Source organism: Pristiophorus japonicus, chromosome 4 (genome assembly GCF_044704955.1).
Source record: "Pristiophorus japonicus isolate sPriJap1 chromosome 4, sPriJap1.hap1, whole genome shotgun sequence".
Lineage (NCBI taxonomy): Eukaryota > Metazoa > Chordata > Chondrichthyes > Pristiophoridae > Pristiophorus > Pristiophorus japonicus.
Genome location: NC_091980.1, coordinates 84,822,614 through 84,943,939, shown reverse-complemented (window position 1 = coordinate 84,943,939; position 121,326 = coordinate 84,822,614). Strand labels below are relative to the sequence as shown.

The 121,326-nt window shown below is 47.3% G+C and overlaps 1 long non-coding RNA gene across 1 annotated transcript; it reads right to left on the bottom strand.

The window, feature by feature from the left end:
• Positions 1-19,691: 19,691 nt before the first annotated feature.
• Positions 19,692-104,157, bottom strand: LOC139262106 (uncharacterized). The gene is made up of 3 exons (XR_011592900.1): positions 103,830-104,157; positions 94,348-94,442; positions 19,692-22,111 (listed from the first exon to the last, which is right to left on the bottom strand). It is a non-coding gene; the product is annotated as an uncharacterized lncRNA (long non-coding RNA).
• Between the last annotated feature and the right edge of the window lie 17,169 nt (positions 104,158-121,326).

Sequence of the window (121,326 nt, the reverse complement as noted above, 5' to 3'; positions counted from 1 at the left end):
AGGAACGTTATCAAAAATAAAATTTGACAGTGAGTCATATAAGGCGATGTTAGGTCAGATGACCAACAGGCTTGATCAAAGGAAAGTTTTAAAGAGCGTCTTAAAGGAGGAAAGAGAAGAGAGGCGGCAAGGTTTAGGGCGCAATTTTCCCGGGTCATTGGCATCGTTTTTTTGCCGCTCGCCATTTTATCTGGCATAATTATTTACTTTGAAGTTTCCTCCTGGAATCTGTGCCGGCGTTACTGCTTTAGTTACAATTTTTCTACGTTAGGTTTTTTTGATGTTCCTCATGTCTGCGCCAGTATTCAGCATTTTTCGCAGTTTGCCCAAAAATGTTTTATTCTAGGTCGGCGTATCGGCATATCTGGCCACTCTCGAAAAACCTTCTGGTGAGTTAACAGAAAGCAGCGCACATTGAAAAATCGGCGCTGAAAGACGCCATTGTTTTTCATCGAAGTTTTTGGAGGGAGTCTCGAACACTTGAAATATCCACAATAAAGTTTAACTTTTTTTTACCTTTCAGCAGAATACATGGATGTTTCTTGGATTTCTGAAGTTTTCATTTATTTTTTTACTCACACGTCACCACTGAATGTCTTCAAGCAGGGCTGGAGGGGGGTCGTAGCGTCGACCGTCAGAATCGGCCCCACGCTTGGGCTCAGGGCTCGACTGGACAAAAAGCCCGGGGTGGGGGGCAGGGGGAGGTGGCAATTGGAAGGTTCCTGCACTGAGTCCGGGGAGGGAGGTGGCGAGGTTCCTGCACTGAATCCGGGGAGGGAGGTGGTGATCGGAAGGTTCCTGCACTGTGCCCCGGGGAGGGAGGTGCGATCGGAAGATTCCGGCACTGAGCCCGAGGAGGGAGGTGCTGATCGGAAGGTTCCTGTACTGAGCCCGAGGAGGGAGGTGGTGATCGGAAGGTTCCTGCACTGAGCCCCGGGGAGAGAGGTGGTGATCGGAAGGTTTCTGCACTGAGCCCCGGGGAGGGAGCTGGTGATCGGAAGGTTTCTGCACTGAGTCCGGGGAGGGAGGTGGTGATCGGAAGGTTTCTGCACTGAGTCCGGGGAGTGAGGTGGTGATCGGAAGGTTTCTGCACTGAGCCCCGGGGAGGGAGGTGGCGATCGGAAGGTTTCTGCACTGAGCCCGGGGAGTGAGGTGGTGATCGGAAGGTTCCTGCACTGAGTCCGGGGAGGGAGGTGGCGATCGGAAGGTTCCTGCACTGAGCCCCGGGAGGGAGGTGGTGATCGGAAGGTTCCTGCACTGAGACCCGGGGAGGGAGGTGCTGATCGGAAGGTTCCTGCACTGAGCCCCGGGGAGTGAGGTGCTGATCGGAAGGTTTCTGCACTGAGTCCGGGGAGGGAGGTGGTGATCGGAAGGTTTCTGCACTGAGTCTGGGGAGGGAGGTGCTGATCGGAAGGTTTCTGCACTGAGCCCCGGGAGGGAGGTGGTGATCGGAAGGTTTCTGCACTGAGTCCGGGGAGGGAGGTGGTGATCGGAAGGTTCCTGCACTGAGCCCCGGGGAGTGAGGTGGTGATCGGAAGGTTCCTGCACTGAGTCCGGGGAGGGAGGTGGTGATCGGAAGGTTCCTGCACTGAGCCCCGGGGAGGGAGGTGGTGATCGGAAGGTTCCTGCACTGAGCCCCGGGGAGGGAGGTGCTGATCGGAAGGTTTCTGCACTGAGTCCGGGGAGGGAGGTGGTGATCGGAAGGTTTCTGCACTGAGTCCGGGGAGGGAGGTGCTGATCGGAAGGTTCCTGCACTGAGCCCCGGGGAGTGAGGTGGTGATCGGAAGGTTCCTGCACTGAGCCCCGGGGAGGGAGGTGGTGATCGGAAGGTTTCTGCACTGAGTCCGGGGAGGGAGGTGCTGATCGGAAGGTTTCTGCACTGAGCCCCGGGGAGGGAGGTGGTGATCGGAAGGTTTCTGCACTGAGTCCGGGGAGGGAGGTGGCGATCGGAAGGTTTCTGCACTGAGTCCGGGGAGGGAGGTGGTGATCGGAAGGTTTCTGCACTGAGTCCGGGGAGGGAGGTGGTGATCGGAAGGTTTCTGCACTGAGTCCGGGGAGGGAGGTGGCGATCGGAAGGTTCCTGCACTGAGCCCCGGGGAGGGAGGTGGTGATCGGAAGGTTCCTGCACTGAGCCCCGGGGAGGGAGGTGCTGATCGGAAGGTTTCTGCACTGAGTCCGGGGAGGGAGGTGCTGATCGGAAGGTTTCTGCACTGAGTCCGGGGAGGGAGGTGGTGATCGGAAGGTTCCTGCACTGAGTCCGGGGAGGGAGGTGCTGATCGGAAGGTTCCTGCACTGAGTCCGGGGAGGGAGGTGCTGATCGGAAGGTTCCTGCACTGAGTCCGGGGAGGGAGGTGCTGATCGGAAGGTTCCTGCACTGAGTCCGGAGAGGGAGGTGGTGTTCGGAAGGTTCCTGCACTGAGCCCCGGGGAGGGAGGTGCTGATCAGAAGGTTTCTGCACTGAGCCCGGAGAGGGAGGTGGTGATCGGAAGGTTCCTGCATTGAGTCCGGGGAGGGATGTGGCGATCGGAAGGTTTCTGCACTGAGTCCGGGGAGGGAGGTGGTGATCGGAAGGTTTCTGCACGGAGTCCGGGGAGGGAGGTGGTGATCGGAAGGTTTCTGCACGGAGTCCGGGGAGGGAGGTGGTGATTGGAAGGTTTCTGCACGGAGTCCGGGGAGGGAGGTGGTGATCGGAAGGTTTCTGCACGGAGTCCGGGGAGGGAGGTGGTGATTGGAAGGTTTCTGCACGGAGTCCGGGGAGGGAGGTGCTGATCGGAAGGTTCCTGCACTGAGCCCCGGGAGGGAGGTGGTGATCGGAAGGTTTCTGCACTGAACCCCGGGGAGGGAGGTGGTGATCGGAAGGTACCTGCACTGAGCCCCAGGGAGGGAGGTGGTGATCGGAAGGTTCCTGCACTGAGCCCCGGGGAGGGAGGTGGTGATCGGAAGGTACCTGCACTGAGCCCCGGGGAGGGAGGTGGTGATCGGAAGGTTCCTGCACTGAGCCCCGGGGAGGGATGTGGCGATCGGAAGGTTTCTGCACTGAGTCCGGGGAGGGAGGTGCTGATCGGAAGGTTCCTGCACTGAGCCCCGGGGAGGGAGGTGCTGTTCGGAAGGGTTCTGCACTGAGTCCGGGGAGGGAGGTGGTGATCGGAAGGATTCTGCACTGAGTCCGGGGAGGGAGGTGCTGATCGGAAGGTTCCTGCACTGAGTCCGGGGAGGGAGGTGCTGATCGGAAGGTTCCTGCACTGAGTCCGGGGAGGGAGGTGCTGATCGGAAGGTTCCTGCACTGAGTCCGGAGAGGGAGGTGGTGTTCGGAAGGTTCCTGCACTGAGCCCCGGGGAGGGAGGTGCTGATCAGAAGGTTTCTGCACTGAGCCCGGAGAGGGAGGTGGTGATCGGAAGGTTCCTGCATTGAGTCCGGGGAGGGATGTGGCGATCGGAAGGTTTCTGCACTGAGTCCGGGGAGGGAGGTGGTGATCGGAAGGTTTCTGCACGGAGTCCGGGGAGGGAGGTGGTGATCGGAAGGTTTCTGCACGGAGTCCGGGGAGGGAGGTGGTGATTGGAAGGTTTCTGCACGGAGTCCGGGGAGGGAGGTGGTGATCGGAAGGTTTCTGCACGGAGTCCGGGGAGGGAGGTGGTGATTGGAAGGTTTCTGCACGGAGTCCGGGGAGGGAGGTGCTGATCGGAAGGTTCCTGCACTGAGCCCCGGGAGGGAGGTGGTGATCGGAAGGTTTCTGCACTGAACCCCGGGGAGGGAGGTGGTGATCGGAAGGTACCTGCACTGAGCCCCGGGGAGGGAGGTGGTGATCGGAAGGTTCCTGCACTGAGCCCCGGGGAGGGATGTGGCGATCGGAAGGTTTCTGCACTGAGTCCGGGGAGGGAGGTGCTGATCGGAAGGTTCCTGCACTGAGCCCCGGGGAGGGAGGTGCTGATCGGAAGGGTTCTGCACTGAGTCCGGGGAGGGAGGTGGTGATCGGAAGGTTCCTGCACTGAGCCCCGGAAGGGAGGTGGTGATCGGAAGGTACCTGCACTGAGCCCCGGGGAGGGAGGTGGTGATCGGAAGGTTCCTGCACTGAGCCCCGGGGAGGGAGGTGCTGATCGGAAGGTTCCTGTACTGAGCCCCGGGGAGGGAGGTGGTGATCGGAAGGTTCCTGCACTGAGCCCCGGGAGGGAGGTGGTGATCGGAAGGTTCCTGCACTGAGCCCCGGGGAGGGAGGTGGCGATCGGAAGGTTCCTGCACTGAGTCCGGGGAGGGAGGTGGTGATCGGAAGGTTCCTGCACTGAGCCCCGGGGAGGAAGGTGGCGATCGGAAGTCTGCTGCACTAAGCACAAGACTTCAATGAGTTTGGGGGAGGGTGGGAGAAAGGGAGAGTGCAGTGAGTTAGGGGCGGGTGGGGGGGAGAGAAGTCACAAGACCTGGGTGTGGTTCATGGACTTTGTGGAGAGAGAACAAAGAACCTGTCCTGACTGCTGTGTTAATAATGGAACAAATAATGAAAATGATTCAGATTTAATATAAAATATATTTTATTCAAAAGTTTAACAAAGAGTTCTTTGTACTTAACTTAACTTTAATAAAATTATTCTTGTATCAAACTTTAAAGTTTTCAGTTATGGTCACTTACACACTTTAAGATCAGTTACAAACTCCAAGATCACTTAAAAACTTTCAGATCACTTACTAACTTTTAAACGTAAATTAACATAACTTCCAATAATCTTTTAAGTTGAGAACAACAGTTACAACAGTAACAATAATAACAACAACAACAACAATAACAGTAGCAGCAGCAGCAAAGAAAGGCTGCACCCATCTCTCCTCCACCTTATTCTAAGACCGCCCGTCGCGCTTGTTCTTGGTGACTCCACCACCCCGGCCCACAGGCGGTGGTGCAGTGTTTCTGGGGTTCGTACCAAGCTTATTCTTTCTAAGATCACGGGTAGTTTGCACCTGTTCGGGTGGGGGGGAGGGGAGGGGGAAGTGTGGCAGGCCGCAATGTGGAGGATCCAGGCGGCAATGTGGAGGGCCGGGCTTGGGGCTCCTCATAGGCTGGTGTGGGGATTGGAGTGGGAGTGGCAGTTGAGTCTGTCAATGGGCGCGGGTTCTGGGCATGTTTAAGAACATAAGAAATAGGATCAGGAGTAGGCCATCCGGCCCCTCGAGCCTGCTTGCCATTCAATAAGATCATGGCTGATCTGATCATGGACTCAGCTCCACTTCCCTGCCCGCTCCTCATAACCCCTTATCCCCTTATCGTTTAAGATACTGTCTATTACTGTCTTAAATTTATTCAATGTCTCAGCTCTCTGAGGCAGCGAATTCCATAGATTTACAAATCAATGAGAGAAGAAATTTCTCCTCACCTCAGTTTTAAATGGGTGGCCCCTTATTCTAAGATCATGCCCTATAGTTCTCGTCTTCCCCATCAGTGGAAACATTCTCTCTGCATCCACCTTGTCAAGCCCCCTCATAATCTTATACGTATCGATAAGATCATCTCTCATTCTTCTGAATTCCAATGAGTAGAGGCCCAACCTACTCAACCTTTCCTCATAAGTCAACCCCCTCATCCCCGGAATCAACTGAGTGAACCTTCTCTGAACTGCCTCCAGAGCAAGTATATCCTTTCGTAAATATGGAAAACCAAACTGCACGCAGTATTCCAGGTGTGGCCTCACCAATACCTTGTATAGTTGCAGCAAGACTTCCCTGCTTTTATACTCCATCCCCTTCACAATAAAGGCCAAGATTCCCTTATTGCAGCAGCTAACTCCAACATGCCGTCCCTCATGAGCCCTGACAGTGTCTCAATGACCTGCAACATTCCCTCCCTCATGTTGAGCAAAACTGTCTCAACTACCTGTGACATTCCCTCCCTCATGTTCAGTGATGGTGTTTGCACCATCTCTGATATTCCCTCCCTGATATTCACTAACAGAGCATCAGCTACCTGTGATATTCCCTCCCTCATGGTCACTGACATCGTCCCCATTTCCCGTGAGATTGTTGTTACTTCTCCCGACAGTCCCGCTACCTCATCACTCACCCCACTGATGGTGTCCAGGACTGATCGCGTAAGGTCATGCTCTCCCCACTCATTGCCATCATCTGAACCACATCTGTTAGATCCTGCACCTCAGGAGCACGCGGTCGAGCTCTCCTTCCCCTCCTCCCCACGGGTGTGGCTTATACCCCACCACTGGGACCCGCAGCCTCGGAAGGTGGGGCCCTGGGTGTGCCTCGCTGCACCCCACCACTGGGACCGACAGCCTCGGACGTTAGGAAACCATGGAATGTCCCACCAACACTCAAACCATTAGTCACGGAAGGGACTGGAACCTCAAAGGGCAGCACCTGCACCTCCTCCAAAGTTAGTAAAACAGTGGGGGCTTCATCCATCTCCATCCCCTCCCCCTTACCCTCACCCGCATGCTCCTGGTCTGGAGGGTGGGATTGGAAGATATTCTCCTCTTCAGACTCGTCTTCGTCTGAATCTTCATCTGCATCGTCAGGGTTGACAGTTAGCAGCAGAGGAGGGGGCAGGGTGGGTGGCATGAGTAGGCTCACACAGCACAGACACAGGCTGATTTGAAGGACCACGATGAATGATGGCACATTGCATCAACCGAAGCGTAGCTGATGGAGACATCCCCAGGAACCAAAGCATAGCTAGCCTGTGCAGTACTTAACATTTAGCAAAGCCAGGCTGTGGAATTTACAGGGCTTACCCTCTGCCTCGAGTGTGGGCCCAGCTCGTGCAGTGGTGGTTGCTTTTCTCCAGGCAGGACCCATCAAAGCAGCGACCCTCTCTTCCAAGATTTGCCGGTCTCCTCCTGTTTGAGTTCTTTCCCTTTTATTATGTGTCACCTTACTCTGCAAAGATGAAAATGCAACTTTTTACAGAGGATGTCTTTTTGCTGGGTGGGACATATAAAGTTGGTCACATTTACAATTGCAATTCCTTGAATAAATGAAAATATTACTTTCACTAACTACTTGACCAAGGTCCTGCCACTTCTTTTTACACTGGTCTCCAGATCTCGTGGTGGTCACCATTGCACAGTAATCTTCTGCAACTTGGCTCCAGCATTTCTTCATTGCTTTGGGTGGAACTTTTATGTGACCTCTGCTGGTGTCCAGCTCCTGCCATCTGTTCTCAATCATAGTAACTAGTGCCTCCACTTCATCCTGTAAGAAATTCTTGGTCCTTGCACCGCATTGCATCTTGTATTGCTGCAGATCTGATTTTTCCAATGCCCTCACACAGCACTCCTTCTCACACACAGAACTGGCTCTTTAAAAATGGACGATTACCAACCCAGAGCTGTACTGCGCAAGCGCATCCATTGAAATAATGTCAAAAACATCACTTTTTTTGTCACGCATGCGCAGAAGGTGCGGCATCGTTTTCCGGTGCAGACAGCAGGCTCCATCTCCCGAGGCGACTGGACACACTACGCAGCGCCAAATTTGAATTATACATCGGGGAAACTTTGGCAATATATTTCTGAAGCATTTCTGGCCTAGAAAAACGTGCGTAACTCTGGAAATACAGCAGAAAACGGGCTTAGGGAAAATTGAGCCCTTAGGGAGGGAATTCCAAATCTTGTACCTAGGCAGCTGAACACACGGCCGCCAATGGTGGAGCGATTTAAAATCAGGGATGTTCGAGCGGCCAGAATTGGTGGAGCGCAGAGATCTCAGGGGATTGTAAAGGCTGGAGGAGATTACTGAGATAGGGAGGGGCGAAGCCATGGAGGGAATTGAAAACAAATATGAGAATTTATAAATCAAGGCATTGCTTAACTGTGAGCCAATGTAGTTGAGGGAGCACAGTGGAGATGGGTAAGTGGGACTTGATGGGTGACAGAGTTTTGGATGACCTCAAGTTTATGGAGGGTAGCACCAGGGAGGCCGGCTAAGTGTGCATTGTAATTAGAAGTAACTAGAAGTAACAAAGGCATGGATGAAGGTTTCAGCAGCAGATAAGCTGTGGCAGGGACAGAGTCGATTGATGTTGCGGAGGTGGAAATGGACGGAGTGAGTGATAAAGTGAATATGAGGTAGAAAGCTCAACTCATGATCAAACATGACACCAAGGTTGCGAAAAGACTTGAGTAGCCTCAGACAGCTGCCAGGGAGAGGGATGGAATCGATGGCAAGGGAATGCAATTTGGGGCAGGCCTGAAGACAATCGTCTTCCTGATATTTAATCAGAAGAAATTTTTGGTCATCCAGTGCTTGATGTGAGACAAGCATCCCGTCTTTAGAGAGAGTGGCGGGTTCGAGAGAGGTAGATGAGAGGTAGAGCTGGGTATCATCAATGTACTTGTGAAAACTCACACTGTGTCATCTGATGATATCACCAAGGGGCATATAGATGAGAAATAGGAGGGGTCCAAGGATAGGTACTTGGGGGACACCAGAGTTGACGGTACGGGAGCAGGAAGAGAAGCCATAGCAGGTGATTATATGACTATGGCTGGAAAGATAGGAATGAAACTAAGCGAGTGCAGTCCCACCCAGTTGGACAGTGGTGGAGAGATGCTGGAACAGAATGTTGTGGTCAAAGTTTGAGAAGGACAAGGAGGAAGAGATTACCTTTGTCGCAGTCAATTAGGATGTCATTTGTGACCTTGGTACGAGCCGTTTTGTTACTGTGGCAGGGTAGAAACCAAAGACTAAATTTTACACTTTTGTGCAGATCGCCCAAAATTGGGTGTTATTTCCGGCATGGGCGATAAAAATGGGTTTTCAGATCGCCAGCTTGTCGTCCATTCTCAAAGCCCTTAGTCTCCATTTTTGAAATTGGGCTTTACCATGAGTGATATGAAATGGGCGGTAGTGTTAAATCTCTCTAACCTTCTGCCGCAAAGTGTCACCGTCCTTAGCAACGGCATGGCATCGCTCGTTTCCCGCAATTCAGGAGGTCAGGGGTCATCATTACAATCGCACAAGAGGAGACAGAAAGAGAGGGAGCAGAGAGGGACTGAAAGCGTATGTGAGTGTGGTGTGTGCTTGTTTGGCTGTTGTGGGAGGCACGAGGGAGATTCACCAGCAGCAAAAAGCCTACTTAAGCACCAAGAACATAGTTGGCACCGAGTTTTGTGTCCAACAAATAAGATATAACATAGAAGGGATAGTGGAGGCCCTGGAGCTGGTAGCCAGGAACATTGGTGGCAGAGGGCTCCCAGTGGTCCTGGAGCGCAGCACTCGACCCCAATATGCCGCACTCCCGTTGCCAACGGCACATGAGAACCAGTAGCAACATCTTGCTTCTGGCTCGGAGCAATTTGCCACCTTGGGACCGTCCTCTCCCGTATCCGTCCAAGCAGCAGTTCGGCTGTCATCCCCCTCCCATCTCCCCCCCCCCCAATGAAGCTTCGCCTGAGGAGCTCCTCGGCCAGGCGACTTGGAGTCAAGAGGGGAAGTGGAAGGGGTCGAGGTGGGGAGGGGAAGCGGGGGGTGGGGTGGGGGGAGGGTTGGTTTTTACAGAATTACTTATGATTTCATACAAATGTTTGGTTTAAGTGTTTTTTTAATTTAACAAAACCTTGTTGCACATTGGCTCAGATAGCTGCACCATTACACGCTGGTGATTCCTTAACATCAAAGGGTATAATTACACTTAACTTCAATGAACTTAAATTTTAACTGTCACCAAGTTGATGCCCACCATTGATGTATGACCTGCATACCCAGCAGTGTGTCAGCCTTGTAAATACCACCAACGTTCTTTCAGGCAAAGCGCTCATTTATGAGCTCCTGACGTAACAGTCTTGCAGCTATCATGCCACCACAGGCCCTTTCATGTGGTCTACAGGGGGGTGGGGGCATGGCTTCAACGTCAGCCTGATCTGGGACGATGTCAGTGTTCACCTCCTCATCCTCCTCTTCCTCTCTCTGCTGAGGGTGGACTGTCAGACTCTTCTGGCAATTCTTGTCCCCTCCTGATAGCCAAGTTGTGCAGCATGGAGCACACTACCACGAATTGAGCTACCTGCTGAGGGTGGTATTGGAGCTCGCCTCCTGAGTGGTCCAGACATCTAAAGCGCTGCTTAAGCACTCCAATGGTTTTCTCCACGATATTGCAAGTGGCTCTGTGGCTCTCGTTGTATCGCTTCTCGGCTTCGGTGTGGGTGTCACGCAGGGGGGTCATCAGCCAGGTGGCAAGGCCATATCCTTTGTCACCAAGCATCCAGCATTGACCTTGTGGCTGATTGTTAAACAAGTCAGACACAGTGCTCTCATGCAGGATGTGAGCATCATGGATGCTGCCCGGAAATTTAGCATTCACTGCCATAATAATTTGCTGGTGGTCGACAATGAGTTGCACATTCAGGGAGTGGAATCCCTTGTGGTTCCTGAAAACCTCTGTATCCTGAAAAGGTGCCCGCATCGCGATGTGCATACAGTTTATTGCTCCCTGCACCTTGAGGAAGTTAGCAATTTGGTAGAATCCTAAAACCCTCTCAGTCTGAGCCTCCCTGGTTATAGGGAAGCTGATAAAGTCCGTCCTTCGTGCGTACAGGGCTTCAGTGACTTGTCTAATGCAGCAATGTGTGGAATGCTGAGACAGACCGCAAATGTTGCCAGCTGAGGCCTGAAAAGAACCCGACGCATAGTGCCGCAGTGACTTTGACCTCAACAGACAGTGCAGTACTGATGGTCTGGCAGGCTGCAGATCTCCCCTTATGAGCTGGCATACCTCAGTGATAACCTTTTTGTGGAAGCGCAGTCTCCGAAGGCAAGAGTTATCGGACAAATTGAGGTAAGACTGCTTCTTCCTGTACTTGCGGGGGGTGTAACGTCTGGTCCTCCTCATCAGTCTGGCACATCTTACATTTGGGCACAAAATGCTGTGGAGTGTACCTTCTGCCATCTCGCGTCTGCAGCATGTAATTGTTCATCAAGAGAGGGTGAGAAAGGAGAGGCCACATTCCAATAGTTATCTGTTTTCCACCGATTGTTCACAAAGAATGAATGTCCCGACGAAGAAATCTATTAAATTCCAATCATTCACAGTATGATAAAAATGTTTGTTCAAATGTTCACATCACCTCCAAAGACCTCCAGAGTACATCCGAACTCCCCCGAGGTTGAAACAGAGCAGACTTTTAAATGATGCGACATGTGATTGAGAACATGGCATTCATAATGCTGTGAGTAGTTCCGGTTAGTTCCACTTTTTCCTGGCGGTTTTTGGGCGAGTGGTATTGTGGGCGAGATGTGTGCGAGGTGGTGAGAGTGGCGTTGGGTGATCTCCTGGACGTTAGTTTTGGCAAATGTGATCTTTGCAACAAAATAAAGTGGCCGGTCGGTATTATTGAATCTCGGCGGTAATTACGTGCAGAAAGTAACGCTGGATGATATTATGGGTGTTGGTTTTGCCCATTCTGATGATTCCACTCCAAAAAAGTGGGCGGGCGGTATTATTTTTACCCAGTGTTGTGGAACCCAAAATAAAGACTCAACACAAGAGCCTGATAAAGAATTCAAATAATGTTTATTTTGCAAATACCTATAGCTTGGCCAAGGGAGTATGGCTTAGAGTTCTTCAACCCTTCACCTGTCGACTCAACCCTTGATTACCAGCGTACAATATTTAAAACCAAAAATTGCAGTCCATGTACGTCACCTGTTCCATTACACTGGGGACTTTACATTGGGGACTTTACAAAGCAACAAGCCAGGTTTCCTGTTATTCAACACCTAGCCGAACCGCAAGTCAGCATGCCTATCTTTGTTAAGCTTGCCACCACATCCTCTTGAAGGTGGCCTACCATCTGATTGTTGCTGGGCAAATGCAGCTTGACATACTTTCTGAACACATTTCCCAGATTGCAACTCTATATCACTACAGTGGGTTTCTAAAAATCCTACTTCAATTCCCCCTTTGGTCCTTGGCTAACCCCAGCCCATGAGACCACTAGAGCTAAGCTTATCTATTGCTTTAGACTTCCCGCCCTGTTTCCGGTAATATCTTCTGCAAAGTTTGGGAGGTCTATCGCTTAACCGCGCTTTAAATTCCTCCATGCATCAACAGTCTATCTTTCTCTTGCATACGAGTGATTACTTTAGCTTTCTGCCTATGTCTATGCTTCCTACAAACTGCACATTATCAGCCAGCACAATGCCAAAATCAGTTAAACTGCCACCAATATGTGAGAAATGATACGTATCCATGGATGGATATTAACGCTCAGTCCCCAGTTCCATGCCTTCTCATACCAGGGGGTATGTTGAAGGTCTTTTGCAATGTTTTTGCCCAGTTCGCGCAGCTCCTATTTGAGTACGTGATATCGTTTTATGCTTGCTAGCAGAGGATCCTTTATGTCTCTCAGGTCCTCGAGCAGGTGGGGTATTGGTGCAGCCAGTTCACTTTCATAGTGGTACAAATCTTGTTTAATTTCATCAGTCAGGTTCAGGGTAATAGTTTCTCGAGCATGGATATACGTCAGTCGTGCTCGTCCATTGTTACCGGTAACCGTGGGGTGAAGCAGAAGTTGGGGTTAGTAATATTACATCGATAAATACCATAGTCATAAGTTGGTTGGTTGGCTACCACACAGTATTCTCCCTTTCCGCGGTAGGCTGCGTGGGTGTATTCGGATTCTGATGGGCTTATTTCTAAGACACACCCAATGGTTTGGTTAAATCCGCACCCATCCTCGATTCTCCAGCCTACAGGATGTGGACATATAGTCAGGCTTCCTACCCTGCGGCACCCTGATAATGAGACCCCTCTCATAGTTCCGTTCCGTTTGATCGCATATTGATCCATTGGGTAATACCGCATGTAGTTTTCACCCCGGATTAGCCCCAAGTTTTCTATCTCAAACTGGGGGTGTGGTCCAGACTCCCCCTTCGCCATTACCGGAATCATTAGGACCATCCCCACCAGGGCAGAATGTAAATCTGTGCATCCGCCTGTCACCGTAAAGACTCTTGTCACTCTTTTCATGGTGCACGTGTCCAGTGACCCTGAGTGCTGTGCTAGGTGAAACAGGTGGGTGCTGTTAATCCAGTCCGGGACTTCGCCCCTATGTATTTGGTCCAGGTTCTCCCTGACCTGCCCAATCATCCATCCCCCATAAGTGTGGCTGTGCTCTCGCTGAACCTCTGCCTTTTCCGCCTTGAATTCTCGGTCAATCAGGCGATTAATGGTGGCAGCATGGCCCTCCAGGACTGTAATCCCTTTGACTAAGCTCCTTGCTGCCCCATCGCCTTCTTGAGCAGCCTCTTTGGCTGCATCTGTCTGCCTCTGCAGCAACTTCCTGACTGTGTCTTTAAGGCTTTCCGATTGTTCCTATATAGCTTGTATGCCTAGGACATTTATAAATGAGGTTCCTGTGTTGACCCCTGTTAAGATGTCATTGATCAGACTCTGTTTCTGTCTGTAGGTCTGACCCGCTTTCAGAGGGCTCCAGTATCTGGGCGCCCCTGAGGCATCCCGGGATTCTTTCAACACTACCTTAAGCATTCGAGTGTACAATGCCCGTACCTTAAGGTCACATTTTTCTGGTAGCCCTATGTCCGTCAGATTTACTATTACAGGTAATATCTCACGGTATACATTTTCATACAATTGGATTCCCTCCGTTCTCAGGACCACCCCGCTTGGGGGTCCCGCGGTATGTATGGGACATTCTAACGGTTGCGGTGGTGTCGGCGAGGCGGGCAGTGCCGTCATTAGTGGCCACTCGCCTGTCCATCTCACCTGTATTATTGGCGAGGGACATGACCTGACTTTATAAATGAAATTGTAATACCTGGGTTGAAATGTTCGTTCTGCCCTGATGCATACCATAATTACCTTAGGTTTATGATTTCTAACATGTGAATCTATGTCATACTATTTTTCCATTTTTTTGCATAAGATTCCTCAAAGTCCTTATGGTCATAATAATAGTCGCGATAATAGTTGCAATCGCTAAGGGATGTCCATATAGAGACACTATCAAGGTTACAGGATATACATGCTGTTCGGTGGGATATCACAGAGATTCCTAACATTTTCATTGAACCCCCTTGCATCTTCGGATAGTGCCATTCGGTGGCAGACCCTCCAACCCTGTGATTAGAACTGTCCATTTAGTTGTGGGTAGGGGGCTGTCTGTCATTGAGACAGAGGCGCCTGTATCCTGCTGGCTCCCTAACAATGCTGTAATGTGGATCCGAGGATCGCCTACACTCTGAGTGATGACCGCTGGCTTTCAGTCCCTTGCCAGGTCCTTGAGGGCCTGGAGAAACTGATCCTAAAATTGTCTTCAAATTAAGAAAATCTCCAGTATTCAAAAGGTATCGCCCACTGAATTAAAACAGAGTTCACAGCTGCCTGTGAAAGAGTTAACTTCCTTTGTTTCGAAAGCCAACAAACACAGACACCATTAATCAATGTCAACTTTGATTACACAGTTTAAATCTCTATGCTTTTCATTGTCATAACTATTGAGAAACATAGAAACATAGAAAGTAGGTGCAGGAGTAGGCCATTCGGCCCTTCGAGCCTGCACCGTCATTCAATGAGTTCATGGCTGAACATGCAACTTCAGTACCCCATTCCTGCATTCTCGCCATACCCCTTGATCCCCCTAGTAGTAAGGACTACATCTAACTCCTTTTTGAATATATTTAGTGAATTGGCCTCAACAACTTTCTGTGGTAGAGAATTCCACAGGTTCACCACTCTCTCGGTGAAGAAGTTTCTCCTCATCTTGGTCTTAAATGGCTTACCCCTTATCCTTAGACTGTGACCCCTGGTTCTGGACTTCCCCAACATTGGGAACATTCTTCTTGCATCTAACCTATCGAAACCCATCAGAATTTTAAACGTTTCTATGAGATCCCCTCTCATTCTTCTGAACTCCAGTGAATACAAGCCCAGTTGATCCAGTCTTTCTTGATATGTCAGTCCCGCCATCCTGGGAATCAGTCTGGTGAACCTTCGCTGCACTCCCTCAATAGCAAGAAAGTCCTTCCTCAAGTTAGGAGACCAAAACTGTACATAATACTCCAGATGTTCCCTCACTAAGGTCCTATACAACTGTAGTAACACTTCCCTGCCCCTGTACTCAAATCCCCTCGCTATGAAGACCAACATGCCATTTGCCTTCTTAACCACCTTCTGTACCTGCATGCCAACCTTCAATGACTGATGTACCATGACACCCAGGTCTCGTTGCACCTCCCCTTTTCCTAATCTGTCACTATTCAGATAATAGTCTGTCTCTCTGTTTTTATAACCAAAGTGGATAACCTCACATTTATCCACATTATACTTCATCTGCCACGCATTTGCCCACTCACCTAACCTATCCAAGTCACTCTGCAGCCTCATAGCATCCTCCTGCTATGACATCCTTAATAATTGATTCCATCATTTTACCCACTACCGATGTCAGACTGACCGATCTATAATTCCCTGTTTTCTCTCTCCCTCTTTTTTTAAAAAGTGGGATTACATTGGCTACCTCCACTCCATAGGAACTGATCCAGAGTCTATGGAATGTTGGAAAATGACTGTCAATGCATACGCTATTTCCAAGGCCACCTCCTTAAGTACTCTGGGATGCAGACCATCAGGCCCTGGGGATTTATCGGCCTTCAATCCCATCAATTTCCCCAACACAATTTCCTGACTAATAAGGATTTCCCTCAGCTCCTCCTTCTTACTAGACCCTCTGACCTCTTTTATATCCGGAAAGTTGTTTGTGTCCTCCTTAGTGAATACCGAACCAAAGTATTCAATTGGTCTGCCGTTTATTTGTTCCCAGTTATGACTTCCCCTGATTTTGACTGCAGGGGACCTACGTTTGTCTTTAGTAACCTTTTTCTCTTTATATATCTATAGAAACTTTTGCAGTCCATTTTAATGTTCCCTGCAAGCTTCCTCTTGTATTCTATTTTCCCTGCCCTAATCAAACCCTTTGTCCTCCTCTGCTGAGTTTAAAATTTCTCCCAGTCCCCGGGTTCGCTGCTATTTCTGGCCAATTTGTATGCCACTTCCTTGGCTTTAATACTATCCCTGATTTCCCTTGATAGCCACGGTTGAGCCACCTTCCCTTTTTTATTTTTATGCCAGACAGGGATGTACAATTTTTGTAATTTATCCATGCGGTCTCTAAATGTCTGCCATTGCCCATCCACTGTCAACCCCTTAAGTATCATTCACCAATCTATTCTAGCCAATTCACGCCTCATACCTTCAAAGTTACCCTTTTAGTTCTGGACCATGGTCTCTGAATTAATTGTTTCCTTCTCCATCCTAATGTAGAATTCCATCATATTATGGCCACTCTTCCCCAAGGGGCCTCACGCAACGAGATTGCTAATTAATCCTCTCTCATTACACAACATCCAGTCTAAGGTGGCCTCCCTCCTAGTTGGTTCCTCGACATATTGGTCTAGAAAACCATCCCTTATGCACTCCAGGAAATCCTCCTCCACCGTATTGTTTCCAGTTTGGTTAGCTCAATCTATATGCATATTAAAGTCACCCATGATAACTGCTGCACCTTTATTGCATGCACCCCTAATTTCTTGTTTGATGCCCTCCCCAACATCACTACTACTGTTTGGAGGTCTGTACACAACTCCCACTAGTGTTTTCTGCCTTTTGGTATTCCGTAGCTCCACAAATACCGATTCCACATCATCCAAGCTAATGTCTTTCCTTACAATTGCATTAATTTGCTCTTTAACCAGCAATGCCACCCCACCTCCTTTTCCTTTCTGTCTATCTTTCCTAAATGTTAAATACCCTTGGATGTTGAGTTCCCAGCCTTGGTCACCCTGGAGCCATGTCTCCGTGATGCCAACCACAGCGTATCCGTTAACTGCTATCTGCACAGTTAATTCATCCACCTTATTCCGAATACTCCTCGCAGTGAGGCACAGAGCCTTCAGGCTTGCCTTTTTAATACACTTTGACCCTTTAGCATTTTGCTGTAAAGTGGCCCTTTTTGTTTTTTGCCTTGGATTTCTCTGCCCTCCCCTTTTACTCATCTCCTTTCTGTCTTTTGCTTCTGTCTCCATATTGCTTCCCTCTGTCTCCCTGCATTGGTTCCCATCCCCCTGCCATATTAGTTGAACTCTTCCCCAACAGCATTAGCAAATACTCCCCCTAGGACATTGGTTCCGGTCCTGCCTAGGTGCAGACCGTCCGGTTTGTAGTGGTCCCACCTCCCCCAGAACCGGTTCCAATGCCCCAGGAATTTGAATCCCTCCCTGCTGCACTGCTGCTCAAGCCACGTATTCATCTGAGCTATCCTGCGATTCCTACTCTGACTAGCATGTGGCACCGGTAGCAATCCCGAGATTACTACTTTTGAGGTCCTACTTTTTAATTTAGCTCCTAGCTCCTTAAATTTGTCCCTTAGGACCTCATCCCGTTTTTTACCTATATCATTGGTACCAATGTGCACCACGACAACTGGCTGTTCACCCTCCCTTTTCAGAATGTCCTGCACCCGCTCCAAGACATCCTTGACCCTTGCACCAGGGAGGCAACATACCATCCTGCAGTCTCGGTTGCGGCCGCAGAAACATCTATCTATTCCCCTTACAATTGAATCCCCTATCACTATCGCTCTCCCACTCTTTTTCCTGCCCTCCTGTGCAGCAGAGCTAGCCATGGTGCCTTGAACTTGGCTGCTGCTGCCCTCCCCTGATGAGTCATCCCCCCGACAGTACTCAAAGCGGTGTATCTGTTTTGTTAGGGGATGATCGCAGGGGATCCCTGCACTACCGTCCTTGCACTGCTCTTCCTGTTGGTCTTCCATTCCCTATCTGGCTGTGAACCTTTTACCTGCGGTATTATTCACAATACGCGTGAGGCACTAAAATGAGGACTTTCTCCTCTTTGTTTCTGTTCCAACTCCCACCACTTCCTTTGTGCCGCGGGTGAGTCGTCTGGTCTCCAATTTTGTTTAATCATTATTTTTTTTAATCTACTATGTACCTTGTCAGAACACCTCTGGTCCCAACTCGAGTTTCTCAATTCCCATGACTATTTGTTGTCAGCGGTATGTCCCTTACTTACTCTTCATGGATGTCATACATTTCCCTTAACAATCTCCAAAATTCAGAATTGCCGTATTTTTCCTCCAGAGCGGGTGGATCCTTGAGGATTCCGTGTTTCTCCAAAGGGGTAAACGATATGTATTTCACTGTTACTTGACGGCCAACTCCCTGTCCTATGCCAGACGATCACACCGGAGCTGCAGGAAGCTTAGTATCATCCTCTAGGTCATACTCGGGTGCCGTAGCTCCCGTCTTTTCATAAGAAGGGGGTGCCTCCAGCTCCCCGCCTTCATCCCTGTCGTAGTCTCCGGGTCTCCCAAAGAGCCCGACACACAACAATGTTCATTAGTTTCTCTTTGTTTCTTTACTTCTTCCCTTGATTACCCTAATTCCTCAATTTTGGGTTTCATCTTGTCACTAAATTTGAAAAACTGTCGCACTATAATTATACTAGCTTTCTGGGCTCTCTTAGTTTTCTCATTTTCCCATCAAGCCTTTTGTTCGGCTGGTTCTTGTGACGGGACCCACCCGTCTTTTAACATTTTGTCAATTAACCCCTTTCGGTCATCTGCATAGAATTTAGTAAGGGAACTGTCCGAATTCCAGTCTAATCCTTTCCCCGATGCCATTATATGGTCTGACAATCTAAGTCACCTGTCCGATGACTTGATGTCTCTCCAATCGATAGTTTAATCCAATCTCTATCTTAAATCTTAGCCTTTTTTCATCGGTATAATTTCTTACCAATGACTTTAAACTAAATCAATGACTTTATACTAACTCACGTGGCAACAAATTTGTTCTTTAGCAGGCTCTCACAGTTCGATATATCCGGTCGACAGACAGTCTTGTCACAGAGATCATGTAATTTTAAACTTACTCACTCCGACATGTTCTGGATATCCCATCCTCGTCGGCAAATTTATTGTGAAACCCAAAATAAAGGCTCAATACAAGAGTCTGATAAAGAATTCAAATAAAGTTTATTTTGCAAATACTTATAGCTTGGCCAAGGGAGTACGGCTTAGAGTTCTTCAACCCTTCACCAGCCGACTCAACCTTTGATTACCAGCGTACAGTATTTAAAACCAAAAAAACGCAGTCGATGTACGTCACCTGTTCCATTACACTGGGGACTTTACATTGGGGACTTTACAAAGCAACAAGCCAGGTTTCCTGTTGTTCAACACCTAGCCTAACCGCAAGTCAGCATGTCTATCTTTGTTAAGCTTGCCACCACATCCTCTTGAAGGTGACTTACCATCTGATTGTTGCTGGACAAATGCAGCTTGACATACTTTCTGAACATATTTCCCAGACTTCAACTCCATATTACTACAGTGGGTTTCTAAAAATCCCACTTCACCCGGCGTTACACACATGAGGAAAGTAACGCTCGGCGATAAGTATCCGAAAAACGTGCATCAATTTCCATTTTGTGACTAAATGGGTTATATCTGGGGGTTATACATCATTTCAGCATTAAAGTGGGCATTATCCATGCAAAAAAAGAGGAAAATCTAGCCCCAAGTGATTAGCATGCATCTGATTGTACCAAGTGTAATCTGAGCCAAATGGCTATATAAAAAATATTTATTTTGCACAAAACATATATATTGTGTTTTTTTGGAAAACCAGAGAGAAGTATAATTGCCAAAAACCTCTGCTGACAAATAGATACACTTAATTTTTCATAATATGCCATAATCATAATCTTTGACATTTTAACTACTAAGCTGTCTTCATTCTTACTTAGCTTTTTAATTTACGTGTTTATTATTTCTGCGTTACCTGATTTTGTATTGCATTTTTCATACCCTGGATTATCCACTGTGTGGGTCATTATTATACTTTATAGAATCATATCTTACAGCACAGAAGGAGGCCATTTGACTTATCGTGCCTATGACGGCTCTTTGAAAGAGCTGTCAAATTTAGTCCCCCACCCTAGCTTTTTCCACATAACCCTGAAAATTAGTCCTTTTCAAGTACATGGCCAATCGCCTTTTGAAAGTTCCTATGGAATCTGATTCCACCACCCTTTCAGGTAGTGCATTCTAGATCTTAACAACCTTTTGTGTAAAGAGATGCATCCTCATTTTCCCTCTCTTGCTAATTTATATGCGGGTAATTCACAAATCTTATACTGTGTGGTATGTGGTGTGACAGGATATTAAATTTTACATGCAGGCGAATTAAACATCAAAGATAATAACCCATGACTTTTGAATGTGTATTATATTGACAAAGATAACCATAGCTGTAAATGTGCAGGGAAGGAGAGAAAGGCTCCGCAAAGTCCTTGCACTATGTCTACACCAATAGATTACCGTTCTCCAAAAGTTACAAGTGTTTATTATTAACTTTAAGGTTGATGTTATAGTTGATAAAACAGTAGAGGTATTGCAACACATCAGAACAATGGGATAAAATGGGGTTATAAGTTACACTATTGATTATTATTCACATGGATTCATCTTCATGGTCACTAAACCTTACACTATGGTGCCACAGTGCTAAAACTTGATGATAAGTCTGATTATTACATTAAAATAAAATGAGTGAGAGCACACAGAAAGCCACAATCTTAAGGAAGGATCAATGTTAGGTTTTACCTGTCTGAATTAACGATGAGTGGACACCATCATCTATCTTTAATTTTGTCCAATAAGATTTCAGAGCACAAAAGTAGCTTCCTGTAAAGTACCATTTTACATGTTGCAGTTTCATTGCAATGGCTAAGGCATAATATTGGATAAAGAGAAAAAAAAGAGGGTCTGGTTAACTGGTACCATTCACAGTTGGGAGGCTGTGTTAGTACATGGCCTTTGGTCAGAAGCAAATGGTACATTTAAAGCTGCAGAAGATCAGAGTGAGTTCAGTTTTCATTTACTAGCGTAGGTTTTAAAGTAAAATTGTCCCTGAAATTGCGGTCGGCGGCGTAGCTAAGGAGTCCGCCATTGACCTCCCGATGAAATTCGCACTTAACTGGTGCGAAACCCCAAGCGAAAGCTTGTTTTGAAACGTTGTGGAGTTTTGCGCAGTGTAGTGGCCCACGGATCCCAGGGGTGCACCTGAGCGTAAGCCAATCAGGAAACATTTCAACTCAACATCAATGAACTTGTAAATTAAACGGTGTGATACTATTTATATTTATTTGACAAGTACAGTACTTGGCTTTAAAAAGCAAGGGGACTACTTTGGAGTAGGTACAGTTATTTATTAGAAGAAACCAAGCCTTTACAACTGCCTGGTAGTTTCTTTCATGTGTTTGTTTTTAATTATTATACAATTTTTTAATGCACCCCTTCTCCCCTTATGCATTAGCCATTACATTTTCCAGTGTAATTGATGTGCAGTTGATGGGCACTTTGCCCAACTTTTCAATTTCAATGAGGTCTTGAAAGTCGCAGCAGATTAACTGTCTATTCGGAACTTGACAAAATGCAAGTTCAGGATTTAGTGCTTACTCTGAGGGTACATTGTCATACCGACTGCAAATTCAGGGCCATTATTTCTAAATACACCCACTGGGGTAAAAATTCAGTCTCCCGAAAAGGCCTCTTACTGCCGAAAGCGGCGGCCAAGCAGCGGAGTCGAGTGGCCGCTAATTTGCGGTCGAATTGCCTCCGCCAGTGAAGTTCACCTCGGGGGTTTTTCCAGCAGTCCCCACTTCCACCCTCTGACCGCAGACCTGTCCTAAGTGCATCATCAAAGAGCACGCTGCCGATCTCTTGCACCTCCAGCGAAATTTAGCTCCAAAAATCTTTGATCCGCTGCACAGCTTTTTCTGTCGGTGCACCTTGCTTTCAGTGTGTGAGCCATGGCAGCTCAGCGGCCCTTCAAGGGAAGGGAGCACTGCCGCGGCTGCCATGTTTTTTCTTTTCAGCCAACTGCCAGGTCAGGCCGTCAATTATGCCCCTGGGTTTGGCCGGGCTGCCAACAGGGTACCTCTTGGGTGCCAGGCCGCTGGCCCGGCCAAAACCCTCCCAGGTGGCCGCTTTGTTAATGATTGATGGTGGCGATGACTCCGTCCTGCCTCCACTTCCATCCCTCTTGTTGGCGATCTGCCGCTTAACTTCTCGTCCGCCTGAAAAAAAAGACAAAGTGCTAAATTTCGCGAAAGAGGCCATCTCATCCGGCGCAGCGGAAAAGCACTTTGAAAATGGTAAGTGCGTCAGGTTTCTGAATTTCTACCCCAGTATGTTTTAAATCTTCAAAGAAAGCCCTCTAGTGGCTGTTACATACTATTGCGTCTACAACATACCAAACCAGCTTTTATACCAAACCAGTTACTGTCTTCAAAACTCAATCATTTGCACTCTAAGATCTCAATTTTGTTAACTGTGATAATCCTATTTATATTTATATTTGAAATAGTTAGATAGAGGGCCAAGTCTGGTAGTAGAGGACATCATACTATTGACAAAATTAGGCGAGAAGATTAATAAATGTTATTAAATGAAAGTCAGGATGGATTTGTGAAAAGCAAATTGTGTTTGACTAACTTGATTGAGTTCTTTGATAAAGTAACGGAGAGGGTTGATGAAGGTAGTGTGGTTGCTGTTGTGTACATAGACTTTCAAAAGGTGTTTGATAAAGCGCCACATATTAGCAAAATTGAAACCCATGGGATTAAAGGTGACATGGTTGTGTGGATACAGAATTGGCTAAGGGACAGAAGCAGAGTGTAGTGGTGAACCGATATTTTTCAAATTGAAGAGAGCTGTGCAGTGGTGTCCCCCAGGGCTCGGTGTTGGGATCACTGCGTTTTGCACTATATTAATGAACTGGACTTGGGTATACTGGGCATAATTTTGAAGTTTGCAAATAAAACAAAACTTGAATTGTAGTAAACAGTGAGGAGGATAGTACCAGACATCAGGAGGACATAGACAGACAGGTCAAATGGGCTGACACATGGCAGATGCAATTTATTGCAGAGTAGTATAAAATGATGCATTTTGGTCAAAAGAATGAGGAGAGGCAATATGAATTAAATGGTACAATTTTAAAGGGGGTACAGAACAGAGAGACCTAGGGGTGTATGTACACAAATCATTGAAGGCGGCAGGGCAGGTTGAGAAGGCTGTTAAAACGGCATATGGGATCCTTGGCTTTATAAATAGAGGCATAGAGTACAACAGGAAGGAAGTTATGCGAATACTTTAAAAAACACTGGTTGAGCCCCAAGCTGGGTTATTGTGGCCAATTCTGGGCACCACACTTTAGGAAAGATGTTAAGGCCTTAGGGTGCAGAAAAGATTTCCTAGAATAGTACCACGGATTTTAGTTATGTGTAGAGACTGGAGAAGTTGGGATTGTTCTCCTTAGAGCAGAGAAGGCTAAGGGGAGATTTGATAGAGGTGTTTAAAATCATTAAGGGTTTTGATAGAGTAAATAACAAGAAAATGTTTCCAATGGCAGAAGGGTCGGTAACCAGAGGACACATATTTAAATTAATTGGCAAAAGAACCAGAGATGAGGTGAGAAAAAACATTTATGCAGTGAGTTGTTGCAATTTGAAATGCACTGCCTGAAAGGGTGGTGGAAACAGATTCAAAGATGACTTTCAAAAGAGAATGGGATAAAGACTTCAAGATGCAAAATTTGCAGGGCTATGGCAAATAGCAGGGGAGTGGGACTAATTGGATAGTTCTATCAAAGTGCTGGCACAGGCACAATGGGCCGAATGGCCTCCTCCATGCTATATGATTCTAAGATAAAGGAAATATCAAAATAATAAGTAGATGGTACCATCCTTGGGTTTAAAGCGTATAAATCTCAGAATTAAATGCAAATTGAAAACGAGTTACTAAGTTTTGAGAACCTGGGGGAGAGAAATTCAGTTGCACCGAGTTTGGGGCGGAAACCCAGGCGGAGCGGTAATTTTAGCGCCTTGAAAAAATTTGCACCCTCCGCCCAGAAATTCGTCAGAATCGGGTGAGGAGCTGACGGGGGCAATAGGTAAATCAGCCATTGCACATTACAGCTGGGGGTGGGGGGCGATAACGAAGGTTTGGTCGGTACATTTGACAGACTCATTGCGCATGTGTGGAACTCTGAGTCAGACCCCAGGAACAGCCGAGTCTTAAAGGCGCGGCAACTCAAGTTCGCGCATGAGCAGTTCCATCTCCACAGGGTCTTCAGAGCGCGAAAATGGAGGATCAAGGAGGACGCCAGCTATCTACCCGCTTCTCACCCATCGCCCTTGATGCCTTGCTGGAGGCAATGGAAATTTGCTGGAATGCCCTCCAGCCTGGGGGAGGGGGATGAATGCCAGCGCCTCGGGATTTGACAAGGCTGTGGAGAGAGGTGGCTAAGCACGTTACAGCACAGAGCGTGGTGCCCACAACAGCGACCCAATGTCGCAATACACTCAACGGCCTGACTATGATCATCAGGGTGAGTACCCTTTCCATTCACCTTCCAACGTCTTCACATGAACCTCCCTCTCTCATACAATGTAAAGATTTTGCTCTGCCTACCAGGCCATGCTCCTCCTTGCTGAAGTCAGCCTGAGACCTCTCCATCGCCTCACCAGACATGCCCTTCCCATCCAAGCATCTCTCACCTTCTAAATCCTTACTCAGCCTGTCCACCTACCAGCACCTTTCAACTCTTCATATCATGTTGCAGTCCTGAGCCTCATACTTACTGGTAGTTGCCCCAGACCCACCGTTCACACATACACTGTGCGATGCCATGTAGGATGAAATGCAGATATGCACACTTCACCATCTTACTCGTGAGTACCCTACTGTAGACACATGTGGCACACCAACACCTACACAGCTACTTACAACTTTTTGTTTTTGTCTTTGCAGGTCAAACCCGTACATAATATGCACGAGCTGCATTGAGAGGCGGAGGTGAGCCCTACCTCCAGGATCTCACCAAGGTGGAGGAGCGAGTGTCCGCCCCCATGGGCGCTGCAATCTTGGTGGTGTAGGGTGGGGAGGCAGAGCCCCTGCTCGATAGTGACGGTAAGTGATTGAGATGGGTGTTTTGTGTGAGTCCCCTTTGCCTTGAGACCACATGCCTTGCAAGATGTTGCAACCAAAATAACGATGCTCCCCTCCTTCTTGCCTTCCTGCCCCCTCCCCAGCTGATAACTGCACTTCTTTTGCTTTGTGCTTACAAATGATGAGCCAGAAGAGTGGCAGCCTGCCCGTCAGCAGACGTCTTCAGACGACGGGGTAGATGAGGAGGAGGAGGTGGAAAGCAGTGTGCCGGGACAGAGCGAGACGTCCACATTTGCATTGAGTGCGGAGAGCACCTAGATGGAAGAAGGCCATCTTCCCAGAGTTGGCTGAACCTGAGGCTCCTGGCCCCAGTGGCCTGCAGCAACGCCGAGTGTGAGGGGAAGCTCGGGCCAGCTCTCCGGAGGGTAAGTCCACCCATGAGTCTGCTCACAGACAGGCAGATGAAGACCTGTACTTTGAGGTTATGTCCAAGAAGTCAAAGCAGATACACCATGAGCTCATGGGTGCATTGGCGGGGATCCCACAGAGTGTGGATGCACTTGCGTTGAATGTGGCAGAGGCCGCCTCAACCTTTTGCATTTGTGTTTCGGGGGCCCATCGAGCCCATCCTTGGTAGACTACAATGGATGCTGGGCGCCACAAGTGACCATGGGATCCAAGACATGATGACGCGTGCCATGGCTGACATGGCAGTAGCCTTTGAGCGGCAGGCTGAGACCACGCAACACCTGAATTCTGCCATGTCACCAGTGCATGCTGGCATCAATGCACTGACTGCTCTGATGCAGGATCAATTGATGCCATGAAAGCATTGATTGCTAGCATCGTGTCTGGTGCCCCATCAGTCCAAAGGGGAGGTAACTGTGCCGAAGTAGGACTGCAATCTGCACTCCACCTTATTGTTCTGGATGCTGAGGCTCTGCCCTGGGGGAGTGACAGGCCATCGGTTGAGATGGAACGTGATGTCCTCTCTCAGGAAGATATTATTCGGTCTCCCGAAACTGCTATTTCCCCTTTGCACCTGCCACGGTTTGCACCCCAGCCATCCCACACAGTTGCCGCTCATTCTTAGGCAGGGCTGTCAGCAGCCGGGCCTTCAAGGCCCTAAGCTCATCCAGGGCATCATGCTGGGCCATCGGTCCTGGCTCCCTCAGACACACAGCAGTGCTCAAGGCCACATGCGTGCAGTCAATTGCTCCTTGGACCCTCAGGAAGCCCGCTATCCTGGCAAATCCACATGCAGCTCATTCTGTTTCTCCCTGATCATCGGGAAAGTAATTGTTGTGTATGCAATAACTGTTAGACTGAGTACTATTTAACTCCAAGAGGTATGATCTTGGCTCTGCTTTATTAAGGCCCAAAGAGACTAATATACAAAATGGCTGCCTTTTTATACTTGGGCTGCACATACGTGCGTGCAGCCCAATGGCCTCCAACAGTGACACCATCTAGTGGCTAGTGATCCCAAAAGTACATACATGACAATACCCCCCTCTGAGATATTAACACAGTCTTTTACAAATTGAGACGGTCCGATGTTTTACGCTCCCGGGTTGACCATCTCGGTTCAACTCCAGCCTTGGGTGAGTGTTCAGAGTCTGTTGTGACTGGTGGCTGGGTGGCTGACCTGGTGGATTTTCATTGAACGTGTCAGTGATTGAAAGTCCCGATTCATGATGACCACGGAGTCCTCTGATGACTGGGAGTAGGTTGGTTGGTCGTCCATTGTCTCTTCCTCCGACTGTTCCGGTTCGTCTGTGTGCCGCAGCTTTGTAAGATCCATATGTTTCCTGCCTGTTTGCCCATTTTTGAGCTTGATAATAAATACTCTGTTGCCCTCCTTGGCCATGACAGTACCAGCGATTCACTTTGGACCCTGATCATAATTCAGAACATATACAGGATAATTTATAGAAATATCGCTTGACATAGCTACACGATCGTAATACCCTTGTTGACTTTGTCTTCTATATTCAACATGATTATTCAAGTCAGGGTGCACTCGCTTCATACTCTGCTTTATGATTTGGACAGCACGTTCTGCTTGCTCATTGGATGCAGGTTTGAACGGTGCTGACCTTACATGTTTGATACCATTGAGTTTCATGAACTCTTGAAACTCCTGACTGGTGAAGCACGATCCATTGTCGCTAACACCGATGTCAGGCAGACCATGTGTCGCGAACATGACACTGAGATTCTCAATGGTAGCTGTGGATGTGCTGGATGACATGATTATACACTCTATCCACTTCGAATATGCATCCACCACAACTAAAAACATCTTACCCAGGAAGGGACCTGCAAAGTCTATGTGGATCCTGGACCATAATTTGGACGGCCATGACCACAGACTCACCAGTGATTCCGCTGGTGCTTTGTGAGCTGCATGCAAGTGTTGCACTGGTGCACACATGATTCCAGCTCAGAGTCAATTTCCGGCCACCATACATGAGACATGGCGATGGCCTTCATCATTACAACGCCGGGATGTGTGCTATGTAGCTTACATACAAATTTCTCTCTCCCTTTCTTGGGCATAACAACACGATTGCCCCACAGTATACAATCCGACTGAATAAACAGTTTGTCTTTGCGACGAATGTAAGGTTTGGTCTCCTCGCACATTTACTTGGGTATGGCAGGCCAATCACCTTTGAGGATGCAACTCTTCACCACCGATAAAATCGGGTCCTGGCTGGTCCAGGTCTTAACTTGTTGAGCCGTGACAGGGGTTCCTTCACTCTCAAAAGCATCCATAACTAACAATAGGGATGCCAGTTGTGGCATTTCCACCTCCAGCTCAAAGCATCGGCACAATTCTCTGTGCCAGGTCTATGGCGAATGACATAATCATAAACGGATAATGTCAGCGCCCACCTCTGGAACCAGGATGAAGCATTAGTATTGATACCTTTGTTTTCAGAGAACAGTGAAATGAGCGCCTTGTGATCTGTCTCTAGTTCAAACCGAAGACCAAACAGGTATTGATGCATCTTTTTAACCCCATACACACAGGCTAATGCTTTTTTCTCTACCATGCTGTATGCTCTTTCCGCTTTGGACAAACTTATTGAAGCATACGCAACCGGTTGAAGTTTATCTGACTCATTAGCTTGTTGGAGTATGCAACCAATTCCATATGATGAAGCATCACAGGCCAATACTAAACATTTACATGGGTCATAATTTACCAGTAGCTTGTTAGAGCAAAGCAGATTAGTGGCTTTGTCAAAAGCTCTGTCTTGAGACGTACCCCACACCCAGTTGTCGCCTTTTCTTAGCAGCCTGTGCAGTGGTTCTATTAAGGTGCTTAATTTAGGTCGGAAGTTACCGAAGTAGTTGAGTAGACCCAGGAATGAATGCAGCTCCGTCACATTCTACGGCTTGGGTGCATTCTCGATGGCCTTGGTTTTCGTGTCCGTGGGCCTGATGCCATCAGCAACAATTTTCCTTCCCAGGAATTTGACCTCTGGTGCCATGAAGACGCACTTCGAGCATTTCAGTCTGAGTCCCACTTTGTCCAGACGATGTAGAACTTCTTCCAGGTTGTTCAGATGTTCCTCGGAGTCACGACCTGTGATCAGGGTGTCATCTTTGAACATGACGGTTCTGGGAACAGACTTCAGTAGACTCTCCATGTTCCTCTGAAATATTGCTGCAGCCGAGCGAATTCCAAAAGGGCACCTGTGATAAATAAACAGTCCTTTATGCGTGTTAATGCACGTAAGTCTCTTCGACATCTCGACCAGCTCCTGTGGCATGTAGGCCGACATCAAGTCCAGTTTGGTGAACGACTTCCCCCCGGCTAGCATTGCAAACAAGTCATCAGATTCGGTAACGGGTACTGATCCTGTTTTGAAACCCTGTTGATCGTAGCCTTATAATCTCCACAGATTCTGACTGTGCCATCACTTTTCAACAGAGGAACAATGAGGCTGGGCCATTTATTAAATTCAACTGGTGATATGCGCGAGTCTGACCAGTTCAATTTCGACCTTCTCCCTCATCATATACGGAACTGCCCGAGCTTTATGCTGGACGGGCCTTGCATCTGAGTCCATGTGGATCTGCACCTTGGCTCCTGTGAAGTTGCCGATGCCTGGTTCGAACAGCGAGGGGAACTAGCTCAGTACTTGGGCACATGTATCTTTCTCTGACAACAACGCCTTGATGTTGTTCCAATCGCATTTGATTTTTTTCAAGCCAGTTCCTGCTGAACAGTGTTGGCCCATTGTCTGGGACAATGCATAGTGGTAACTCATGAACCGCACCGTCATACGACACTTTAATTGTGACACTGCCAATCACCGTTATGAGTTCTTTGGTGTATGTGCGCAACTTGGCATTGACTGGACTCAGCCTGGGCCTCACAGCCTTAGTATCCCACATCTTGTCGAATGCCCTCTGGCTCATTATCGATTAGCAACAAAGCAATAAAGAAAAGAAAGGTAGATTACGAGGGTAAACTTGCGCAATATATAAAAACAGATATATAAAACGGAAAAGAGTGACTAAAGTAAATGTTGGTCCCTTAGAAGATGAGAAGGGGGATTTAATAATGGGAAATGTGGAAATGGCTGAGACCTTAAATAATTATTTTGCTTCGGTCTTCACAGTGGAAGACACAAAAACCATGCCAAAAATTGCTGGTCACAGGAATGTGGGAAGGGAGGACCTTGAGACAATCACTATCACTAGGGGGGTAGTGCTGGACAGGCTAATGGCATTCAAGGTAGACAAGTCCCCGGTCCTGATGAAATGCATCCCAGGGTATTAAAAGAGATGGCGTAAGTTATAGCAGATGCATTCGTTATAATCTACCAAAATTCTCTGGAATCTGGGGAGGTACCAGCGGATTGGAAAGCAGCTAATGTAACGCCTCTGTTTAAAAAAGGGGGCAGACAAAAGGCAGGTAACTATAGGCCGTTTAGTTTAACATCTGTAGTGGGGAAAATGCTTGCAACTATCATTAAGGAAGAAATAGCAGGACATCTAGATAGGAATAGTGCAATCAAGCAGACGCAACATGGATTCATGAAGGGGAAATCATGTTTAACTAATTTACTGGAATTCTTTGAGGATATAACGAGCATGGTGGATGGAGGTGTCCGGATGGATGTGGTGTATTTAGATTTCCAAAAGGCATTCGATAAGGTGCCACACATAAGGTTACTGCAGAAGATAAAGGTTCGCGGAGTCAGAGGAAATGTATTAGCATGGATAGAGAATTGGCTGGCTAACAGAAAGCAGAGAGTTGGGATAAATGGGTCCTTTTCGGGTTGGAAATTGGTGGTTAGTGGTGTGCCACAGGGATCGGTGCTGGGATCACAACTGTTTACAATATACATAGATGACCTGGAAGAGGGGACAGAGTGTAGTGTAACAAAATTTGCAGATGACACAAAGATTAGTGGGAAAGCGGGTTGTGTAGAGGACACAGAGAGGCTGCAAAGAGATTTAGATAGGTTAAGCGAATGGGCTAAGGTTTGACAGATGGAATACAATGTCGGAAAGTGTGAGGTCATCCATCTTGGAAAAAAAAACAGTAAAAGGGAATATTATTTGAATGGGGAGAAATTACAACATGCTGCGGTGCAGAGGGACCTGGGGGTCCTTGTGCATGAATCCCAAAAAGTAAGTTTGCAGGTGCGCAGGTAATCAGGAAGGCGAATGGAATGTTGGCCTTCATTGCTAGAGGGATGGAGTACAAAAGCAGGGAGGTCCTGCTGCAACTGTATAGGGTATTGGTGAGGCCGCACCTGGAGTACTGCATGCAGTTTTGGTCGCCTTACTTAAGGAAGGATATACTAGCTTTGGAGGGGGTACAGAGACGATTCACTAGGCTGATTCCGGAGATGAGGGTAGACTGGGTCTTTACTCGTGGAGTTCAGAAGGATGAGGGGTGATCTTATAGAAACATTTAAAATAATGAAAGGGATAGACAAGATAGAGACAGAGAGGTTGTTTCCACTGGTCGGGGAGACTAGAACTAGGGGGCACAAAATACGGGGGAGCCAATTTAAAACCGAGTTGAGAAGGAATTTCTTCTCCCAGAGGGTTGTGAATCTGTGGAATTCTCTGCCCAAGGAAGCAGTTAAGGCTAGCTCATTGAATGTATTCAAGTCACGGATAGATAGATTTTTAACCAATAAGGAAATTAAGGGTTACGGGGAGCGGGCGGGTATGTGGAGCTGAGTCCACGGCCAGATCAGCCATGATCTGTTGAATGTCGGAGCAGGCTCGAGGGGCTAGATGGCCTACTCCTGTTCCTAATTCTTATGTTCTTATGTTCTTTTGATTGACTCACCCCCGTGTCCAGTTCCATCGCTACCGGCACCCCATTAAATTTCACGTTGATCATTATCAGTTTGCTCTTAGTTAGGAACGAGTACAGTCCATACACTTCCTCCTCTGGTATCTCGGATTGCATATCCGGATCCGCGCTAGTCTGACCATCATCCTCCACGTGGTGTGTCGCAGCACGCTTGCTCATCTGCAGACACTTGCACTGGAGATGCCCCACTCTCTGACAGCCTTTGCAGCTATATTGCTTAAATTGACACTGCTGGTGCCGGTGACTTTCCCCACAATGCCAACACGGAGAAATCGGATGCATTCCCGCTGGCGGACTTTGGGCAGCCACAGGTTTCGCGTACGCAGTCGGGTAGGCCCTGCCATGTGCCGCTCTGCCGAATGCCAAATCAATCATATTTAGAGTACTTGCCAAGTTTTGATTTTTCACTGATACCTGCTTTATACTTCTATCTGTCGTCATGCATGACTGAGCGATCGTGATGGCCCTGTTCAAGTCCAACGTCTCCACCGCCAGTAGTTTATGCAGGATCACCTCGTGGTTGATGCCGATTACAAAGAAGTCCCGCAGCATGTCTGCCAACACAGCCCCGAACTTACACGGTCCCGCTAGATGTCTCAGGTCGGCAACGAATTTCGTTGCATTCTGGCCCTCTGAGCGAATGTGAGTGTAAAATCTGTATCTTGAGATGATGATGCATTCGTCTGGCTTAAGGTGGTCCTGTACCAGTGTACACAATTCTTCATACGTCTTCTCTGTTGGACTCACAGGCAGGTGTAGATTCTTTATCAGACCATAAATATTTGGACCGCAAACCGTGAGGAACACCGCCCGGCGCCGATTTGCGTCACCGACCTCCTCCATTTTGTTGGTCATGAAGAACTGGCTCAAATGGCTCACAAAGTCTGCCCAATCTTCTCCTTCCACAAATCGCTCCAACAATCCAATTGTGCTCAGTTTTGCATGCAAAGGTTCTTGTTGCCTCGTCACCAAATGTTGTGTATGCAATAACTGTTAGACTGAGTACTGTTCAATTCCAAGAGGTATGACCTTGGTTCTGCTTTATTAAGGCCCATGAATAATATACAAAATGGCTGGTCTTTTATACTTGGGCTGCACACACATACATGCAGCCCTATGGCCTTCAACAGTGATGCCATCTAGTGGCTAGTGATCCCAAAAGTACATACATGACAGTAATGAAGTCCATTCAACGGGTGTGGAGAGCCTGTGTGATGTCGCAGATGGAGTGATGTGCTGTGAATTGTGAGATGCCTCACATGTCCCCTGATGCAGCCTGGAAGGAGCCGGAGGCATAGAAGGTGAGTGCCACCGTGACTTTCAGTGCAGTTCTGATGCCGATGTGAGGCTGCAGGTATTCCTGCAGGAGATGGCATATCTCTAACAACCTCCTTTCGGAAGCGCAGTCTGTTGACACACTGCTCCTCATACAGGTCCATGTATGAGCGTTGCCACCGGTAAAGTTGTGAGGGGATAAGGCCTCCTGCCCCAACGTCCAGGGACTGTCCTCCTTCGGCCGCCGACACCACCCTTCTCTCTTGACACCACCTTACCAGAGCATTTAGAATGCGACACTGGTAAACATGTAATGGCCCCATTAAAGTTTTACAAATAAGTTTCTCTCAAGCTGAACTGGTATGTCTGTCTGCTGCTGCAAACTCGGAGGCTCACTACCGTGCTGTGTGTAAACATTGCACTGACTGTGATCTCCGATGTAAGCACTTCCACATCCCTTTAAGCATCCACCAGTTAACGACTCTGCAAGCCTGTACCGACTATTTTCCACACGTTGTTGTTGGTGGTCGCTAAATGAGACGACACATCTAATTTACCGAACTGGTAAGCTTTGGCATTGCACCAGGACTGACGTCAGGATCACACTGATCGTCAGCAACCAGGTGCTACTGGTTCGTGCCCCCGGTGAGCCTCGAATGAATTTTCGGTCGGGGTGCTAAAAGTTGCACTCATGGTCGGTAACCTCTTACGCTCCCATTAACGCCCTCTCTGGCCGCTAACTGAGGCGTTAGACAACTGAAAATTCAGCCCTGGGAATCAGTTGTAGTCTGGGACAGAATGTTAACTCTTGATTCATAGAATGAGGATGCAGGAAGAGGTTGAATTTATGAATTTGGCATATTTGGAGCTTAGGCGGAACACAAGGGGAAAGTTCAGAGCAGCATTGACCACCAGTATCAAAAAAAAGACAAAAAATGTTCCAACAGAGGTCTGAGATGGGCTCACTTGTACAAAGACAAGCTTTGTTTTGCGTCTTGTCTGAGTGCGAGAGGTGATGGAAAAGCATTCCCAGATAGTCAAATCTTGGAAGGATTTTTGTTTTCGAAAGCATTAGAAGCTGTTGAGAGGGGAAGAAAATAATTATTTGATACAAAAGAGCTAATGACTGCATCAACAATTTTATTTCATAAACTTGTGATATAAGTGCATAGAAAACATTATCACAATCCCACCTTTAGTTTCACTGTCAGCTGAAAGCTGAGTATTTACTGCGAAAGGAGTTTATATTTCCATATTTTGTATTTATGATGCTTTGCTTACCAGCATTTGTTAAGTTTGTGTCACTTGCTCCTGATTAGCTTAAATATCATATTCATCAAACAGCAACAAATCACAACAGATGTAGGGAACAAGTAGCAAGCTGGTATGAAAACTACTAATGAAGAATGCAAAAACTCATCATCAACAGTGTCATGTATCTCACACTACTGTACATAACTATATCTTACCATGCTATACATGACTATAACTAGATATGACCTGTAATCACAAGCATACCTTACCACCAGGGGTGCACTTGCAGGAGACACTGCATACCTGTTCCACACAGGTATATAAAGGCAGGTCTCAGGCAAGTGTGACATTCCAGAGCTGTGAAATAAAGGTGCTGGTCCTGAGTGACCTTGACTTCAGCATGTGCCTCTGTACTGTACTGCAGGGTCAGGACTTTACAGTGGTGACGAGTTACGGGATCACAGAATCCACAGAATGGCTACCAACGGCTCAGACGAGAAATACAATACTGGAGATAATTGGGAGGACTTTATAAAAAGGCTCCAGCAAAGCTTTGTAACCAAAGACTGGTTGGGTGACGATAAGGCAGACAAGAGAAGAGCCCATCTCTTGACCAGCTGTGGCTCAAAAACATATGCCTTAATGAAAGACCTGCTGGCACCCGAGAAACCAGCAAGCAAGTCGTTTGAAGAGTTGAGCACACTGGTGAGAGATCACCTGAAGCCAGCGAGCAGCCTACACATGGCCAGACACAGGTTCTACAACTACAGACGCTGTGTGGGCCAGAGCATACCCGACTTCGTGGCGGAACTTCGGAGGCTGGCTAGTTTATGTGAGTTCTCCGACGAACTAAGGAGAGAAGTACTGAGAGACTTTTTTATTGAAGGAATAGGCCATGCAGGCATATTCTGAAAGCTCATAGAGACCAAGAACTTGACCTTAGAGGCAGCGGCACTGGTCGCACAGACATACTGTGGGTACAACAACTAACGAAACATCAGAACAAGGGGTTCACAGCGTGAAACAAGCCGCTACCCCCACACACAGACAAAGGCAGGAGAGCAGGCCTTCAACAGCAGGCATTGGCGCCAGAAGCCATCAAGGCCCACATGAACGGCCGTTCATACCTCATCAACCCACAATGCGAGCAATCAACTACAAACTGAGAGAAGCTCAAGAGAGATCAGCCAGATGCAGCTCATCCTTCGGAAACAATGGAAGCGGTCTGTGCTGGAGGTGTGGGGGAAGGCACTCATCAAGGGGGTGTCGATTTCAGCATGCCGTTTGCAGAAACTGCAACTGTACAGGGCATCTGGCCCGCATGTGCAGAAAAACAGCAGCTCGGCTGATATATGAATCGGAAGGGTCAGAAAGCGGACCAGAAGACGGTGGGGACAGTGGGTCAACACGATCAATGTCCACTGTTCTTACAACAAGACGCCTCCAATAATGATGAGGGTCCTACTCAAAGGGATACCCGTCAATGTAGAACTGGACACGGGAGCGAGTCAATCTCTCATGAGCGTCCAATAATTTGAACAGCTGTGGCCGCACAAAAGCAACAGACCAGAACTCACAAGGGTCGACACCAAACTAAGGACCGATACCAAATAAATCGTTCCAGTCCTTGGCAGCGCCATGCTCTCAGTCACACACAAAGGGACAGTGAACCGACTTCCCCTATGGATTGTCCCCGGAGATCTCCCAGCACTGCTGGGGAGAAGCTGGCTGGCAAAACTAAATTGGAAATGGGATGATGTTCACGCCATATCGTCAGAGGAACGGACCTCCTGCTCAACAGTTCTAAGTTGATTTGAACATCTCTTTCAGCCTGGTGTGGGCACCTTCAAAGGGGCTAAAGTTAAAATCTACATCACACAAGATGCTGGACTGGTCCATCACAAGGCTAGATCTGTGCCTTATGTGATGAGGGAAAAGATTGAACATGAACTGGACCGGCTTCTGCGGGAAGGCATTATCTCACCCGTGGAATTTAGCGACTGGGCAAGCCCCATCGTTCCCGTCATGAAGCCTGATGGATCCGTACGAATCTATAGGGATTACAAATCTACCATAAACAGAGTCTCCCTACAGGACCAATACCCGCTGCCCAGAGCGGAGGACCTATTTGCCACATTGGCTGGAGGAAAACTTTTCTCGAAACTAGATCTCACATCTGCGTATATGACACAAGAACTGACTGAAGAGTCTAAGCTATTCACCACCATCAACACACATCGATGCCCATTTGGCATCAGGTCCGCAGCTGCTATATTCCAGCGCAACATGGAGAGTCTGCTCAAGTCCATCCCGGGGACGGATGTGTTTCAAGACGACATGCTCATCACGGGCAGGGACACCGACTCCCATCTCCGCAATTTGGAGGAAGTACTAAAGCGATTGGATCGGGTAGGCCTAAGAGTTAAGAAATCCAAGTGTCTGTTTCTCGCGCCCGAGGTTGAATTTTTGGGCAGAAGGATTGCCGCTGATGGAATCCACCCAACAGAATCAAAAACCGAAGCAATTCGTCTGGCACCCAGGCCCCGGAATGTCTCAGAACTGCGCGCCTTTCTCGGGCTACTCAATTACTTTGGGAACTTTATGCAGAACTTGAGCACGCTGCTGGAGCCTCTCCACGTGCTACTCAGAAAGGGGTGCGATTGGTTTTGGGGGGATGCCCAAGAACGTGCCTTCAATAAGGTCGCAACCTTCTATGTTCCAACAGTGTTTTGACTTTCTTTGACCCAGGTAAAAAGCTAGTTCTTACATGTGATGCGTCAGCATACGGGGTCAGATGCATAGAAACATAGAAACATAGAAAATAGGTGCAGGAGCAGGCCATTCAGCCCTTCTAGCCTGCACCGCCATTCAATGAGTTCATGGCTGAACATGAAACTTCAGTACCCCCTTCCTGCTTTCACACCATACCCCTTGATCCCCCGAGTAGTAAGGACTTCATCTAACTCCCTTTTGAATATATTTAGTGAATTGGCCTCAACTACTTTCTGTGGTAGAGAATTCCACAGGTTCACCGCTCTTTGGGTGAAGAAGTTTCTCCTCATCTCGGTCCTAAATGGCTTACCCCTTATCCTTAGACTGTGACCCCTGGTTCTGGACTTCCCCAACATTGGGAACATTCTTCCTGCATCCAACCTGTCCAAACCCGTCAGAATTTTAAATGTTTCTATGAGGTCCCCTCTCATTCTTCTGAACTCCAGTGAATACAAGCCCAGTTGATCCAGTCTTTCTTGATAGGTCAGTCCCACCATCCCGGGAATCAGTCTGGTGAATCTTCGCTGCACTCCCTCAATAGCAAGAATGTCCTTCCTCAAGTTAGGAGACCAAAACTGTACACAATACTCCAGGTGTGGCCTCACCAAGGCCCTGTACAACTGTAGCAACACCTCCCTGCCCCTGTACTCAAATCCCCTCGCTATGAAGGCCAACATGCCATTTGCTTTCTTAACCGCCTGCTGTACCTACATGCCAACCTTCAATGACTGATGTACCATGACACCCAGGTCTCGTTGCACCTTCCCTTTTCCTAATCTGTCACCATTCAGATAATAGTCTGTCTCTCTGTTTTTACCACCAAAGTGGATAACCTCACATTTATCCACATTATACTTCATCTGCCACGCATTTGCCGACTCACCTAACCTATCCAAGTCACTCTGCAGCCTCATAGCATCCTCCTCGCAGCTCACACTGCCACCTAACTTAGTGTCATCCGCAAATTTGGAGATACTACATTTAATCCCCTCGTCTAAATCATTAATGTACAATGTAAACAGCTGCGGCCCCAGCACAGAAACTTGCGGTACCCCACTAGTCACTGCCTACCATTCTGAAAAGTACCCATTTACTCCTACTCTTTGCTTCCTGTCTGACAACCAGTTCTCAATCCACGTCAGCACACTACCCCCAATCCCATGTGCTTTAACTTTGCACATTAATCTCCTGTGTGGGACCTTGTCAAAAGCCTTCTGAAAGTCCAAATATACCACATTAACTTGTTCTCCTTTGTCCACTTTACTGGAAACATCCTCAAAAAATTCCAGAAGATTTGTCAAGCATGATCTCCCTTTCACAAATCCATGCTGACTTGGACCTATCATGTCACCATTTTCCAAATGCGCTGCTATGACATCCTTAATAATTGATTCCATCATTTTACCCACTACTGAGGTCAGGCTGACCGGTCTATAATTCCCTGCTTTCTCTCTCCCTCCTTTTTTAAAAAGTGGGGTTACATTGGCTACCCTCCACTCGATAGGAACTGATCCAGAGTCAATGGAATGTTGGAAAATGACTGTCAATGCATCCGCTATTTCCAAGGCCACCTCCTTAAGTACTCTGGGATGCAGTCCATCAGGCCCTGGGGATTTATCGGCCTTCAATCCCATCAATTTCCCCAACACAATTTCCCGACTAATAAAGATTTCCCTCAGTTCCTCCTCCTTACTAGATCCTCTGACCCCTTTTATATCCGTAAGGTTGTTTGTGTCCTCCTTAGTGAATACTGAACCAAAGTACTTGTTCAATTGGTCTGCCATTTCTTTGTTCCCCGTTATGACTTCCCCTGATTCTGACTGCAGGGGACCTACATTTGTCTTTACTTTGTTTTGTTAATGGTGTGGGTAAATTGCAACCTATTGCTTATGCCTCCAGGTCACTTTCGCGGGCGGAGCGCGGGTACGGTGTGGTGGAGAAGGAGGCGCTCGTGTGCGTGTACGGTGTCAAAAAGATGCACCAATATCTTTTCGGGGAAAGTTCGCGTTAGAAACCGACCACAAACCGCTCACGTCCCTACTATCTGAGAGCAAGGCAATAAACGGCAACACCTCAGCGTGCATTCAATGGTGGGCACTCATGCTGGTGTCTTACGACTACAAAAAAGGCACAGACCAGGCACAGACAACTGTGCCGACGCGCTTAGCAGGCTACCCCTGGCGACCACGGAAGTGTCCGACGAACAGGACTGTGAGATAGTCATGGCAGTCAAAGCCTTTGAGTCCACAGGTTCGCCCACGACGGCTCGCCAAATCAGAGCCTGGACGACCAGCGACCCCACGTTATCCTTAGTAAAAAGATGTGTTTTAACTGGTGACTGGGCAGAGGCTCGCGATGCCTGCCCTGAGGAGATCAAACCTTTCCATAGGCGCATGCATGAGCTGTCACTACAGGCACCCGGGGATCGTTCTCATGAAGGCCATAGCCAGATCCCATGTCTGGTGGCCTGGCATTGACGCGGACTTGGAGCTCTGCGTCCGACGGTGCACCATTTGTGCCCAACTCAGTAATGCCCCCCTGAGCCCCTGGCCTTGGCCCACCAAACCGTGGTCGCGGGTGCACGTAGACTATGCGGGCCCATTCATGGGCAAAATGTTCCTCGTAGTCGTCGATGCATTTTCAAAGTGGATCGAATGCACCATTTTAAACTCGAGCAACACCTCCACCACTGTGGAGAGCCTTAGAACCATGTTTGCAACACACGGAATACCTGACATATTGGTCACTGATAATGGTCCATGCTTCACCAGCGCAGAATTCCAAGACTTAAAGTTGACCACGGCATAAATCACGTTAAGACGGCACCGTTCAAGTCAGCCTCCAATGGCCAGGTGGAGCGAGCAGTGCAAATCATTAAACAAGGCATGCTTAAAATCCAAGGTTCCACACTGCAGAGCCGCCTGTTGCGACTGCTGCTGGCATACAGATCTCGTCCGCATTCGTTGACTGGGGTTCCCCCCGTGCAACTATTGATGAAACGGACCTTAAAGATTAGGCTCTCGTTAATCCTCCCAGACATGCATGAAATTGTTGAGGCAAAGCGCCGGAAGCTAACTGAGTACCATGACCGAAATTTGAGGGGGAGGTGGAATGAGATAGGGGACAAAGTGTTTGTGCTAAACTATGGCAGGGGTCCCAAATGGCTTGCAGGGACAGTAACAGGCAAGGAAGGAAACAGGCTACTGTTTGTACAAATGGACAATGGCCAAACCTGCCGGAGGCATGTAGACCAAGTAAAAAGTAGATTTACCAACAACACTGCAGAACCAGAGGCAGACTACAATGTGGAACTCACACTATACCTGGTGGACAGACAGAGGGAACAACCTGAGGAAAGGGCAATCTCAACAGACAGCCCAGGCGAGATACCAACAATCATACTGAACGAAACAGACAACCCAGGCGAGATACCAGCAATCACACCGAAAGAAAAACAGGCACCAAGGCAAACAACTGAACCACAACTAAGACGCTCCAGGCGAGAGCGTAGACCACCTGAGAGACTGAACCTATAAAGACAATAAGACCTTGGGGGAGGGTGATGTCATGTATCTCACACTACTGTACATAACTGTATCTTACCATGCTATACATGACCGTAACTAGTTATAACCTGTAACCACAAGCATACCTTACCCACAGGAGTGCACTTGCAGGAGACACTGCATACCTGTTCCACACAGGTATATCAAGGCAGGCCTCAGGCAAGTCTGACATTACAGAGCTGTGAAATAAAGGTGCAGGTCCTGAGTGACCTTGACTTCAGCATGTGCTTCGTGTAAGTCTGTACTGCAGGGTCAGGACTTTACAAACAGCATCATCATAGGCAGTCCCTCGAAATCGAGAAAGACTTGTTTCCACTCAAAAAGTGAGTTCTCAGGTGACTGCACAGTCCAATACGGGAATTACAGTCTCTGTCACAGGTGGGACAGACAGTCACTAATCAGCAGTCAGCAAACAGCTACCCAGTTAGAGAGAAACTGTTCTCATTGGCAGAAGGGTTGAGAACCAGAGGACACAGATTTAAGGTGATTGGCAAAAGAACCAAAGGCGACATAAGAAAATATCCTTTTATGCAGCGGGTGGTTAGGATCTGGAATGCACTGCCTGAAAGGCTGGTGGAGGCAGATTCAATCACGGCTTTTAAAAGAGAATTGGATAGGTACCTGAAGGAAAACATTTTGCAGGACTACGAGGAAAGGTGGGGGACTGGGACTAGCTAAGGTGCTCTTGTAGAGAGCTGGCATGGGCTCCATGGGTCGAATCGCCTTCTTCCGTGTTGTAACCATTCTATGGCCCCGATATTATTGGCAGTCCCACCCGCAGCCGCCGAGGTTCCGCCGGAAATGAAGTTTTTTTCGCCGATTCCTCCAGTCCCTCCCATTTGCCGCCCACATTCCATCCGCCGCAAGATTGGCCCCAGCGGATCCACTGGCATGCCAGCCTGCCACCCGCCCATGCCGGAGGCTGGGAATTTGGCTTTTTCCTCATCGAGGACCATCTACGATTACCCTGCAGCCCGCCAGAAGGACCGCTGGGGAAAAGCGGTCCTTCTGGCTGTGCGGAGAGCAGAGAGCTGGCTGTGAGTTGGGCGGCAGGGAGAATTGCTCAGAGTGCTGCAGCACTGCACTTCCCGGATATCGTTCATATTCTGCAACATCATCAGTCGCACATCAATATTGAGGTGAAGGACCTTAACCCGCCCAGAGAGAGTTCAGATATGTTACTCCCTATGACTCCGTTGAAGGGAAGGTGAGGTAGAGGAAGCAGCAATGAGTAGTGGAAGATGGTAAAGGCTCAATGGAGTTTGCACTGGAAGAGTTTGGAGACCATTTCATGCGGAACCTATTTAGTGACTGATTTGATTGCACAGATGGTATGAGCTTATGCCAGAGTTATTAAGTGAAAGTGATAAGATTTCAAGCAATGGCAGATAGCTGCCACTGATACTGAGAACATCATGATATGAGGTGTGGAAGAGGGGAAAATACATATAATGGACTGCAATGTAACTGATGACCATGTCATCTCAGGGGTCACACTCCACCATGTTTGGCGTCATAAAAAGTGGCTTGACCTGCAAGCATTAATGTGTGCCCTGCAAGTAGTTCAAGTGACTCTCACTGAATGGCAGCCTTTCTGCATTGATCACCCTTACTTGTCGTGTTGCGATGGCCTGATGACAGGGTCCATGATACAGTGGAATCATATGTGGAGGGCAATATATTCCTGATGCAGCAGAACACCTGAGGGACAGCTGTGTGTTTCTCACAAGGCACCACACATCACGTGGAAATGAGACACTGACCAAGAGAGAGTGAACATTGTGACTGTATTTAAAGGTGCATAATTACAAAAGTGACATAACCTTATAGAATCTACGAACATCTCGACCACCAACACCCACCCCTCTACCCTCTACCACCATCTCTCTCCCCCCGCTTGATGTGAGGCCCATCGTCCTCTTCTTTGCCCCACCTAGAAGACAGCGCGCCGCACCCCTGTCCCTCACCGCCTCTGCTTGATCAGGTTGTGCAGGAGGGCAGCCGAATCTCTGCAGACATGTCCGTCTTGGCGAGAAGGTAGGGAATGTGACGGAAGGCACTGGCATCTTCGGCTCCTCGGGATCTGTGTGTCTTGAGGTGTGGACTCGGGGGCTTGCATGACCTGTCCAGAAGCCATTGTCTGCCTCATCATCTCAGCAGACTGGGTGTTACGCTCCATCGCACTAATGAGCCGACCCATGCTGTCAGAATGATGCTGAGCAAGGGATTTGATGCTGGCACCTATCCCAGCCATGGTCTGCAGCAGCTGGCGACCTAGGTCAACACTTGTTCTCAATAGCTGGACTATCTCATGAATAGCTGTGAGCCATCCTACAATCTCAGCAGCTTGTTGGGTCATTGTGGGTTGACGCGCCCTGGTTGGGTCAGTTCCACGACCTCTGCGCCTGGCAGCGCTTGAAGGTATTGCATCCGGTTCAAATGCCATAAATTCTGAGATGGACACTAAAGGTCTCCCGACAGGTGTCACACATGGCAGGAGGCTGGTGTTATCCTCTTCCAGCTCCTCCACCTCAAGGGGCTCAAAGACGGGCCCTTCTCCCTCCTCTCCTGTTCTTCCTGATTCTGGTTGGCGGAGGTGGATGCGGTGGAAATGGGTGATTTGGGGTGGGGGGGGGGGAGGGTGGAGGAAGGAGCCCATGTCTTGGGTAGGGACAACGTTGTGGCGGGAGATGCTGGGGTTACACTCTTCCTTTCAGTGTCAGAGATGGATGGCGTGCATTGATCAATGCTGTCCAAATCACCATTTGCAAGTAGAGGACAACATTTCAGTCTATGGGGGGTGCGGGGGGAGTGGCGGTGTAGGTCAAGCTGACATGTGAGCTGTCTCATCGTACATTGTGCCATCAAAGAGTTCCAGCTCTACATGGGCACACCAATAATGGGCGACAAACTGCGCGTTAAAACGCATTTGCCTTGATATTGCATGACATTTCATGCCGTGAGCGTTATGCACACCGGAGATTAGTATAACCTTACCATGCTCTAGCACGGGATCTGCATCACCCTTTGGGATTGCACGCTGGTGATCACCCACCAACGCTCCTCCAGGCTGCTCAACTCAATCGCCTCTGCTGGGCCCCCTCCTGTGGCACTGAGGCTTGCTGCCTTGGAAGTTTGTTTCTTCTGCAGAAATAAACATTGCAGCCTTTACCCCCTTTGCTCATGCGCCACACACACACACACACATACACACAACATATGGGCCAAAACTTTTTGCCGTTGCACAGGAGGGGTACCATAAATGTTTACTCACTCTTGCTGACGCTACCACATCATTCTAACGTTTTCTACACGGGTCTCCATCTCGCTCAATGTTGCCCATTGAGGACACGGCCTCACTAATCTCCCTCGCAATTGGGGTGGTGGAGGTTTGCCACGAACATCCCGGGTGAGGTCTTTATACCTGCGCTCCACCTCTGATAAAAGCTCCTCCAGTTCCTCATCATTAAACCAGGGAGCTCTGGGCCTGGTCTTAAAAGTCTTCTTTGAAACTTTTTTTGCACTCATGATAACTCACTTAACGAATGGATAATGAAAAGTTTGCAGCTCTGTGTCTCCTACACTCTCCCTTATACAACTGACAGCTGCAAGAGTGTGTTCAACATTTAAGCGCATACGCAGATGTCCCAGCAGCCTCAATCATGGCAAAAGTGATGTCGGTGTGCTGAAAGAACTACAAACCCCCCTCCCCCCGCCGCCCCTCCCCCCCCAGATCTCATGCGTGCCCGGTATGGCACCTCTGAAGTTCTCCAATTCGAGAGGCCTGCACCTCCTGCCAACTCATGCCACCGCCCGCGACTGCCCGCCGACTCCCGCTGCTGCCCACAATACTGAGACAAAAATGGATCCCGGCGGGACCCAGCGGCAGCAGGCGGCAAAAAGGTAGGTGCCGCCCAGGGACCGCTGAAAAATGGGTGGGCCTTGCAGCTCATCAAAATCGGGGCCTATGACTCTATGATCGCACTCCTGGGCACCACAAATGCACCCGTGTTCCCGGTGTCCAGCATTACTAGAGTGCAAATGATGAGGAAATACGTTGTTTAACAAATTTACTCTCATTTGCATGTTAGTAGAATTAGCACGTCCATATTAGGGTGACATACTCTCTGTCTCAGTTCATTCCTGGAGGACCGGCTTAACAGTCCAAAGCCTGTCTCCCTGCTTCTGACCAGTCCAAAGCCAGTCTCCCTACTTCTGACCAGTCCAAAGCCAATCTCCCTACTTCTGACCAGTCCAAAGCCAATCTCCCTACTTCTGACCAGTCCAAAGCCAGTCTCCCTACTTCTGACCAGTCCAAAGCCAGTCTCCCTACTTCTGACCAGTCCAAAGCCAATCTCCCTACTTCTGACCAGTCCAAAGCCAATCTCCCTACTTCTGACCAGTCCAAAGCCAGACTCCCTACTTCTGACCAGTCCAAAGCCAGACTCCCTACTTCTGACCAGTCCAAAGCCAGTCTCCCTACTTCTGACCAGTCCAAAGCCAGTCAAGCATTGTCGTGAATCTGTAAACAAATGAGAAAAGTTTGCCATGAAGGCATCACCTCTTTTGAAAAATAAATATGGTTTACAATGATAAACTCCCTAACAAATGTTAGTGTGATCCATAGTAATCAAGACATTTGAAGAATTCTACATATAGTCTGCTTGTGGATTAGGAGGAATTTGTATTTTCCATGAGAGTCTGGAAGTATTCTCTCTGGAGCACTTTGGGGGAGATACAGAGCTCCATGGCTGATAGTATAGCTTTCTGGATATATACTACAGATGTGAAAAATGAGTAGTCTGATCATCAGGGGCAAATCAGTAAGCTATTTTAGTAAAAGAATTTCATTATCTGTATTGCAGTTTGAGAATCATTTACGCCTTTGGCCTTCAGACCTCAGCTTTACAACCTTGCAATTTATTCAGTCAGCAGCACTACAATATGTATTTCCATAACTCTGGTGTTATTGACCGTCATGAACCTCTTTAACGACCGCTCTATAATAGTTAATGATATAGTGTTACTCCGATGAGTCATTCAACAACAAATGCTTCATCCATAACTAATCCATAGTTTAGATATTTTATTAAAAGGCAACTAAACTCTAGTGGTGTAATTATCACCTTTCTTAGATTGCTTAATTTACTTAACATGAATGTTTTTCCATTTTTTAAAATTGTTTTGATACCAATCTTCTTTGCTTACTTACAGTTTGCTATGTTATTCTTTAAGTAATTAAACTGATAGCTCAGAGTTAGCTTTATACAGGACCCGAGCTTATTGGGAATCCTTTACCCACAATTCACAGCAATGAAAAACATGCCTCTATGAGTGAGCAAAGAAAGAACCTTTAGCTATATTCATGCAATGGGGACCTGGGCTATTGTAGTTAAAATACATCTATGAGACATTAGTGTTTGAATGACTTAATTTCATAAATGTGATATTACTAGTTTTAAACATTTTCAAAAAAGTTAAACTCTTGAATGGCATTTGGATAAAACTGATAAGGTTGAAGAATAAATACTTTGTAATAAAAATGACATTTTATTCTATCAGAAATTCAATGTGTTGAACAAACATGAATCAATGTGTTGAAACATTAATCTGTGTCTTTTAAGATCCTTACTGTCCTGCTGCTAATTTGCAGTTTATTTTTTATCCTGACGATTTTATTGATTGCAACTTCTAACAGGCAGATTAACCTTTCACCTTGTATAATAGTTGGAACTGAACATGGAGTTGTGAAGAGAAGTGCTGAGGTAGAGAGGGTCTCACAGAACAGGACCAAGTATTAATGGATTAATGGGCAGTGACAAGGTGATTTGACTCTCTTTCTCCAACAGGGCTACAATGGCTCAGTGATAGCAGAAGGTTGTGGGTTCAAGTCCAGAAACCTGAGCACAAAATCTTGCCTGACACTGTAGTGCAATACTGAGGGAGTGCTGCACTGTCGGAGGTGCTGTTTTTTTGATTAATCTGAGGCCAGTCAGCCCCCTATTCCGCAGAAGAGCCTGGGGATATGTCCACAGTCTACTGGCCAATATTTATCCCTCAACCAACACCACAAAAACAGATGATGTGGTCATTACCTCATTGCTATTAGTGGGAGCTTGCTGTGTGCAAATTGGCTGCCACATTTCCCACATTACAACAGTGACTGCACTTCAAAAGTACTTAATCGGCTGAAAAATGCTTTGGGATGTCTTGAGGTCGTGAAAGGCGCTATAGATAGGTAAGTTTGTTCTTTCTTTCAAAATATAAATCAAAAAGTCCCTTTAGACTCCTACACCAGCTGCTGAATATAAACTGGGTATAGAGAGAGCTGGGGAGGTCACTAAACTGTTAATCTGAGGAGCCTGAACATGCCATGATCAAACCAATAGCCACATCAGTAAATGAATTACTTGTTTATAACATTGCCACTCCCCACATCCGTCTTTATTATATTTGTAAGCACTGGAAGATTTATTATTTTCTTCACAGTAACAGCTACATATCGAAATGATAAGCATGCTTTTGCAGAGGTAATTTACTATGTGACTTTGGACGCTGAAATGGTAAAGCACATGTCACCTTTACAGACTCCCATAACTGAAGTAAACCATTTAAGAAGTGGCATTGACCGGAAAGTTTTAAGGTGTGCGCACAACATAAAATTGAGATATGGGCTGAATCTATCTGAGACTGTAACAGTCCTATGTGAATTGAATTTGGACAGTGCCAATCCAATTCTTATTGAGCATGGCCCACAAAACAAAACCACACACACATGGGCATGCTAATCTCACTCTAAGGACCAGATTTTCCTCCCTGCAATCACTTTACAAAAGAGATATGTGTAATCTTTGGTTATATTTCTCATCAAAAGCGCTAAAGGACCATTAGCCTGTGATTAGTATTGATATTAGGTTTGCATCTATTTAAAAAGGAATTGATTAAAAACTAAGAGAAAGGGGAGATTTTTAAAGCTAGGCTGAAGGCCAATGAAGAAAACCTGCGCAGAATTATGTAGGCTAGACAAAATTGAAAAGGGAATATTGAACTCATGATCATAACAAGGGCTTAGATTTGTAAGTATCACCACAGCAGTGGCAATTATAAATAGTACATAGGAGCTTCCTGTTCCAAAGTGCATTCAGGAGAAGGAGTATGGGAGCACACAGAGCATGAGGTACATAACTTCAGACATGTGGTCAACCCCATGCAACTGGCGAGGGGATCTCAGCGCACTGGACCTTGGCCTGGACCTTTAGCCACTCATCAATCTCCATTACTGTTATCCCTTCACCACCAGGTGGGCAGAGGAAACATTTCAAGGACACCCTCAAAGCTTCCTTGATAAAGTGCAACATCTCCACCAACACCTGGGAATCCCTGGCCCAAGACTGTCCTAAGTGGTGGAAGAGCCTCCGGGAGGGCGCTGAGCACCTCGAGTCTTGTCGCCGAGAAAACAAGCACAGCTCTGATGAAGGGTCTCAGACCCTAAACGTTAACTCTGTTTCTCTCCACCGATCCTGCCTCACCTGCTGAGATTGCCAACATTTTCTGTTTTTATTTCAAATTCCAGCATCTGCAGTATTTTGCTTTTGGTTTACTCTATAACTGTTTCATTTTCATTATTTGTTTGAATAATATGAATAGTAGATTGTTCCAACTAATATTAGTGGGTATAAATTTCCCCCCGCCCAAAACGGGGTACACCTACACCGTTTCGCTGGATTTTACCGCAACTGCGGTTCAGGTCGCCTCTTGAAAGACATTCGGCTCTTTGTTATTTTTTTTCCTTGGATCTGAAAGTCACTCTTAATGGGGCCAGTGACAACACGACAGAGGCGGAATTTGGGGCGGTGAATACACTTGACAGGCGGAAGTTAGGAGGGGGTGCGGAGTGACCGCCGCGATGACGTCATCACAGCGCTGTGTCACCGTGGCTCTCCCCACCACTTAAAGGGGTGAGCCTCTGCGATTTTAAAACTTCGGCCCACTGGGTCACCAGGGAATGTTTCGGCCAGGCCAGCGGCCTGGCACTCAAGAGGGGGGGGTGCCAGGCTGCCTGTTGGTGGCCCGACCGAACCCGGGGGCATAATTGTCAGACCGACATGGTAGTCGGCTGACAAAAACAAAACAAGGCGGCAACGGCAGTGCGTCCTCCCCTTTAAGGGAAGCCGCATCGCCATTGCAGAAGGCCACAGCCTCACTGGACCAAAGGGAAAAAACAAGTTTGACACTGCCGGGTGGGCCGAAGATTTTCAGAAGGGAATGTCGCACTCAGGGGGGTAAATCGGTGGTGCGCACGGTGATGATGCGCTTACCACGGATCAGCAGCAGCGGAGCAGTGGGGGAGGGATCGGGACACTGCTTCAAAAAAATCCCTGAAGTGCTGAATTTTTACAGTTAGACTGCCCGAGAACACATCGAACATAGTAGGTGCGCCTCGTTTCGGGCAGTGGCCAATTTTGGCCCCTGGCATTTACAGTACAGAAACAGACCATGCAGTCTAGCAGGTCTATGCAGGTGTTTATGCTCCAATCTCACCCTATCAACATATCCTTCTATTGTTTTCTTCCTCGTGTACATATCTAGCTTCCCCTTAAATGCATCTATGCTATTTGCCTCAACTACATGTTGTGGTAGCAAATTCCACATTCTAACCACTCTCTGTGTAAAGAAGTTTCTCCTGAATTCTGGATTGAGTTTCTTAGTGACTGTCTTATATTTATGGTCCCTAGTTTTGGATTCCCCACAATTGAAAACATCTGTAAGATTTCTGAATCTCTCTGGGCTTACATTAGAGAGTGAGACGATTCTTTCAAATCAATTGGCACAGTTTATTAAAAACATACACATATGCACATTAACAGCAGTGATCAGTTATCTTAAAAAGACACACACATGCACATTACCAACAGTTGTCAATTATGTTATAACAGAGCTACAATGAGGTTATAATAACGAGTGATATACATTACGTCCCTTTTGCTGGCTGGTTTGGACACACGGCTTGCTGTTTTAGCTGGTCTTCAGGGATGTCTTGTGCCATGTGTCCAAGAGAGAGAGCAACCTGTGTGGCTTGAGTTTTTTAACTCCTTTTCCATTGTCCTTCTGAAAGCCTCATGATTGGATCTTGGCTCCAGGGCAGCTCCTTATTAGCTCTCCTCACACATGTGGCTGTCTGGTCTGGCTCAGCCATCTCTGATTAGTTTAAATGGCTTTCCAATACCCATGCGGCAGCTCTGGGGGCTTTCATTTTGTTTCTTACAAAACTTAGCCCATGCTGGCAATCTGTGGGCTTCCATTTTATCTCAATACAAACAGGCCTTTCCGTTAATCTACACTTTTAACATTTACACATACACAAAATCAATTTTAATCATTAATAAACACTTTTATTCTTACACATCTTCTTTACTTCTACCCTATCGAGCCTCTTCATAATTATTAGACCGCTATCAGATTACCTATCGGTATTTTTACTAGAGAAGAAACGAAGATCTTCTACATCTTCCTGTCATGTATCTCACATTACTTTATATAACTGTATCTTACCATGCTATACATGACTGTAACTCGATATGACCTGTAACAATAAGCATACCTTACCACCAGGGGTGCACTTGCAGGAGACACTCCATACCTGTCCCTCTGTGGTATATAAAGGGAGGTCTCAGGTAAGTGCGGCACTGGAGAGCTGGAATTAAAGGTGCAGGTCCTGAGTGACCTTGACTTCAGCATGTGTCTCATGTAAGTCAGTACATTAGAGTCAGGACTTAACAGTGGTGACAAGTTATGGGATCACAGAATCCACAGAATGGCTACCAACAGCTCAGATGAGAAATACAATGCTGGAGACAATTGGGATGAATTTATAGAAAGGCTCCAGCAAAGCTTTGTGACAAAAGACTGGCTGGGTGACGATAAGGCAGACAAGAGAAGAGCCCATCTCTTGACCAGCTGCGGCTCGAAAACATACGCTTTAATGAAAGACCTGCTGGCACCCGAGAAACCAGCAAGCAAGTCGTTTGAGGAGTTGAGCACACTGGTGAGAGACCACCTGAAGCCAGCAAGCAGCCTACACATGGCCAGACACAGGTTCTACAACTACAGATGCTGTGTGGGCCAAAGCATACCCGACTTCGTGGTGGAACTTTGGAGGCTGGCTAGTTCATGTGAGTTCCCCGATGAACTAAGGAGAGAAGTACTGAGAGACTTTTTTATTGAAGGAATAGGCCACGCAGGCATATTCCGAAAGCTTATGGAGACTAAGAACTTGACTCTAGAGGCAGCAGCACTGGTCGCACAGATGTTCTTGGCAGGCGAAGAAGAAACGAGGCTGATCTATACTTTAGGTGCGACAACCAACGAGGCATCGGAACAAGGAGTTCACATTGTGAAACAAACCGCTACCCCCACACACAGACAAAGGCAGGATAGCAGCCTTCAACAGCAGACAGTGGCGCCAGAAGCCATCAAAATTAAGGACCACATGAACGGCCGATCACACCTCATCAACCCACAATGCGAGCAATCAACAACAGATTGAGAGAAGCTCAAGGGAGATCAGCCAGACGCAGCTCATCTTTCGGAAACAATGGAAAAGGTCTGTGTTGGAGATGTGGGGAAAAGCACTCAACCAGGGTGTGTCGATTTCAGCATGCCGTTTGCAGAAACTGCAACTACACAGGGCATCTGGCTCGCATGTGCAGAAAAACAGCAGCTCGGCTGGTATACGAATCGGAAGGGTCGGAAAGCGGACCAGAAGACGGTTGGAACAGTGCACGGGACGCCGAGGTACAGCGGGTTAACACGATCAAGGTCCACTGTTCTTACACCAAAACACCTCCAATTATGATGAGGGTTCTACTCAACGGGATATCCGTCAACATGGAACTGGACACGGGGGCCAGTCAATCCCTCATGAGCGTTCAACAATTTGAACAGCTGTGGCCGCACAAAAGCAACAGACCAAAACTCACAAAGATCGACAGCAAACTAAGGACCTATACTAAAGAAATCGTCCTAGTCCTTGGCAGCGCCATGCTCTCAGTCACACACAAAGGGATGGTGAACCGACTTTCCCTGTGGATTGTCCCTGGGGATCTCCCAGCCCTGTTGGGGAGAAGCTGGTTAGCAGAACTTAATTGGAAATGGAATGATGTTCAAGCCATATCGTCAGAGGAACGGACCTCCTACTCAATAGTTCTAAGCCGTTTTGAACATCTCTTTCAGCCAGGTGTGGGCACCTTCAAAGGGGCTAAAGTTAGAATCTACATCACACAGAATGCCAGACCGGTCCATCACAAAGCTAGAGCTGTGCCTTATGTGATGAGGGAAAAGATTGAAAACGAACTGGACCGGCTTCTGCGGGAAGGCATAATTTCTCCCGTGGAATTCAGCGACTGGGCAAGCCTCATCGTTCCTGTCATGAAGCCTGATGGATCCGTGTGAATCTATGGGGATTACAAGTCTACCATAAACAGAGTCTCCCTACAGGACCAATACTTGCTGCCCAGAACGGAGGACCTATTTGCCACGTTGGCTGGAGGAAAACTTTTCTCGAAACTTGACCTCACATCTGCGTATATGATGCAAGAACTGACCGAAGAGTCTAAGCTACTCACCACCATCAACATACATCGAGGCCTTTTTGTGTACAATCGATGCTCATTTGGCATCAGGTCAGCAGCTGCTATATTCCAGCGCAACATGGAGAGTCTGCTCAAGTCCATCCCGGGGACAGTTGTGTTTCAAGATGACATACTCATCACTGGCAGGGACACCGACTCTCATCTCCGCAATCTTGAGGAAGTACTAAGTCGCTTGGATCGGGTCGGCCTAAGAGTTAAGAAATCCAAGTGTCTGTTTCTCGCGCCTGAGGTTGAATTTTTGGGCAGAAGGATTGCCGCTGATGAAATCCGCCCAACAGAATCCAAAATCGAAGCGATTCGCCTGGCACCCAGGCCCCGGAATGTCTCGGAACTGCGCGCCTTTCTCGGGCTACTCAATTACTTTGGGAACTTTATGCAGAACTTGAGCATGCTGCTGGAGCCTCGCCACATGCTATTCAGAAAGGGGTGCGATTGGTTTTGGGGGGGCACCCAAGAACGCGCCTTCAATAAGGCACGCAACCTTCTATGTTCCAAGAGTGTTTTAGCTTTTTTTGACCCAGGTAAAAAGTTAGTCCTTACGTGTGATGCGTCAGCGTACGGGGTCGGGTGCGTTTTATAGCAAGTCAATGATGCGGGTAAATTGCAGCCCATTGCTTATGCCTCCAGGTCACTTTCGGGGGCGGAGCGCGGGTACAGTATGGTTGAGAAGGAGGCGCTCGTGTGCGTGTACGGTGTCAAAAAGATGCACCAATACCTTTTCGGGGCCAAGTTTGCGTTAGAAACCGACCACAAACCCCTCACATCCCTACTATCCGAGTGCAAGGCAATCAACGCCAACGCCTCGGCGCGCATTCAGCGGTGGGCACTCATGCTGGCAGATTACGACTACACAATAAGGCATAGACTAGGCACAGACAACTGTGCCGACGCGCTTAGCAGGCTACCCCTGGTGACCACAGAAAGGTCCGACGAACAGTACTGTGAGACGGTCATGGCAATCAATGCCTTTGAATCCACAGGTTCGCCCATGACGGCTCGCCAAATCAGAGCCTGGACGACCAGCGACCCCACGTTTTCTCTAGTTAAAAGATGTGTTTTAACTGGTGACTGGGCAGAGGCTCAGTCAAACCCTTCCATAGTTGCATGCATGAACTTTCACTACAGGCAGACTGCCTGATGTGGGGCAGCCGAGTAGTTATGCCCTTACGAGGCAGGGAGGTGTTTGTCCGGGAGCTCCATCGCGAGCACCCGGGGATCGTCCTTATGAAGGCCATAGCCAGATCTCATGTCTGGTGGCCTGGCATTGACATGGACTTGGAGCTCTGCGTCCGTCAGTGCACCATTTGTGCCCAACTCAGTAATGCCCCCAGGGAGGCCCCACTAAGCCCCTGGCCCTGGCCCACAAAACCGTGGTCGCGGGTGCATGTAGACTATGCGGGCCCATTCATGGGCAAAATGTTCCTCGTAGTTGTTGATGCATTTTCAAAATGGATCGAGTGCACCATTTTAAACTCGAGCACCAACTCCACCACTGTGGAGAACCTTAGAACCATGTTTGTAACGCACGGCATTCCTGACATATTGGTCAGTGATAATGGTCCGTGCTTCACCAGTGCAGAATTTCACGATTTTACAGTTGACCATGGTATAAATCACGTTAAGACGACACCTTTCAAGCTGGTCTCCAATGGCCAGATGGAGCGAGCAGTGCAGATCATTAAACAAGGCATGCTCAGAATCCAAGGTCCTAGGCTGCAGAGCCGCCTGTCGCGACTGCTGCTGGCTTACAGATCTCGTCCGCATTCGTTGACTGGGGTTTCCCCCGCGCAACGATTGATGAAACGAACCTTAAAGACCAGGCTCTCGTTAATCCTCCCAGACATGCATGAAATTGTTGAGGCTAAGCTTCAAAAGCTAACTGAGTACCATGACCGAAATTCGAGGGGGAGGTGGAATGAGATAGGGGACAAAGTGTTTGTGCTAAACTATGGCCGGGGTCCCAAATGGCTTGCAGGGACAGTAACAGACAAAGAGGGAAACAGGCTACTGGTTGTACAAATGGACAATGGCCAAACCTGCTGGAGGCATGTAGACCAAGTAAAAAGTAGATTCACTGATAATACTGAAGAACCAGAGGCAGACTACAATGTGGAACTCACACCACACCTGGTGGACAAACAGGTGGAACAACCTGAGGAAAGGGCAGTCTCAACAGACAGCCCAGGCGAGATACCAGCAATCACACTGAACGAAAAACAGGCACCAAGGCAAACAACTGAACCACAACTAAGACGCTCCACGCGAGAGCGCAGACCACCTGAGAGACTGAATCTATAAAGGCAATAAGATCTTGGGGGAGGGTGATGTCATGTATCGCACATTACTTTATATAACTGTATCTTACCATGCTATACATGACTGTAACTGGACCTGACCTGTAACAATAAGCAAACCTTACCACCAGGGGTGCACTTGCAGGAGACACTCCATACATGTCCCACTGTGGTATATAAAGGGAGGTCTCAGGCAAGTGCGGCACTGGAGAGCTGGAATTAAAGGTGCAGGTCCTGAGTGACCTTGACTTCAGCATGTGTCTCGTGTAAGTCAGTACATTAGAGTCAGGACTTAACACTTCCAAAATTGCAAAGACTTTGGGCAATTCTCAATGTACAAACTGAACTATTTCAAAATAGAGGGTAGCCTATGAAATTCCCACCCACAGGTATGAATTCTACCCTTTTCTATGGTCTAAGACAAGCTTCAAACATAACATTACACTCAAGCTTTCAACCTACTGCTGAAGAAATTATTCCCTACTTCAAGTCAACGTGTATGAGAACATAAGAACATAAGAAATAGGAGCAGGAGTAGGCCATAAGGCAGCTCGAGCCTGCTCCACCATTCAATAAGATCATGGCTGATCTGATCATGGGCTCAGCTCCACTTCCCAGCATGCCCGCTCCCCATAACCCCTTATCCCCTTATCGTTTAAGAAACTGACTATTTCTTTCTTAAATTTATTTAATATCCCAGCTTCCACAGCTCACTGAGGCAGCGAATTCCACAGATTCACAACCCTCTGGGAGAAGAAATTTCTCCTCATCTCAGTTCTAAATGGGTGGCCCCTTATTCTAAGATCATGCCCTCTAGTTCTAATCTCTCCCACCAGTGGAAACATCCTCTCTGCATCCATCTTGTCAAGCTCCCTCATAATCTTATACGTTTCTATAAGATCACCTCTCATTCTTTTAAATTCCAATGAGTGGAGGCCCAACCTACTCAACCTTTCCTCATAAGTCAACTCACTCATCCCCGAGATCAACCTAGTGAACCTTCTCTGAACTGCCTCCAAAGCAAGTATATCCTTTCGTAAATATGGAAACCAAAACTGCACGCAGTATCCCAGGTGTGGCCTCACCAATACCCTGTAACAAGACTTCCCTACTTTTATACTCCATCCCCTTTGCGATAAAGGCCTTCCTGATCATTTGCTGTACCTGCATACTATCCTTTTGTGTTTCATGCACAAGTATCTCCAGGTCCCGCTGTACTATAGCACTTTGCAATCTTTCTCCATTTAAATAATAACTTGCTCTTTGATTTTTTCTGCCAAAATGCATGACCTCACACTTTCCAATATTATACTCCATCTGCCAAATTCTTGCCCACTCACTTAGCCTGTTTATGTCCTCCTGCAGCCTCTTTATGTCCTCCTCACACATTGCCCTTCCTCCCATCTTTGTATCATCAGCAAACTTGGCTACGTTACACTCAGTCCCCTCTTCCAGGTCGTTAATATAGATTGTAAATAGTTGGGGTCCCAGCACTGATACCTGTGGCACCCCACTCGTTACTGATCGCCAACCAGAGAATGAACCATTTATCCCGACTCTCTGTTTTCTGTCTGTCAGCCAATCTTCTATCCATGCTAATATATTACCCGCAACCTCGTAAACTTTTATCTTGTGCAGTAACCTTTTGTTCCCAGCCAAAATCCCAGCACAGCAGTTTGTGAAGATAAGAATATAAGACCCCTCGAGTCTGCTCTGCCATTCAACAAGATCATGGCTGATCATTGGCCTCAATTCCACTTTCCCGCCCGATCTCCATATCCCTTTATTCTGCTCGAGTCCAAAAATCTATCTATCCCAGGCTTGAATATACTCAGAGACTCAGCACCCACAGCCCTCTGGGGCAGAGAATTCCAAAGATTCATAACCCTCTGAGTGAAGAAATTCATCCTCATCTCTATCTTAAATGGCCTGCCTCTGAGACTGTGACCCTAGTTCTAGATACTCCAGCCACGGGAAACAACCTCTCAGCATCTACCCTGTCAATCCCCTTCAGAATCTTGTATGTTTGAATGAGATCACCTCTCATTCCTCTAAACTCCAGAGAGTATAGGCCCGTTCTACACAATATCTTATCATAAGACAGCCCTCTCATCCCAGGAACCAATCAATCTAGTGAACCTTTGTTGATCTGCCCCCAAGGCAAGTATATCCTTCCTTAGATAAGGAGACCAAAACTGTGCACAGTACTCCAGGTGTGGTCTCTCCATGGCCCTGTACAATTGTAGCAAGATTTTCTTACTCTTATATTCCAACCCCCTTGCACTAAAGGACAACATGCCATTTTCCTTCCTTGTTGTTTGCTGTACCTGCATGCCAACTTTCTGTGTTTCTTGCATGAGGATACCTAAATCTCTCTGAACACCAACATTTAAAAGTTTCTCACCACTTAAAAAATATTCTGTTTTTTTATTCTTCCTACCAAAGTGAATAACCTCACATTTCCCTACATTATACTCCATCTACCATCTACTGTCCACTCACTTAGTCTATCAATATCCCTTTGCAGACACTTTGTGTTCTCCTCACAGCTTACTGTCCCACCTAGCTTTGTATCGTCAGATACATTACACTCGGTGCCTTCATCTAGGTCATTAATATAGATTGTAAATAGTTGAGGCCCCAGCACTGATCCCTGCAGCATCCCTTACACTAGTTACAGCCTGCCAACCTGAAAAAGACCGGTTTATCCCTACCCTCTGTTTTCTGTCCGCTAACCAATCCTCTATCCATATTAATACATTACCTCCAATCCCATGAGCCCTTATCGAGTGTAATAACCTTTTATGTGGCACCTTATCGAATACCTTCTGGAAATCCAAATATACTACATCCACTGGTTCCCCTTTATCTACCCTGCTAGTTACATCCTCAAAAATCGTTAATAAATTTGTCAAACACGATTTCCCTTTCATAAAACCATCTTGACTCTGCCTAATCATGTTATGATTTTCTAAGTGTCCTAATATCACTTCCTGAACAATGGATTCCAGTATTTTCCTGATGACTGATGTCAGGCTAACTAGCTTGTCGTTCCCTGTTTTCTCTCTCCCTGCTTTCTTGAAGAGCGGTGTTACATTTACTACCTTCCAATCTGCTGGGACCATTCTAGAATTTAGGGAATTTTGGAAAATCAAAACCAATGCATCCACTATCTCTGAAACCACCTCTTTTAGAACCCTAGAATATAGGCCATCAGGTCCTGGGGATTTGTCGGCTTTTAGCCCCATTAGTTTCTCTATCACTTTTTCTCTTATTTTAATTTCATTAAGTTCCTCACCCTCATTAGACCCTTGGTTCCCCACCATTGTAGGAATGCTTTTTGCATCTTGTACTGTGAAGACAGATAAAAAAATATTTGTTTAACATTTCTGCCATTTCCTTAGTCCCCATAATAATTTCTCCTGTCTCAGCCTCTAAGGGACCAATGTTTACTTTTGCTACTCTCTCCTTTTTACATACTTGAAGAAGCTCTCACAATCTGTTTTTATATTTCTTGCTAGTTTTCTCTCATTCTATTTTCTCCCTTTTTATCAATGTTTTGGTCATCCTTTGCTGGTTTCTGAAACTCTCCAATCCTCAGGTTTACTACTATTCTTCGCAACATTATAAGCTTCTTCTTTCAATCTAATGCTATCCTTAACTTCTTTAGTTGGCCTCGTATGGATCACTTTTCCCGCGAAGTTTTTGTTTCTCAGTGGAATGTATTTTTGTTGAGAATTATGAAATATATCTTTAAATGCTAGCCACTGCTTATCCACTACCACACCTTATAATCCAATTTTCCATTCTACCTCAGCTAACTCACCCTTCATACCTATGCAATTGGCTTTATTTAAGTTTAAGACTCTAGTTTTTGACTTAGTCAAGTCATTCTCAAACATAAGGTGAAATTCTAGCATATTATGATAACTCTGCCCCAGAGGATCCCTTATTATGAGATTGCTAATTAACCCTGTCTCATTACAGAAAACAAGATCTAAAATAGCCTGTTTTCTGGTGGGTTCCATGGTGTATTGTTCTAGGAAACTGTCCCAAATACATTCCATGAACTCATCCTCCAGATTACCTTTGCCAATTTGATTTGTCCAGTCTATACAAAGATTAAAGCACCCCACGTTTATTGCATTACCAGTGTTACAAGCTCCTACTATTTCTTGATTAATATTCTATCCAACAGTATAGCTACTGTTAGGCGGCGTAAATATTACTCCCATCGATATTTTCTGCCCCTTGTTATTCCTTTTCCACCCATACTAATTCTACTTCCTGATGTTCCTGTCTCTCTCGTGTCCTTATGTCATCCTTTATTATCAGAGTTATCTCCCCTCCTTTTCCATTCTGCCTGTCTTTTCACAATGTTAAGTACTCTGGAACATTTAGTTCCCAATCTTGGTCACCTTGAAACCTGGTCTCCGTAATGACTATTAGATCAAACTTATTTGTGCCATGAGTTTGCCTATCTTGTTACGAAGGCTTCGTGCATTCAGATAAAGAGCCTTTAATTTAATTTTTTGCCATTATTCCCTGCTTCGACCTTATTTTCCATTGCACTGCTACCATTAAACACTCTGACCCTTTCTGTCAGACGATGCTTATTTACCCAAATCACTACACTGCTCTATTGCATTGACCTTCCTCTTTAGATTTCTAAATTTCCCCTCACCTGACCCCTCCACCCGTTTTTTAATTTAAACCCTATCTACAGTCCTAGTTATTCAATTTGCCAGGACGCTGGTCTCAGCCCTGCTTAAGTGGAGCCCGTCCCAATGGAACAGCTCCCTCTTTTCCCAGTAATGGTGCCAGTGTCCCATGAATTGAAACCCCTTCTTCCCACACCAGTCTTTGAGCCACGTATTTAACTCTTTGATCTGTTTGACCCTATGCAAATTTGCGCGTGGCTCAGGTAGTAATCCAGAGATTATTACCCTTGAAATTCGGCTTATTAATTTAGTCCCAGCTCCTCAAACTCCCTCAGCAGAACCTCAATTTTAGTTCTACCTATGTCATTGGTCCCTACATAGACCACGACAACTGGATCTTCCCCTCCCACTCCCAAGTTCTTCTCCAGCCATGAGGAGATATCCTTAACCCTGGCACTGGGCAGGCAATACAACTTCTGGAACTCCCGGTTGCAGCTGCAGAGAACAATATCTATGCCCCTGACTATACTGTCCCCTATCACTACCACATTCCTTCCTTCTCCCCCCACTTGGATGGTGTTATGTCTGTGATGTACTTATGAATGACTCCACAAAGCAATGTGTTGTACTCAAACTGTAGTGACCTTGGTCCTTTATTCCAAACTCCAGAGTGAGGTACAAGCATGGTGTGTAGCCTTTTATACTGGGCCCTGCCACCAGGGCAGGAAACCCCTAGTCTCCACCAGTTGCACCCTCTAGTGATGCCAGCATGTATGTACACAGTGTAAACCTTATTGACAGTACATCAGGTAAACAAGTCTCCATCTTATGCAACCACACAGTGACTGCACAGTGAGTACATCCATAGTCTGCATATACAATATCACTCTCCCCCAAGTCCTTTGTGCCAATTACCTTTGCACTATGTGCTCTAGCTTAGCTCTCCCCAGACTTAAGTGCCAATAGTCCTTGCACCTTGGCTGTGCTTTGGCTTGGCCCTCTCCCAGTTAGCCCCCAAGTCCTTTTGCCACAATGTTGGGTGGTGGTTACCAGATTGGATGGTTCGATGATGCAATGGAGGTTCCAGTGGGTTCTGGGTGTGATCCATGTGTGTGTCCATGGCTACATACATCCATTCCTGCCCCCCCACCCCCCACAGCGAGATCATGCAGCCGGCCCATTACATTAGCATACAGGATCGGACACAGTGCAAGTAAAAAGAAAGGAAGTAAAACAATTTTTTTTTACAGTCAGTTTGTATCATGACATCTTGGTTCAGTGACTTACATTCATTACGTTTTACGGTCGTGTGCCAGGATTGGGTAGATTGCATTCATGGTCAGTACTGAGGTAGCAGTACAGGTATGCGAGGACGCTAGTTCCAGAACAACCGAATGGGGTCCTAGTCGTCTGATGGCGGCGCTGTGCTCCCTGCTAGTGGGGTGGGCTTGGTTCGCTCACCTAGCCAGGACTCAGGGCCTTTGCAGTTGCCTAGTGGTGGGCAGAGCCACAGATGTGTGTGGCCTCCCTGTCCTCCTTTGAGGGCTGCAGAGTCTTCTGCCTGCTCTCTAACGTTGTTGGGAGCCTGGCTGTTCCAGGTCCCGTTTGGGGAACTCGTTGGTTCTGACCTTTCACTCCTGGACATGGCTGAGATAGCGACTGGGTCTGGGGGCTGCACCGGCTCCACCCGGGTGGTGGGCAAAGGGGGCCGACTGCGCGTATTGGCGCCGTTTTTGTTTCCGGGTCCGTGGCGAATAGTGCCATCGGGTGTCTGCAATGTGGGATAGACCTGAGGCAGGGTATCAGGATCAGTGCCTTCACCCTCCCGAGGTCGCTCGCTTGCAACTTTTGGGGATACTCTATTTCCGACATCTCGCAACAACATTTTGTTCTTTACATTAGGAATAGTACCGACAATTCGCAACAACATTTTGTTCACAATCTTAATCGGTTCGTTACATTGATTGCCATACATACAATATCTCTAAGTTCAGTTGGTTACAGGTCTCCTTTAAGAGAACCCTGCTGGCTTTACCCCAATCAAATCCTTTGTTAGACACCACGTGTTGGTCCCTCAGTGTTGCACCTCGTGATATGGCCGCGGCCATCTTTTTTTTCAGCCATGCTGCCCCTCGCTGCAGCAGGGACGCCATCTTGCCTCCGTCCTCGAGGTCAACTGCCTTGATCCTTCTCTCCTGCGATTCTGCCACAAAAGCTGGAAGAGTGCCTGTGAATTCGATCTTCCTCCTCAGGAGTCCTGCCACTGGAGCCGGGACAGTACTTTTAGATCGTTCCGGTTTGATCATTGCCACGCAGTCGTGATGGATGGTCTGTGCCTCAGGTGCTGTGCTGGTCTATTCTCTGGTGCCTGGCACAAGCGAAGGTGAGATTTTGCTCTGCCTCTGAGCACAGGGGACATCGATTGCTGGAGTGAAGAGATTCTTCCCATTTCCACTGGATCTTCCCCATTCACCTTCTTCCGAGTAGCATTGGATCATCACCTGCAACAATCCACAGAGGTAACTTGTGCACCACGCCATTATGGATTACACTTACATCCGCACTACCAAGTACTGGGATCAGCTCCTTGGTGTAGGTGCGCAACTTTTCCTGCACAGTAACCAGCTCGGGTCATTTTTCGTTCCATAGCATCTCGAAGGCATCCTGGCTCATCACTGATTGGCTCGCTCCCGTGTCCACTTCCATGAAGACTGGAACGCCGTTTATCTCGACTTCCATCTTCACTGGAGGACAATCGGTGGTACAGGTATACACTCCATACACTTCCTCTCTGGCCAAATCATCATACTCCCTGTTGGATTCAAAGTCATCTACCGACTCCTCTGCTGGATGGTGAGTTGTATTTCTTTTACACATACGCTGGAGGTGGCCCTTCGTGTTACAGCTTTGCATACGTACTCAGCAAACCGACACTGGTGAGCCCTATGGTTTCCTCTGCAATGCCAGCATGGTGCTACTCAATTAGCACCCCTCGGCGGACTCTGAGTTCTGGAACCCTGAGGTCTGTGCTCGCTGCCCTGGGCAGAGCCACGTTCTACAGTCTTGCCTGTGAAAGGCACCATTCTGTATATAGTACTTGCCGGGTTTGAGTCCACAGGATGAATGATTTGCTTGGTGTTGTAGATCGAGGTCATGAATGCCTGATTGATGCTGATGGCCTTCTGCAGGTTGACTGTGGTGTCGGCAGATAATAGCTTGTGAAGGAGGCCCTCCTGGCCGATTCCCATAACGATCCCCATAAGATGTCTCGCAATGCTTCATTGAGGTGCGTGCCAAAATCACACGATGCCGCAAGTCTCCTGAGGTCGGCAGCATATTTTGCAATCTCCTGGCCCTCAGATCTGCGGTGAGTGTAGAATCTGTACCTGGCCGTGAGGATGTTCTCTTTTGGTTGTAGTCAGTCGTGAATTAGTTCAGTCAGCTCGTTGTATGTCTTATCCTTGGCCTTCATGGGTGCCAGCAAATCCCTGACGAGGCGGTAGACCTCAGGCCCACAACTGGTTAGCAGTATAGCCTTGCGCTTCTCCGCCAAATGTGTCCATCTCCCCTGTCAGGTCGTATGTCACGAAATATTGCTCGAGCCTTTCCGTGAAAGCATCCCAATCATCATCCTCTGCGAAGTCTTTTAGTGTGCCAAAGGTAGCCATAATATTGTGTGAAAGTCCTTATTCTCATTGCCAGTTGTTATGCCTGTCATGTACTTATGAATGACTCCACGAGGCAATGTGTTGTACTCAAACTGTAGTGACCTTGATCCTTTAGTCCAAACTCCAGAGTGAGGCACAAGCATGGTGTGCAGTCTTTTATACTGGGCCTTGCCACCAGGGCAGGAAACCCCCGGTCTCCACCAGTTGCACCCTCTAGTGGTGCTAGCATGTATATACACAGTGTAAACCTTATTGACAGTACATCAGGTAAACAAGTCTCCATCTTATGCAACCATACAGTGACTGCACAGAGAGTACATCCATAGTCTGCATATATATCAGATGGCCCCCTGTATCACAGTACTGTGGTCAGTTTGCCCATCCTCCCTGCAGTCCTCTTCCTGATCCATACAGGTAACAAGTACCTTATATCTGTTGAACAGGGTCAAGGGCTGAGGCTCCTCCAGCACTGCATCCTGGGTCCCCATACCTTCCTGACTCGCAATCACACCCTCCTGTCCCTGACCATTGATTAATTCCAAACCTTATTTAACCTTAAGGGTGTGACTGCCTCCTGGAGCAAAGTGTCCAGGTAATTCTCCCTCACAATGTCTGTAGCTCCTACTCCAGAGCAACAATTCTGATCCTCGAGTTGCAGACACTTACTGCAGATGTGGTTGCTCGGGGTCGCGATGCGCTCTGCCAACGCCCACATGCTGCAGTTACAACACACCACCTGCCCTGCCATTGCTAACCTTGCTTTATTTATTAATTGGTTAGTTAAAGCTTTTATTCAATTGATATTTTAGTTTTATTGTTTAACTATTTTATCTGCTTTAAGTTATTAATAAATACTAACGTTATAGTTTCTCAGCTCTTGATTTAACTCCCTTCCCTAACTTAGACAGTAAAGAAAAACTGTAATGCTCACTAACCAATCATCTACCTGCTCTCCTGTGACATCACGTTTTGATTTATTTTGTTGTTGTTTTTGAATCGGAGCCTTGGTACTCTGCTCCCACTCTTTCTGGTCTTGAGCCTCCTGTCTCCACACTATTTATGCCACTCCATTCCCGCTCTGCTCCTGTTCCTTCTGAACCTCAACAAATTCAATTCCCAATTCCAGGGCCTGAAAAAGACTGCTTACATGGCTTCCTAAATAGAAGATGAGAATCAAATTCCTGAATTTTAGGTACTATTATTGGGAATCCAAACTCTGAGATTGGCAACTGAAATTTGGTCTCCCTGCCCCACCCCAAACACCTTACTGAACATGGAAACACAAGTCTTCATGCCAGTACCCCTGCACAGAGAAGTGTGATAGAGGCTTAGGAGCAACCTACAAAAGCACCACATCTTTTAATCTGGAAGGGAGCCTGCATCTCACTGAAGTTACTGTTGGTATGTTAGCCCTCTCCCCACTTTAGCATAGTGGGAAATTCACAGAAGTACTCTCTGGGAATAGTTTCAAGGCCTGGTATGAGAAAGGCATCATCATAGATTCTTCACCAAATTATTGCATTTCAGCCCAATTGCTATTGAAACCTTCAATCATGCTTTTGTTACCTCCAGAGTTGATTATTCCAATGCTCTGCTGGCTGGCCTCCCATCTTCACCCTCCATAAACTTGAGCTCATCCAAATCTCTGTTGTCTATATCCTAATTCGCACCATGTCCTTTTCACCCATCACTTTTGTTTTCATTCAACTACATTGTCTCCCGATCCGCTAATGCCTCGAATTTAATATTCCCATCCTCGTGTTCAAATCCCTCTATTGCATCACCCCATCCTATCTCTGTAACTTCCTCCAGTCCTACAACCCTCAAGAACTCTGGGTTCCTTCAATTCTGGTTTCTTGTGCATCCCCAACTTCCTTTGCCCCACTGTTGGTGGCTGTGCCTTCAGCTGTCTCGGCCCCAAGGTCTGGAATTCCTTGCCTAAACCTCTCCAACTCTCTACCTCTCTCTCCTCTTTTAAACGTTCCTTAAAATCTACCACTTTGATCATCTTTTGGTCACCTGTCGTGATGTCTCCTTGTTTGGCTCAGGATCAAATTTTGTCTGATTATGCTCCAGAGAATTGCCTTGGAATGTTTTACTACATTAAAGATGCTATATAAATACAAATTGCTGTTGGAAGCATATATAAGGGTTTCAGTGGTGGATGGACTGCGGTAAGGTCGGAAGCAGTTGATGTTATAGAGGTGGAAGTAGGTGGTGTTTGTGATGGAGTGAACCATGGAGTCAGAAACTCAGCTTGGAATTGGACAGGATGCCGTGCAAACAGCCTGGTTCAGCCTGAGACAGTTATCGGGAGTGGGGTGGAATCAGTGATGAGGAGGTGGTGTTGTGGCAGAGGGCCCAAGATGGTTTTGATTGGTTTGGATTTGGAAAGCTTTGCCTGATAGGGTGGTGGATACAGATTCAATAGTAGCCTTCAAAATGGAATTGGATACTTGCAGGAGAAAACATTGCAGGGTGATAGGGAAAGAGCTGGAAGTGGAACTAACAAGATTGCTCTTCGAAAGAGCTGGCGCAGACTCGATGGGCCGGATGGCCTTCTTCTGTGCTGTACTATTGTATGATGGCTTTAGCCTTCTCAGTGTTTAGGAACAGAAACGGCACTCAACTGAGCTCCAGCCACCTTGTCCAATGAAGTAAATGATATTAATAAGGGATAGTGCGATTCTACGGGGCTCCGATGAGGTTTGAATCATGAAGTGTCTGCAAAGTCTCTGGTCACATTTAACCTCTGCACTGGTTTTACTATGTTAAAGATGCTATAGAAATGCAAGTTGTAGAAACCCCTTTTCAACCAACTTTGCCCCTTCCTCACCTGTGATCAGTGACTCATCCTGTGCTATCACATCAAATTCACTAATACTCTGAAAGCTTTAAGTGAAGTGAGTGACACAGAGTGCTACAGAGAGCATGAGGTTATGCAATCCCAGCTTTCTCTTGCTGGTTGAACAGAATGTCTTTCCGATTTAGATATAAATATCGATCAGAAGAGATTTTCACAAAGGCCTTGACAATACTACTTTGCATAGCGACCAGAGGAATTGTGGAAGGAAGGGAAGGAAAGGGAGGAAATAAAAATAAAAATGAAAGAGAAAAAGTAGGTACTGATTGATTTGCATCCAAGGAGTCAATCATGAACTCACATGCCCGTTATCAAAATTATTAGTAGTACTGGAGCTGGTACTGAATTTATGTGAGAGGGAGAGGAATGTGGGCGATGGCCTCTGTTATGTATGGAGAAAGAATCAGACTGAACACTGTGAGCTCAAAGAAAAGTGTGCCTTTAGTCTTTTATTGCAGGCCTCCAGAGTGCCTCTACAACCTGTGAGGCCCCCTTAAATAACTGTGCTCCCAAGGGATTGTGGGATCCCTTGGGACTCCAGGGGATGAGTCCTCTGGTGGATGTACAGAGTAAATACAAGTTTACATATATAACAACACTCCCCCCCCCCACCAAAGTCAATAGTGTAGCTATTTACAATGTGAGTCGATCTGGGGTCCTTCTTGCCCTGGTTGATCGTCTCGGTGTGAAAGCTGGTATTGTTGGATCATTTGTTGGGCCCTCGCTGGGCTGTTGTGCAGTTGGCCTTGCTGGGCTGCCTGGTGTGTTGGGTCCTGCTGGGCTGCTGTGGATAATGGGTTCTGCTTCGTGGTCAACTGTGGTGCCGGTTGCCACTGGTGTGTATGTTGGGGGATCAAAGAAGGTAGGGTGCAAGGTGGGTTGCTCAGGATAGTCCGTGAATCTGAGTTTGATTTGGTCCAAGTGTTTCCGGTGAATTAGTCCATTTGAAAGTTTGACCCGAAACACCCTGCTCCCCTCTTTGGCAACGATAGTGCCGGGAAGCCACTTGGGACCTTGTCCATAATTCAATACAAATACAGGATCATTGATTTCAATCTCGCGTGACACATAGTCTAAGGATAAGGGGTAAGCCATTTAGGACTGAGATGAGGAGAAACTTCTTCACTCAGAGAGTTGTTAACCTGTGGTATTCTCTGCCGCAGAGAGTTGTTGATGCCAGTTCATTGAATATATTCAAGAGTGAGTTAGATGTGGCCCTTAAAGCTAAAGGGATCAAGGGGTATGGAGAGAAAGCAGGAAAGGAGTACTGAGGTGAATGAACAGCCATGATCATATTGAATGGTGGTGCAGGCTCGAAGGGCTGAATGGCCTGCTCCTGCACCTAATTTCTATGTTTCTTTGTTTCTATTTGTGCTATCATGGTATTTACTTTGTTGAAGCCGTCTTCTCTCTACCTGTTCATGTAGATCAAGGTGAACTAACAAGAGCCTCGTCTTAAGTGCTCTTTTCATGAGCAGATCAGCAGGTGGGATCCCAGTGAGTGAGTGCGGTAGCTAAGCAGGACCCGGGATAGGCGAGTCTGCAGTGAGCCTTCAGTTACCCTCTTCAAACCTTGCTTGATGGTTTGCACTCCTCTCTCTGCCTGACAATTGGACGCTGGTTTAAACGGGGCAGATATGACATATTTTATCCCGTTACGGGTCATGAATTCTTTGAACTCAGCATTGGTAAAACATGGCCCGTTGTCACTCACCAGGACATCGGGTAGGCCGTGTGTGGCAAACATGGCCTGCAGACTTTCAGTAGTGGCAGCGGACGTGCTAGCTGACATTATCTCACATTCAATCCATTTGGAGTTTGCGTCTACAACCACAAGGAACATTTTACCCAAGAACTGGCCTGCATAGTTGATGTGTACCCTAGACCATCGTTTGGAGGGCCAAGACCATAAACTTAGCGGTGCTTCCCTGGGTACTTTGCTTAACTGTGAGCATGTATTACATCTGTGAACGCAGGACTCTAAGTCCGCATCGATACCGGGCCACCACACGTGGGATCTGGCTATCGCTTTCATCATTACGATGCCTGGGTGGGTACAGTGGAGGTCATTGGTGAAGGTGCCTCTGCCCTTCTTGGGAACCACTACACAATTGCCCCACAGAAGGCAGTCTGCCTGTATAGACATTTCATCTTTGCGCCGCTGGAACGGCTTTATCTCTTCTTGCATTTCCACTGGGACACTGGACCAGCTCCCGTGAAGCACACAGCTTTTGACTAGGGATAATAAGGGGTCCTGGCTTGTCCAGGTTTTGATCTGCCGGGCAGTGACGGGTGATTGCTCACTCTCAAATGCTTCCATTACCATGGCTAAGTCTGCTGGCTGCGCCATTTCCACCCCTGTGGTGGGCAATGGCAGCCTACTGAGAGCATCGGCGCAGTTTTCTGTGTCTGGCCTGTGGCGGATGGCGTAGTTGTAGGCGGACAACGTGAACGCCCATCTCTGGATGCGGGCCGATGCGTTGGTATTTATCCCTTTACTCTCGGAAAACAGGGATATGAGTGGCTTATGGTCAGTTTCCAATTCGAATGTTAGCCCAAACAGGTATTGATTCATTTTCTTTACCCCATAGACACATGCTAACACTTCCTTCTCAATCATGCTGTAGGCTCTCTAATCCTTAGACAGACTCCTGGATGCATAAGCAACTGGTTGCAGTTTCCCAAAATCATTGGCTTGTTGCAATACACACCCGACGCCATATGACGATGCATCACATGCTAGTACCAAACGCTTACATGGATCATGCAGTGGTTCTAACAGTGTGCTGAGACCCGGTAAGAAGTTACCAAAGTAGTTCAGGAGTCCCAGAAACGACCGCAGCTCCATCACATTCTGTGGCCTCAGTGCGTTCTCAATTGCCTCCGTCTTCGCATTGGTGGGCCTGATGCCATCCGCCGCAATCCTCCTTCCCAAGAACTCCACTTCAGGCGCCAGGAAAATGCACTTCGAGCATTTTAACCTGAGCCTTACACGGTTGAGTCGACTAAGAACCTCCTCCAGGTTCTGCAGATGCTCGACTGTGTTCCGACCTGTGACTACGATGTCGTCCTGGAAGACCACGGTGTGCGTGACCGACTTCAGTAAGCTTTCCATGTTTCTCTGGAATATCGCCGCCGCTGATCGAATTGCAAACGGGCATCTGTTATAAATAAAAAGACCTTTGTGCGTGTTGATGCAGGTGAGGCCCTTCGATGATTCCTCCAGTTCCTGCGTCATGTAGGCTGAAGTCAGATTCAGCTTCATGAACATCTTTCCTCCCGCCAGCGTTGCAAAGAGGTCGTCTTTGGTAGTGGGTATTGGTCCGACAGGGAGAAACGATTGCTAGTTACTTTGTAATTGCCACAGATTCTGACGGTGCCATCTCCCTTGAGGACAGGAACGATCGGGCTGGCCCACTCGTTGAACTCAATTGGTGAAATGATCGAGTTTCTTTGCAGCCGGTCGAGCTCGATCTCTACCCTTTCTTGCATCATGTACGGAACTGCTCTTGCCTTGTGATGGATGGGTCGCGCCCCCGGAATTAGATGGATCTGCACTTTTGCTCCTTGGAATTTCCCGATGCCTGGTTCGAACAGCGAAGAAAATTTGTTTAAGACCTGGGCACACGAAATGTCGTCAGCGGGCGATAGCGCTCGGACGTCGTCCCAGTTCCAGCGTATCTTTCCCAGCCAGTTCCTGCCGAGCAGCGTGGGACCATCGCCCGGTACCACCCAGAGTGGTAGCTTGTGCACCGCTCCATCGTAGGAGACTTTTACAGTAGCACTACTGATTATGGGAATCAGTTCTTTCGTGTAAGTTCTTAGTTTTGTAGAAATTGGAGTTAAGACTGGCCTTGAGGCCTTGTTGCACCATAGTCTTTCGAAAGTCTTTTTGCCCGTGATGGACCGGCTCGCGCCCGTATCCAGTTCCATTGACACCGGGAGTCCATTTAGTTGAACATTCAGCATTAGCCGGCGAAAATTCGTGGTGAATGTGTGCACCCTGTGTACCTCTGCCTCCTTTGTCTGAGGCTCTGGTTCGTTGTGATCCTCCGTGGATCTGTCCTCCTCTGCAACATAGTGGTTTGCAGGTTTACCAGGATTAGCAGCTTGCTTGCACATACACTGGAAGTGTCCCATTGTTCCACAGCTCTTGCAAACATACCCTTTGAATTGGCATGAATGGAAACGATGATCACCCCCGCAGTACCAACAAGGTGTTAATGGCCTTGCATTCATCACCTTTGATGGTGGACTCTGAGACATCTACGGAAGTACAGCTGCAGGCATGTGTGACCTGCCCTGTACGTTGTGATTCGAAAACAACATCACTTTGTTCATAGTACTTGTAGCAGTACTTGTGTGCTGAGAGATTTGCTCAGTATTGTCACTGGTAGCAATGAAGGCCTCGGCTATCGCTATGGCCTTACTTAAGGTTGGGATCTCTACAGTCAAAAGTTTGTGAAGTATGGTTTCGTGGCCAATGCCAAGTACGAAAAAGTCTCTGAGCATGTGCTCCAAATGTCCTTCAAATTCGTAATGTCCTGCAAGGCTTCTTAGCTCGGCGACATAACTCACCACTTCCTGGCCTTCAGACCTTTTGTAGGTGTAGAACCAGTACTCCGCCATCAGAATGCTTTCCTTCGGGTTCAAATGCTCTCGGACCAGTGTGCACAAGTCATCGTACAATTTCTCTGTGGGTTTCATTGCAGTGAGCAAATTCTTCATGAGGCCATACGTTGGTGTCCCACAGACGGTGAGGAGAATCGCCCTTCGTTTGGTAGCATTCTCTTCCCCATCTAGTTCGTTGGCCATGAAGTATTAGTCGAGTTGTTCCACAAAAGTTTCCCAATCATTTCCCTCCGAGAATTTCTCCAGGATGCCCACTGTTCTCTGCACCTTTGGGTTCGCTATCTGTATCTCGTCACCATTTATTATGTATGGAGGAAGAGTCAGACTGAACACTCTGAGCTCAAAGTAAAGTGTGACCTTAGTCTTTTATTGCAGGTCTCCAGAGTGCCTCTCCAACCTGAGAGGCCTCCTTAAATACCTGTGTTCCCAAGGGATTGTGGGATTCCTTGGGACTCCAGGGGATGAGCCCTCTGGTGGCTGTACAGAGCAAATACAAGTTTACATATATAACAGCCTCCTCTTTCCACCTCTACTCTTAACACTGGATAATATACATGAGAATCTGGTGTTCAAAATTCCTGTTCTCAAAATCCTAGCTCTATCCCATCAGTTTTACTGATTACAGGAGACATGGTCAATGATACAGTATTATTAAACACAGCTTCTACAGCAGAGTACTTAAAATGGATTTGTGTGCTGTGGGATTCATTTCTATTCTACAACCACACATGCATGAGAAGCATCCACTATCACAAGTAAACATCAATTGTACAGTGTTATGTAGGTGGCCAACACCTCTCCGTGCCTTGGTTTGTTCAGCAAAGAACATTAGGGACCTCTACAGAGACTGGGGTAAACGACAAGGTTGTGTGCTAGATGTGTTGTGCTTTGTTTGGCAGATTTTCACCCTTCATGCAAACCTTCCTCTCGTCCCCGATGGCAGTGAATCCTGTTGGATTTACAGCTCTACAGGTACCGGGTGCCCTCCAGTATCTCAGCGAATGGTTCTTTATATGTGAGCAGAAAGCATGCGCCTTGCAGCCATTTGATCACAGGAAGCATCACAGTCGAGCTTGATCCAACATCCATTTATGGGCACTTGCAGGAGGTGCCACTGGATAGTGTTTGGGACTGGGGAAACCTGGCTAATTTTCCTCTCCAAGCTGAGACCAATTATAGCACCCTACTGCCACCTGGCTGTGATCAGATAATTCAGCACAGACAGGGAATTAAACTCAATTCATCTCTGTTATATTACTTAATGAGCCAGTGGGGCCTCAGATGGTTAGCTGCCACCTAAACATATTATTATCCTTCTTCATTTAAACAGCCTTATTTACCATCATAATTTATACTGCACCCTCAGCTCTTAAGTCTTTAAAAAAAGACTTGCATTTATATAGCACCTTTCAACCACCAGATATCTTAAAGTGCTTTACAGCCAATGAAGTACTTTTGTAGTGTGGAAAACGTGGCAGCCAATTTGCGCACAGCAAGCTCTCACAAACAGCAATATGATAATGACCAGATAATTTGTTTATTTGTTATATTGATTGAAGGATGAATATTGGCCAGGACACCGGGGATAACTCCCTTGCTCGTCTTCGAAATAGTACCATGGGATCTTTTATGTCCACCTGAGAAAGCAGACGAGGCCTCGGTTCAATATCTTATCTGAAAAACAGCACCTTCGACCGTGCAGCACTTCCTCAGCATTGCATTGAAGTGTCAGCCTAGCTTTTTGGGCTCAAGTCTTTGAAACAGAAACATAGAAAATAGGTGCAGGAGTAGGCCATTCGGCCCTTCGAGCCTGCACCACCATTCAATATGATCATGGCTGATCATGCAACTTCAGTACTCCATTCCTGCTTTCTCTCCATACCCCTTGATCCCTTTAGCTGTAAGGGCCACATCTAACTCCCTTTTGAATATATCTAACGAACTGGCCTCAACAACTTTCTGTGGTAGAGAATTCCACAGGTTCACAATTCTCTAAGTGAATAAGTTTCTCCTCATCTCGGTCCTAAATGGCTTACCTCTTATCCTTAGACTGTGACCCCTGGTTCTGGACTTCCCCAACATTGGGAACATTCTTCCTACATCTAACCTGTCCAATCCCATCAGAATTGTATATGTTTCTATGAGATCCCCTCTCATTCTTCTAAATTCCAGTGAATATAAGCCTAGTCGAACCAGTCTTTCTTCATATGTCAGTCCTGCCATCCCGGGAATCAAACTGGTGAATCTTCGCTGCACTCCCTCAATAGCAAGAATGTCCTTCCTCAGATTAGGAGATCAAAGTTGTCATATATGTATACTCTGTGTATATACTATGCTGGTACCACTAGAGGGTGCAACTGTGGGAGGCCCAGGCAGAAGTTGTATAAAAGGTTGGTCACCACGTTGCTGCCTCATTCTGGAGTTACAATAAAGAGACTAAGGTCACAACAGTTCAAGCACAGCACTAGGCCTCATGGAGTTATTCTACAGATAAGTAGAGACATAGTAACTGGCTACGAGTACAGGTCACGGACTTACACGCAGAGATGGCTGCCGTTGGTAATTTAGAAAAGTTCACAGAGCCTTTATTCGGGTTTCGCTGGCCAGGTATCGGTTCCACATACACCCCCGCACTGAGGGCCAGGATTTAGCAGAATATGTCACAGACCTACGAAGGCTCGCGGAACCGTGCGAATTTGGCGAACCCCTCAGCAATGTGTTGCGGGACGTTTTCGCGACGGGACGGGACGTGAAGCGGACCATCACCTTAAGCCAGGCGTTCATGACCTCAACGTTGAGATTCTCCCAGAATCAAAACTCACTGGCAGGTATTGTGCAGAAAATAACTGTTGATCAAATAATTAGTCTGACTCAGAGTCTGCCAAGGTGTGTAAATGTGAATTGTTTAACATGCTGGCATTGCGAGGGTAACCATCGGGCCCGTCTGTGTCGATTCAGACACTATGTGTGCAAAGGCTGCGGCCAAAAGGGCCACCCATAGCGAATGTGCAGAAGAACTGCGACTCAAAACATGGCAGAGGAGTCGGCAAGAGATTTCCGATCAACAAGGACCATAAAGTACAAGCTAGATAGACGACTCAGCCCGAGGAAGCAGTGCACGGGATGCACACCTTCACTATCAAAAGTTCAACCATGATGATGAAAGTCAAGATAAATGGCATTCCTGTTTCCCTGGAGTTGGACTTGGGAGCGAATCAGTCACTTATGAGCCAGAAGGCATTTGAGAGGCTGTTGGGCAACAAAGAATAAAGACCCAAGCTGGGCCTGATTCAGACAAAGCTGCATACTTACACCAAGGAACTGATCCCAGTTATCGGAAGTGAGAACGTAAAAGTATCCTATGATGGAGAGATACACGAATTGCCACTGTGGGTTGTACCAGACAACGGGCCAAAGCTGCTTGGCAGAAGCTGGATGGGGAAGATTCTTTGCAATTGGGAAGACATCAAAGCACTATCTTCAGTGGACGATGCTTCCTGTGCTCAAGTGCTGAGCAAGTTCCCATCCTTATTTGCATCGGCAACTTCACAGGCGCCAAAATGCAGATCCACTTGGTCCTCGAGGCACGGCTTGTTCATCACAAGGCTCGAGCGATTCCTTACATGATGAGGGAGAAAGTGGAGATTGAATTGGACAGACTTCAACACTAAGGAATCATATCACCAGTCGAATTCAACGAGTGGGCCAGTCCGATTGTTCCGGTACTAAAGAGCAATGGCACGGTTAGAATTTGTGGCGACTACAAGGTAACGATCAACCGAGTTTCATTACAGGACCAGTACCCGTTACCCAAAGTTGATGATCTCTTTGCGACATTAGCAGGGGGAAAGGCACTCACCAAGCTGGATTTAACCTCCACTTACATGACCCAGGAGCTGGCTGAGTCGTTGAAAGAATTAACGTGCATTAACACACACAAGGGACTGTATATGTATCACAGGTGCCCGTTCGGGATCCGCTTGGCTGCAGCCATCTTCCAAAGGAACATGGATAGTCTGTTGAAATTGGTTCTACGCACCGTTGTATTTCAGGAGGACATCCTAATCACTGGTCGCGACACCACCGAACACCTGCACAACTGGCAAGAGGTTTTAAGTCGACTAAACAGTCGGACTCCGCCTGAAACGATCCAAGTGTGTCTTCCTGGTGCCAGAGGTAGAATTCCTGGGGAGGAAGATTGCGGCAGACGGCATCAGGTCCACGGCTCGAAGACAGAGTCCATCAAGAATGCACCCAGACCACGAAATGTAACGGAGCTGTGCTAGTTTCTGGGACTCCTCAACTATTTTGGTAACTTTCTTCCAGGGTTGAACACCGTGCTCGAACCGTTGCACAAGTTGCAACACAAGGGAGACGACTGGGTTTGGGGTCAAAATAAAGAGGCCACCTTCAAAAAGGCCAGAAACTTGCTGTGTTCGAACAAGTTGATTGTATTGTATGACCCAGATAATCGTCTAGTTTTAGCATATGACGCATCGTCGGACGGTATCAGGTGTATTTTACAGCAAGCAAATGTAGCGGGCAAATTCCAACTGGCTGCATATGTGTCTAGATGTCTATCCAAAACCGAAAGGGCCTACAGTATGGTCGAGAAGGAGGCTTTGGCCTGTGTCTACGGGCATCAGTATTTGTTCGGACTTAGGTTCAAGTTAGAAACCAACCACAGGCCCCTAATCTCACTGTTTTCGGAAAGCAAAGGCATAAACACCAATGCTTCGTTGCAAATCCAAAGATTAGCGCTATCACTGTCGGCCTACGATTATACGATCCGCCACAGGCCAGGCACTGAGAACTGCACTGATGCCCTCAGTCGGCTACCGTTGCCCACTACCGAGGTGGAAATGGCACAGCCCGCAGACCTGTGCCTGGTCATGGACATCTTCGAAAGTGAAGGGTCACCCATAACGGCCTGGCAGATCAGGACCTGGACCAATCAGGACCCTGTGTTATCTCTTGTAAAAAGTTGCATTCTCAATGGGGGCTGGTCAGTGGTCCCAAGAGAAATGCAAGATGAGATAAAGCTCTTTCACCATCGTAAAGTTGAAATGTCCATCCAATCGGATTGTTTCTTATGGGGCAACCGCGTTGTCCTGCCAAAAAAAGGCAGGGCAACCTTCATACACGACCGACACAGGCATAGTCATGACGAAGGCTATCACCAGGTACCACGTCTGGTGACCCGGCATTGACTCGGACTTGGAGTCATGCATGCGCCAGTGTAACACTTGCTCACAATTGAGCAATGCCCCCAGGGAGGTTTCACTTAGCCTGTGGTCCTGGCCCTCAAAACCATGGTCCAGGGTCCATGTAGATTATGCGGGCCCCTTTCTAGGAAAAATGTTCTTCGTTGTAATGGATGCCTACTCTAAGTGGATCGAATGTGTAATAATGGCATCCAGCACATCCACTGCCACCATTGAAAGCCTCAAGGCCATGTTCACCACCCATGGCTTTCCCGACATTCTGGTCATCGACAATGGTCCGTGTTTCACCAGCTCGGAATTCAATGAATTCATGACCCGAAGTGGAATCAAACATGTCAGGTCTGCCCCATTCAAGCCTGCATCCAACGGCCAAGCGGAGCGAGCAGTCCAAACCATAAAGCAGAGCTTGAAATGTGTCATGGGAGGCTCCTTACAAACCTGCCTATCCCGGGTGCTGATCAATTACAGGACACGACCCCACTCTCTTACCGGGTTCCCCCCCCTGTGGAGTTACTAATGAAACGTGCACTCAAAACCAGGCTCTCCATGACCTCAATGATCAGGTGGAAACCAGGTGTTATCGGCAAAACATGTACCATGATCGCGCGGCTGAACCACGCAACATCACACTAAACGACCCGGTGTTTGTGCTGAATCACGGTCATGGCCCCAAATGGGTCGCTGCCACTGTTTTAGCCAAGGAGGGGAATAGAGTGTTTGTTGTCAAACTACTTAACGGACAAACGTGCAAAAAGCATTTGGACCAGACCAAATTGCGATTTACAGGTAACCAGGAACTACCGGGAGAGGACCTTACCTTCAGCAATCCACCTACACACACCCAATCAGCAAAAGACCTAGCTGCCAACCACGAGGATGATCCCACCATCTCCAACAGTCCAGTCAGACCAATAGCGCTGCAAGACAGCAATGGCCAGACCAACTCACCCATGCCAGACACTCAGTCGATCAACCAGGGAGTGCAGAGTTCTGGATCGCCTCAACCTGTAACTAACTCGCATCAAAGACTTTGGGGGGGAATGTTGTCATATTATGTATGCTCTGTGTATATACTATGCTGGTACCACTAGAGGGTGCAACTGTGGGAGGCCCAGGCAGAAGCTGTATAAAAGTCTGGTCACCCCGTTGCTGCCTCATGCTGGAGTTACAATAAAGAGACTAAGGTCACAGCAGTTCAAGCACAGCACTAGGCCTCGTGGAGTTATTCTACAGATAAGTAGAGACATATTAAAAACTGTACACAATATTCAAGGTGTGGCCTCACCAAGGCCCTGTACAACTGCAGTAAGACCTCCCTGCTCCTATACTCATATCCTCTCATAGAAAAATAGGTGCAGGAGTAGGCCATTCGGCCCTTCTAGCCTGCACCACCATTCAATGAGTTCATGGCTGAACATTCAACTTCAGTACCCCATTCCTGCTTTCTTCGCCATACCCCTTGATCCCCCTAGTAGTAAGGACCTCATCTAACTCCTTTTTGAATATATTTAGTGAATTGGCCTCAACAACTTTCTGTGGTAAAGAATTCCACAGGGTTCACCACTCTCTGGGTGAAGAAGTTCCTCCACATCTCGGTCCTAAATGGCTTACCCCTTATCCTTAGACTGTGACCTCTGGTTCTGGACTTCCCCAACATTGGGAACATTCTTCCTGCATCTAACCTGTCTAACCCCGTCAGAATTTTAAATGTTTCTATGAGGTCCCCTCTCATTCTTCTGAACTCCAGTGAATACAAGCCCAGTTGATCCAGTCTTTATTGATAGGTCAGTCCCGCCATCCCGGGAATCAATCAGTCTGGTGAACCTTCGCTGCACTCCCTCAATAGCAAGAATGTCCTTCCTCAGGTTAGGAGACCAAAACTGTACACAATACTCCAGGTGTGGCCTCACCAATGCCCTGTACAACTGTAGCAACACCTCCCTGCTATGAAGGCCAACATGCCACCTGCTGTACCTGCATGCCAGCTTTCAATGATGTATCATGACACCCAGGTCTCATTGCACCTCCCCTTTTCCTAATCTGCCTTCCTGTTTTTTTCTACCAAAGTGGATAACCTCACATTTATTTACATTATACTGTATCTGCCATGCATTTTCCCACTCATCTAACCTGTCCAAATCACCCTGCAGCCTCTTAGCATCCTCCTCACAGATCACACTGCCACCCAGCTTAGTGTCATCTGCAAACTTGGAGATATTACCGTCAATTCCTTCATCTAAATCATTAATGTATATATATTTGGAGTGGGTCTTGAACCCACAACCTTCTGACTTGGAGGCGAAAGTGCTATTCACTGAGCCACAGCTGATACAAGTCAGTGACCACAGCATGGTGCATGTGTGTGGCATTCGTGGGTGAAGCAGCTTCAATCATTTAAGCATGGTTCTGTTACTTTCCATCATGAAGCACTGAATTAGCAGTTAAGTCTCTGATTATTGAGCAACTCACTCAGTTTGAACAGTTGGAAAGTGCTGGTTTTGAGGCCTGATAGATGGATTACTAACCATAAATTGGATAGCTGAATATTCCCTCATTTTCAAGGGAACATGTGGAATGCATGATGGCTGCCCTCAGTGTTTTGCTTGACTCTGAGCTGAGCTTCAAACATCACATCTAGTTGATCACGAAGACCACCTACTTTCACCGCCTACTTACCTCACCTGCACTGGTGTTAAAATCCTCATCCTTGCCTTTGTTATCTGTCACTTTGATTTGACAATGCTCTGCTTACTGGCCTCTCAATTTCTACCCTATACAAATTTGAGCTAGTCCATAAGTCTGCTGTCTTTATCCTATCCGAATATCCCTATTACCTTCGTCCTTCCTAATGTCCATTGGCTCAAAAATTGTTATTTTTTATTTTCAAATCTCTCTACTTCTTCACTCCGATGCAATCCTCAACAACCCTACATTCCACCATTCACCCTCTGACTCTGCTCTACAATGCATCCTCCCCACCCTGCACCCTAACATCAGTGGAACTCTGAAATTCTCTCCCTAAATCCCTCCATCTTTCTACTCATCTCCTCACCTTCAAAAAAGCCTCCTCAAAACATACATCTTCGACTGTGCTTTTGGCTACCATTCCTTTACCTGCACAGGGCTCCTCCTATCACTTCTGGTAAACATTTTGGGAAGTTTCATTATGCAAAAGAAGCTATAAAAGTGCAAGTTCTTGTTGCTATTTCTCCAGTGGAAAGGCACCTCCGAAATGAATCTGTGTCTTGAAGAACATTTTATCATTTGTACTTAGCACAACGGAGAGCAAAAGGGTGCAAGAATGAGATCCTGATAAAAGGCTTTGGGTAGAATTTCCGCAGGGTTCCCCCAATTGTCCACTGTAATTTCAGTGGCTATAATGTCCTTTCTCCAGGTTTTCTGCAAATCTTCTGCTGAAAGTGCAGCAGTTGATTAGAAGAACTCCCACGGAAATTCCAGGCGCTTGTTTCCAAATATGAGCTCACAAGAGAGGTGTATAAACTACTTTCATAGAATCATAGAATGGTTACAGCACAGAAGGAGACCATTCGGCCCGTCAAGCCCATGCCGACTCTCTTCAAGAGCACTTCAGCTAGTCCCACTTCCCCGCCCTTTCCCTGTAGTCCTTCAATGTTTTTCCTTTCGGTATTTATCCAATTCCCTTTTGAAAGCAGTGATTTAATCTGCCTCCACCACCCTTTCAGGCAGTGCATTCCAGACCCTGATCACTCACTGTGTAAAAGAGGTTTTTCTCATGTTGCCTTTGGTTCTTCTGCCAATCACCTTAAATCTGTGTCCTGTGTTTCTCGACCCATCCGCCAATGGGAACAGTTTCTCTCTATCTACTCTGTCTAGACCCCTCAAGATTTTGAACACCTCTATCAAATCTCCTCTCAGCCCTCTCTGCTTTAAGAAGAATAACCCCAACTTCTCCAGTCTAGCCACATAACTGAAGTCCCTCATCCCTCGAACCATTCTAGTAAATCTTTTCTGCACTCTTTATAATTAAAAAATAAATGCAATTCAAATCTATAATTAATTTTACATCATGTGGATAGAATTCATTATGAAAGTAGAATGAGACCACTATTAGTCAGCCAATACAGAACAGTTATGATGATTTTGAGTGCATCTACTTTTATCCAGTTCATTAATTATCCTCAGTGTATTACTTAAAGATTCATTTTCTAACTTCAATAGCCTCCTTTATTGTTGCTTCAGTCAGTGGGTGTTACCGATAACTCGTGGACTACATATGTAATTGACCACACTGAAAATAATCATTTTAATTGCCTGCATTAATACATCATTTTAATGATTTTCAGCATGTAGTATATTACAAAAAATTCCAGAATATCTTGGAAATCTGCTCTAGATAATGAACAGAACCAAATCACTATTAACATTCTGCATCGGTAGAGATTATGCTGGCCAACAACTTTTAGAGTTATAAATCTTCACAACTTCAACAATACATTTTTAAATAGCACAAAACCGTCACAAGCAGTGTTTAACAAAATTAATTCATGAGATGTGGGTGTCACTGACAAAGTCAGAATTTTTTCCCCTCCTAATTGCCCTTGAGGAGGTGGTGGTGAGCCACCTTCTTGAACCGCTGCAGTCCTTGTGGTGAAGGTACTCCCACAGTGCTGTTAGGGAGGGAATTCCAGGAATTTGACCCAGCAATGATGAGGGAGCAGCGATACACTTCCAAGTCAGAATGGTGTGTGACTTGGAGGGGAACTTGGAGGTGGTGGTGCTCCCATACGCCTGCTGTCCTTGTCCTTCGAGGTGGTTGTTATGTATGTAATAACTCGATAGACTGAATACTGTAAACTCACTCAGGTGCAAACCTGGCTCAACTTTATTCGGGCCCAAAGTGCACGCATTACATGGTGGCTTCCTTTATATACCTGGCCCGCACACATATGTGTACAGCCTAATGACCTCCGACAGTGGCGCCCCCTGGTGTCTAGTAACCCCAAGCATACATACATGACGACATCCCCCTTCAAGATCTTAGTATCAGTCTTTTTACAAGTTAAGACGGTCCGGGGCTTTCCGCTCACAAATTGATCGTCTCAGTTCAACTCCAGTTCTGGGCGAGTGTTCTGAGTCAGTTATGACTGGAGGCTGGGTAGCCGATCTGATGGTCATTGGCATTCCCATGTCAGAGATTGAAAGTCCAGATTCATTGATGACAGCGGAGACTTTGATGAATGAATATAGGTTGGTTGGTCACTGATCGTTTCTTCCTCAAATTGTTCCAGTTCATCCGTGTGCCGCAGCTTTATCTGATCAACATGTTTCCTGCATGTTTGCCCATTCTTGAGCCTGACAATAAACACTCTGTTACGCTCCTTGGCCGTAACAGTACTGGCGACCCACTTGGGACATTGACCATAATTTAGCACATACACAAGATCGTTAACAGAGATATCGTGTGACACAGCAGCATGATCATGATGCCACTGCTGATTTTGACGTCTGTTTTCAACACGATCGTTCAAGTCAAGATGGACAAGAGAGAGCTTGGTCTTGAGACCTCTCTTCATCAATAGTTCAGCAGGGGAGACACCGGTAAGCATGTGGGATCTTGTCCTGTAACTAAGCAATATGCATGACAGGCGAGTCTGCAGTGAACCCTGAGTTACACATTTCAAACTCTGCTTGATTGTTTGGACAGCACACTCTGCTTGACCATTAGAAGCAGGTTTGAATGGTGCTGACCTCACATGTTTAATACCATTGAGTTTCATGATCTCTTGAAATGCCAGACTTGTGAAGCAAGATCCGTTGTCGCTCACAACGATGTCAGGCAGACCATGAGTAGCAAACATGACACAAAGGCTCTCAATGGGTGACATGATTAAACTCTCTATCCACTTGGAATATGCATCCACCACAACAAAAAACATCTCACCCAGGAAAGGACCCGTAAAGTCGATGTGGATCCTCGACCATGGTTTGGATGGCCACGACCACAGACTCAGTGGAGATTCCGCTGGTACTTAGCTTAGCTGCATGCAACTGTTGCACTGATGCACACATGATTCCAGATCAGAGTCAATTCCAGGCCACCATACGTGAGAACTGGCTTTCATCATGACAATACTGGGATGAGTGCTGTGTAGATCACGTACAAATTTCTCTCTGTCTTTCTTAGGCATAACAACATGATTACCCCACAGTAAACAATCTGACTGAATGGATAGTTCGTCTTTGTGACGGTTGTAAGGTTTGGTCTCATCACACATTTCCATAAGTATAGCAGACCAATCATCACTAAGGGCACAATGTTTTACAACCAATAAAATCGGGTCCTGTCTGGTCCAGGTCCTAACATGTTGAGCAGTAACAGGGGTTCCTTCACTCTCAAAAGCATCCATAACTAACCGTAGATCTGCAGGTTGTGGCGTCTCCACCTCCGGTATGGGCAAAGGCAGACGGCTCAGTGCATCACAATTCTTGGTGCAGGTCTATGGTGAATGGTAGGCAGATAATGTCAATGCCCACCTCTGGATGCGGGACGAGGCATTGGTATAGATAGCTTTGTTTTCCGAAAACAATGAAATGAGTGGCTTGTGATCCGTTTCGAGTTCAAAACGAGAACCAAACAGGTACTGATGCATCTTTTTAACCCCATACACACAGGCAAATGCTTCTTTTTCTACCTTTGACAAACTTTTCGAAGCATATGCAACAGATTGTAGTTTACCTGACTCATTAGCATGTTGGAGCATGCAGCCAACCCCATATGATGAAGCATCACAGGCCAATACTAGGTGCTTACACGGATCATAATGTAGCAACTTGTTCGAGCAAAGCAGATTTGTAGCTTTCTTGAAAGCTCTATCTTGAGACACACCCCAAACCCAGTTGTCGCCTTTTCTGAGCAGCATGTGCAATGGCTCTAATAAAGTGCTCAATCTAGGTAAGAAATTACTGAAGTAGTTGAGTAGACCAAGGAACGAACGCAGCTCTGTCACATTCTGAGGCCTGGGTGCATTTTTGATGGCCTTGGTTTTCGAGTCTGTAGGTCTGATGCCATCAGCATCAATCTTCCTCCCCAGAAATTCGACTTCCGGTGCCATGAAGACGCACATCGAATGTTTCAGCCTGAGTCCCACTTTGTCCAGACGATGTAAAACCTCATCAAGGTTGTTCAGGTGTTCGGCAGTGTCACGACCTGTGACTAGAATGTCATCTTGAAACACAACAGTTCTTGGGACGAACTTCAGTAGATTCTCCATGTTCCTCTGAAATATGGCTGCAGTCGAGCGAATTCCAAAAGGACACCTGTTATAGATAAACAGTCCTTTATGAGTGTTGATGCACGTTAAGTTTCTTCAACGTGTCGATGAGCTCCTGTGTCATATAGGCCGACGTCAGATCCAGTTTAGTGAACGACTTCCCATCGGCTTTGTTTCGAAAATCATTTGATCATGACCTTGTAGTCTCCACAAATCCTGACAATGCCATCGCTCTGCAACACAGGAACAATGGGCAAGGCCCATTCGTTAAATTTGACCGGTGATATGACCCCTTCACATTGGAGTCTGTCCAACTCAATTTCGACCTTCTCCCTCATCATGTACGGAGCTTGTGATGGACGGGTCTTGCACCTGAGTCCAGGTGAATCTGCACCTTGGCTCCCGTGAAATTGCTAATGCTCGGTTCAAACAGCGAGGGAAACTTGCTCAGCACTTGAACACACGAAGTGTCATCCACCGATGACAACGCTTTGATATCGTTCCAATTCCATTTGATTTTTTTCGAGCTAATTCCTGCCGAACAGCGTTGGACCATTTCCTGGAACGATCCATAACGGTAGATCATGAACCACACCATCATACGACACCTTGACTACTGCACTGCCAATCACCGGTATGATTTCTTTGGTGTAAGTACGCAACTTGGCATTGACTGGACTCAGCTTAGGCTTCACAGCCTCAGTATCCCACAGCTTGTCGAATGTCTTTTGGCTCATTATCGACTGACTCGCACCCGTGTCCAATTCCATTGATACCGGCACGCCATTTAGCTTCACATTAACCATTATCGTTTGGCCCTTTGTCAGGAATGAATACAGTCTATACACTTCCTCCTTGGGAATCTCGGGTTGCATATCCAGGTCCACATGGTGAGTCGCAGCCGCTTGCTCAGTTGTGGACACATTCACTGAATATGTCCCACCTTCGAACAGCCTTTACAGATGTACTGTTTAAAACAACAGTGATGAGGCCGATGATTGCCCCCACAATGCCAACAGAGTGAAATCGTATTCGACCCGTTGCCGGACTTTTAGCAGCTACAGGTTTCGCATACGCAGTCGAGTAGGCCCTGCCATAAGCAACTCTGCCATACGACGACACAATGTTGTTTATAGTACTTGCCGTGGAGCTCCGACTCTTCAATGATATCTGCTTTAAATTATCATCCATCGTCATGTATGCCTGGACAATCGCGATAGCCTTGCTCAAATTCAGCCTCTCTGCAGCCAATAACTTCCAGAGGATCACCTCGTGGTTGATTCCTATTACGAAGAAATCTCGCAGCATTTCCCCCAACGCATCTTCGAACTTACATGGCCCAGCAAGACGTCATAGGTCGGCGACGAATTCCAACACATCCTGGCCCTCAGAACGAACATGCGTGTAGAATCGATAGCGGGAAATGATGATGCCTTCTTTTGGTTTGAGATGGTCACGTACCAGAGCACACAATTTCTTATAGTCCTTGTCCATTGGACGTGCAGGCGAGAGGAGATTCTTTATGAGGCCATAGATTTTTGGACCGCCAAAGGTGAGGAAAACCGCCCTGCGCCTAACTGCGTCAGTAGCTTCCTCCATTTTATTGGCCACGAAGTACTGGTCCAGGCCGTCGATAAAATCCGACCAGTCCTCTCCCTCCACGAATCTTTCCAGAATTCCAATGGTGCTCATTTTGCATGTGAAGGTTCTTGAGTTACCTCGTCGCCAAATGTTATGGATGTAATAACTCGATAGACTGAATACTGTAAACTCACTCAGGTGCAAACCTGGCTCAACTTTATTCGGGCCCAAAGTGCACGCATTACATGGTGGCTCCCTTTATATACCTGGCTCGCACACACGTGCGTACAGCCCAATGACCTCCGACAGTGGCGCCCCCTGGTGGCTAGTAACCCCAAGCATACATACATGATAGCAGTAGTGGTCACATGTTTGTGAGGTGCTTGGTGAGTTGCTGCAGTGCATCATGTAGATGGTACACACTGCAGCCATGGCGCGCTAGTGGAGGGAGTGAATGTTGAAGGTGGTGGATGGGGTGCCAATCAATTGGGCTGCTTTGTCCTGGATAGTGTTGAGCTACTCGAGTGCTGTTGGAGCTGCACTCATCCAGGCAAGTGGAGAGTTGTGAATGCCTAATGTCACATGTCAGCATTGGCCATAAATGATGGTATGCTGCACTGTTAGGGTTGCAGCACGGACCTAAAGAAATCACAAACAGAGGGAGCAACTTTTTGAATATAAAAAACGTGAAAGTATGGAATGCTCAAGTAAACTCAGAGAATTGTAAATCTTTGGCATTCTCTGCCTCAGAGGGCTGTGGATGCTGAATGTCTGAATATATTCAAGGCTGATATAGATAGATTTTTGGAGTCTCGGGGAATAAAGGAATATGGAGATCAGGCGGGAAAGTGGAGTTGAGGTCGATAATCAGTTATGATCTTATTGAATGGCGGAGCAGGCTCAAGGGGCCAAAGGGCCTTCTCCTGCTCCTATTTCTTATGCTCTTATGTCCTGTGTGGGCTTCTTGAAGTTTGGGAAAAGCCGGGAAGAAGATCGGGTGAGACCTGAAGTATTCACTGAATATCAGCGCCTTTGCAATAACACCTGGGCTATTGTGACTAGCTGCTGCATGGTGCAGCCATGAAACAAAGCAAAGATCAGAAGAAGACAGGAACAGATTTAAAACTAAGTTTATTGGGAGTAAGAACAAATTATTTTGAGGATCCACGCATACATTTTGAGAAAGAAGAACAAAGTGATTGAAATAGCTGAAGTAAGGAAAAAAATAAAATGAATTTCAAACTCTGAAGGACCTAGGCTTAGACTTTTCCTAAAGCCCCCCACTGCCCGATTGCCACCCATTCTGCAAATTTCTGGTGAAAATTTCCCCAAAAAAGGTAAAAAATACCTCCCAGCGAGAAAATAGATCTTGCACCAAGATTCTCGGCGGTTTCTCGGCAGTTAAAGGCGGAACTAGGTAAAATGACGGTTCTTACCGGAATGGACGGTAAGTACTTAAAACTTAGAGGCTGCGGTTGGGCCCAGTGATGGGGGAAAACTCCAAAAATATTTTTTAAATTAAACAAAAAATAAAAAGTTAGAAAACATTCTCAAGACCCTTTTTAACGTAATGGTCATTGTAGAATTTTAAGAATAATTATTAAAAACCTTTAACTTACCTTTCTTTGCCGGGCACTCACCTATAGCCCTGTTTCTGACAGCTTTTCATGGGTGGTTTCCTCGATGGTGGGTATGGATCCCCGTTGAGGCAAAGTTTGAATCGTGGTGGTTTTCTCAGCGGTGCACGCAGATGCACGAGGGCGGTTTGCTCCCCGGCAGTATTTCCAAAATGTGGACGGAACTCTTCAAAAAATAAAGAGGAAACTTTTGCTGGCCGGTTTTTCACCAAAAAAGAACTGTACCATTGAGAAAACCACCGAAAATGAAGGCGAAAGTCTAGCCCCGGGAGTTTTATGGAAAACGAGAATAATAAAATAAATAAAAAGCTATGAAAGGTCCCATCCATTCAACAAATTCATCTCCTCCAGGCACAGTTTCTCCAACCATCTCCTCACTGGTTTCCTGCGTTGCATCCTACATAAACTGTAACTCCAAAGGTCTGACTAATGGGGTAGCGCAAGGTTCAGTGCTGGGACCCCAGCTATTTACAATATACATTAATGATTTGGATGAAGGAATTAAATGTAATATCTCCAAGTTTGCAGATGACACTAAGCTGGGTTGCAATGTGAGCTGTGAGGAGGATGTTAAGAGCCTGCAGGGTGACTGGGACAGGTTAGGTGAGTGGGCAAATGCAGGGCAGATGCAGTATAATGTGGATAAATGTGAGGTTATCCACTTTGGTGGCAAAAACAGGGAGGCAGAATATTATCTGAATGGTGAAAGATTAGGAAAAGGGGAGGTGCAATGAGACCTGGGTGTCATGGTACATCAGTCATTGAAAGTTGGCATGCAGGTTCAACAGGCGGTGAAGGTGGCAAATGGCATGTTGGCCTTCATAGCGAGAGGATTTGAGTATAGGAGCAGGGAAGTTTTACTGCAGTTGTACAGGGCCTTGGTGAGATCTCACCTGGAATATTGTGTTCAGTTTTGGTCTCCTAATCTGAGGAAGGACATTCTTGCTACTGAGGGAGTGCAGCGAAGGTTCACCAGACTGATTCCCAGGATGGCAGGACTGACATATGAAGAAAGACTGGATCGACTAGGCTTATATTCACTGGAATTTAGAAGAATGAGAGGGGATTTCATAGAAACATATAAAATTCTGACGGGATTGAATAGATGATTGAAACATGCAGGAAGAATGTTTCCGATGTTGGGGAAGTCCAGAACCAGGGGTCACAGTCTAAGGATAAGGGGTAAGCCATTTAGAACATAAGAACATAAGAATTAGGAACAGGAATAGGCCATCTAGCCCCTCGAGCCTGCTCCGCCATTCAACAAGATCATGGCTGATCTGGCCGTGGATTCAGCTCCACTTACCTGCCCGCTCCCCGTAACCCTTAATTCCCTTATTGGTTAAAAATCTATCTATCTGTGATTGGAATACATTCAATGAGCTAGCCTCAACTACTTCCTTGGGCAGAGAATTTCAGAGATTCACAACCTTCTGGGAGAAGAAATTCCTTCTCAACTCGGTTTTAAATGGGCTCCCCCGTATTTTGAGGCTGTGCCCCCTAGTTCTAGTCTACCCGACCAGTGGAAACAACCTCTCTGCCTCTATCTTGTCTATCCCTTTCATTATTTTCAATGTTTCGAAAAGATCACCCCTCATCCTTCTGAACTCCAACGAGTAAAGACCCAGTCTACTCAATCTATCATCATAAGGTAACCCCCTCATCTCCGGAATCAGCCTAGTGAATCGTCTCTGTACTCCCTCCAAAGCTAGTATATCCTTCCTTAAGAAAGGTGACCAAAACTGCACGCAGTACTCCAGGTGCGGCCTCACCAATACCCTATACAGTTGCAGCAGGACCTCCCTGGTTTTGTATTCCATCCCTCTCGCAATGAAGGCCAACATTCCATTCGCCTTCCTGATTACCTGCTGCACCTGCAAACTTACTTTTTGGGATTCATGCACAAGAACCCCCAGGTCCCTCTGCACCGCAGCATGTTGTAATTTCTCCCCATTCAAATAATATTCCCTTTTACTGTTTTTTTTTCCAAGGTGGATGACCTCACATTTTCCGACATTGTATTCCATCTGCCAAACCTTAGCCCATTCGCTTAACCTATCTAAATCTCTTTGCAGCCTCTCTGTGACCTCTACACAACCCGCTTTCCCACTAATCTTTGTGTCATCTGCAAATTTTGTTACACTACACTCTGTCCCCTCTTCCAGGTCATCTATGTATATTGTAAACAGTTGTAGTCCCAGCACCGATCCCTGTGGCACAGCACTAACCACCGATTTCCAACCCGAAAAGGACCCATTTATCCCGACTCTCTGCTTTCTGTTAATTAGCCAATTCTCTATCCATGCTAATACATTTCCTCTGACTCCGCGAACCTTTATCTTCTGCAGTAACCTTTTGTGTGGCACCTTATCGAATGCCTTTTGGAAATCTAAATACACCACATCCATTGGTACACCTCTATCCACCATGCTCGTTATATCCTCAAAGAATTCCAGTAAATTGGTTAAACATAATTTCCCCTTCATGAATCCATGTTGCGTCTGCTTGATTGCACTATTCCTATCTAGATGTCCCGCTATTTCTTCCTTAATGATAGCTTCAAGCATTTTCCCCACTACAGATGTTAAACTAACCGGCCTATAGTTACCTGCCTTTTGTCTGTCCCCTTTTTTAAACAGAGGCGTTACATTAACTGCTTTCCAATCCGCTGGTACCTCCCCAGAGTCCAGAGAATTTTGGTTAGTTATAACGAATGCATCTGCTATAACTTCCGCCATCTCTTTTAATACCCTGGGATGCATTTCATCAGGACCAGGGGATGTGTCTACCTTGAGTCCCATTAGCCTGTCCAGCACTACCCCCCTAGTGATAGTGATTATCTCAAGGTCCTCCCTTCCCACATTCCTGTGACCAGCAATTTTTGACATGGTTTTTGTGTGTTCCACTGTGAAGACTGAAGCAAAATAATTGTTTAAGGTCTCAGCCTTATTAGGTCCCACATTTCCCATTATTAAATCCCCCTTCTCATCTTCTAAGGGAGCAACATTTACTTTCGTCACTCTTTTCCGTTTTATATATCGGTAAAAGCTTTTACTATCTTTTTTTATGTTTTGCGCAAGTTTACTTTCGTAATCTATCTTTCCTTTCTTTATTGCTTTCTTAGTCATTCTTTACTGTTGTTTAAAATTTTCCCAATCTGCTAGTTTCTCACTAACCTTGGCCACCTTATACGCATTGGTTTTTAATTTGATACTCTCCTTTATTTCCTTGGTTATCCACGGCTGGTTATCCCTTCTCTTACCGCCCTTCTTTTTCACTGGAATATATTTTTGTTGAGCACTATGAAAGAGCTCCTTAAAAGTCCTCCACTTTTCCTCAATTGTGCCACCGTTTAGTCTGTGTTCCCAGTCTACTTTAGCCAACTCTGCCCTCATCCCACTGTAGTCCCCTTTGTTTAAGCATAGTATGCTCGTTTGAGACACTACTTCCTCACCCTCAATCTATATTACAAATTCAACCATACTGTGATCACTCATTCCTAGAGGATCTTTTACTAGGAGATCGTTTATTATTCCTGTCTCATTACACAGGACCAGATCTAAGATAGCTTGCTCCCTTGTAGGTTCTGTAACATACTGTTCTAAGAAACAATCCCGTATGCATTCTATGAATTTCTCCTCAAGGCTACCCCATGCGATTTGATTTGACCAATCGATATGTAGGTTAAAATCCCCCATGATTACTGCCATTCCTTTTTCACATGCCTCCATTATTCCCTTGATTATTGCCTGCCCCACCGTGAAGTTATTATTTGGGGGCCTATAAACTACGCCCACCAGTGACTTTTTCCCCTTACTATCTCTAATCTCCACCCACAATGATTCAACATTTTGTTCATTAGAGCCAATATCGTCTCTCACAACTGCCCTGATATCATTCTTTATTAACAGAGCTCATCCTTTATTAACAGAGCTTCATCCTTTATTATTTAGGACCGAGATGAGGAGAAACTTCTTCACCCAGAGAATGGTGAACCTGTGGAATTCTCTACCAGAGAAAGTTGTTGAGACCAGTTCATTAGATATATTCAAAAGGGAGTTAGATGTGGCCCTTACGGCTAAAGGGATCAAGGGGTATGGAGAGAAAGCAGGACTGGAGTACTGAAGTTGCACGATCAGCCATGATCATATTGAATGGTGGTGCAGGCTCGAAGGGCCGAATGGCCTACTCCTGCACCTATTTTCTATGTTTCTATGTATCCTATCCTACTGCTCTATCACCCCTGTTCTTATTAACTTCCACCCACAATGCATTAAATTCAAAATCCTATCCTAGTTTTAAAATCTCTCCACAGCCTAGCCCTTTGCCACTTGCTCTATCCCTATGGCCAAACATATGCCCTTCCCTCCTGATTTTGGCCTCCCTTGCCTTCCATCTGCTCTATCTTTTTGGCAGAGCTTCCACCTTGGTCTCACACTATGGGCTAGACTTTACACTTTTTTTGCATCGATATTGCCCACTTAACGTCCATTTTAACGCTGAAATGAGGTATAATGCCCAGATATCGCCCATTTGGCAACAAAATAGAAACTAACGCCCATGGATCGCTCAATTATCACCCAGCGTTACTTTCGGCATTTAGATGACACCAAGAATTAATAATATCGTCTGCCCACTTTTTTTTGCCGTGAAGATCAGAACGGGCGAAACTAATGCCCATAAATATTGCTCTCCGAAAAAACCGCTGAGAAAAAGTTGCTCTCACCTGAACTAAACCCAGCGGTATGGACGCCATGTTGTAAATCGGAGGTCATTTCATATGAAAGGCTGCTTCAAGTTCTGTGGAGTTTTGATGTACTGTGCAGTTCTTTGAGGTGATTTGAACATCTGAACAAACATCTTATCATAATGTGGATGATTTCAATTTATTTGAGGTGTTTTAGTAGGTAAATTTATTGTTTGTGAACAATAGATATAATACTGCTAGTTATTGTAATGGGGCCTGTAATTTCTCAGCCTATCTTGATGACTACGCATATGCTGCAAACTAGAGATGGCAGAAGGTATATTTAAGAGCATTATGTGCCCAATCAAAGAGGTGGCAGATTGAGGAGGAGGACAAGACCTTACACCCACACATTTACAGGGAGAAGCGGCCTTATCTGAGACAATGCACAACAAGGTTATGTGAAATAAAAACAGTTAATGAGAATATTTGTATAAAATCATAATTATAACTGTAAAAAACACCCCATCCCTACCCCACCCCACAACAAATTACCCCACATAAAATTTATATCATTCATAAAAGTGATTACATTTCAAACAAAACTTCATAATCATTGAACACAAATGCAAAAAAAACAAGGTAGCCACCCCCCTTCCCTCAAACCTCCCAACAAAATAGCACCCACAACATAAAAATACTGTGACCAATACAACTCCTGCGGCCATGCACCTTACTTTCCTGTTCCCCCCCACCCCCGCTTCTCCTCCCCACCTCTACCCCTTCCCCTTCCTCTCCCGACTCCAAGCCACCTTGCCGAGGAGCTCCTCAGGCGCTGCTTCATTGGGGGGGATGACAGCTGATCCACTGGTTGGACGGATACGGGAGAGGACAGTCCCGAGGCGGGAACGTGCTCCGAGCCAGAAGCAAGATCTTCCTCCTGGCTCGCATGTGTCATTGGCAATGGGGGTGCGGCACCTTGGGGTGCAGTGCCGTGCTCCGGGACCACTGGGAGCCCTCTGCCACCAGTGTTCCTGGCTATCACCTCCTGGGGCCTCTGCCATCCGCAGCACGTATGCGGTCATGGTGGCAGCCATGCTGGCCAGCTGTTGGGATATGCCCCCTATTGTCTGGAGGATCTGCTATTTCAACACTCCTCCTGGACAAGTGTACCATGTCCCTGTTCAGATCTGCCGCTCGTGGAGCAGTCCTGCTGCATCGAACCAACCTCCGCGTGGTCGGCGCTGCCATGGAGACACTTGGGGTGCCCTGCGGCAAGGTGCTCGGCCTGCTACCTCCATGGTGGAGGAGGGCATGGCTGCAGGAGCACTAGATGTCATCGGTGTCGAATGGATTATGGAGCTTGTTGATGCAGGCTCCTCAAGGTCAGCACTGTCATCCATGGAGAAGGCACCCTGCAGCTCCACGGCTGAGATTCGGGGCTCCTCAGCACCAGCTGGACGATCTCCCAGCGAGTCTGACACCGGACCCGCAGCTTCTTGGCTCGGTGGTGTTGCATGGGGCCGCGCTGCTGGGTGAGCTCCAAAACATAAATGAGGTTATTAGAGGAGAAGGGAGTGCTAGGGTCACAAGATGATTCAAACGCTACACACAGCATATGCACAACAAAAGCACCAACGCTATCAAAATCATCACAGACATCACGTTTCATGACCATCACCAAATTCTGCATTACAATAATTTTCATGAGGCCATCATTATTTAGATAACCCTTTTATCAATCAACTATCATATATTATTGTTCAGCTATGAGTGGGTGTGGCATCTATTGACTTTACATCACGCAATGGTGTATACTTTACTCACGTGGCATCACATCAGGTTCTGCTGCTGCTTGCGTGGCCGACCCGGGGTGGCTCCCCACTAGTGCCAGCACCCGCTTCTCGATGTCGGTGATGACTGGTGACCCGCCACCCATTCGCCACTGCTCGGCCCTATTCTTCGAAAGCTTCTTCTGATCGTTGCATGAGATCATTGCTTGGTACTGTCACAGAGACTGATTCAACACATAACCGACAGATGTAATCATGATTATTACGAAAATGATCATTCTTTACCTAAAGACGTATACCATCAACGCAGGCTTTGAGTAAAACATTCCCGGTATAAATGCAAGACATCACATCTGATTTTAATCACTCATTACACTTATAATTCAAATTATATAAATATATATGTACATGTATATAAATGTAATACTTACTCTGGCAGATCCGACAAGGTCGTTCCAGCGCTTACGGCACTGGTTGCCCTCACGCACCTTGTTCATTGCCGATGAGACCACCTCGGCTATGTCGGCACAAATCTTCTGGTAGGCCTTTGGGGTGGGCTTCCCATGCCCACCCGGGGTCAATTGACCCCAGCGTGACTCCACCTCCTGCAGGATGGAGGCATTTGCCTCATCGGAGAATCTCCGAGCTCGTTTTCGTCCTCCCATTAGTTCCTCTCCCACCTCACTGCTTTCGCCAGCGTCCTCAGTCTCCACAACATGCTGTGTCAGCTCCTCCATCCCTTCCATTTTAGCTATATTTTTTTCCCCCAAAACTCCGTGCGAACAACATTATTTGTGCGCTCAATTATTTTTGCTGCTGGTAAATCTCCCTCCTACCTCCCATAACAGCCAAACAACCACACAACACACCCACGCACGCTTTCAGTTCCTCGCTGCTCCCTCTTTCTCTCTCTCCTTTTCTGCGCAAATATTGATGACCCCTGACCTCCTGAAACGCGGGAAATGACCATTGCCATGGCATTGCTATGGACGGCGACATTTTGTGGCAGAAGGGCAAAAATTTTACTGCTAACGCCCATTTCACATCGCTCACGGTAACGCCCATTTTATAAATTGGAAGTTGGGTTTTGAAAACGGGCGATAATCCAGCGATCTCAAAACCCATATTAACCGCCAGTGCTGGAAATAACACCCATTTTTGGGCGATCTGCACAAAAGTGGAAAGTCAAGCCCTATGTAACTGTCTTCTTAAACCCCCTACACCCAACCTTACCACCTCCTTCTCCTTCTTCAAAAGCCTTCACCATTGTTTGGCATCTATTTTCACTTCTGTGATGCACTTTGGGATGTTTTAATAATGCCACTATGTATATGCAACTTGATGCTAACTCTTCAATAAGAATCAAAAGACAACCAAGTTCTAGAATTAAATAAAATCAGAAATGGATGGCAATGAACAGGTCCATAATCATCTAGAAAGAGAAAAGATAAGGTAACATTTTATGTAGATAGCCCTCATTAGAACTTAAAGGGATCTCTTTATAGGGCTGATGAAATCAAAGGGGGCAATGTTACAGGTCACAGGTTAAATATGCTGAATACTGAATACTAATACAAAGAATCAGCTAATGGCCTGGAAATGGATCTTATTAAAACAAAGCATTTGAAGAAGTCACAGAAACGTGACAGATTTGAAATGTTGCTTCTTTACTTTTTTAATATTGTTTTTATATTTTTTTTAATTTGTTTTTTTACATCCAAACAGGCTATCGCCACCATTTACTGGCAAAAATGGTGAGTGGAAAGTCAGTCTGCTGCCAGCCTCCGTCAATGTTCCTTGTAACTGCACTGAAGTGGCTGTGGGTTACCTTGCATTCCAACTGTCCCAGTGGTGTAACCCACAAACTTTGAGTTTCCAAACTATTGCATCTCTCGATCTGCCAGCTGTTTACCAATCCTCCACCCCAGCAAGAGACTTAAAAGAAATAAACCTGAAAATCAATGTTTTGATGACTGATTCTTCCTATGTTTCGTAGAGCCAAGCCATAATCTTATTATATCGTGAGAAGCATGTCTGCATCTGACTTTATTTAACATTAATGCTGTTAAACTAGAGCATCTGTCGCCCATCTGGAATACCACCCAAATGAAAGCAAAAGGCTGCAGATAATATTGATTATTTTGGCCATCTGGAATAATATGGATGAAAAATTAGTTTGCTGTGTACTCACTTTATCACACCTTGGGGACATGGGACTCGCATACACTGTGCTCCGAGATCAACCACATGAAGCTGTTGAGTTGTCTGCAGTGTGCAAAGAGGTCCCTGAACATTAATCAAAGAGGAAAATATGCTAAGAACTAGTACAACATTCTTAATGCTGGCAATATGAGTAAGTAATAAATTATGTGCCATGCGAAAAATACCCAAGATTACTCTTCACAGTGTTTATTCCTGAGATGCCCATTTGTAACTTTCAACAGCTTTTTAACAAAGGCATTTATTAGTTAATTTTCAATACAGTCTTTGGGCTTTATTTTCACCACCATTGGGTACCGTTTCTTTGGCGTCCGCTGATTTTTTTTTGAGCAATCTTGATTTTTCAACTTTCTTCAAAGTTCATAGACCGGTGACGACTGTCAGTGCCGGACTTTTTGTACGCCAGACTTTTTGGCACAGGTCTGGTTGAAAACTGATTTCCGCACTGTTTTCGGCCTTTTTTGGCCATTTTCGACAACACCAATTTTTTTCAGGATGGTGCACAGTGTGGCCTTAAGTACCGATCAGAAAAACCTACGTTAACTTAAGGAAATCGGTGCTGAGTATATTTCTGAGTTTTTGCACCGAGGGGAAGAGGACAATTTAAAACACAAATTCATGATGATTTTTGCAGAGGGAACTCGGAAAATAACTCGCAATGTTAATTTTTCCCATAGAATATTAAGAAATGTAATTTTTTCCATGTTATGTGGGAAGGCAGATTGTGATTCCACCCCACCACTGAATCTCTGCTCACGGGGCTCCAGGCACGGGTCCGAGGAGTGCCGGCCGGCTGGACACAAGCACAGGAGCTCAGTGTTTGGATTCCAACCCCCGCACCCTCCCCCCCTGGGCTCAGATGATAAAGAAGCTCAGAGGGGGCGGGTGGAATACAAGTGCCGAGCTCATGTGTTTCTGTCTGGCCGAGGGAGCAATCCTGCCAGCATGCGCTCCTAACTGTGCATCGGAGATGGCCCAACACAGCAGCAAACATTTTGGCAAAAGCTCTTTTTGCCATAAATCACTGTGCATCGCGTCTCCATAGAGACAGAGCTTAGTGTTGTGCATGCGCAGACCAGGTTGTGGTCTGTTCTACTAGGGCGTCACTGTTATGTCCTTACACACAACAGCAAATCAACACAAGGCACATACTGGAGACAAGATCACTCTGTGACCTGTACCTTTATTCACAGGACCAAGAAGTGATGACCCTGCGTGGGACCTCCCTTTATATACCTGGATGACCAGGTGAGGAGTGTCTCCCACAAGTTCACCCCCTGTGGTCAAGGTGTGCATTTCTCAGGTATAAACAGTGTACAGTGTTGTTACATAAAGGTTACAGTTATGTGAGGTTATAAACATGACATCACCTACCCCCCAACGTCTTTGGGTCAAAGATTGAGTCTTTCAGGCGGTCAACTCTCTCTCATGGAGCTCCGCAGTTGGGGCTCTGGTTGTTGAGCCTTGGCATGCGTCTTTGTCACCTGTGGTGATTCCGGCTCGTCCGGGCTGACCGCAGGGACTGTGCATGCTGCTGAATGTTCTTGTTGCTTGTTCACTGGCAGTGGTGTGGGTAGCATCTCATGCTGTTCCTCACGTTCCTCAGTGTCCATGCTGAACCTCTTTTTTTACTTGGTCCAGATGCTTGCGGCATATTTGCCCATTCTTGAGTCTGACCACTATGATCCTATTACCCTATTTCCCTCTTTACCAATTACAGTACCTTCGAACCATTTGGGCCCCACAGCGTGATTAAGAACAAATACAGGGTCATCGATTCCTATCCATCTCCCCTTTGAGTTATGGTCGTGGCACTCATTTTGGGACTGGCGCTTGCCCTCAACAATGTCTGACAAGACTGGATGAATGAGGAACAGCCGAGTTTTTAGTGTACGTTTCATGAGTAGTTCCACTGACGGGACTTCCGTGAGCGAGTGTGGTCGGGACCTGTAGGCCAGCAGGAAGCGCGATAGACGGTATTGAAGGGAGGGTCCTTGAAGCCGGAGCATGCCTTGCTTTATGATTGGGACCGCCTGGCCATTGGAAGCTGGCTTGAACGGCGTTGCCTGACATGTTTGATGCCATTACCCGACATGAACTCCCGGAATTCATAGCTAGTGAAACACAGGCCGTTGTCGCTAACAAGGATGTCCGGCAAGCTGTGGGTCACAAAGACCGCACGCAGACTCTCCACTGTGATGGATGTCGTGCACGAATTCAATATGATGCACTCGGATCCATTTCGAGTACGCATCAACAACAATGAGGAACATTTTTCCCGTGAACGGGCCCGCGTAGTCTACGTGAATACGTGACCATGGCTTGGTGGGCCAGGGCCACGGGCTGAGCGGGGCCTCCCTGGGGGAATTGCCCAGCTGGGCACATGTCGTGTCCTGCAAACAAAGTGTTCCAGGTCTGCATCAATTCCCGGCCACCATACATGTGACCGGGTAATGGCCTTCATAAGCACGATGCCTGGGTGCTCACTGTGGAGTTCCCTGATGAATGCTTCCCTACCCCTCTGGGGCATGACTACCCGGCTGCCCCATAGTAGGCAGTCGGCTTGGATGGAGAGTTCATCCATCCGTCTGTGAAACGGTCTGACCTCTTCAGGGCATGCTCCGTGTGCGGGCACCCAATCCCCAGTCAGGACACATTTCTTAATCAGAGATAGGAGGGGATCTCTGTTTGTCCAGGTTTTGATCTGGTGGGCTGTGATAAGGGAGCCTGCGCTGTCAAAGGCATCAACGGCCATGACCATCTCCGCGCTTTGCTCCGCTGCACCTCAGTGGTGGCCAGTGGAAGCCTGCTGAGCACGTCAGCGCAATTTTCAGTGCCTGGCCGGTGCCGTATGGTGTAGTCATATGCAGCCAGCGTGAGAGCCCATCGCTGTATGCGAGCTGACGCATTGACATTGACAGCCTTGCTGTCGGACAACAGGGATGTTAATGGCTCGTGGTCCATTTCTAACTCGAACCTTCTGCCCAAAAGGTACTGGTGCATCTTTTTCACCCCATAGACACATGCGAGTGCTTCCTTTTCAACCATCCCATATCCCCTTTCTGCTTGGGAGAGTGACCTGGAGGCATAAGCCACAGGTTGGAGTTGACCCTCATCATTACTCTGCTGCAACATGCACCCAACCCCATAGGATGATGCATCGCAAGTCAAAACCAATTTCTTACAGGGATCATACAGGGTCAATAACTTATTACAACAAAGCAGGTTCCGCGCCCGATTGAAAGCCCGTTCCTGTTTTGGATCGATAATAATAGATCCAGGTTCGGGATCTGGATGAATGCTAAATAAGAGACAAGACAAATGAAGTAAAGATAAAACACCATTTACTGAAAGAAAAGAAACATAATACAGTTTACGAAGAAAAGAGAAGTATGATAAGATGCAACAAAGCTCACAGCCTTTGGCCTGTCGGGAACTCTGCAACGACGGCTGGTCAGGAGCCTTGGGGGTCCCAGCACCGCTTGTGAATCACGTCCAAGGTGAAGTTCAAAGAACTACTGGACAGTTCCTTTATTCTATTGAACAAACATGGTTGCATGTGGCTTATGGCCAACTCCTAATCTATAAGGCCCCAGCTGTTCTTCCACAAAGCATGAGACCTCGAGGCGCCGATCGTCCCATAAACAAGATGGTGTGCGCATCAAGGTCTCTCTCTCTCTGCATCAACAATATTCCACGAGGCATAAAACAGAAAACACACTGTAAATGTCAGAATATCATAATAAACCCTATGTGATTAAGCCTATACAATACAGTTCCTAACAGTCCCCGCAAAACCAATCGCAACTCTTACGCAGGAGCATGTGTAGCAGCTCCAACAGTGTGCTTAAGTTTGGTAGAAATTTCCCAAAATAGTTCAATAGTCCCAGAAATGAACACAACTCTGATGTGTTGCCGGGCCTGGGCGCACGACGGATCGCCTCCATTTTGGATTCGGTGGGCCGGATCCCATCTGCGGCAACCCTCCTGCCCAGAAACTCGACCTCTGGGGCCAAAAACACACACTTGAACTTCTTTAGTCACAGGCCGACCCGGTCCAGTCAGCGTAGCACCTCCTTCAGGCTGTGGAGGTGTTCCTCGGTGTCTCGACCTGTGATAAGGATGTCGTCCTGAAATACGATTGTTCCGGGGATGGATTTGAGCAAGCTTTCCATGTTCCTCTGAAAGATAGTGGCTGTTGAACAAATGCCAAACGGGCACCTGTTGTAGATAAACAGCCCCTTGTGGTCAGTAGCTTGGATTCTTCGGCCAGTTCCTGGGTCATGTAGGCCGAAGTGAGGTCCAACTTGGTGAACAGCTTGCCGCCTGCCAGCGTGGCAAAAAGATCCTCCGCTCTCGGAAGCGGGTATTGGTCCTGAAGGGACACTTGGTTGATGGTGGCCTTGTAGTCGTCACAGATCCTGACCGAGCCATCCGTTTTTAAAACAGGGACGATGGGGCTTGCCCAATCGCTGAATTCAACAGGCGAAATTATGCCCTCTCTTAGCAACCTGTCCAACTCACTCTCAATTTTCTCCCGCATCACATACGGCACAGCTCTGGCTTTGTGGTGCACTGGTGTGGCGTCCGGGGTGATGCGTATCCTTACTTTGGTGCCTTTGAAAGTCCTGATGCCAGGTTGAAATAATGACTCGAACTTTTGTAGGACCTGTGAGCATGGACTTCGCTCCACAAATGAAATGGCGTGCACATCCCCCCATTTCCAGTTCATCTCGGCTAGCCAGCTCCTCCCGAAAAGCATAGGACCATTTCCCGGGACAATCCAGAGTGGCAGCCGGTTCTGAGATCCATTATGTGTGACCACCAACATTGCACTGCCTAGCACTGGGATGATCTCTTTGGTGTACGTCCGTAATTGCGTGTCAATGCGTTCTAGTTTGGGTCTGCCAGCTCTGAGTGGCCACAGTTTCTCGAATTGTTGGACACTCATAAGTGACTGGCTGGTCCCTGTGTCCAACTCCATGCGTACCGGGATGCCACTTAACAGTACTCTCATCATCATAGGTGGCGTTTTTGTGTATGAGCTGTGGATGTTTGCCACCTGGACCCGCTGAACTTCAGCGTCCATTGCTGTGTCCCAGGCATACCCCTGCCTTGCAGACCCCTCTTGTGGTTCATCCACTTCGTAAACCAGCCTCGCTGCGGGCTTCCTGCACATCCTGGCTAAATGTCCACTCAAGTTACAATTTCTGCAGATGAATTGTTGAAACCGGCAGGTTTTCGCAGCATGTTTGCCCCTGCACCTCCAGCATGAGCTGAGATTGTTGTGAACAAAAGAGCTGTTACAGGCATTCCTCTCTGATTGTCTCTTTGATTACTCTTGAGCACTCTGTTTGTGGGTGTCAATGGTCCCATCCCGGGAGGTATTGTCCCTTGTGATGGTGTAAATGTCCGTTCAACCTGTCATTGTCTCTGTTGCAGACCCACCCTAGAGTCTGTTACTGCCTGGTTGGTGTCGAATTGCCCTTGCCTGCCTGCAGGGTTCTGAGTCGCATTTACAATGTTAACTCCCTGCTCCATCACCACGTTGGGAGCACAGTTGCGCGCGTATATGATCTTGGTTTCCTCCTCCCCCGCCATGAAGGTTTGAGCAATTAACGCTGCTGCTTCCAAGGTCAAGTCCTTGGTCTCAATTAGCTTCCTAAAAATCCCGGCATGACCAATGCCCTCAATGATGAAATCCCGTAACATCTCCCCCCTGCAGGCGTCTGTGAAGCTACAGAGGCTGGCCAAGCGCCGAAGGTCCGCAACGAAGTCCAGTATGCTCTGCCCTTCCCGGCGTCAGTGCGTATAGAATCGGTGTCGGGCCATATGTATACTGCTCGCCGGTTTGGGGTGCTCACCGATCAGTTTGCTGAGCTCCTGAAGGTCTTGTCCGCCGGCTTCTCGGGTGCGAGCAGGTCTTTCATCAGCGCATACGCCTTAGGTCCACAGCTGGTCAGTAGATGCGCCCTTCACTTGTCAGCCGCTGCCGCTCCCAGCCAGTCCTTCGTGACAAAGCTCTGCTGGAGCCTCTCAACGAAATCGTCCCAGTCCTCACCAACACAGTACCGTTCTTCCGTGCTACCGGTGGCCATTCTCTTGAGTCATTGATTCCCATTTCTCGTCGCCAAATTTGATGTCCTTACACACTGCAGAAAATCAACACGAGGCACATACTGGAGACAAGGTCACTCTGTGACCTGTACCTTTATTCACAGGATCAAGAAGTGATGACCCTGCGTGGGACCTCCCTTTATATACCTGGATGACCAGGTGAAGAGTGTCTCCCACAAGTTCACCCTCTGTGGTCAAGGTGTGCATTTCTCAGGTGCCCAGCAAAGGTGTGAGTGCTTCAGTAAGTACTGTCTCACAATAACAAGAATAACAAAATTAAGAATAAAAATTATGGGTGCAACTCTGACTATGCCTCATGTAATAAGGTTGATTTGCATGCATGCCATGCAGAGGCGACGGATAATATGACCATCACAGAAACCAGATCATTCGGAGATTGATGGAGAGGAAGCCATACCCTGATTAAAACTACAGGGACAGGCGCTCATAGCTGCACCTGAGTGAGGCAGACTGCATTCGCAGGCTGCGATTTAGAAAGATGGTCATCACTGAGATCTGCCAGCAAGTCAGGGCAGACATACGGCCAAGAAGTGGCAGGAGGACTGCCCTACCTGTGGAAGTGAAGGTCACTGCAGCACTTGCCTTCGCAGCACACCACACATTGCTGCATTCGACAGGTGACTGCTGCAGTGGAAAGGACCAGTTCATCAATTTCCCTATGACCACGCAGGCAATGCGAGACAGGGTTGTGGGGTTCTCCAGAATTGCTGGCTTCCCAAAGATACAGGGTGCGATTGACTGTACCCACATCGCCTTGAGAGCACTTTTGGACAATTCCAAGGTTTATCGCAACAATAAAGGACTTCACTCCCTAAATATGCAGCTCGTCTGTGATCGGATCATGGCAGTGGATGCCAAATACCCAGGTAGCATCCATGATGCTTTCATCCGATGTGAGAGTATTATATTTGTGATGTTTCAGGAGCTGCCAGAAGGGCACAGCTAGTTGCTTGGGGACAAAGGGTACAAGCTCGCCACCTGGCTTATGACCTCCCTATGAAATCCCCGCACTGAGCCAGAGCGTCGGTGCAACATGTCGCACATAACACGGGCCTTCATAGAGCGAACAATTGGCATACTGAAGCAGCGTTTCCGATGCCTGGACCACTCTGGAGGCTTCCTGCAATACACCCCTCACCACATCGGTCAGTTCACTGTCGTGTGCTGCATGCTGCATAACTTGGCCATCATGAGGGGACAGGTAGTGGACATTGAATGTCCTCCTGAGGGGAGAAGGGGGGGGGGTGTGGAGGAGAAGGAGGAGGAGGCTGACAATGAGGACGAGGAGGAGTAGGAGAAGCAGCAGGAGGATGAGGAAGACCAACAGCAGGAGGAGGAGGACGAACCCATGCCAGCACCTCAACCCGCAGGACGATGGCGGAGGAGGTGGCCTCGTGCACCTATAGCCATGGCGAGAGACTTGTGTCAGCGACTAATCCGTCATTGCTTTGCTGCCTGAAGGCTAAACAGTGTTGATTGATTCTTTGCACCTGTTGGTGTGAAAAAATAATGTACATAATAATGTACGCAATGTGGTGTTGGTTTATGTTGCTTTAATTTGAAAAATAATGTGCATGATTCTGCTTAAATTTAAAAAATAATTGGGTTTATTAAACATTTGTACAGTTTTACTTAACTTTAATAAAAAATGTTGTATCAAACTGTAAACTTCAATGAAGAAAACAACAAGTAGCAAACAAAACAAACAAACAGACAAACTCTAGCTGCAGCTACCTCTCCTCCCCCTTATTCAAAGACCTTAGTGCTGTGCGCCCTTCTTGCCCCTGTTGTTGCCTCTACCCCTACCCGTGCCCGTTGTCGCAGACTTCTGCTTCCTCGCCCTGACCCCAAGGTTTTTCTGTTTTCTGCGCAAAGGCGCATTTGTTGTTGGTGGTGTTGGACAGGGACAAACCTAGCAGACAGCATTGTGGAAGGCCCGGGTTCCTCTTCAGACTCTTCAGCCTGTGGATCAACCCGCGGCACATTACCTGAGGTTAGTCTGGGGATTGGAAAGTGAGTGTCAGCAGTTGAAGCTGCCAATTGCTGTTGGGCAATGACAGCCTGGGTGTGTTCACTTATTGCAGCAGCTATTTCCGACATTCCCTCCCTAATCTCCGACATCTCCTCCCCTATCTGTCCCGATAGAGCTCCGATTCCTCCAGTGTTGCTACTTCTAATGACCGTCCCACTAATTCTACCCTCACCCCACCCATGGTCTCCAGGAGTGAACTCGTTAGCTCAATGCTCTCCCCACTCATTCCCATGATCTGTTCTATGTTCCCTGCATCCTGCATTTCAGGTTGAGCTCTCCTTCCCACCCTCCTTGGCCATCTTCCAGCTGTGGCTTGCTGCAACCCACTGGGACCTTCAGCTTCAGACTGTACACCATGAAATGTCGCATCAGTTGTATCGCTCAGGGAGTTCACCGGCTCAAATTGCAATGTAAATATCTCATTATTGGGGTCTTCCTGCTGCCCACACACACACACACACACACACACACATATTAGTCACATTTACAAACATAATTGCAGTGCATAAATAAAAATATTACTCACAGTAACTGTTTGGCCAAGGTCCTGCCACTTCTTTTTGATCTACGTGCTGCTTCTCGGGGTCATGGCCACCCTATTGAAGTTTTCTGCAACTTGTACCCAAAGTTTTGCTAGTAGAGAGGGTTTCAGTTTCTTTTGTCCCATTCTTCCTTTGTTCTCAAGCACATCCCATTTCCTCTCAATTATGTCTATCAGGGGCTCAATTTCTTCTGCTAGAAATCTCTTCATCCTTCCTCCTCCTCCTCCTCCTCCTCCTCCTTCTCCTTCCCCTTCCCCTTCCCCTTCCCTTGGATTCATCTTTTGCAGCTAAAATATAAATGTCCAGATCTAGCTCTGATCCCAATGCGTTCTCACAAGCTGCAGATCCAGACCAGGAATGCATGGATGCGCGAGCACACCCATCACGTGGAAAACGTTTTTTTTCCCAGCGCATGCTCACTGAGTTTTCGGCGCACACTTGAAGCTCCACCCCCAGATTTAACTTCGGGTACCGCAGCGGCAAAATTACATTTTGCTTTGCCGAAAGTTTTTTCTCTCTCGCTGCAATCGGGCACAAAAAAATCGTCCGTACATCCTCCTGGGCGCCAAAAATCAGCAAAGAGGAAAATAGAGCCCATTGTTCCTTGCATTATCAAAGCTAGCGATTTAAACAAAAAAGTGAGCTACATTGAGCTTTATGGGCACAGTGAACTAACCGTGACTTCATCTTCACCCTACAGATTTAGATATGGATATTTTAGTTATTAATATTGCCACTCACATGTTTTAGAAGAAATATTTATCAATGAGATTTCTGAATTTCTAATGATTTTAACATCTTTCACAGGAAGTGGAGTGCAATGTTCCGTGCTGCACTTCCTTTCGGGGTGGGTTTGGGGGCGCTACATGGGCGGGTTCGGGTGTGGCTCCGCGTAGTGCAAATGCGTTTCAATGTCCCTCCCCTTTTCTTAAAGGGGAGGGAAGCTGCAAACTCTGCAGGCTCTTTGCAGGCCTCCACTGGGCCATCAGGGCTAAGGTGTGCTGTGGCCACAGCCCGGCACCGTTGGGCTGCATGATCGTGGCCAGGACCCCACGAAAGGAGTGGTGAACGGCCCGACCGGTGGTGGTGGGGGCGGGGGGTTTAAGTTAAAGATGGTGACACGCGGTGAAGCTCACCTCCCCTTTAAAGTTCGCCCCTCAATGGTGAGCGGCCGGTTTACGACTCGCGAAACTGCCGCGCGCGTCACCTGCAGCGGCATCACGGGACGCTGGCTAATTTACGCCGCAGGACGTTATCGCCAGAAGCGCAGCGGCCCGGGGTGCTACTGGTGGTGGGTGCGGCACTATCGTGTTTGTTCCTCTGGAAGTGAGGCTGTGGAGTTTGCAAGGAATTGTGGACAATTAAAAGGCCTGTGAATTAAAGGGGCCGTGCACTCTGCAGTAATACAAATTAGAAAGCAGTGAAACAATGCAACTTTCAGCCCTTGCCGCTTTAAAAAAATAACATTTTAAAGAAGTCCCAGATGTGAATCTTCAGCTCCTAAAGCTGAATTACCTTCCTAAGCATGAAAAATGGGAAAGCTGCCTCAGCACTACCATAAATGGCGCAGCAAGTCAGGGAAGAGGCTCCCAGGCATTCCAGCTTTGTGCAGAGGGTCAACACTGCAAGAGAAATCCTCTACCCACAGGGGCCAGGAGGCTCTCGAAAAAGAACAAAATGGGACCAGATCACTGAGGCTGTCACCACCTGGCTGCAGAGCCCAAAGAAGCTTCATGACCTGAGACCACTGATCAAGGTCAGTGAATGCCATCTCCTACCAAGCCCACCACTAGCCATCACACACTGCTCCTTGCATGACCTCCCATCCCATCACTCACCTATCAACAATCTGCACCAATCACGTGGCAGATCTCCCATTCCTAGTCTCACCTCACCCCCTTGGAGGAGACAGTGTTCAAAAGAATAATCAAAAGCTGTCTCGCCAGATCCCGAACGAGCCCCCAATTTGTAAGATTTCTAAATCTAAAATGGCATTAAATTGACAGCAAGACTGATTCTTTTAAAACAATTTGGAATAGTTTATTAAACACACACACATGCACATCTATCAGCAGTCGTCAGCTATCCTACAGATCTATTTAGTTACAACAGTTTATTAAAAGGTATACTTCACTGTCCTCTGGCTGGCTGGCTGAGCGCACGGCTTGCTGTTTGGGCTGGTCTAGAGAGTTTTTCCGTTTTGCTGTATGCTCAGGAGAGAAGAAGAGGAGACCCAGCAATCTGTGCTTGGGTCTTTATAGTCCTTAAGTACATTGTTTCTCAGAAAGCCCTAGGATTGACTCTTGATTCCAGGGCTGTTTCTGATTGGCTTCTCCTCATACATGTGTCTGTCTGGGGGACCGGTGCCATTCCTTAATTAGTTTTTCCAATTTAAGCTCTGTCCAACGAGAAGACAATATACAAACAGAAAATGCTGGAAGTCTGTGCGCATCCATTTTGTCTCTTTCAAAACTGTCTTTTCATATAATCTCATGTTTTTTACATTTATATATATACAGAATCAATGTTGTCATTACCAAACACTTTTATTCTTACAATGGGTTCATCGCCAGGCTGATTGTCCTCCCCGAGGTCCTCATCAACCTCCCCCTCCTCGTCTGCCTCTTCCGCCTCCATTCTTTCCTGAGGTGGACCGGCAGCCCCATCAGGCAATTGTTGTCCTCTCCTTATAGCTAGGATATGCAACATGCAGCACACCACAATAAACTCAGCGACCTAGTCAGGGTGGTATTGTAGGCTGCCTCCAGAGTGGTCCAGGAATCTGAAGCACTGTTTCAGCACTCCAATTGTCTTTTCAACGATATCGCGTATAACTATATGGCTGTCGTTATAACGTTTCTCGGCTTCCATCTGGTGATTACACAGGGGTGTCTTGAACAAGTTGGCAAGGCCATATCCTTTATCCCCCAGCATCCAACCGTGACCTTGTGGCTGACTGTTAAACAGGTCAGAGACTGTGCTCTCATGCAAGATGTGCGCATCATGGATGCTGCCTGGAAAATTAGCATTTACTGCCATGATTATTTGGTTGTGGTCAACAATGAGCTGCACATTCAGGGAGCGGAATCCCTTTCGGTTACGAAACACCTCCGCATCCTGTAAAGGTGCTCTCAAGGCGATGTGCATACAGTCTATTGCTCCCGGCACCATGGGAAAGTTTGCTCTTCCTGCGAAACCCAGAGCCCTCTCTGTCTGTGCCTCCCTGGTCATAGGGAAGCTTATAAAATCCATCCTGCATGCCTTGAGTCACCTGTCGAATAGAGCAATGTGTGGCGTGCTGAGAGATACCACGATGTTGCCAGCAGAAGCCTGAAAGGAACCCGATGCATAGAAGGATAGTGCCGTAGTAACCTTTACCTCAATGGGCAGTGTGGTCCTGATGGTGCTGGTAGGCTGCAGATCTCCCTTAATGAGCTGGCATATCTCAGCGATGACCTTCTCCCGGAAGCACACCCTTCTAAGGCACATGTTATCAGACAAGTTCAGGTATGATTGCTTTTCCCTGTAAGTTCGTTGGGTGTCTGGTCTCCTCCTCCGCATCAGTCTTTGATTGGGCACTTCACTACACCCAACTTCAGACTCCAGCATGTGAACATTTACAAATAATGGTAGAGAAGTTGCTATAAATGCCGTTTGTCCTCAATAAATATAAATATAAATATAAATGTGAGTAGATTAGTCAGTAAATAAGGCCCTTAAATAACTCACAAATTACAGCTATCCTGATAAGCCCCTTCTTTAAGCAGCTTCTCACTTCCTCCGATGTTCAAAATGGCATCCGTAGTGCCGAGTTTCTGTGAAGAGTGCTTTTCTCCAGCGATCTCCAGTGATCTTCTCGGTGAGCGATCAGCCCAGTGATGTGTGGGCGATGTGTCGAAAGTTGCGGTGGGCGATCACCTCGGTGATGTAAAATTCTTGTGTCTGAAATTGGGCCGCCGATGTTTGTGTGATGTCCCGGCCCAACTTTCCACTTTTCAGGTAAAATGGGCGATAGCCTGCCTATTTGGGTGATAGATGGGCGATAGCCTGCCTATTTGGGTGATAGATGGGCGATAGCCCAGAGATCTTCAGTGGAATGTCTAGCCAACAGATTGCTCCGGATGCTGAGGCTGTGCCCCGGGGGAATGGCAGCAAGTTGGTCGAGATGGAACCTGATGTCCTCTCTCAGGAGGACATCATTCCATCTCCGACCACTGCCATTTCACCTTTGCACCTGCTGTGGTCTGTACCCCAGCTATCCAAGACTGGTACCGCCCATTCTCAGGCAGTGCAGTCAGCAGCCGGGCTTTCCAGGCCAGAGCTGTTCCATGGCGTCGTGCTAGGCCATCTGTCCTGTCTTCCTCAGACACACAGCAGCCCTCAAGTGGCCTTGCTGCCGGCACTGAGGACCCATTGAGGAGAAATAGTAGGCGAGGGAGGGGGGTGAGGCAGAGGGGTCGGAAATGCCAGTGGAAGATGCACTGAATAAAAGTGTCCCCATGGTACCTATGTACATATGTTGGGAAGTTTCAGCATCTGTTTTGTTTTTTGAAGGGGTGGGTGCTCTATTTTGTCTTATGGGATGGTGTGGGGTTTTTGGGGTTATTTGAGGCATGTTTGCCAAATGAAATGTTCGTTGAATTGTTTCCTTCAGCCTCTGGCATCTGACTGTTCAGTTGTGACAGAGATGTGGCATTATCATGGCACAATGTGCGGTCATTATTAGCTGCCTCCCTCAGCTACTTCCATTTAAGCGAAGTGCTCCCTTATGTGCCATCGCTGAATAGCCATGGTGCCACCAACATTGGCAGGCTGCTTCCTCTATAGCTGCTGCTGGTCCTCGTCATGTTGCTGGAGATTCGTAACGTTGTCACGCTTCTGTTACTCTTCCTCTTCCTCCTCCCCCTCCTCCTCCTCCTCCTGAGGTGGGCTTGCGATCCCTACTGGCAAGGCTTGGGCCCTCAGGATAGCCAAGTTGTGCAGCATGCAGCACAATGAATAGTGAGACCTATTGAGGGGAGTAATGACGGCTGCCTCCAGAGCGGTCCAGGCATCGGAATCGTTGCTTCAGCAGCCCTACTGTCTGCTCAATGATGTTCCTGGTGGCAACATGGCTCTCATTGTAACGTTCCTCTGGCTCAGTGTTGGGGCTGAGGAGGTGGGTTATTAACCAGGTGTCCAGGCCATATCCCTTGTCCCCGAGCAGCCAGCCTCGGCCTAGTCATGGTGGCTGAAACAGTCAAGGCACAGTGCTCTCCCGCAGGATAATGGCACCATGTGTGCTTCCAGGATAGCGAGCATTGATTGCATGGATTCGCTGCTTGTGGTCACACACCAGCTGCACAGTCAAGGAGTGGTATCCCTTTCTGTTTCTGAAACCCTCTGGGATGGTGCTCGCAAGGCCACGTGTGTGCAGTCAATTGCTCCTTGCACCCTAGGGAAGCCCACTATCCTGGCAAATCCACATGTGCACTCATCCTCTTTCTCCCTGGTCCTCTGGAAAATAATGGTCCATTCTGTGTGTATAGAGTGCCTGTATGACATGGCGGATGGAACGATGAGCTGTGAATTGTGCGACACTGCATATGTCCCTGATGCAGCCTGGAAGGAGCCGGAGGAATAGAAGGTGAATGCACCGTACCTTCACTGCGACAGGCAAAGCAATCCAATGTGAGGCTGCAGGTCCGCCTGCAGGAGATGGCATATCTCTGCAACTACCTCCTTTCGGAAGTGCAGCCTTCTGACACACTGCTCCTCCATCAGGTCCAGGTAAGAGTGCTGTCACCAGTGTAGCCATGGAGGGTATGGCTTCCTGCACTGACGTCTAGGGGCTGTCCTCCTTCGGCCGCCGACATGGCCAACAGCCCTTCTCTGTTGACGCTGCCTTGCTAGAGCATTTACAATGCGACGCTGTCGGTATTGTAATGCACCCATCAAATTTTAGCAAATTACTTTTTGTAACGCTTATAAGAACATAAGAACATAAGAAATAGGAACAGGAGTGGGCCATACGGCCCCTCGAGCCTGCTCCGCCATTCAATAAGATCATGGCTGATCTGACCATGGACTCAGTTCCACTTCCCTGCCTGTTCCCCATAACCCCTTATCCCCTTATCGTTATGTGTGTCTGTCACTGCAAACTCGGAGGCTCACGCACCGTGCTCTGTGTTAACGTTGGACTGACTGTGATCTCCGAGGGAAGTGCTTCCTCATCCCTTTAAGTAGCCATCAGTTAACGACTCTGCAAGCCTGTACCGACTGTGTTTCCAGATGTTGTCATTGGTGGGCGCTCAATGAGGCGCACACACCGAATTTAGTAACCGGGCCACAAACGTGCGCGTTGCACTAGGATTACATCATGATCGGAATGATCGTCAGCAGACAAGCGCTAATGGTTGACACCCCCGGTGAGCCTCTAATGAATTTCCGATCGGGGTGCTAAAAGCTGCACGCCTGGTCACTAAGCTCTAATACTTACTTTAATGCCCCCTCTGGCCGTTAACTGAGGCTATAGTCAACCGAAAATCCAGCCCAATGTATTTGGATAAAAGCTTTGACATCTAAACAGGAAAAATCCTACAATACCAAAATAACAGTGGCTCCGACTTAAAATGATTAACATCTTCATCTCAAATTTCTGTCTCTGCTATTTTAGGTTAAATGTCTCCACTAAAGTAGTAAATTTCAGATTTCCCATTAAGCATTCATACATTGATTGCCCCACAGTGTAATTGCAATGCCAGTGGCTTCTAAATAGCCTAATTGTTGATAATTCACAGTCACCAATAGTTAGTAGTTAACTTTTTTCCTACTTTAAAAAAATTTACATTTTTGTAATGAGCTGGGATTTACACAGCAGACCTTTGGGCCTTATCTGTTTTTCATATTATATCTGCTGTATGGATTCTTTTTTAAATATTTTATGCAGAAAACAATTACATTTAGTGTGAATTGTTGTTAAATTCACAATTTTTTGTTGCTGTATAGTAATTAAGATATCATTGGCACACAACTCGCAAGACCCTGGACTTGACCTAGTTTCAGAGGATGTGAAGATTAGCATAGAATTGACCATAATTCAGTGTTAATTGGGCAATTTCAGAGATTGCATAAAGAGAGCTGCTAGTGGAAAAGGAAATGTCAAACTAGTTACAGTTGGGGACATGGTGGAGGGGTGGGGGAGGTGTAAGAATAAAAGTGTTTAGTAATGATAAAATTGATTCTGTATATATGTTAAAAGTGTAGATTATACAAAAAGACAAGTTTGAAGAGACAAAATGGATACCTTCCCCAAATTCATGTTTCCTGGCTAGGCAGAGCTCAAGTTACAAAGGAGGCATGGCTTTGAAACTCACCAAACTAGAAAAGATGTTAATTGGAAAGCCATTAACCTAATCAAGGAATGGCACCGGCCCTCCAGACAGACACATGTACGAGGAGAAACCAATCAGGAACGGCCCTGGAGCCAAGACCCAATCCTGAGGCTTTCTGAGAACTATGGCCTTAAGAGTTATAAAAACTCAAGACAAAGGTTGCTCTCTCTCTTCTCCTTAGCACATGGCCAAGCAGGGCCTCCCTCTACAGCAGAAGTAAGGATTTGTGCCATGTACTTGTGCTTTGCCAGAGGGAAGTAAAGTATACCTTTTTATATCCTTTTTATTGTATCTATTGTAATTAAGTAGAGTCCGTAGGATACTAATAGGCTGCTGTTGTGTTTAATAAACTTATTCCAAATTGTTTTAAACAAATTGGTCTTGCTGTTAATTTAATGTCAGAGATATAGAAATGTTACAAAATTGGGGGCTTGTCTGGGATCTGGCGAGACAGCTTTTGATCATTCTTTTCAACAATTGGAAATCTCGGGAGTTGCGATTCTTGTGAAGTGTAAACTATAAACTTTTAAATGGATCAGGAGAAGTTGTGTCTTAAGGAGCAGTTGTCTTGATAGTTGGAACTGTTTAAGTGGGGACCCACCAGTAGTTAGATTCAAAAAACACAGGATGAAGGGATCGGTCATGTACAAAAAAACAGCAAAATATATACAGTAGTCTATAAGAAGAAAGTACACAACAAGGTGCCCATAAGGGGACATACAAAAGTTGCAGGCACAGGCACCGTACTTCTGCAAGGGCCAACATGCATCTTTGGGGAGCTCATTGTATTTATCCTGGAGAAAGTAAATCAAGGAGAACTAAGGTCAAAATGGGTAAATGGTCTCTTGGCATTCATCGCACATTACTGGGCTCAGAGATGAGAAATTAATGAAGCAGGATGCAAAAGAGTTTCAAAATTTAAGGAAAGAGATAAAAGATTTAAAATAGTAAAGGGCAAAAGAGATACAAGATTTAAAAGAATTGCAAGTAAAAGAGATTCAAAATATAAAAGAACAAAGGGAAGAAAGCCTTCAACTTATTCGGCAGTTAAGGGAGGGAGAAATGCAGCATTTAAAACAAGAAATTGATCGATTAAACCACAGTATTAGGCAATTCGAAAGAGGGGCTGAACAGGCAGCTTTGTTGCTATAGCAATAAGGCCGTTCAAATTTAAATGTCACAGCAGCCATCGTTGAAGTAAATGAAAACAAATTAGAGTTAAAAAAATATAAATGGGAAAACTTGGGGCTCCAGCAAGAGGTAGAAGATGCTAGGGGAGCATTAAGGGAAGTAATTAAGAAGCCACATAGGGAGGCAGACCACTCCTGGTACCAACTAGAAATAGCAAGGCTAAAAAGCAAGTTAGGGGAGTAGTAGGCCCTGGTATCCACAGTAACATGGGGAGCCATAACAGAGACAACAGAAGGAGACAAGTGGGAGACAGATTGGGAAGAGGAAGGCAGTCAGTACAATCCCCAGGAGGATGGTGAAGGATGGGATACCTTCGAGACACACTGTAGCAGTAGTAACCACTTCTTTACGACGTAATGCACATGGTCACATCACCAGTAACCATAGACTCACGGCCCATATCTGGTGCTGACGCCACGGCGGGTAGCCATGAGTTGGGGCCCATTAATGATGGAGACGACCCACTGGGAATTAACGAGGTGGGCAAATTTCAGGAGCTGTCACCCCGAGTTAGAAGAGAGAGCCTTAACACGAGTCCTTCTCTTGGCCTGTTCCACTTACCTAAAAGATAATCTGTCAGACCTAATCCTCCAGCCTGGCACAGCGGCCAATGCAGTCATGACCGAGATCCTAAACCATTTAGGATCCAAAACTTAAACTCAGTGGCTCTGCTTAATCAGACCAAGCAGCGCCCAGAAGTGACCTCTCGAGCCTTCAGTAATCGTCTGTACGATATCTATCAATGTTGCAGAACCAGACACCTGTAAATGCTACAGTAGGAAAGAATCAGGAATAATTTCAATCGATGTTCCTGACCCAACTCCACTTTTTAGTTAAAACCATCCTGGGCATAGCCATGAGGCCCACCAATCAGTGGACAGATATAGAGACCAGCGCTCAAATAACCTGGGAGGTGGTAAAAGACCAGTTAAAGGTGAAGTCACCACCCACTGCAAATAAAGCAGTGTCAGTGGTGGAGGGATCTAGGTGTTACCCCTTTAAGCGACAGTGCTTTAATTGTAAGAAGGTAGGCCACCTAGCAAAAGACTGCAGCAGACCCAGGCAGGCACTGGACCATGGTGCAATGCACAGATACTGAGGGACGAATCCAAGCCCCTGGGACAGATTGAAACAATTGATAACACTCATACAAACCCAAATTTCCATGGGGGGGGGATGCAAAATCATTTACCGGTGCACGCAATCGGCGATGCACAGTCATTAGAGAGACCCCTTCAAAGAGCCACCCTATGACTGGGTCCGGCCCCCAAAGATTGGTCGGAAGTGGGGTTCCGCCGTGATGGTAGTGGGAGACCAGTAGTCCTTGTTGTCTTACAAGTGGGCTGGCAGCAGGTTATGCTTATCGATACTGGCTCAGCCATTACCATCATCCACACCCCATACCCTGAATGCCATGCAGCGGCGGGCAAGGGTTTTATGGCCCTTAAAGGGTTTAATGGTGATACAACCATCGCATATACAGAGAAGGCCTTCAGGCTATCAGGCTGTTTAACCTGCTATGAGGATGAATTGGTTGTGAAAGTGTCTGTCCTATCAACACCCTGCTCAACTCATCATCATCATAGGCAATCCCTCAGAATCGAGGAAGACTTGCTTCCACTCTTAAAATGAGTCCTTAGGTGGCTGAACAGTCCAATACGAGAACCACAGTCCCTGTCACAGGTGGGGCAGACAGTCGTTGAGGGTAAGGGAGGGTGGGACAGATTTGTTGCACGCTCTTTCCGCTGCCTGCGCTTGATTTCTGCATGCTCTCAGCGATGAGACTCGAGGTGCTCAGCGCCCTCCCGGATGCACTTCCTCCACTTAGGGTGGTCTTTGGCCAGGGATTCCCAGGTGTCAGTGGGGATGTTGCACTTTCTCAGGGTGGCTTTGACGGTGTCCTTGTAACGTTTCCTCTGCCCACCTTTGGCTTGTTTGCCGTGAAGGAGTGTGACCAACTGCCATTAGGGACAAGGAGAAAAAAAGAGAAAGAAAGAAACAGGCTCTGAGGAGGGTGGAGGATGGGAAAGGAAGCCAAAGACTGGCAGCGGTTACGCTCTGAAATTTTTGAACTCGATGTTGAGTCCAGAAAGCTGTAAAGTGCCTAAACGAAAGATGAGGTGCTGTTCCTCGAGCTTGCGTTGAGCTTTGTTGGAACAGTGTAGGAGACCAAGGACAGAGAGGTCAGTGTGGGAGTAGGAGTGAGAGTGGAGAATTAGAGTGACAGGTGACTGGAAGCTCAGGGTCACACTTGTGGACTGAATGGAGGTGCTTCGCAAAGCAGTCACCCAATCTATGCTCGGTCTCCCCAATGTAGAGGAGACCACATCGTGAGCAGTGAATACAGTATAGTAAATTGAAAGATGTAATTTTCTGCAGGCACCTTTAGTTATGACTCCACGAGGCAGGGTATGACACTTAAACTGTGTAGACCTATAGTCCTTTATTTGCAGCTCCTGAGTGAGGGCAACAAGCTGTGAGTTCCTTTTTATACTGTGCAGGTAACCCTTAGGTCTTCAGCAGCAGCACTCTCTGGTATACAGGTAAGGTGTGTACAGTGTAAGGGTACATTCAGTGTTGCATAACAGTGTTACAGACATCACATAGTAAACCGGCGTGCATACACAACAACACTCCCCCCTAAGCATTTTTATATCCTTATTGTCATGCCCAGGGGAGGTGATCAGTGGTGGGCTATGGGAGGTTGTGTGGTTGCCAGGTGTGACCCCTGTGCTTGAGGCTGGCCTCGTACGTTGCCCCTTCCTCACACACAGACCATGTCACTGTTGTGGAATCCCTCAGTGGGGGTAGCCACGGCAGCAGTGGGTGGTGTGTATACACTGTGATGTCGGTAGTTGTGGGGAGGGCCACAAGACTGAGTGGGCTCCTTGTCCACCGTTGTTGAGGGGTGGTGGGCAGGGCCACAGGACTGGGTGGGCTCCTTGTCCACCAATTGGGATGAGGGTCAGGTCATCCCAGGGTTTGCCAAGGAAGCTGGAGGGTTTGGCCTCATGCTCCTGGTGTTGGCCCTGGTGGCCAGGGGTTGTATGGCTGGTCTGGTGCAGGTTACCATTAGTGGTGTCTGGGCTCCCCATTGACCACTGTCCCTGTAGTGGGTGTGCTCCCACGGCTGTGTGTGTGTCCTGCAAGGGGCATCACATTCTCTATCATTATTGTTAAGCATAATAAACTTGTTCTTAACCTTACCGACACTTGCATTCATCTCATTAGTCACATTAGTTAAACCAGCATCACAATTCATGGTTACATTACATACATTTTCATACTTGCACCCTTTAATTGCATCTTTAGCTTTAAAGTCCATGTACTCAAATAGTTGAAACTTCCCCTTTAAATTTTTTTGGTTACCGGTCTCCTTTAAGGGAGCCTTCAAATCCGATTGGCCGCTCGATGTCACATGGTGCTCCTCCAATGCTCCTCGTGGTATGGCCGTGGCCATCTTGATTTTGGGTTCTGCTGCTTGTGGTGCAGCAGCCACCCTCCGGCCCTGCTGCAGGTAGGCTGTGGTAGTCTTTTCTTCCACAGGTTTGATCCTGGATGTTGGGAATCCATTTCTTTCGTTGATGTTCACATTTTGGAGTCCTGCCTCGGCCCGGAAAGTGGAGTTTGGATCCTCGGTCTTGGAGATTTCGTCGTGGTGCTTTGGAGGAGTCGCTGCGCCGTCGAGCTGGACAGGGGAACCTCCGGATGCAACGATGGATCCATGTTCGAGGGCGATTGGCAGGATTCATCCAAAGTTCTTCAAAGGTCGCTTGGCTCATTGCAGACTGGTTCGCCCCTGTGTCACTCTCCATAGAAACTGGGACCCTGTCGACATCTACTTTCATCGTCTACGGAGAACTTCCGATGGAGCAGGTATGAGTTCCATACACTCTTTCCAGAGGTTGAGCAACTTCACCTTCATCTGTGTCGGGGCCTCGGTGATTAGCCAATTCATCAGAGCTGTGGTGAGTACAGCTTTTTATGCACATCCTTTGAAGGTGCCTTTTCTCTTTGCATGCATAGTCTTTGAGGCGGCACTGGTGGACCCTGTAGTTTCCTCCACAGCGTCAGCACGAGGCTAGTTGGTTTGCCCCATGTGGCGGACTCAGGGTTGTGGGACTCGGGGCAGCGTTTCTGCTCTTAGAAGTATCAATGCGGTGCACTGCTCTCGTCGGTTTAGAGTCCCTTAGTGCTTCATTTAGGTGGTCGCCAAAGTCGCACGGTGCAGCCAGTCTCCATGAGTGTTCCAATCTTTATACAAAAGCATCCCAAACTTCCCCATCGGTAAATTGCTGAAAGATGCTGAGATTCGACATGCTGAGCTTGTGGTTCGTGACCTCGTATTCCTGTCGCCAGTTGTAGTGTATGTAGGCACTTTTAGGAATGACTCCACAAGGCAGGATATGACACTTAAACTGTGTAGACCTGTAGTCCTTTATTTGCAGTTCCTGAGTGAGGACAACAAGCTGTGAGTTCCTTTTTATACTAGGTTACCTGCAGTAGGTCTTCAGCAGCAGCACTCTCTGGTGTACAGGCAAAGTGTGTACAGTGCAAGGGTACACTCAGTGTTGTGTAACAGTATTACAGACATCACACAGTAAACAGGTGTGCACAAACAACAAAAGAAGTACAAGTAAATCGCTGTTTCACCTGGAAGGAGTATCTGGGGCCCTGGATAGTGGGGAGTGAGGAGGTAAAAGGGCAGGTGTTGCATCTCCCGCGCTGGCACCAAAAGGTGCCATAGGAAGGGGAGGGTGTGCTGGGGGTGACTGCAGAATGGACCAGGGTGTCACAGAGGGAGCGGTCCTTTCGGAACGCTGAGAGGGGAGGGGAACGGAAGATGTGATTAGTGATGGGATCACGCTGGAGGTGGTGGAAATGGTGGAGGATGATCCGTTGAACATGGAGGCTGGTGGGGTGAAAGGTGAAGACAAGGGGAAGGGGTGAGAGTAGAGGTGCTGGAAATAGAACGGACATGGTTGAGGGCCATGTTAACCATAGCGGAGGGGAATCCTTTGTTGAGGAAAAAGGAAGACATGTCAGAGGCACTAGAGTGAAAGATGGCATCATCAGAGCAGATGCGACGGAGACGGAGACGGAGAAACTGGGAGAATGGAATGGAGTCCTTGCAGGATGCGGGGTGGGAGGAAGTGTATACAGGTAGATGTGGGAGTCAGAGGGCTCATCGTGGATAGTGGTCGAAAGTCTATTCCCAGAGATGGAGACGGAGAAGTCGAGGAAGGGAAGGGAAGAGTCGGAGATGGACCATGTGAAGGTGAGGGAAGGGTGGAAATTGGATGCAAAGTGAATGACATTTTCAAGTGTCGCCACCTCTAGCGTGATCCCACCACCAATCACATCTTCCCCTCACCTCCCCTCTCGGCATTCCGAAAGGACCGCTCCCTCTGCAACATCCTGGTCCATTCTGCAGTCATCCCCAGCACCCTCTCTCCTTCCCACGGCACCTTTCCGTGCAAGCACAGGAGGTGCAACACCTGCCCTTTTACCTCCTCCCTACCCACTATCCAGGGCCCCAAATACTCCTTCCAGGTGAAACAGCGATTTACTTGTACTTTCAATTTAGTATATTGTATTCACTGCTCACGATGTGGTCTCCTCTACATTGGGGAGACCAAACGTAGATTGGTTGACCACTTTGTGGAGCACCTCTGTTCAGTCCACAAGTGTGACCCTGAGCTTCCAGTTACCTGTCACTCTAATTCTCCACTGCACTCCACTCTCACTCCTACTCCCACGCTGACCTCTCTGTCCTCGGTCTCCTACACTGTTCCAACAAAGCTCAACGCAAGCTCGAGGAACAGCAACTCATCTTTCCAGGCACTCTGAGAGAATGGAGGGCTGAGGAATCTCGCAGCAATGCCCCGTCAAATATAATCAGCAGGCACCAGACTGGTGCGAAAAATAAAGTTGCCCTACCTGACCTTGAATATCACTCCCCAAGCGGTCAGCTGAGGTGACAGCGCCTCCTGTAGCTGCTGTTGTTGACGCCCAGCGATGCAGCAGGGGGCGGGACCAAATATCACATCTGGGGCGGTAATGGGGCGCTAAGGGGTTACACCAATGCCTGCGAGCGTCTCTGGCAGTTTTGCGCTGGCAGTAACAAACCACCATGCTCTCTTGCGCCCTGTAGATCATGATGTCATCTGGTGCAGGAGGAGCATAACATGTGTCCGAGCTGTCCTGCCATGACTTAACCCCTAGATTAACTTAATTTGGCAACAACAATGCTAAAGGTTACTTAGTGATATAGGAAAGGAAAAGAAAAGCTACTCACCAATCACCAGCCAATCACTTACCCCCTCGGCTGTGATGTCACCTTTCAATTTCTTGCTACTTCTTTTTTGCCTTCTCACCCAGCACCAGCTGCACTGGCTGGCCTCTCCAACGCTGCTCCCGCCTCAGGAGCTCCCGCTGGGCCTTTATAGGCCTCTCCAACGCTGCTCCCGACTGCTGCCGCCTCAGGAGCTCCCGCTGGGCCTTTATAGGCCTCTCCGACGCTGCTCCCGCCTGTCGCCGACTGCTGCCGCCTCAGGAGCTCCCGCTGGGCCTTTATAGGCCTCTCCGACGCTGCTCCCGACTGCTGCCGCCTCAGGAGCTCCCGCTGGGCCTTTATAGGCCTCTCTGACGCTGCTCCCGCCTCCCGCCGACTGCAATTGCCTCAGGAACTCCCGCTGAGCCTTTATAGGCCTCTCCAACGCTGCTCCCGACTGCTGCCGCCTCAGGAACTCCCGCTGGGCCTTTATAGGCCTCTCCGACGCTGCTCCCGACTGCTGCCGCCTCAGGAACTCCCGCTGAGCCTTTATAGGCCTCTCCAACGCTGCTCCCGACTGCTGCCGCCTCAGGAACTCCCGCTGGGCCTTTATAGGCCTCTCCGACGCTGCTCCCGACTGCTGCCGCCTCAGGAACTCCCGCTGAGCCTTTATAGGCCTCTCCGACGCTGCTCCCGCCTCCCGCTGACTGCAGTCGCCTCAGGAACTCCCGCTGGGCCTTTATAGGCCTCTCCAACGCTGCTCCCGCCTGTCGCCGACTGCAGTCGCCTCAGGAACTCCCGCTGGGCCTTTATAGGCCTCTCCAACGCTGCTCCCGCCTGTCGCCGACTGCAGTCGCCTCAAACTAACTAACAAAGGAAGTTCAGGTAGATGAAACAGTTGAGGTGATCTTGAGGGTTCAAACTGAGGCTGTACTGGAAAGACTATATTTATATTTCAGTGCTGCCACTGAAGTCTGAAGTACTGTTACAATAAAGAGGAATTTCTATAAAGAGGAATAAAGACGCTTCCAGTGTTCCTGGCAACTACGTGTGTGGGAAGTGTATCCACCTCCAGCTCCTGACGGACCGCATTGCAGCACTGGAGCTGCGGGTGGATTCACTCTGGAACATCCACGATGCTGAGAATGACCTGAATAGCACGTTTAGTGAGTTGGTCTTACCGCAAGAAAAGGGTACACAGCCAGATAGTAAATGGGTGACCAGCAGGAAGAGCAGTGCAAGGAAGGTAGTGCAGGGGTCCCCTGCGGTCACCCCCTACAAAACAGATACACCGCTTTGGGTATTGTTGAGGGGGATGACTCATCAGGGGGGAGCAGCAGCAACCAAGTTCATGGTGCCGTGGGTGGCTCTGCTGCACAGGAGGGAAGGAAAAAGAGTGGAAGAGCGATAGTAATAGGGGATTCGATTGTAAGGGGACTAGATAGGCGTTTCTGCGGCTGTAACCGAGACTCCAGGATGGTATGTTGCCTCGCTGGTGCAAGGGTCAAGGATGTCTCGGAGAGGGTGCAGGACATTCTGAAAAGGGAGGGTGAACAGCCAGTTGTCATGGTGCATATAGGTACCAACGATATAGGTAAAAATAGAGATGAGGTCCTACAAGATGAATTTAGGGAGCTAGGAGCTAAATTAAAAAGTAGGACCTCAAAAGTAGTAATCTCAGGATTGCTACCAGTGCCATGTGCTAGTCAGAATAGGAATCGCAGGATAGCTCCGATGAATAAATGGCTTGAGGAGTGGTGCAGAAGGGAGGGATTCAAATTCCTGGGACATTGGAATTGGTTCTGGGGGAGGTGGGACCAGTACAAACCGGACGGTTTGCACCTGGGCAGGACCGGAGCCAATGTACTAGGGGGAGTGTTTGCTATTGCTGTTGGGGAGGACTTAAACTAATATGGCAGGGGGATGGGAACCTATGCAGGGAGACAGAGGGAAATAAAATAGAGGCAGAAGCAAAAGATAGAAAGGAGAATAGTAAAAGTGGAGGGCAGATAAACCCAAGGCAAAAAACAAAAAGGGCCACATTACAGCAAAATTCTAAAGGGGCAAAGCGTGTTTAAAAAGACAAGCCTGAATGCTCTGTGCCTCAATGCGAGGAGTATTCGGATAAGGTGGACGAATTAACTGCGTGGACAGCAGTTAACGGATATGATGTAATTGGCATCACAGAAACATGGCTCCAGGGTGACCAAGGCTGGGAACTCAACATCCAGGGGTATTCAACATTTAGGAAGGATAGGCAGAGAGGAAAAAGAGGCAGGGTGGCGTTGCTGGTTAAAGAGGAAATTAATGCAATAGTAAGGAGGGACATTAGCCTGGATGATGTGGAATCGGTATGGGTGGAGCTGCGGAATTCCAAAGGACAGAAAATGTTAGTGGGAGTTGTGTATAGACCACCAAACAGTAGTAGTGAGATTGGGGACAGCATCAAACAAGAAATAAGGGATGTGTGGAATAAAGGTACAGCAGTTATCATAGGCGACTTTAATCTACATATTGATTAAGCAAACCAAACCGGTAGCAATGCAGTGGAAGAGGATTTCCTGGAGTGTATTAGGGATGGTTTACTCGACCAATATGTCGAGGAACCAACTAGAGAGCTGACCATCCTAGACTGGGTGATGTGTAATGAGAAGGGACTAATTAGCAATCTTGTTGTGCAAGGCCCCTTGGGGAAGAGTGACCATAATATGGTAGAATTCTTTATTAAGATGGAGAGTGACACAGTTAATACGGAAACTAGAGTCCTGAACTTAAGGAAAGGTAACTTTGACGGTATGAGGCGTGAATTGGCTAGAATAGACTGGCAAAGGATACTTAAAGGGTTGACAGTGGATAAGCAATGGCAAACATTTAAAGATCACATGGAGGAACGTCAGCAATTGTACATCCCTGTCTGGAGTAAAAATAAAATAGGGAAGGTTGCCCAACCATGGCTAACAAGGGAAATTAAGGACACTGTAAAAGGCAAGGAAGAGGCATATAAATTGGCTAGAAAAAGCAACAAACCTGAGGACTGGGAGAAATTTAAAATTCAACAGAGGAGGACTAACGTTTTAATTAAGAGGGGGAAAATAGAATACGAGAGGAAGCTTGCAGGGAACATAAAAACGGACTGCAAAAGCTTCTATAAATAAGTAAAGAGAAAAAGATTAGTGAAGACAAACATAGGTCCCTTGCAGTCGGATTCAGGTGAATTTATAATGGGGAACAAAGAAATGCCAGACCAATTGGACCAATACTTCGGTTCTGTCTTCAAGAAGGAAGACACAAATAACCTTCTGAATGTACTGGGGGACAGTGGGTTTAGTTAGAAGGAGGAACTGAAGGATATCCTTATTAGGCAGGAAATTGTGTTAGGGGAGTTGATGGGATTGAAGGC